Below are 144,179 nucleotides of genomic sequence, written 5' to 3'. Positions count from 1 at the left end.
AGTAGAATTCATCGTGGATTCTATGATGGTGAGCTGACCAGGTCCTGCTGCAGCAAAGCAGCCCCAAACCATGACACTTCCACCTCCATGCTTCACAGTTGGTATGAGGTTCTTTTCTTGGAATGCTGTGTTTGGTTTACGCCAAACATGTCCTCTGCTGTTGTGTCCAAATAATTCAATTTTGGACTCATCTGTCCAAAGAACATTATTCCAGAAGTCCTGGTCTTTGTCAACTTTATCTCTGGCAAATGTCAGTCTGGCCTCAATGTTTCTCTTGGAAAGCAAAGGTTTCCTCCTTGCACACCTCCCATGCAAGTTAAACTTGTACAGTCTCTTTCTGATTGTAGAGGCATGTACTTCTACATCAACAGTAGCCAGAGCCTGCTGTAGTTCTCGAGATGACACTTTAGGGTTTTTGGAGACCTCTTTTAGCATCTTGCGGTCTGCTCTTGGGGTGAACTTGCTGGGGCGACCAGTCCTGGGCATGTTGGCAGTTGTTTTGAAAGCCCTCCACTTGTAGACTATCTTCCGGACAGTGGAATGGCTGATTTCAAAATCTTTTGAGATCTTTTTAAATCCCTTCCCAGACTCATAGGCTGCTACAATCTTTTTTCTGAAGTCCTCTGACAGCTCTTTTGCTCTCACCATGGTGCTCACTCTCACTTCAAGTCAGGAGCACACCAAACTAAATGTCTGAGGTTTAAATAGGGCAAGCCTCATTCAACATGCAGAGTAACGATCTACTAATTATGTGCACCTGGTGTGATATACCTGTGTGAGATCTGAGCCAATTTAAGAGGGAATACATGTGAGGGTGTCCTATCTTTTTCCTCAGTTAGAATAGGCATTTTTGTAGAATGACATTTACAGAAGATCTTGAAAAGACTTTTCTTCAGTTTTCTTTGTTTAGTTGGATTACTTTAATCTCTCTGTATTGTTGAAACGGAGATGAAATAACCTTTTATTAAAAATGTTACAAAAAACCACATGCTTTCAAAGGGTGTCCTAATTTTTTCACATGACTGTATGTGTGTAGTCATCCAACGGTGCAGAAACTGAACATGCTCCTGGCAAAGTTACTGGTACTACAGTTCCTCCCTTTCCATGTGGTTCACTCTGCCCATTTCTGAGAACTGATGGCTTCTGTCGAGCCAAGGTGGTGAGTCCCAAGCCATCATTACTTCTCTAAAAAAGCTGTACCAGCCCTGCACACGTATGTTGAGCCGAAGATCTGCCAGTCCTTGAACCTGTCGGTGTCTGGTACAGTTCATTGCAGCACTAACGTGTGGAGCTGTAACTATGGTCAAGGAAAATATATGTCCTTTACAGCCCACTGGGTAAATGTGGTTCCTGCCCAGGCACACCACCAACTTGGCCAGGTGATGGCAATGCTGCCTCTGTGTTCTTATGCTGTGATTCCGGTACCAATGTCCTCCTCTGCCACCTCATCCTCCACCTTGTCCTCAGCCTCCACTGTAGGCACAGTTCTGAGTGGTCCTCCAGCATACCACCTATGCAGAGCTGCACTTGGCCAGCCCGAGTCACACCTGGGAGGAAATGCTTCACGTCCTTCATCAGGAAATCAAATCCTGGAGAACTGAAGATTGGAACCATGGTCACTGATAACGGAAAGAACATTGTGTTGGCGCTGCGTCAAGGAGGGCGGACCCATGCGCCCTGCATGGCGCATGTCTTTAATCTGGTTGTAACTCGGTTCCTGAAGTCTTCCACCCAACTGCAAGACGTCATAAAAATGGCCAATATACTATGCATGCATTTCAGCCACTCTTGCCATGCAAAACACGCCCTCCTTTAGCTGCAAAGGTAGAATAGTGTTTCCCAACAATGCCTCATATGCAATGTTTACGCACGTTGGAACTCCACCCTCCACATGTTGGACCGACTATATGAGCAGACAAAGGCCGGGAATGATTTTTTGCTGATGTACTATCCTTTGAGGAGGCCACTTTATTTGTCAAAGTTGCCATAACTACGGGATGAATGATGTGATTCCACTCACGTCCTGGAGCAGATGCTGATAAATCTGACTGGCCAGGGGACAGGAGACATGGCGCTTACATCTCACTCCTACCTTAGTCCTGTGGAGGAGGAGGAGGAGGAGGACATTAACGTCCAGGAAATGTATACAGAAATAGGTGGTTTATCTGCACAAGTGACAGGAGAGGAGCAGGAGGAGCTGCGATAAAAGTGCGATAAGAAGACAATGCAGATAACCCCAACAGACTGTGGCAGTATGCAGTGGAGATGGAGGCAGGGAGTCCCTCCGCGCCCTTTAAGCAAATGTCCAGATGCATGCTGAGTTGCTTGCATAGTGACAGCTGCATTATCATCATTCAGAAAAAGGACTACTGTCTGTCCACGATGTAAGACCCTCGCTACTGGGCCAAAATGGGAGCCTTTTTTACACCTGCTGAGAGGGATGATAAACTTAACTACTATCAGGATATCCTATGTAGTCAGTTGGTTGCTGCCTATGTACGCCATAGCCCATCCTCACGAAGGTCTGACCGGGGGGACTATCTGTGCTCATGCTCCATTGCCATGACTGCTGGAGGAGGGGCAAGAGCAGCACCAGTCTCTCATGAGCACATTTCTTCACCCGCCTACTGAAGAAACCAGCCAGCAGCAGCAGGACAAGGAGCAGAACCTGAACCAGCAGGTGATGGCATACTTGGACTACATTCTGTCACCCCAGATCCAAGATTCTCTGAACTACTTGGTAGCCAAAATTGAACTGTGGCCGCAACTGGCCAAGTTTGCGCTGGACAAGCTTTCCTGTGGCGGGAGGAATAGTTGCCCCAAAGAGAACTTGCCTTTCAATACAAAATGTTGACAAATGAACCTTTATAAAGATGAATCAGGCGTGGATCAGCCAGGATTTCAACACACCGGTGCCTGATGCATCTTACTAGATCATTCTGGCAGTAATGTTCTGACTGCAGTGTGCTGCCACACCAGAACATTGTGAAAAATGGCCTGCTACTTCGGGCCAAGTGCTTCAACCACTATTCTGATGCTGCCACATCCCTGATGCCACACACCTGCTGCCTCTGCTGCCATCTTCTCCTACTGCCACCAACATGTGCTGTTACTGCCACTGCTGTTGCTCCCTACCTCCCCACTCTGTTGACTCCTCATACTGTTGCCACCCTCACCACTCTGTGACTGGGCCACTCTTTTGATTCCTCATGCTGTTGCCACCCTCCTCACTATTTGACTGGGATACTGTGTTGCCCCCTTATGCTGTTGCCACCTCACTACTCTGTGATTGGGCCACTGTGTTGACTCCTTATGCTGTTGCCACCCTCATCAATGTGTTTAGGGGACACTAGTGTCTCTGTTCGGTCTTTTGATATCACAGTTTATTTTACTGTTCTCCTAGTCCGTCAGAAGAATCCAAAAATGAAAACACAACAGATCCTGTCTATAACACCTCTATCACACGGTCAGCATTTTGCATCAATATTTGATCATGATTTGGAAGCGAAAAGCAGGAATGGGTCATTCATACGTCATCTCAGTTTTGGACTCACTCCTGTTTTTGCCTTACCAATACGGATCAATTACTGACCAAATACTGACCATGTGAAGGCGGATAATCAAAAGATCGGATCTTTTTTTATTTTTTTTGTTCTTCTGATGGATCAGAAGAAGGGAAAAATAAACGTTGACATCAAAACAAACCTACTTCCAACAATGTCATGGCGCCACTACTTGTATCAGCAGGTAACAGAACAGTGTCTCTAGCAATCTATGTGGAAACAGCAGGCGGTCGCTCTTTCACTCTATAGTAGAATGAGTGGGTAACACATTACCTTATCTATCAATCAATATGGACACCCCACAAACAGTGAAATTAGACCATTCTTTCACAATTTAGTAGAATCGGTGGCTAACAGGTTAACTAGCAATCTATATGGAAACAGTAGACAGTGTAAAATGAGACAGCTCTTTCACTCTACAGTAGAATCTTGGTCCACTGCATGGTTAAGTCCATTGTACCTAACGCAAACATTGACCTGTTAGGGTCCATTCACACGTCCATGGAATGGGTCCACATCCGTTCCGCAATATCTGGAACGGGTGCGGATCCATTAATTCTCAATGGGGCAGGAATGGATGTGGAGAGCACACTATGTGCTCTCCGCATCCGCATTTCTGGAGCGCGGCCCCGATCTTCCTGTCTGCAGCTCCGGAAAAAAATAGAACATGTCCTATTCTTGTCCGCAATTGTGGACAAGAATAGGCAGATCTATGGGGGTTCCGGCCGGGCGTATTGCGGATCCGCAATACACTACGGACGTGTGAATGGACCCTTAGGCTGAGTTCACACTTCAGTAATTTGGTCAGTTAATTCCAGCAGTTACTGTATGGTAAGCCAACATCAGGAGCCATTCCTACTCACAGATAAGGCATCATGAAAAGATCTGCACCTGTTCTTTGTTTTTGAACCAAATAAGTAAAGTGTGAACTGAGCTTAATAGTGACGCACGCTGATGCGCACATCCATACACTGTATGTGAGCTGCCTGTCATACGCACAGTAACTGTTTTGCTACCAGAAAGGACTAGCATGTTGCTGCAATGCACAGTGAGGTACCCCGAGATACACTCTCCCTGCAGGCCCGGATAAAGCTGGTTTAAAGTGCTTTGTGACAAATTAATTCAGAACGAATCAAGTTTCTCTTGTAATGATTGAAACCTCCCTTTTTTCCCAGGTATTGTTCAAAATCCTACACATGCGCGCAGTAGTAGCAGTCCCCTGGCGTCCTTCATATTCTCCTAGCATACAGGCGTCTGGTCTTCTTATCTTTCTATTTTCTAGGCGTCGTGTCGTCACTTTCTGGAGGAGAAGACCAGACGCATGCACTCTGTAACACTGGGAGGGTGGAAAGGGTGCCGGGAGACTGGTACTACTACGCGCATGCACAGCATTTGGAGTTACAGGGATGTAACCGTTGAAGCGATTAGGGGCGTGGTTATAGCAGACAGTAGAAAAACGCTGGACTCAAGGGTGCGAGGAATACATCCCGCTGGACTTTATTCGCCACATTAGCATGCAGCACAAGACATTTGAAAAAAGAAATTCAGCAGGTTAAGCGGTGGACACAGCACAACTAGGAGGAATTAAGGGTACGTTATACTATATGAGAATTTAATTCAGACAATCATCTTGTGTACACACACACACAACGGTTTTCCTTTAAAGGGTTAATAGGTGACAGGAACCAATACTATTGCCTCCCCCCTTCTTGCCTACAGGGTCCTGTGTGGCTGAGCTCTGCCCCTTCTCACACACAACCTCTACATCTCACATACACAATCTTACTTGTGTCAAACTGTGTACCACTGCAGTCTAACTGTGTACCACTGCAGTCTAACTGTGTACCACTGCAGTCTAACTGTGTACCACTGCAGTCAAACTGTGTACCACTGCAGTCAAACTGTGTACCACTGCAGTCAAACTGTGTACCACTGCAGTCTAACTGTGTACCACTGCAGTCTAACTGTGTACCACTGCAGTCAAACTGTGTACCACTGCAGTCTAACTGATTTCTAATATTTCTGTGTACCAATGCAGTCTAACTGTACCACTGCAGTCTGCCAAACTGTGTACCACTGCAGTCTAATTGTGCACCACTGCAGTCTAACTGTGCACCACTGCAGTCTAACTGTGCACCACTGCAGTCTAACTGTGTACTACTGCAGTCTAAGGCCCCATGCACACGGCCGTGGAACCGCAGCCTGGATCCCTCCTGAGAGCAGGAGCGCACGGCGTCACTGGTTGCTATGACGCCGTGCGCTCCCTGCTGCCGGCACAGTACAGTAATACACTGGTATAGATCATACCAGTGTATTACTGTATTGCGGCGGCAGCAGGGAGCGCACGGCGTCATAGCAACCAGTGACGCCGTGCGCTCCTGCTCTCAGGAGGGATCCAGGCCGCGGTTCCACGGCCCGCACACGGCCGTGTGCATGGGGCCTTACTGTGTACCACTGCAGTCTAACTGTGCACCACTGCAGTCTAACTGTGCACCACTGCAGTTAAACTGTGCACCACTGCAGTTAAACTGTGTACCACTGAAGCCGGCAAAATATCAACCTAAAATAAAATACTGGGGGAGTGCCTTTCAATAAAATATTGCATTTCTCCCTTAAAGGATAACTGTCACATTTAGACCCTAATTTCAATTTTCATACATGTAGTTACTAATAACATGATATTCCAGAATCAGTTACTATTAGACTGACTTACCCCGTATTTAATAAGATTCAGCTCTTAGCAAGCAGTCTGCATAAAACTGCAATTTCACTATTCAGCTAAGATGGCCGCCACTGCCCTCACCCTGAGGCTAATCCCGCCTGCCCTCACTAGCCAGTAACAATAGCCCCCCAAAAGTGTCAGTAACCAGAGCCCTCCCCCCTAAAGGGTTAATCTCCTGCAGCACAAAGGGGTCCTCTTACCACATGTTGCTTTCATTTATACACTGAGCAGACGGCAGATCTCCCTTCCCTGCTCTGCGCTGCTTCAGCTCTGCATTGTCCCAGCTCTGCTGAGTGAGGGAGCGTCTGCCAAGCGCAGGGACAGGGAGAAGCACACAGCCCAGGCACTGTTATCAGCTGCTGGGGAGGACCTGGCTTTAATCATTTACACACAGTCCCTGGCTGTCAGTAATGTGACCTTGCACGCTGCGTGCTTCTGCGTCCTCCGTCCTTCAACACATAGACGGACCTTGCCTAGCAACCTTATTTTAAGCACAGGTAAAAGTAGGCAGTACAGGGAACTAAACTGTGGAATTAAGGGGTAATTGAATACACAGTGAAAAGTTGAAATAGGGCCACCAAGGAGATATTAATCACCACAATCCAATACTCCCCAAAAAAAAAAAATGACAGTTATAGTTTAAATCATGCAAAGCATAACCATTTTTGAATTGGAACCATTTAATGTGACCATTCCAGAGTGAGACAGCAAGGAAACAACATAGGCAATGCAGTGCACAACAATCTTCTACCCCCTGTGACTGTCCTGCTGTAGCTTCCCTCCTCCTCACCTTGTCACGACCCTTGGTCGTGACTCCTGTAACTGCATGCAGTTGCCTGCGGTCTTGGTGTTGTTGTCAATCACAGGTGAGGGCTATAGTATGTTACCTCACCTGCGGTTGCTGCTGGCAACATTGTGTATGTGGCAGCAGAGCAGCCTGAGCGGTGCTAGGCAGCTTGCTGCAATAGGCATGCGGTTGCACCTGGCAACCTCTCTTTATAGGTGTGCCTTTTATCGGTGTGCACGGGGTGTTACATGGGTTGTGTGCACTTCCCCTTTAAGTTGATGTCTTCCCTTCCCTGGTGTTGGAAGGGTTAACTTCCTTCCTAGTGTGTGTGTGCACTGGGTGTGTCTCACTGTGGGTGTGGCTACTTGGCCCTATAAAGCCTCAGTGGAAGGCAGTAGTCAGTGGGGGTGCTTCAGCCATGCTTGCTGGAGACATCCTCCTGGTTACTTACCATCTTCTGTCATCGCACGGCTGAGGGTTTTCCCCATCCTCAGCCGCGACAGTATGACCACAAGGGTGGCCCCCACTGGCGGATGGTGAATAACAGGAGGATGTCTCCAGCAAGCATGGCTGAAGCACCCCCACTGACTACTGCTATTCACTGAGGCTTTATAGGGCCAAGTAGCCATACCCACAGTGAGACACTTCCAGTGCACACACACACTAGGAAGGAAGTTAACCCTTCCAACACCAGGGAAGGGAAGACATCAACTTAAAGGGGAAGTGCACACAACCCAAGTAACACCCCGTGCACACCGATAAAAGGCACACCTCTAGGAGAGGTTGCCAGGTGCAAACGCATGCCTATTGCAGCAAGCTGCCTAGCACCGCTCAGGCTGCTCTGCTGCCACATACACAATGTTGCCAGCGGCAACCACAGGTGAGGCAACATAGCCCTCACCTGTGATTGACAACAACACCAAGACCGCAGGCAACTGCCTGCGGTTACAGGAGTCACGACCAAGGGTCGTGACACACCTCCTCAGGCAGGTTTACATAATAGAGGTACTTCCATGGGTCCTGGATGGAGCTGCCTGAGCCTTCCTGGGAGGAGATGCCTGTACTAGACTGCATTGAGCTCAGATCATACTATGCAGTGGACTTTGACGTTCCCTTTGTTCCGTCGTCGGGGCTCTATGCCGGAAGAATCCTGATTTTATCCTAATGCATTCTGAATGGAGAGAAATCCGTTCAGGATGCATCAGGATGTCTTCAGTTCCGGACCGGAACTTTTTTGGCCGGAGAAAATACCGCAGCATGCTGCGCTTTTTGCTCCGGCCAAAAATCCTGAACACTTGCCGCAAGGCCGGATCCGAAATGAATGCCCATTGAAAGGCATTGATCCGGATCCGGCCTTAAGATAAACGTTGTTTCGGCGCATTGCCGGAACCTTTAGCTTTTTCTGAATGGTTACCATGGCTGCCGGGACGCTAAAGTCCTGGCAGCCATAGTAAAGTGTAGTGGGGAGCAGTATACTTACCATCCGGACGCTCCAGAGTGACGTCAGGGCGCCCCACGCACATGGATGACGTGATCGCATGCCACGTCATCCATGCGCATGGGGCGCTCTGACGTCATTCTGGAGTGCCCCGGGAGCCACACAGACTGTAAGTATACCGCTCCCCCGCACTACTATGGCCACCAGGACTTTAATAGCGTCCTGGCTGCCATAGTAACACTGAACGCATTTTGAAGACGGATCCGTCTTCAAATGCTTTCAGTTCACTTGCGTTTTTCCGGATCCGGCGTGTAATTCCGGCAAGTGGAGTACACAACGGATCCGGACAACGCAAGTGTGAAAGAGGCCTTAGCCTCTCATTTTAAAAGGATGACCTGGTTCCTCTGGTAGTTTAATTTTGTCCCTGCTTAAAGGTGCCAACAATCGGTGCCTTCTTGTGGCAGACTATAGAACAGATCTCTGGGTCTAGTCAAACCTTTTGTAATAATGTGATGAGTGTTACCTTTTCTCTGATACATTGGTGGTTGCAGTTAATGTCCTGGGGTCAATAATTATATTGTCAATCGCTTGCAGTATGATCAGTGTGAACTGGTGCCAGAAGTAGAAGACATTGGTGGGTGCTGGTGTATTTCATATCAGGTGTTGGCATCCTATCAGACTAGGTGGCAGTCATGGGAAACATGGATGAGATCTTTAGGTACTGTAATTGGAGATCAGGTAAAGACATCTCAGTAGCTCTGTTTTTTTTACCTGGGCCATGCTGCTTAGACAGTCTGGTCAGTATCTAAGGTAGATACAATAGAGCGAGGGGAAAAATATTTAGGAATACAGCCATGCTGCCACTGGGCCTCAGCTCTCCTTTTCTCCTATTTTACCATGATGGAGTAGGGTAAAGGAGGAGGCTCTGGGGCTGGTGAATGGAGGTCATAGATATTCTGTCAGTGTGGGTGGTAACACGCACAGGTAAGTGAGTGATGCCAAGGACTGATGGCATCATCCTATTCATGTGTCATGAGCGAAGAGTGGTTGACTAGACAAGTATCCAAATTGTCAGATTGAGCTGGAATTTATCTGATCTGATGGTGTTTTTACTTCCGGCCTTCCCAAATCCATAACCTTTTTGTTTTTCCATTCACATAACCGTATGTGAACTTGTTGTTTGCTGGACAAGTTGTACTTTCTAATGGCACCATATAATATTGCATACTATGTAGTGGGAAGCTGGAAAAAAATTCCAAATTCAGCAATTCAGCCATAGTATTTAAGGTTTTATTTTTGCAGTGTTCCCTATGCGGTAAAAAAGTTAAGGGGGTCAGACTATAGCAATAAAAATATTTTTTATTTATTTATTTATACTAAACCTATACAAATGTGGTATCATTGTAATTGTATTGACCCACAAAATGAAGGTAACAGGTCCCATTTAGAATTTTTTTTCCAGCTTCCCACTATACTGTATGGACCAGTATATGGTGCCATTAGAAAGTAAAAATTGTCTGCAAAAAAAGAAACCCTCATATAGTATGGCCATGTGAACCGAAACATAAAAAAGTTATGGTTATGACAAGGCAGAGAGGAAAAATGAAAACGGAAAATCACCAGGTCCTCTAAGGCCTCTTTCACACAAGTGATATGGATTATGTCAGGATCTGGTCAGGGAAAAACTCATAGTTTTGCAATCAAGTTCAATCAGTTTAGTCTATGAGTGTGTGCGTTTTTCCATCTGGACTGCATCTGGATCGGGTGGATTTACATCTCCTAACAACAATCATTAAAAAACGCATTGCATCCGGATGCCTTCCATTTTTCACGTAAGCTCAATTCACTTCTATGGAACCAGAACTGCATGAAAAATGCAGAATATAGAACATGTTGCAATTTCTTCTGAACACAGAAATGATGTGTGAAAAACAACGCTCATGTGCACAGACCCACTGAAATGAATAGGTCAGGATTCAGTGCGGGTGCTATGCATTCACTACATGCAGGCATCACATCTGTACAGAAAGCTCGCTCGTATGAAAGAGCCCTACAGAACGCCTTCCAGAATCTGGAAACAAATTAAGTCCCTCTATCAGACACCACATCAGACGGAATGCCGTGTAGTTTTATGATGTTATCGACAAACACTTGAGCGAGAGTTTTGGCATTAGGTAAACCTGATAATGGTATAAAGTGCGCCATCTTGCTGAAGCGGTCAACAACCACAAGAATCACAGTTTTCCCAGAAGAATTGGGCAAATCTGTGAAAAAGTAAATGGACAAATGAGTCCAGGGTCGGGATGGGATAGACAAAGGAAGTAGAGATCCTGAAGGCCGAGTATGAGCCACTATAGCAGGGGCAAAAGTTTCACAAGCTGCCACATAGCCCTCAACACATTTACGTAACCCTGACCACCAGAATCTTCGAGAAATTAGATCCACAGTGGATCTGCTCCCAGGGTGTCCCATAAGAACAGTATTGTCATGTTCCTTAAACCAGTGTTTCCCAACCAGTGTGCCTCCAGCTGTTGCAAAACTACAACTACCAGCATGCCCGCACAGCCAAAGGCTGTCTGGGTATGCTGGGAGTTGTAGTTTTGCAACAGCTAGAGGCACACTGGTTGGGAAACACTGCCTTAAACATTGTGTTTTGCAGTTCTGAAGGGACAAACAACTTCCCTGGAGGACAGGAATCGGGTGTCTCTCCCTGATCTTCTCACCTCTCTCTCACAGGAGACTGCAAAGAAAAAGGGGGTCAGTCAGCACATCCCAAAGCGCAGGGGCACGTTGCTATGGCTGAGAACACTGTAAAACAAAACATGCAATGCAACAGCTCACTGCAAACCAAATAAAGTACAAAATTGCATAATAATTGCAAATGCTATACTAATAAATTAGAGATGCTTGGCAAATCATTTTGTACAAAATTATTTGAGCCCGTCTGCCGCACGTCAAGGCGATCTCTGTAAGAAGGGTTCCTAACACTAATTCTACGTGTTATGTGCAATGACGGCTACCATACAATTCAGGGAGTGTAGGTTCCACATGCATGCTGGGCCTGCTTTAATTTCTGTCATTTTTGGTGCCAAAATGGCCTCCATTACATCCAAGGAATGCAGGTGCCAACATGCATGCCGGGCCCACTCCACACCACCCCTGGTGCCAAATGGCCACCAAAGACTGCAATGAGAGTCCATAAACTATCTCTCTCCTGGTACCAAATGGCTTCCAGGGAGTGAGGGGGAGCAGGCCAAGCTATATACTCACACTAATTAAAATCAGCCTATGGGGCAGACGAGCTGGTCAGGAGTGCACGACTCAGGAGTCAGCCACACCTCCAGTACACAGGAGGGACCGTGACTCTTATTTAAGCCACATTCTCACCAGTAAGAGAAGAAGTAGAGGGCTCAGAATTCTTAATAAATACCTATTTCTAGCTCAAAATGAGTACAATGCAATAATAAAAAACATTGCCTCCTGAGGTGTACATAGCCTTTAAATTCTTAAAGCAGAAATTAGCCCCAGGTGTTTTCTATAGCGCTCGCTCCAATCCTGAGTGTGCAACATTATTAAAGAGAATGCATCCACCGTACACGTTCAGCGGATATTATCAAAGTGGTTGAAACCTATATCACCCATTGAAAAAATAACTCAGTCACCTAAAGGGGTCATACACACGACTGTAATCGGCTGTTTGTGCACCGCATCACTGATGCAAACCCATTCACTTGAATGGGTCCGCAATCCGGAATATGCGGTGCGGAACGGAGGCACGGGATCTGCTCCTGTGTCTGCATATGGCGGCACTATGGTTGCTGCCCGTGCATGAGCCCTAAACCTAATAACTGGTTGTATCACCCTTGTCAGAAATAAGAGCAATCAAACAATTGTGATAACTTGAGATAAGACTTTAAAGGGAACCTGTCATCAACTTTATGCTGGCCTCACTGAGGGCAGTATAAAATAGTGACAGAAGTGCAGATTTCAGTGGAGTGTCACTCATGAGCTAAAAATAAGTTAGGCCGGACAGTGACAGAAATGCTGATTTCAGCGGTGTGTCACTCATGAGATAAAAGTAAGTGGTTACAGAGAACCAGCATCATAATCATTGCAGCCCAGGCCTTGAAAAGAGTCAAATCTACCTGAGAAGAGTCCTGGTTTATTTCTAATCTCCTGCTCTCCTCGCCCACCTGCTATTGACTGGCAGTCCTCTCCTAGAGATATAGGGAGAAAACTAGGTAGAAGACTGTCAGTCATCAGCAGGTGGGCAGGAGAGCAGGAATTTATTAATAACTAGGACCCTTCTCAGGTGGCCATTGATATAGAAATATTAATATTATAAATCTGCTCTCCAACGTCTTTGTGTAAGGAAAGGTAAAAATCTCAACCGCAGTCAGCCAAAGGTGTTTTCATGTTGAATTCTTGCTGAGCAACTCAACCGCCCTGCTCAGTCTGTTCACTTTTATTTACTCACAAAAGGTGTAAAAGGGGCTGGCCCAAGACAAGGATACAGGAAGTGATGACATACAGGAAGTGATGACATAGGAAGACAAGACATTTAGAATACGCTAGCCAACAAACACATGTATGCAATAATCTACCATTAACACTTTGCTCAGTAATCAATGCCAGATAAAGTTACTATGATCCTCATGCATGTTTATTTACAGGACAACGTCATTATCTCCAGCGGCTGATCAGGCGCACTAGAGACAACAAACGCACGTTCCTTTCATATATTGTTCTCTTAACAAATGCATCCACGCCAAGCCAATATATCCGTGTCTTGCGCGGGGGCCCTAGCCGGTGCACATACATCAGCCAACAAAACACATCAGTCTCCCCCGACCCACAGCCCAGTGCTTAGCACATGGACCATTCGCCGACGGAGACCTCTGCGCCCAGAAGCTGTGACAGGACATACACGAGAAGATATCCACTCCAATGGTTTACCCTGACACTGAGAGACATGGTGACACTACACAATATATTAAATACACATGCTAATAAAATTTCCACGCCGTGACTCTTTTTCAGGCCCAGTCTGCAATGTTTGTGATGTTGGTTCTTGGCAACCACTTACTTTTAACTTATAAATGACAGACCCGTGAAATCATCTCACCTGTCTCTACTTTATACTGCTGTTAGGATGGGGCGACCCGTTTCTGCGTCGATTACCGGAGGCTCAATGACCGGTCAGTCACCGATGCCTACCCCATGACCAGGGTAGACGAATTGTTAGACCGGATGGCAAAAGGGAGTTACTTGACCACAAAAGATCTATGCAAGGGATATTGTCAGATCCCTTTGGAGCCCCATTTGGCCTGTACCAGTTTAAGGTCATGCCGATTTTGGATGAAGAATGCCCCGGCTACTTTTCAGAGGATGGCTAATTGGCTCTTAGAGGGACTTCTGGACTTCGCATGTACATATCTAGATGATATAGCCATTTTCAGTTGCATATGGGAGGCCCACCTAGAGCATGTGTCGGTGGTGCTCAAGAGAATTCAGACTGCAGGCCTAACCTTAAAACCGGACAAGTGTCATGTAGGGATGGCAGAGGTGCAGTACCTAGTCCACAGAGTGGGCTGCCCGAAACAAAGGCCTGAACCCGCCAAAGTAGAGGCCATAACCTAGTGGCCCCAGCCCCGCACCAAAACACAAGTTATGGCATTATTGGGGACTGCTGGGTATTACCGGAAGTTTGTACAGGATTACAGCACTATAGCTAAGCCCCTCATAGACCTCACCAAAAAGTCTCTTCCCAAGCATGTTGTATGGACCCCAGAGTGTGCGGACTCCTTTTAAAAGTTAAAAAAACGGCCCTCAGCGAGGCACCTGTATTAGCGGCACCAGATCATTCTAATAAATTTCTCGTCCATACAGATGCCTCAATGTTTGGATTGGGAGCTGTATTGAGTCAGGTCAGGGAGGAGGGCATGGAGCACCCAGTGGTGTACCTGAGCAGAAAACTGATACCCAGGGAAGTCAGTTATGTCACTGTGGAGAAGGAGTGCCTTGCCCTCGTTTGGGCCCTCATGAAACTACAACCTTATTGTGACGGACTGAGCCGTCACTGGGGCTGCTGGAGAAGCCTGAGGGCCAGCCTCCTTCCTACAGACAATGGACCGAGAACTATGGAGACCCCCTAAGACCTTTTGGGGTTACAAGGAACTATGAACCCTGGTTTATGTGTGTAATTTATATGCCACATATTTCCTATTGGCCATTAAAAAGGCATGGTGTGGATTCAGCAACACAAAAAGGGTTAACTCTGCACTGAGACTCCCACTGATTGTGTTAGTGATGGGATTAAGATAGTTGATTATAATAGCAGCCGACGCCTAGATGAGTAGATTACAATATGATATACTCAAGAGATAATCCCATCACATGTGTCTCCACTGTCCCTTTTCATTCATTATGGAGGGGGTGAAGATGTCTGTTTGCATGTTGTGTTTGACAATTGCGTCACAGACAATGCCATTGTGTTTGTTGAATAGGGTTCGTTTTTGTGTTTAAACTGTAAAGGATTGGCTGCTATGTCATGTCCTCAGTTCCTAACCAGGTCCACGGGGGTGGTACACTTGTTGTAAAATGTGTATATAAGTCAATGCTTGTGTGTTCAATAAAGAGTTCCTGTTTTACATTCAACATAGAGCCTCGTCTTATATGTATGGGGATTGCTATACGCTGTATACTCCCCTGGATATAACTCCTAGCTCTTGTAAGAGCTGTTCCTGCTCTCTGGATTTAGGAGAGGTTCACCCACTGGAGCCTTGTCATAAGTCCAGGGTGGGTAGGAGACGGTGAGACCTCAACCAAGCTTCGGCGGTTCGTGGGGTCTGCAGTGCTTACGGTGTCAAGTGGAGTACTTGAAGTCCTCAGGAAGCACTAGGAGCATCTATCGACGGAGGTACCCGGTCGGGGTGCCAGGAGATCCGATACACTTATTTATCCGATACACTTATTTATACGGGTGCTCCTTCACTGTTATGACTGATCACAACCCCCTGATTTGGCTCAACCGGGTGGCAGGAGACAACCCCTGACTATTGAGATGGAGCCTAGTACTGCAGCCTTATAATTTCACTGTGCAATACAGACCAGGGAAACAGAATGCCAATGCAGATGGGTTGTCTCGCCAAACAGAACTGGACCCATTGCCAACTGCTTCCCGGCAATCCCAAAGCCAACCCGTTGGGGTCTAGGTGGGTATGCCGTCCCATGGAACTAAGGAGGAGCTATGTGACAAAACCCCTGTTTTTAGGAATGTCCAGACTCTTGTATTTCGTCTGCTGTTCATGTAGTTAACCCTATTTAGCCCTTTAAATGTACACAAACCACCTCATCTGCCTGTGACGCAGTTAGCGAACACAATGGACAATAGCGAACACAATGGATATTGCCTGTGATACATTTAGCAAAAACAATGGTCTGGGTCATCGACCGCATGGAACTATGTCTGGCCCCTTTACCCAATTATCTCCAGGATAGAGAGGAGAGATTTTACTGGTCATGTGGGAGTGTGTTATATCTTACTGTATATTGATTGGTCACTGTATTTTGTGTGCCTGTTCCCTACAAGGGCCCCATGTGAGTAACCCTTGCTGGAGGACTTGATAAAAGGCTGAGCTGTGGCCATCAATAAAGTTGATCGTTTTCACCCCCTTCCTGAAGTCCTGGATCCTGTTTGTGGGGGATTGGGAGCTATATATTCACAACACCTTCGGATTTACTTGGTTTTCGGGAGACGCTGTACGGATTTACTCAGCTGGAGTGTAAGATATCCTTAACAGGGGGGTTCTGTAGGAAAAAAAAGTGCCATGGCATCAGTGGGGACCGCCCTATAAGGTAGAATAATAATTATAATTTAACGCAAATGGGTAACAGCAATTAAAACTTTACATTTAATTAAAGCTACATTAAAAGATGTGGGCCCATGAATTAATTCCTTTTTTTTTAAAGCATGTAGCCTAAAGCCTAGGAGATGCGACAACTAGCTACCATACGGTAAATGTCATATAAAGGTGACAGAGGGTAGAAAAGAATAGCTATTGAAGAGATAGGGATACTGGGTCGCTGTATCTACCCAATAGACACTCTAGATGACCCTTGAAATCCCTCTTCCAAAATGACAGTGACTGACCAGTTTTGTCAAGTAATACGGAAACAGAGACAAGAAGAAAGGACTCCTAAATAAAACCAACACAATTGTCCCAACGCGTCCCAAATCCTCAGGGGACCATTCCAAAAATGGTCTTATTATACCAAGGAACCCAGTCAGGACGCCCTGGAACATTCACAAGGTAATATACAATGTATACTTAGCTGTCCAAAGGTTCCTCAAATATGGCTCAGCAAAGGATCTTCTGCATGTGGCGTCCTGCGTATGGCAGCAACCATATGATCGTCCCACCAACCGACTTATAAAGCTGCGCTGAAACGCTCAAAAACCCTCCCTCTGGTATCACATGACCGAACCAAAGGTAGATCACGTGAGGAGTCAGATGACTGAACCCAGCACGTGGTCGAAAAGAGCCGGCCTGAGAGCGCGTCATCCGGATATAGGACCGCCCCCTTACATAGTGTCAGAGCAAGGCGGGGATGTGGGAGGCGACTGGGCTTAAGTCGCCTCCCACTACATACTCGTCTATGTATTTTAGAATGCACCGAGTGCAACCTAAAGTCTAGGTAAGCGCTCAAGGCAAAGAAAGGTTTCATTTACAGGTACTCAATACAATCAACAATGACCTGAAGTAAAGTAGGAGTTAACATGAAATGACTCGGTGGTGGATATTAGGTGATTAACAACCAAAGTATCACAGGGGACAAAGGCCAGATGAACAAAATTACTAGAACTGTACTGAGCTAACGAAGAATTACAGATCTAAATGGACTAACGATTCCATACACTTGGGGATAAATAAATCGAGAATCCCCCCTAGCTGTCCAGAAAATGGACCCATTTAGATGGACCCCATTATAAGTACTGGTGTATCCTACAATGAAGTGTCTAGCAAGTCATCGGCTTGTTCCTGGGACCTTTTACCACCAGCTCAGGGGCACAGCGATGGGTAGTTCTTGCACCCCATCTTATGCTAACCTGTTCCTGGGCTGGTGGGAAAGGAACATCGTCTTTGGAGACACCCCAAATGTACATGCCTCTGATGTAATCACTAGAGATGTCCCAAACTATTCGCCGGCGAATAGTTCCTGGCGAACATAGCTTGTTCGTGTTCGCCGCTTCGGGCGAACATATGCAATGTTTGATCCGCCTCTTATACATCATCATTGAGCAAACTTTGACCCTGTACCTCACAGTCAGCAGACACATTCCAGCCAATCAGCATACCCTCCCTCCCAGCTCCTAGGAAAAAGCAAGGACAGCATCCATCTTAGATTAATTCTGAAGCTGCAGTGTCACAAAGTTGTAATCACAATGTGAATAATGCAGGTTATATTAATCGCATTGAGATTACAACTTAGAGCTAAGTTCCTAATGGTTGTATTGCTAGAACTGACGAATATAACAAATATAGCACTATATTCTCAATCTTCGTTATATACTAGCAATACAACAACCATTAGGAACCCAGCAGCTCTAAGTTGAATTCGCAATGCGATTAATATAACCTTGAATAATAGCATAGCGATTACAACTTTCTCAAATCCGACAAGACATTCTAGCATAGAGTCGTTCCCATGGTGATGGGGACGCTCCATGAGCACGGAAGTCGGCAGAAGCTCTAAGTTGAAATTGCAATGCGATTAATTGAAGTTCTATAAATCGCATTGCGATTTCAACTTAGAGCTTCTGCCGACTTCCGTGCTCATGGAGCGTCCCCATCACCATGGGAATGACTCCATGCTAGAATGTACTGTCGGATTTGAGAGAGTTGAAATTGCAATGTGATTAATTCAAGTTCTATAAATCGCATTGCGATTTCAACGTACCACACTCTGGGTCAACTACGTAATTTTCCATGGGAGTTTTGCCATGGATCCCCCTCCGGCATGCCACAGTCCAGGTGTTAGTCCCCTTGAAACAACTTTTCCATCACTACTGTGGCCACAAAGAGTACCTGTGGGTTTTCAAATTCGCCTTCCTATTGATGTCTATTGCGGTTCGCACGTTCGCGAACATTTGCGGAAATTCGCGTTCGCCGTTCGCGAACGGAAAATTGTATGTTCGCGACATCACTAGTAATCACCTGGAATAGGTTAACGATGACATTGTTTATTTTATTTGAAAGGGCAGTGAACATGGCTTGATTTAATTTGTGAGGGAACTAAACATCAATGACATTGGCATAAAATTTACTTTTGACTTTAAGACCGATACTCTCCCATTTCTGGACATTGAGATTGCCAGGGGTCCGGGGGGGGGGGGGGGGGGGGGGAATCAAGACCAGGACGTTTCGCAAGTCAACGGCTACCAATTCACTTTTGAACTGGAGGAGCCATCATCCTATGTCTCTCAAACGAGGGATTCCAATGGGCCAGTACCTCAGGATCTCAGGATGAGGAGGAACTGCTCTTCAGTAAGGGATTTTAAGGAACAAGCCGATGACTTGCGAGATAGATTTTTGGAAAAAGGTTAACCTGACACTATACTTAAGATAGCTTATGGCAGAGCACGTGAAAGTAATAGGACGGAGCTGCTGCACCCCAAAACCGATAAAATTGAGACCAACCAAATCCGTTTAATAGGGACTTTTGATTCAGGTGAAAAAGAGGTCAGAACGATTTTGAATAAATATTGGGGCATTTTGCAGCTGGATCCAGATATTAGGAAAGTGATTTTAGAAACGCCTCAAGTCACCTACCGTAGGGGGCGCAGCCTTAAAGATCGTTTAGTGCACAGCCACTTTAGTGAGGCACCACATGGACCACAAACTTGGCTTCAACCAATTAAGGGGTGCTTTCACTGCAGTGGCTGTGTAGCCTGTGCAGTCATCACTCAGGGACGCTCTTTTACCAGTAGGGTTACGGGTAAGGAATACTCCATTAGATCCTTTTTCAATTATAGGCCTAAAAGGGGCTATCTATAAAGCTACCTGTGGGTGTGGCCTTGAGTACATTGGGAAGACCACCAGAGAACTGCGCAGGCGCATTGGTGAGCATTTGGGTGACCTGAGACATAAAAAAGATACCCCTCTGGCCACTTTGAAGTGGATTATGGGGGAGACTTCCCAGCTTCGATTCATGGGCACTGAGGCCGTTCAGCCACTTGAGAGAGGTGAATGGGACAAGAAAGTATTGCAGAGAGAAACCTGGTGGATTTTATAACTTAAAACAGCCGATCCCAGAGGACTAAATTAACAATTACTCTTCGGTTGTTACATTTGATACTCCATCATTGTAAAGTGGGACCCTGTTTGTGCACTTTCTTCCTACTTTATATTTGTCAAGTTTATTACCATCTTCACTTGGCATGGATATATAGAGGGCTAGCATCTCTACATCATTGTAGGATACACCAGTACTTATAATGGGGTCCATCTAAATGGGTCCATTTTCTGGACAACTAGGGGGGATTCTCGATTTATTTATCCCCAAGTGTATGGAATCGTTAGTCCACTTAGATCTGTAATTGTTCGTTAGCTCTGTACAGTGCTAGTAATTTTGTTCATCTGGCCTTTGTCCCCTGTGATACTTTGGTTGTTAATCACCCAATATCCACCACCGAGTCATTTCTTATTAACTCCTACTTTACTTCAGGTCATTGTTGATTGTATTGAGTACCTGTAAATGAAACCTTTCTTTGCCTTGAGCGCTTACCTAGACTTTAGGTTGCACTCGGTGCATTCTAAAATACATAGACGGGTACGTAGTGGGAGGCGACATAAGCCCAGTCGCCTCCCACATCCCCGCCTTGCTCTGACACTAGGTAAGGGGGCGGTCCTATATCCGGATGACGCGCTCTCAGGCCGGCTCTTTTCGACCACGTGCTGGGTTCAGTCATCTGACTCCTCACGTGATCGACCTTTGGATCGGTCATGTGATACCGGAGGGTGGGTTTTTGAGCGTTTCAGCGCAGTTTTATAAGTCGGTTGGTGAGACGCTCATATCGTTGGTGCAATATGCAGGACGCCACATCATGCTGCGGCCATAAGCCGGATTTTATACTACCTGCTGGGCCCCGCTCTTAGCCACGGAGAATGAGCTCAAGTTCTCGCAACAATCACAAGAACTTGAGCGTGTAGACATCCTTGAGCTCATTCTCCCTGGCTAAGAGCGGGGAAGATAACCACTCCCAGGGAAAATACAAGTCTCCGCCTAGTATAACCGAGAATACGTCTCCGCCTAGTATAACCGAGAATACGTCTCCGCCTAGTATAACCGAAAATACAAGTCTCCGCCTAGTATAACCGAGAATACGTCTCCGCCTAGTATAACCGAGAATACGTCTCCGCCTAGTATAACCGAGAATACGTCTCCGCCTAGTATAACCGAAAATACAAGTCTCCGCCTAGTATAACCGAGAATACGTCTCCGCCTAGTATAACCGAGAATACGTCTCCGCCTAGTATAACCGAGAATACGTCTCCGCCTAGTATAACCGAAAATACAAGTCTCCGCCTAGTATAACCGAGAATACGTCTCCGCCTAGTATAACCGAGTCGTCTCATAATATAAGGTGCCAAAATATACGGGGCCATGGCCATGGCATCAGTGGGGCCGCCCTATAAGGAAGGATAATAATTAGACTAGAGCTAGCCTGATGAAAGGTCCTCTTCAAAGAAATCCATTCATCTCTAGTGCCTATGATATGGTTGTCCTTACTTTAGCCACGTTTGGTAGGTAGTTGTTCGGTCTGTCACTAGTCCCCCTCTCTCTTCTTCTGATGTTCCTCCTGGCACTAACTATTCCACTGTCACACACACATATCGCTCTTCTTCTGTTGTTCCCCCTGGCATGAGTTCCCCATCTGTCACACACATTTCTCTTATTCTATTGTTCCTCCTGGCACTAGTTCCCCTGCTGTTACACATGCCTCTCTTCCTCTGTTGTTCCTCCTGGCACTAGTTCCCCTGCTGTCACACACACACCCTTCTGTTGTTCCTCCTGGCATTATTTCCCCTGCTGTCACAAATATCTCTCTTCTTCTGCTGTTCCTCCTGGCACTAGTTCCCCTGCTGTCACACACATCTCTCTTCCTCTGTTTATACTCATGGCACTAGTTACCCTGCTGTCACACACATCTCTCTTCCTCTGTTGTTCCTCCTGGCACTAGTTCCCCTGCTGTCACACATACGGTATCTCTCTTCCTCTGTTGTTCCTCCTGGCACTAGTTCCCCTACTGCCACACGCACACACTTCTGTTGTTCCTCCTGGCACTAGTTCCCCTACTGTCACACACACACACACACACACACACACACTTCTGTTGTTCCTCCTGGCACTAGTTCCCCTACTGTCACACGCACACACTTCTGTTATTCCTCCTGGCACTAGTTCCCCTGCTGTCACACACTTCAGTTGTTCCTCCTGGCACTAGTTCCCATGTTGTCACACGCACACACTTCTGTTGTTCCTCCTGGCACTAGTTCCCCTACTGTCACACACACTTCTGTTGTTCCTCCTGGCACTAGTTCCCCTACTGTCACACGCAGACACTTCTGTTATTCCTCCTGGCACTAGTTCCCCTGCTGTCACACGCACACACTTCTGTTATTCCTCCTGGCACTAGTTTCCCTACTGTCACACACTTCAGTTGTTCCTCCTGGCACTAGTTCCCATGTTGTCACACACAGACACACACTTCTGTTATTCCTCCTGGCACTGGTTCCCCTGCTGTCACACACACACACACACACACACACACACACACACTTCTGTTATTCCTCCTGGCACTAGTTCCCCTACTGTCACACACTTCAGTTGTTCCTCCTGGCACTAGTTCCCATGTTGTCACACACACACACACACTTCTGTTATTCCTCCTGGCACTAGTTCCCCTACTGTCACACGCACACACTTCTGTTATTCCTCCTGGCACTAGTTCCCCTACTGTCACACGCACACACTTCTGTTATTCCTCCTGACACTAGTTCCCCTGCTGTCACACACTTCTGTTATTCCTCCTGGCACTAGTTGCCCTGCTGTCTCACACACACACTTCTGTTATTCCTCCTGGCACTAGTTCCCCTGCTGTCACACACTTCTGTTATTCCTCCTGGCATTAGTTCCCCTGCTGTCACACGCACACACTTCTGTTATTCCTCCTGGCACTAGTTCCCCTGCTGTCACACACACACACACTTCTCTTGTTCCTCCTGGCACTAGTTCCCCTGCTGTCACACGCACACACTTCTGTTATTCCTCCTGGCACTAGTTCCCCTGCTGTCACACGCACACACTTCTGTTATTCCTCCTGGCACTAGTTCCCCTGCTGTCACACGCACACACTTCTGTTATTCCTCCTGGCACTAGTTTCCCTGCTGTCACACGCACACACTTCTGTTATTCCTCCTGGCACTAGTTCCCCTGCTGTCACACACACACACTTCTCTTGTTCCTCCTGGCACTAGTTCCCCTGCTGTCACACGCACAAACTTCTGTTATTCCTCCTGGCACTAGTTCCCCTGCTGTCACACGCACACACTTCTGTTATTCCTCCTGGCACTAGTTCCCCTACTGTCACACACACTTCTGTTATTCCTCCTGGCACTGGTTCCCCTGCTGTCACACGCACACACTTCTGTTATTCCTCCTGGCACTGGTTCCCCTGCTGTCACACACACACACACTTCTGTTATTCCTCCTGGCACTAGTTCCCCTGCTGTCACACGCACACACTTCTGTTGTTCCTCCTGGCACTAGTTCCCCTGCTGTCACACACACACTTCTGTTGTTCCTCCTGGCACTAGTTCCCCTGCTGTCACACGCACACACTCCTGTTGTTCCTCCTGGCACTAGTTCCCCTACTGTCACACGCACAAACTTCTGTTATTCCTCCTGGCACTAGTTCCCCTGCTGTCACACACACACACTTCTGTTGTTCCTCCTGGCACTAGTTCCCCTGCTGTCACACGCACACACTTCTGTTGTTCCTCCTGGCACTAGTTCCCCTGCTGTCACACGCACAAACTTCTGTTATTCCTCCTGGTACTAGTTTTCTGCTGTTCCTATTTCTGGCCGTCACCACAACAGCTGCACGATCCCTCTGCCAGCTCATAGCGAAGATTACAAGTGGGCAAGACCTGCCTTCCCTCCTCAGGTGTCCTGTGCCAACCTCACATGACCAGGCAGTCACATGACCGCCCCAGAAGGTGTCTCTTCCTCCCCCAGCGCCTCTCACACAAGACTGCAAAGATCAGGAAGCCGCTGAGTCCAACCTGGCGACGCGTCCTATTGGCTGACACCTTTCTCTTCCGCCTGCTGATTGCTCAATGCTGCTGTCATTCATCCGGAAGCCCCGCCCCTCCCTCCTCCATTCCTTGCGAGTCCCTGTAACTTACACCTCGGGGTCTGTAATTGGCAGCTGCTCGGAGGCATCAGGATCACGAAGGGCACAAGCAGTAGTGACTGGTGACATGGCGGACGAGTCTGCTTGTAACTGACGTGCCATGGGAGACACCGGGAAGTCACTGACGAGCAGAGGGAGGAAGGAAGTTTAGTGAGGAGGAAGAGCAGATCTGCTGCTGCGGCACTTCTTGGAAGACTGACTGGTCGTAGTATGGGAGGCAGCAGAGGTCCCGTATGTAGATGAGGTCACGTGACAGGGGTATAGGTGAGACCAGTGACTGTATACAGGAGAGCCTCCTGGGGATTGCATTATGGATGAGAAGATAGAGGAGATCTTTGGAGATGAGGTGGAGAGCAGGACCTCCCTGGAGGTCTATGATGAGATGGTCACCACCATGGCTTCAAGCATCTATTCTGAGCTGGAGAAACTGGTTGGCGCCTATGGACAAGAGTCCGTCACAGGTCTGATGCCCCTAATGGTCTCGGTCCTGGAAAGCCTGGCCACAACTTGTACCCGCTCCAGGGAGAAAGAGGACCAACTGGAGATGGTCCAAGATGATAAGCAGAGACTGCTGATCCAGTATGAAAGGGAGCGGGACGGACGGAAGCGGGCAGAAGAGGTAAGGAGACGGTTAATAACTCACTCCGCCATTTTCTACAGTATCCTAATCTACGACATGCGGAATACTGACTACCCCCTAGACTAATTAGTGGTTCAGTTCAGAGGGAGCCGGACGTCATACAAATAAAACACTTTGTCACAACTCTTTCGTCACTTGTTCTTTAGGCGGGGGCTACACCGTGACTTTGGCTGCAACGTGTTGCGTTGGCCTTGCATGGTGGTCATGAATGTGACCTGCCAGTTGCTGCTGCTGTGGCTTGACGATTGCAAGATGTCCAACCCTGCAGCCGTACACTGCCATCTTTGGGTGTGCTATGGGCGTGCTGGCCTTTTCCGTAATTCTGGCCACCCCGGGACGAGCTCACAGAAGGTTATTCTCATCTCAGCCATGAAAGGCCAAGATTGGACAACTCCTTTAAGGACCAGGCCTGTTTGGGCCTTACAGGTGTTTTCTGGAACATAGATATTGATGACTTCTTTTTTAGGAGAGATCGGTGGTGGCTTGACTGTCTGCACCCCTGAAAGGGGTTGTGTCACCTCATACATTGGTGGCATATTGCTAGGATAGGCCATCAATGTCCAATAGTTGCTGGTCCCCCCTCTGAGACCTGCACCTATCTCTAGAATGGAGCCCCCAAAGTCAACCACGCATGAGCAGCGGACTGTCCATTCCAAAAATAGCCAAGCGGGTGCTCTTGGTTATGTTTGGAAGTCCCATAGAAATGAATGTAGAACCCACCGCACAAGCACGGCCTACTTCGTTCATTATTATGAGAGTGCTGGAAATAGCCGATTGAAGGGCGGCAGCGCATGCACAGTGTTCTCTAATTCACCTTTGGGGGCTCCATTCTAGACATAGGTCTGGGTCCCATCTTTGGTACCTACAACTATCTGACATTGGTGGCCACCAATGGATGAGATGACACATCCTTGAAGGGTTCTGAGCACTCCAGTGAGCCCCCTCTCCATTGCTGGTCAGGCATAGAGCTGTACTTTTTACAGCGCCTGTGACTAATAGTCTCATCCTTGTGAATGGGACTGAGCTATAATACCAGGCGCAACCAGTCAGACCTCCACGGCTCCTGAGGATAGGCCTTCAATATCAAAGTCTTGGCAAAACCCCTTTAAAGGGAACCAGCCAGTAGTTTCTTGCACAATGAAGCTGGGTGTAGTCTGACACCTCCCTGCAAATGTCAGCTGAAGCCTTAGATGCAAATGGAATTTCTAAATCCACTTGTGCTGTAGGAAATGTAACTGTGGCGCACAATGCGCAGATGAAGCCAAGGCCATTCTCTGTGCATGCGCAGGATGCTGCTGGACTCCTAGCTGGTAAATTACTTATAGCGCACTTTGCAGAGATCGCAATAACGCCTGTACAAGCGTCATCTATTCCTGTTAAGGCCATTTTATTGCCTATAAAAGTCTGTGTACCAATATGCGTTAGACTTTTCCCTGCGTGCAGGGTGCACAGGCAGCGCAGCGATGCTGCTGGCGACCTAAAGCTCTGTAGAGCAAGGAGCATTGTTCTTGGTCGGTTTGAGCGGGCTGGGCGGACCATTCAGCACACCGCTCTGAGGCTGTGTATGGAGGCTCCTGCAGCGCGGCGCAGTCTTCACGGGGTGGCGCCTGGTGGGGTAAGCATTGTGCCTTAGTTTTCAAAACTTTTGATATCTCCTATCACAAGTGGGGACCCCAGGGCCAAGACTCCTGCTGATCTCTAGAACGAGGAGGCTTTGCAGACCACTCTATAGTTTGAAGAAAAAAAGTGACTCCAGAAATGCCACAAAACTCATTGTCCAGATTTACTAGTCTCATCGGCCGTCTAGACCTGCAACAGATCTGTCGCAGGGGCTTGCGCTGGATGATGGGTGTGGGGCAGGGCTAGATACTTTACTCTGACTCTATGCCAACTATTGGTTGGCTTACTTTGGTTTTTAGGCCAGAATTATGTCTCGCCCCTTCCCCGCAAATCTCTGTATGCTTTCCGCTAAGTTTCCCCCCTTGTCAAGCATGTTAGAAAAAAGTGTAGAAACACTAGGGGGGACATTTACTACTGTGGTGTAAAAAAAGTCACAAATTGTGATGCATGCCATATTTGCGCCATAATTTGTGACTTTTTAAGTGGCAAGAAAAGAGGGTGGGTCTTAACACGGTTTTACTATAACTTACGCCACATGGGTAAATCCGGGCCGGTGTAGGAAGTGCGTCGCATATAATGTAATAACGCTAAACAACAAACTAAATAAGTTCTTAAAACCGCACAAAAAAAACATGAAAATGGCGGCGTTCTTCAGAAACGCGCTGTATGTAACCGCGTCTTCTCTGTTCTTTCAGCAACAGATCACATCACTTCTTCATTTTCCCTGAGCTGAAAATAAGAACAGTGGGATTTGATTCTAAGAAACCACAGCGTCTTTCTGTCTGTCTGTACGCTGCATTCTGGACAGACAGGCGGACCAGTCTGAGAAAAGTGGTATAAGAGGCTTGTGTTCAACTTAAAGGGATTCTCCGGTTGTTGGAAGTTGTCCCCTATTAGATCAGTGGGGCACTACTGTCAGGACCCCCATTGATCACGATAACGGGGGCTCCATACCTCCTGCAGCCCCCTTAAAATAAACGGAATGGCTGGTTGGTTACGCGTGCGCCAGCTGCATTAATTTCTATGCGCTCTATTCTACAGCGCTCACCTATCTCCGGAACTCCTATAGAAATAGAGCAGTCACGCTCATGTGTGACCGGCGACTCCGTTCATTTCAGGGGGCTGCAAGGGGTACAGGGCCCCCGTTCTCGTGAATGGTGGGGGGGTTCCTACCGCTATCCTGTGGTTGGGGGATAACCTCAAACAACCGGAATACCCCTTTAAAGAGCTTTACTAAGTTTCTGTTATCCCCTATCCACAGTATAGGGGATAACTAGCTGATCTCTGGGGGTCCAGATACTGGACTGGGATTTCCACTGATCTGTAGAGTGGGGGTCCCATTCCCCTGTTCTGATGGAGCGACAGGGGGAGCTTGGGCCCTATGGGGTGCTGGAGGTGGCCAAGTGCTGTACTCTGCTATCTCCGGATCTCCCTTAGGCGCCTTTCACACGGGCTTTGCGGGAAAAGGTGTGGGTGCATTGCGGGAACATGCACAATTTTTCTGCGCGAGTGCAAAATATTGTAATGCATTTTGCATGCGCGTGAGAAAAATCGCCATGTTTGGTACCCGAACTTCTTCACAGAAGTTCGGGCTTGGGTTCGGTGTTCTGTAGATTGTATTATTTCCCCTTATAACATGGTTATAAGGGAAAATAATAGCATTCTGAATACAGAATGCTTAGTACAATAGCGCTGGAGGGGTTAAAAAACCCAACAACAATTAACTCGCCTTAATCCACTTGATCGCGCAGCCGGCATCTCTTCTGTCTTCTTCTTTGCTGTGTGCAGGAAAAGGACCTGCGGTGACGTCACTCCGGTCATCACATGATCTTTTACCATGGTGATGGATCTTGTGACGGATCATGTGATGACCGGAGTGACGTCACCGCAGGTCCTTTTCCTGCACACAGCAAAGAAGAAGACAGAAGAGATGCCGGCTGCACGAGCAAGTAGATTAAGGTGAGTTAAATTTTTTAAAAGTTTTTTTTAACCCCTCCAGCGCTATTTGACTATGCATTCTGTATTCAGAATGCTATTATTTTCCCTTACAACCATGTTATAAGGGAAAATAATAATGATCGGGTCTCCATCCCGATCGTCTCCTAGCAACCGTGTGTGAAAATCGCACCGCATCCGCACTTGCTTGTGGATGCTTGCGATTTTCACACAACCCCATTCATTTCTATGGGGCCTGCGTTACGTGAAAAACGCACAAAGAGGAGCATGCTGCAATTTTCACGCAGTGATGTGTGAAAATCACCGCTCATGTGAACAGCCCCATAGAAATGAATGGGTCGGGATTCAGTGCGGGTGCAAAGCGTTCAACTCACTCATCGCATCCGTGCGGAATACTCGCCCGTGTGAAAGGGGCCTTAGAGAATGAATGGAGCGGCGATGCACCTGCTGCTCCTTCAGCACAGAGGAATAGGATAGGGGATAACTCGCACAATCCCTTCAAGAAGACCTCTAAGCTCTCCTGACACGTCTGTTTTAGTATCTACTTGCACTCCCCATGTAATAAGAGTTCTGGAACGTCTATTCTTATATTTATATATTGGCCTGGACTGGGATCACCCCTGCAGAGACTGGGAATGGACATAACACCGCTCTTAGCCATTTAACCCCCTCTGATGCCATGATAAACAGCAGCTGTGGCACCTGAGTAGTTAAAGGGCTTCTGTCACCCCACTAAAGTCTTTTTTTTTTTGGGCTAGTTACATTCCTTATAGTGCGATATATGAGAATATAATGTTGTTACTTACTTTCATTCAGCCGTTTCTTATAAAAACGAAGTTTTATAATATGTAAATCAGGTCTCTACCAGCAAGTAGGGCGTCTACTTGCTGGTAGCCGCCGCAAAAAAACGCCCCCTCGTTGTGTTGATTGACAGGGCCAGCCGCGAACTCCTCCTCCGGCCGGCCCTGTCAGCATTTTAAAAATCGCGCGCCTCTGTTCATTCGGCGCAGGCGCTCTGAGATGAGGAGGCTTGCCTCCTCAGCACTCCCTCAGTGCGCCTGCGCCGATGACGTCTTCTCTTTCGGTGATGTCATCGGCGCAGGCGCACTGAGGGAGTTCTGAGGAGACGGGCCTCCTCATCTCAGAGCGCCTGCGCCGAATGAACAGAGGCGCGCGATTTTTAAAATGCTGACAGGGCCGGCCGGAGGAGGAGATCGCGGCTGGCCCTGTCAATTAACACGACGAGGGGGCGTTTTTTTGCGGCGGCTACCAGCAAGTAGACGCCCTACTTGCTGGTAGAGACCTGATTTACATATTATAAAACTTTGTTTTTATAAGAAACGGCTGAATGAAAGTAAGTAACACCATTATATTCTGATATATCGCACTATAAGGAATGTAACTAGCCCAAAAAAAAAAAAGACTTTAGTGGGATGACAGAAGCCCTTTAAAGGCACGTACCTCTGTACCCAATTGCCCCACCCCTGAGGAACATAGTAAATGCTCCCAGGCCTGCCATCTCACTGCTCTTTGTAATAGGATGCCATTAAGATCCCAGTATACTGCCATACAGATGTTTTGTTTCATGTTGAAGCCGCTGGTTTGCTCTGCGTCATCTCGGTGATGATAATCTTGTATCATGAGCAGCTCAAGCGTATCAACATCTTTATTTACAGTATTTACACGGTAGCCATACCGGTCAATGGTTGTCTATGTAATACGAGAACGGCTTGAACTGCTACGACAGGATCTCAATTCTGGCTCATAGTGGGGGTCCCAAATGTGTGACCCCCGCCAACTCCCCACCTCTTCCCAGCAACCATATGCCCTACTGAGGCATTTGGATAGTATTTGTCCTCAAGAGACTACCCTTTTAATGAGATTCACGTCTGGCATAAGGCCGCACCTATCCAGCTCTACCTAGGGTTGGACGATATCAAAAATATTCTGACGATAACGATATTAAGAAATTTATCGCGATAACGATATATATCACGATAAATGCCCATTTAGAAAAAAACACTTGGGGCCACAAGGAGACGTTGCACTGTATGGGGCCAGCCACAAGGAGACGTTGCACTGTATGGGGGCAGCCACAAGGAGACGTTGCACTGTATGGGGGCAGCCACAAGGAGACGTTGCACTGTGTGGGGGCAGCCACAAGGAGACGTTGCACTGTGTGGGGGCAGCCACAAGGAGACGTTGCACTGTGTGGGGGCAGCCACAAGGAGACGTTGCACTGTGTGGGGGCAGCCACAAGGAGACGTTGCACTGTGTGGGGGCAGCCACAAGGAGACGTTGCACTGTATGGGGGCAGTCAGGCAGCCACAAGGAGACGTTGCACTGTGTGGGGGCAGCCACAAGGAGACGTTGCACTGTGTGGGGGCAGCCACAAGGAGACGTTGCACTGTGTGGGGGCAGCCACAAGGAGACGTTGCACTGTGTGGGGGCAGCCACAAGGAGACGTTGCACTGTGTGGGGGCAGCCACAAGGAGACGTTGCACTGTGTGGGGGCAGCCACAAGGAGACGTTGCACTGTGTGGGGGCAGCCACAAGGAGACGTTGCACTGTGTGGGGGCAGCCACAAGGAGACGTTGCACTGTGTGGGGGCAGCCACAAGGAGACGTTGCACTGTGTGGGGGCAGCCACAAGGAGACGTTGCACTGTGTGGGGGCAGCCACAAGGAGACGTTGTTATACTGTGTGGGGGCCACAAGGAGCGCAGCCGCAAGGAGACATTACAGTATGGGGGCAGCTGCGCCTGCAGCAGCCACAAAAGGAGACATTACATAGAGTATGGGGCTTGGGGGGGGGGGGGGGGGCAGCAGCTCCCCCCCATGTCTTATGGCCACCTGTGTGACTGTGACTTGTCGCCTGCCTGCCAGGCTGCCACCACCATAATTCCTTCTTGTTGGTCATGCTCATCATGTCATGGGGGAGGTACTGGAGGGACTCATGATGGCTCACTGCGCGGCATGCAGCTAGTGGCAGGCATGAAGGACTGAGTGGGCCAAGACATAACTGGGGTAATGGTAATCTGATAAAGATAGGCAGAGTGGAGTGACATTACACCTTTTAATAGCTGCCCGTCCGGCAGCTGTGATATATAGTGTCTCTTCTCTCCGCAGGGGGTGGGAGTCGGACGGATTGTGGGTTCTTCTCTGACTGACTTTCCCGCCACTCGCTGCTGTAGTATGTACTGCGCTGCTCTCAGCCTGGGGGCGTCACCTGATTCCGACGTTAGACGTCCGTCGGTGGGCAGAGACAGAACATTCGGAGCAAGCAAGAGGAGCGGGTGGTAGATATAGATAATGATGGGGGAGGGCAGCGGCGCCGCGGACTCAGTTTTTAAAGCTTTGACGTCACAAAATATACAGCGGTATTTAGGAAACGGCGATATCGCCGTTTTTTTAATACCTCGGTATATCGAAAAACCGGTATATCGCCCAACCCCACCTCTACCCGATAGACTTTAACAATGTCCTCTATTCCAGGGATCAGCACCCTCTGGCACTCCAGCTGTGGCGAAACTACAACTCCCAGCATACTCCATTCACTTCTGTGGGAATCCTGAGAACAGTCAAACAAGTGTGCACGGTGGGAGTTTCACCACAGCTGGAGTGCTGAAGGTTGTCGATCCCTGCTTTATTCCAGTGTACAATAAGGTACAGTTGCCTCAACAGGCTTCGCTTTTTAATATAACCATGCAAAAAAGATATTTAGATATAAAAAGCATGATGTGAACCTAGTCCCCAACTTGACCCAAAGTGCACATTGTAGCTACATTGACATCTGTAGTTGGGCCATCAGCTGGAGAGATCTCCAAGATCAAATCTGTAGTGGGTGAAGTGCCCATGAGCTCCTTACATCTTGGGTCCAGCTTTTTTTTATGTTTTAAAATGTCAACCCCAGCCTGTTGAAAAAGTCCAAAGTCACCTGCTCCCCAACACTCTGTTCCAGCTCCCTTCACTGGCCTTCTGGTCTCCCTCCTTTCAACTTCTGGATGTACATTAGTATATTGGGCAGACTAGATGGGCCAAATGGTTCTTATCTGCCGACAGATTCTATGTTTACAGGATCATGTAGGCCCTCGCAGCCAATGACTGGCCTCAGTAGTGACGTGTCCCCAAGCGGCACATCACCACTGAGGCCAGTCAAAGGCTGCAGAGGTGCATGTAAGGCTACTGTCACACTAGCGTTTTTACTGGATCCGGCAGGGTTCAGCAAAACCGCTTCCATTACTGATAATACAACCATCTGCATACGTTAAGAACAGATCCGGTTGTATTATCTTTAACATAGCCAAGACGGAGGAGGACGGATCTGTTTTCTATTTTGGCAGATTGTGGCAGAGAAAACGGATCCGCCCCCATTGACTTGCATTGGGGGTCATGCTGGATCCGTCTTGCTCCGCATCCCAGGACGGAAAGCAAACTGCAACATGTTGAAGTTTGCTCTCCGGTCTGGGAACGCAACTAAACGGAACGGAATGCATTTTGGAGCACTCCATTCTGTTCAGTTTTGTCCCCGTTGACAATGAATGGAGAGAAAACTGAAGCGTTTTTTTTTTCCCGGTATTGAGCCCCTATGACAGGATTGATTTCCGGGATTGAGCCCCTATCTCAATACCGGAAAACTAAAAGGCTAGTGTGAAAGTAGCCTAACCCTGTCCATTTGGAAGTTGAGAGGACGGGGACCAGAATACCAATGAAGGAAGCTGAGCCAGATGATCGGGGAGCAGGTGAATATACATTTTTCAAGATACAGTCTGGGGTTGAAATTTGATGAAGTAAAACAATCTGGACAACCCCTTTAAGATTGGTAAAACTTTGAAAAAATATGAAATATGCCATTTTTTTCTCTTGCTTGGTGCTCAGCTGGCAAACTCGCTTGTTGAATGAGGAAGCATGGGTCTTTGGGGACTGCAGTTAGTTTTACTTCTTCATTTAATGTTTTGTACAGTGGAAAAATAATTTTGTAACGGTATTTAAATATATTAGCGACCGTCGACCATGTTAGCATAATCTTAAACCCCCCTTAAACGTTAGCTAAAATAATGTATAGATATATAAAAAACAAGAGACAGTGAGTAAATGTCTTTAAATTTGTTTAGTTTCCAATTTGTCAAATCATTTTGGGTCCAAATTGATTCTACACAAATCGAAAGTGCTTCAATTGGTCTCAAAATTGGTATGTGGCACTCTGCGGTCTCCTAGGAATCATATTTTTTTCTATCTTTGTCTTTCTTTCTTTCCCCCGTTTTAAGTTATTTAATACAATGACAGCAATAGTAAATATTGTCAGAGTGACACTGTCATATATAGCTATGGGTAAATGCATGGTTGACTTGTTAACGGTCTGTTATGCTTCTCACTATTAGAAACCTTCCACAATTTGTCCCTTTATTGAGGACAAATGTTGTTTAAACACACATGCTGTTATCTCCCAAAAATAAAACCTGTGGCTTGTTGGGAACAAGCATCCAAAAATTATAACTTAAAGTGGGCAGATCTCTGCCCATATTTATATACAAATCACTGAAGAAAGTGCACCAAACGGATATACCACTGACTATACTAGCTGGTCATACAAGCAGATGTTAAAAGCTGAGACTTTTGCCAATATATTCCTGTCAGGAAGATATCGGAGCCCAACATGCACCACGTCACGGTTCTCAGCATGGCAAGGGGTCCTACCACTGCGCTAACTATGGTGTGAACACGGTCTGAAGGTGATGAAATCCAGCTCACAGCCAAGCTTCCACACAACCGCATAGCAGGACAGCTAATGCAATGTGAACAAAGCAAGACTGTAAGCCACACCCATATCAGACCATGTGATGGAGGTTTCCAGGTGCAAAAGAATGTTTAATTGCCAGATGAAAGCACATTCAATACTTATAAAACAAAATCACAGACATATAGTGGCCAATATGGGGGAACTGCCCAAACATCAAACACTGTAGCGTGTTTATCATTGGGCGAGCAGTCCCACCGCATGTGAACCACTAAAATACCGTGGCAAGTATAGGGGAGCTGCTCAAACCCCAAACACTGTGGCGTGTTTCTCATTGGGGGAGCAGTCCCACCGCATGTGGACCGCAGCAAACGACCATCCCGAGCAATTATGCGTACAAAGGAGGACGCCCGCGCGGTCCACATGCACCACAACAGCATCCTACACAGACCGGAGCATTGTGCGGATGACAATACAATTATACAAATCACTGAAGAAAGTGCACCAAACGGAAATACCACTGACTATACTAGCTGGTCATACAAGCAGATGTTAAAAGCTGAGACTTTTGCCAATATATTCCTGTCAGGAAGATATCGGAGCCCAACATGCACCACGTCACGGTTCTCAGCATGGCAAGGGGTCCTACCACTGCGCTAACTATGGTGTGAACACGGTCTGAAGGTGATGAAATCCAGCTCACAGCCAGGCTTCCACACAACCGCATAGCAGGACAGCTCCGTTTGGTGCACTTTCTTCAGTGATTTGTATAATTGTATTGTCATCCGCACAATGCTCCGGTCTGTGTAGGATGCTGTTGTGGTGCATGTGGACCGCGCGGGCGTCCTCCTTTGTACGCATAATTGCTCGGGATGGTCGTTTGCTGCGGTCCACATGCGGTGGGACTGCTCCCCCAATGAGAAACACGCCACAGTGTTTGGGGTTTGAGCAGCTCCCCCATACTTGCCACGGTATTTTAGTGGTTCACATGCGGTGGGACTGCTCGCCCAATGATAAACACGCTACAGTGTTTGGTGTTTGGGCAGTTCCCCCATATTGGCCACTATATGTCTGTGATTTTGTCATATTTATATACACACATGTTAATGTCAGAAGAAACAGTGGCTTGTTCTGTGTATGAAGACTGTATGACACTGTTCTTGCCACAGTTGTTCCTACACACAAATCTGGGCCTAACTATGCGGCACATGCCTCCGATGAGCCACCACTGCCTGATCGCAAAACAACACATGCTCCCTACTGAGGTGGTCCAATTTATGCTGTTCATACAGATGCTCTAGCACAGGGATCAGCAACCTTCGGCACTCCAGCTGTCTAGCATATGCAAGGTGGACTTCCAGCAAGTTGGAATGTCATGGATCAAGCGGTACAAACTGTTACAGCTGTTTCAGGTATTCACAGTAGCGTGCACCTTGCTGCACAGCGACAATTGCAAGAAGCGGGCCACGTCCTAAGCCACGTGACAGTATAAGGCAGGGATGGCTTTTTTTTGTAGAAATAATGGTGACTAGGTATCTTCCAGTGATTCACCAAATATATAAACACACACATATAAATTCAATCTTTATTATAAAAAAATATATATAAATACATAATTGTGGACAAATTACATTAATGGCAGTGATTACAAGACAATACTGTGACAACACGAAAGGTTCCCCCCTCACATCACTCCTGCTGGCGACAGTACACTATTTGCAGGATCTCTGCACAATATCTATAATACTATTGTACCGTCAGTAATAAACTGTTAATTCCAGATTACCGTTGGTCAACTGTGCTGGTCAAAGTCAATTGATTATCACCCTTTTATACTGTCAGAGCTGAACTTATAATCCATTACTTGGAGTTACCTTGGCATACTTCCATGTTTATTATCACACGACAGCTCAGTACATGATGACTCTACATGACCTATGTATTCTAATATTAATAGTGATTTCACATTATCCAATCACAAGTATCAGAAGGATGTAATAAATATACAGTATACAAGTCATCAACAAGGAGACTATCTTGGGAATCTTCCATAGCACATGGGGTTTTGTTGCCTCTTCTTACAAAAAAAAGAAGGTGCCCATTAGGAGGGGATAATGAAGACAGAGACAATGCATATAAAGGTCTGGGGCTGCAAGGAGCAAGAGGAATTTGGTGACCCCCTGGCTGCATGCCACAGTCAGACTCAGAGGGGACATAAACATCATCCTGCTGTGACTGAAAGGAGGAGTGAGCCGTAGAGTCCACAATGTCATTCTCTTTGTCCTCAATAATAATGTGGAACCTATTGGAACCAAGGGAAAATTGTGTCTTACTACTACTATTGGCCAGAAGGCTGGCACCACTACTGCTGTTTGAACTAGTACAGCTGTCCTTATTCTGACTGAGACGATGAGGCATGGATCTTTCTTTTTCTACTCTTCCCTTTACCAGCCATTTTCGTACACAGATTGTTAAACGGTAGAAAAATTGTAAGTGATTTTTTTTCTCTCTGTAATTTACAGACAACGGCACAATTAAGCATCCTACCCTTTTACAAACACACTGCACACTGGTATTGACAATTTCTAATGACAGAAAGTGGTATATTAATACAGTACAATATGTTAACTAAAATTGCACAGTATATTGACGTAATACAATGCTTGGAATGAAACTGCTATATTAATGGAGCTATTGCAGTACAATGTGTTTACTGATACTGCACGGTATATTGACACAATGTAATTAGCAAAAACTGATATGCTAATTTAGTTATTTTCGCACAACGTATTCAATAAAACTGCATGGTGTCTTGACCTAATATAACGCGTGGAAGGAAACTGCTATAGTAATGAAGTTATTGCAGTACTGCACGGTGTATTGATGCAGTATAATGCCTTGAATTAAACTCGTATTCTGATGCACCGGAATGTGTTGAAATGCCCAAGTACAAATGGTAGCTAAATTGAAACAGGTTTTTCAGTAACTAACCTTTTATTTAAATTTGTTTTAATAATTCATTTTTGTAATGTACTTAATTTATTTTACTCTTCTAATGACAAAATAGGCACCCGAAGTCCAGGGTGTCTCTAGCGATTTGGGATCCATACACCATTACACCACTGACAGGTATGCAGTGTATGGATTCCACAGCAGTAAATTGGGTGCTTATTGTATCACTTAAAACAGTAAAAGTACATTAGAAGAATGAATTATGAGCTATTTAGGATGGCTGTAAATGGAGCAGCGGTGGGACTGTGGATAGGTGAGTTGTTTTTTTTTATGTTCAGGTATCCAGCGGAAGACCTCAGGGGTTGCCGGCTCCTTAGCTGGAGAACAGCTTCAAATAAACGGTTAATTACAGTACCCTTTAAATGTTTGTTTGGACAGGAGTGAAGCAACTCGCCTATAGGAGTCTGTGTTAAATTTTGCCTTCAATGTGCTTTCCCTTCCCTTGTCATGTGAACAGAAGAGGCTAATCCGTGCGCAGATCAGCCTGCCAATCCACGACAGAAAGCAGTGGATGGTAAAGTATGCCAATTCTGGCTTCTCTCCCCCTTTTAAAAACATAAACGTTAAAGGGGTTCTCCATGGTACAGATCAGCTGTTTCGGGCTGCTGTGATGCCTGAGACTGACGGAGCTGGAAGCAAACAGGTATGTACACTGTGTGGTTTCTGGCATCACCATTTATTTGAACAGGAGCTAAGCTGCAGTACCATCGCAGGTCACTACCTACTGTACGGAGCTGTATGCCACCTGCTCTGTACACTGTACAGTACCATCGCAGGTCACTACCTACTGTACGGAGCTGTATGCCACCTGCTCTGTTCACTGTACAGTACCATCGCAGGTCACTACCTACTGTACGGAGCTGTATGCCACCTGCTCTGTTCACTGTACAGTACCATCGCAGGTCACTACCTACTGTACAGAGCTGTATGACACCTACTCTGTTCACTGTACAGTACCATCGCAGGTCACTACCTACTGTACAGAGCTGTATGCCACCTGCTCTGTTCACTGTACAGTACCATCGCAGGTCACTACCTACTGTACGGAGCTGTATGCCACCTGCTCTGTTCACTGTACAGTACCATCGCAGGTCACTACCTACTGTACGGAGCTGTATGCCAGCTGCTCTGTACACTGTACAGTACCATCGCAGGTCACTACCTACTGTACGGAGCTGTATGCCAGCTGCTCTGTACACTGTACAGTACCATCGCAGGTCACTACCTACTGTACGGAGCTGTATGCCACCTGCTCTGTACACTGTACAGTACCTGGCACCGCAGCAGCAGAAAACAGCTGATTGGTGGGTATGCTGGGTGTCGGACACCCACCAATCTGTTATTAATGATCCATGCTGAGGGTAGGCCATCAGGAGAACTCGTTTAGGCTGCCCATACCTTTTAGATAGCCATGACCCCCCATGCACTTGCAGCCTTAGTTCAGCTGAGGGTGCATGTATTCTAAATTGGGGGAAGGCAGTAAGCCATTGCCAGACTTTTCTCCCCTTCCAACCAAAGAATTAGGCATGTTGAGCAGGAGAGTTGGGCACACCATACATAGATGGTCGGCTGGTCCCACCAGAATCGGTGGGGTCGTCTGACATTCAGCTAATGTGTATGGCCAGCTGTAGGGTTTAGAGCGGGTGAACATTTGACTTTTCTAATCTATTTGCTGGAGCTGCTGTACTTAGAGTTAGGCCCCTTGCAGACGAGGGAGTATTCCGCACAGGTGCAATGCGTGATGCGAACGCATTTCACCCGCACTGAATCCTGACCCATTCATTTCAGTGGGGCTGTGTACATGTGCGTTGGTTTTCACGCATCACTTGTGCGTTGTGTGAAAATTGCAGCATGTTTTATATTCAGCGATTTTTCACGCAACGCAGGCCCCATAGATGTGATTCAAGCTACGTAAAAATCGCATCTGCAAGAAAGTGCGGATGCAATGCATTTTTCATGGATGGTTGCTAAGAGATGTTGTTTGTATACATTCAGTTTTTTATCCCGCGCGTGCAAAATGTATGAAAACGCATTGCACCCGCGTGATTAAAACTGAACGCGATCGCAGACAAAACTGAATGACTTTGCCTGCGAAATTGAGCATTTTTCACTGAACGCATTCGCAATGAATCCGAAGTACACATGCCTAAGGCTATCTCTTAAAGGGGTTGTCCGGGTTCAGAGCTAAACCCGGACATACCCTTATTTTCACTCACACAGCCCCCCTGAGGTTAGCATCGGAGCATCTCGGGCTCCGATGTGCTCTATTGCGCTGCGCTAGATTGCGCAGGGCACGGGCTCTTTTGTTTATCATAACACACTGCCAGGCGGAAGCTTCCGCCCGGTAGCGTGTTCGGTGACGTCACCGGCTCTGATGGGCGAGCTTTAGCGCTACCCTAGCTGTTTTACTGGCTAGGGCAGCACTAAATCCCGCCCATCAGTGCCGATGACGTCACCGGGTTTTCTGGCAGCTCCATGGAGAGCCCGGTACGTCACCGGATCTCCAAAAATTGCCTTTTCCCTGCGCGATTTAGCACAGGGCAAAGGAGAGCATTGGAGCATGAACTGCTCCGATGGTCAAGTCAGGGGGGCTGACGGGGTCAAAATCGCGGTGATTATGTAAAAAGCGGCAGTTTTCTGTAACCTGTTTTCTTTTTGCTGTTTGTCTTTGCAAATATCTGCAAAAAAAGAAAAGTCACCAAACCAGCGTGTTTACAGACATAAAGGGGGACATTTACTAAGCATGTTGCACCAGAATTATTTTGACCACAAAGAATTCATCACGCCAGAAAATGATATATAAATGTCAAAGTGGGCGGGGCTATCAAATTGCCGCATATTATGCCTCATTTATCATGCTCTTATTGGCAGAAATGGCTCAAATTGTTGTGGACAATTAAGTCAGCTTATGTGCTAGTGTTTTGTGTGAAAAGTCGCATTTATGGCATAAAGTTTCGACTTTTTGTCAAAAAGTCGCATTTATGAAAATAAAATTCAACTCGCCGTGGGGACAAGTGATGGGTGAGTATTAAAATAGGGTGCAGTTATTTGTATCTAATATAAATGGGCTAAAGTCAGTGAATTCTCATTCAACAAAAACATACGTCCCGAATCTCAGAGAAAAGTTGTAATTTACCAGTGGAAATGTTGCAAATATGCTGCAGAAGTCGCAAATATGTCTCAAAAGTCGCAAGGGCAGTCTAGCGGGGGCTGGCAGAAATGGTGCATTTCAGTTTAAAAAGAAGTTACATTTTAGTGCTATTGGTGTTATCAAGAGAAACAGGCGGATAATCAAGTTTGTGTTTAAAAAAAGTCACATTTTACAAGTGGCGTGCGCCTTTTGATATGAGGTGAAACAAATCGCCACTTTTGATTTGTAACTTTTGTATTTTTTGGCACAAATTACCCCATTATAGATGTCCTCCAAAGTATTTTTATTCTATTCAATATACAAAAATTTGGAAAAGTCTTAAATGTAGCTGAAAAATGCTCAACTATCACCTGTAATGCTTCGGATCCTTCGCCTACAGAATATCTCCAGTCTCGGATATTCCTGGGCCATTGCCAGTGATTGCCTAGTTCAGGACACCCCATAGGTTTTCAGTTGGGTGTACAACTGGAGACCATTGGGGCCATTTTGTTCATTGGAATTCCTTTTTTTTGCCCATGTTTTTGCCTCGTAGTCCTTGGAAACCTTCCATGACTGCTCTTTGGTTTCACCTGTGTTGCTCAATGCAAAAGGGATTTTTAACTCCATAACGACCAAGCAATGTACATTTATCTTGCTAAGGCATGGGCTTTAATCCTGCACCATTGTAAGTGTACGCACAGGTTGAAGACCCCTGCTCTTGGAGTTTAGCTGGTGCAGAGACAGCAGAACCTGAGGAGAAGATAGAAGAAGTTTATTACATCTTCTTTCTTCTTCTTTGCAGTTTACAAAGATTCGTCCAGTAAATGCATTTTCTATTGTATAGGCAGGGAATGCTTTAAAATAATTGAAGGACCTCTTGTCAGATTGCCAGACAGGATGTAGGGGGTAAAAAAAAGACTCGCCTGTCTCTAGACCTTCAGTTCCGGCGCTGAGCTCATTTCTCCTGCATCCCGTGTCCTAGGACTTACGATCTACATGCACATTACCACTGCCAGCCAGTCAGTGGCCTTAGCAGTGATATGTCCAGGCATGGAACATGACCACTGCCATTGCAGAGGCCATTGATCCAGAGGGACTGAAGTGAAGGAGAAGGGAGTTTGGCCCTGGAACACGATGCACTGGTGAGAGATGAGTTTTTAACATACGAACAGGGGTTCCTAGTCTAGGGGAACCTCTTTAAATAACTAGTTTCACCTGTTTCCATTTCCTTCCAGGTCCACCTTCCAGGTCCCTCTTACTTTCCTTCTACAGGTCTTCAGGACCTGATCCGATTTCCCCCACAACTCCATGTACCCATGTATGTCACTTCATGTCTGAGCATACACAGATACTATCTGTAAAGAATAAATAAAGGCAACTGGACTTACTGTAGATTTCTTGAAAACGTTTCGCTCGTTGGAAGAATGAGTGAAACATTTTCAAGAAATCTACAGTAAGTCCCAGTTGCCTTGATTTATTCTTTACAGATATACCATGACCTGGATAAATGGGAACCTTCACAGACATACACAGATACTATCCATGATTGTAAGCTCTTGCGAGTAGGACCCATAAGCCTTTTGTTTGAATTGCTTACTAGCTTGATGAGGTCGCCATACCAATCAGTCGAAAGTTGTTCAAAACCTGCAAGTTCAACCAAAACAATAGTTTAGTGAAATTCAATGAACGTTTGAGCTGAGCAATCATCTAGAAAGAAGTTGGTCGCGTTAAAAAATTTTTTGTCTGATATTGGCTACTACCCAAATTATGTCTCCATGAAAGAATGTTCTCAGAAAGATGTCATCCTTTGCCTGGTGTGATTAAACATGTATGGCCAGTTCAGATTACTGTGATGGCCAAAGTGTGTACGGCTTCATCTGTGTAAGAATCCTTCACCAGATGATCATCTGTCCAATGGTTGTTCAAAGACCAATCGACTTCTATATATTGCTTTTGGCTAGGTTTCTAAATCTTACAGTATGTAGAACTTCACTTTAACCCCCTTGCGCACCTGGAGGGAATTTTATGTCTAAGGTTCACAAAGGGTGTATTGAGCGGGGTCACAAGCTGAGTCTGCTTCATATGCAGCACATTACACCTTCCCGAAGTGACAGGGATCTGAAGTAACTCCATTGTGGACCTACTCCCTTGCCAGTAAGCTGTTCGGAGTAGCTCCTATGTGGAAAGTAGGTTCTGTGGATATCCCCTTGCTCAGGAGCATTGCTGTAGTAACCAGCTCCATCTACTACACAGTGTATAGATCTGTGTAGTCCCGGCGCCTGTTTTCGGCACCAGGGCTACTCCCAAACAGCTGGTTGACAGGGGTGCTGGTGTCAGTCCCCTGCCGATCTAATAGGCCGTCAATAGGCAAGTACTGGAAAGCCCTTTTAAGCTCATAAATGTTTATATCTAGAAATATTTTCATCTTTTTCCATGTGGACAGCGGTGACAGTTCCCTCGAGAATGAATTATCTTATGTCAGTCTTCAAGTGTTCTTTATCTACTTCACTGTTTTATGATTTCTATACTTCTGTTGGCCTTCCCTTTCAGAGATGTATGGAAATGGAAGATGGTATTGAACAGGAAAGGAAACTTTTTAAAGCCAATTTTCTAAATATGGAAGCTCAGACCAAGAACATGGAGATGAAAGCCCGAAGTTATGCAGATCAGAGTAAGTGCCCCTTCATATAGCGCTCATGTGTTAGGACTCCTTAGTACGTGTTACAGTGTAAAAATCAATATATAGTAATTATATCTTTTCACTGGTTTCACACGTTCCTTGCCTCTAATCCAGCATGAAATGTCCTGCGGCCCCAGGAAGGCTGCCACATGTATTTGCGTTGTCAGCTCCCTACTCCATCGTTTAGGGTCCATTTATACGTCCGCAAAATGGGTCCGCATCTGTTTCGCAATTTTGGACAAGTAAGGCATTTTCTATGAGAGTGCCGGCCGATGTGCGGTCCGCAAAATGCGGAATGCACATTGCCGGTGTCGGTGTCCGTGTTTTGCGGATCCGCAAAACACATATGGACGTGTGAATGGACCCTTACTACTCCTGCCATCATTGCACGTGCTGAAAGCTGCATACAGCACAGGCCAGAAGAGACCTGCACTGAGTAAGACACCAAGGCTAGGGGAGCATTCATTTTGGATGCACTAATGACTGTATTATTCCTACTAGTGGTTTACAAATCTTTAAGGGCCCATTCACACGATTTTGACGCTGCCGGGGCATTGGGATTGTACAGCAACTAGTATTGCAATCTTCTTCTGAAGCAGTGCGGTCAAAAGGCAGTCAGAAGAAGTCCCCTGAAGAGTCTGTATGGCAGACTCTGATGTGTGAGAAAGGTACATGATGTAAACTGTAGGCTAATCTTCTTATCAGTGACTGTATTTGTGAGTTATCCCCTTCCTTCTGATCCTCAGCTGTGTCATGTGACCAACAATCAGAGTTTCCAAATAACACAGCATCTTATGTGTGAACAGGAAGTCAGTATCTCTATCTATTCCAATGGGAGTCTCAATGTCAGTCTCATAGGAATGAATAGAGAAGTAACTGACCTCCTGTCCTGTGTCAGTTGGAGATCAGTGCTGGTCACATGACCCAACTGAGGCTCAGGAGGGAGGGGATAACTCACAAATACAGTCACCGTTAAGGAGATTACATTCACTACCGATTATATCATGTACCTTTCTTACTGGTCAGAGAATACAAATTTTTGTGGGAGTGCTTCTTTAAGGGCTTAATGTAAATCAGCACAACATATTACTAAAAAGTTCAGCCTCTGACTACCTTCCAGCCTCTTTCATGTCTGACTTCAAAGAAGAATTGCATTATTATATTTACCATTCCTGTCGCCTTCTGGGAGGAGGCTTGCAATCTCGAGATGCTCTTATATTGCCGTGGCAAAGGCATCCCAGCTTGCCATGGCTGTCAAAGGCTCATCCTAATGGTTGCCTACCAACTTATTACTGATGGCAATAATTTTTAGGAATACTAAGGCTAGGTTCACACATTGCAGCTGTGGCAAAAAAAAAAACCACTGCGTCTGCAACAAGTGAAGTGAACCCAGCCTTAGTATACAAAAGTAATTACTTCAAGGATCACAAGCTCACATTGGGAGGTCTTGTGGAAAAAAAAATCCAAAACATTGTTTTTCCATAAAAGTGGTTTTATTTTATGAAAGTGTATCCCTCCTGCCATGTGTATGGTATCACCGTGACCATAATGACCTTTATAATAAAGTTAGCACACTATTTTAACCACATGGTAAATGACGTAAAGAAACTGTGGAATTGCTTTTTTCCCCCATTCCTCCACCAAAAAAAATAAAAGTTAATACGTTCTGACTACCGCAAAATGATTCTTTTAAGAAAATGTCTTGTCCCTCAAAACAAGCGCTCATATGGCTGCATCGATGGAAAAGTCGGTTACATCTCTTGAACTGTGGGGACATAAAAAATTATTTTCTTTCCATGAAAAGTGCTAATATTGTGCATGAGTAGTAAATCATAAAGAGAACTATGCATTATCTCCATAATCGCACCGACCTATAGAACAAAGGTCATATGTCATTTTTACTGCACAGTAAACACCGCTAAAATTAAAGCACAAAAATATATAGTAGGATTTTTTTTGAACATTCCTTAAAAACTGTTAATAAAACTTAATCTATAAGTTTTGTGTAAAATCTTGTGGCCCTTAAAGGGCTTCTGTCACCCCACTAAACTGCGCCGTACCTGTCTTCATTCGGCGCAGGCGTACTGAGAGGCGGGCGCTCGCTCGGCCGCTCCATCCTCAATGCGCCTGTGCCGATGACGTCACATCTACACCCGGCGCAGGCGCATTGAGGATGGAGCGGCTGAGCGAGCGCCCGCCTCTCAGTGCGCCTGCGCCAATTGAAGACAGGTACGGCGCAGGCGCGAGATTTTGAATGCAAACAGGTCAATCATAATGCGGAGGGGGCGTCATTAGGATCGGAGGATGCGGCTGCTACCAGCAAGTAGCAGCCCTACTTGCTGGTAGACAGGTCATTTACATATTATAAAAGTAAGTTTTTAGCAAAATCTACTGACCCAAAATGATTAATCACATTATGTATGGATAAATCGCAGTATAGGGATTATAAGTACACAAAAAAAAAAAAACTGTTTAGTGGGGTGACAGAAACCCTTTAAAGGTTTTTTTCAGGATTACTATGGTTATTACCAGATAAGCTCAAGTTGATGTACATCTTCCCCATGCTTTTTCTTTTTCAGTTTGGACTCTTGACCCATTTTTACCATATAAACAAACCACTTTATATTGCCGGTCCATGCACGCCACTATCCTATTCCCCCGGACGAGCATGGGCCCTGCTCTACTCGCACTGCTTCTGCTGTCCTCCACTGCACTCCTAAAGTGGGTCTTGCCCTGCCGGAGTCCCGTGTTCCTTGCAGGCTTCAGCCTGCCTCCTGACGACGTAGGCCTCTCCATCCTGGTGTGCGCACACTCCCTATTTCTTCCCCAGCCTATGTCTGGTCATCCCTGGGTATTTAAGGCACTCTCCCCATCCCTGGGAGGGTGCCTGAGCAATAGGTTTTTCTATCTTGCTGGTTCCCGCAAAGGTGCTCTGTTCTGCTTATCTGCCCGTGTACTGACCTCTGCCTGATTCCTGACAGCCTATGTCTGTTCATCCCTGGGTATTTAAGGCACTCTCCCCATCCCTGGGAGGGTGCCTGAGCAATAGGTCTTTCTATCTTGCTGGTCCCCACAAAGGTGCTCTGTTCTTATCTCCCTGTGTACTGACCTCTGCCTGATTCCTGACACTGATTTTTCCACTATCTGACCTGGCCTCCCTCTTACTGATTTCTGTTTTGCCCCTTTTCTGCCTATCCTTCAGACTGTTGTACAAATTTAAACATATTCTGCTTGGTCTGACCCTGGTCTGTTACTGACTACGAGTTTTGCCTGATCCCTCTGTGCTCTGCACTGGAGTCTCTGACCAAGCTATTTTAAATACACAGGGCCTCCTCCAGGAGGTTGCAGCCTGGTGGCTCCTGTGCAGCAAAGTCCAGATCCCTGTATAAGGGTTAAAGGAAGAAAACCAGGGGACTGTAGGGATTATGCCCTTAGGATTAACCCAAAGTGAAATCTTTTGGTTGACACAGTGGTTCCACATCCATTGTCCTTAGCACATCCCACTGCACTTCCTGTTGCTGTAGCCAGCCAAACCCATGATGCACTTCTCCTTTCTCTCGATTTTCCATCAATATTTATAATTTGTTTAATGGAAAACTGGACCCTTAGACACATTCAGACCCCTAAAGCCATTTAGATCCCTTATAGGGGTTGTCTCACTTCAGCAAGTGGCATTTATTATGTAGAGAAAGTTAATACAAGGCACTTACTAATGTATTGTGATTGTCCATATTGCCTTCTTTGCTAGATTCATTTTTCCATCACATTATACACAGCACGGTTCCATGGTTATGACCACCCTGCAATCCAGCAGCAGTGGCCGTGCTTGTACAATATAGGAAAAAGTGGCGGCCCGTCTGGTCGCCGAGGCTGCATTAGCACACATAGGCTGGTGCTTTTTTCTATGGTGTACAAGCACAACCATCACTGCTGGATTGGAGGGTGGTCGTAACCATGGAAATTAGCAGTGTATAATGTGATGGAAAAATGAATCCAGCCAGCAAAGGAAGCAATATGGAGAATCACAATACATTAGTAAGTGCCTTTTAGTAACTTTTTCTACATAATGAATGCTATTTGCTGAAGTGACACAACCACTTTAAATGAATTCAGACTGCAGACCCCTAAAATTATTTTTGGCCCCAGTTTAGAACACCTATATTATCTTAGACCCATTCCAGGTCTCTAGCACTCCGGGGTCCCTCCAAGTTCCAGACAACACCACACACCAGGGCCGTTTCTAGGGGCGGGCGGGACGGGCGGGACGGGCGGGACGGGCGGCGTCAGAAGCAGGGGGCGCCCGTTGAAGTAAAAAAAAAAAAATAAAAAAAAAATTGGTTATGTAGGTAAAGGTTGCCGCCGGCCGGCCGGCCGCCCCTCATGCTGAGCCTCCTGAGCGGCCGGCTCAGTGCTTCGCAGCCTGCCTGCGCTGCAGACTGCTGAGTTGTTAATGTAGAGTGGCCGAGCTCTGTTCGGTCAGGCCCGGGGTACAGGAGTAGAGATGAGCGAACTTCTGTTTTAAGTTCGGCGTCTAAAGTTCGGGGGCGGGTTAGCGGAGAATCCCGATCTGGAACCGGATATGGATTCCGACTTCCGTTGTGGTCCGTGGTAGCGGAATCAATAATCGGCCATTATTGATTCCGCTACCACGGACCACAACGGAAGTCGGAATCCATATCCGGTTCCAGATCGGGATTCTCCGCTAACCCGCCCCCGAACTTTAGACGCCGAACTTAAAACAGAAGTTCGCTCATCTCTATACAGGAGCATTTGTTTCCTGTACCCGGCCGGACTGAAAGGAAGTGCACACTAAGTGAGCACTTCCTGTCAGCCGGGTACAGGAAACAAAAGCTCCTGTACCGCGGAGCGAACAGAGCTCGGCCACGCTACATTAGAGGTGACATTGACAAGGGGGAGGAAATGTGAGTGACGGGGGGGGGGGGGAGTAGAATGAGAGTGACAAGGTGGGGGGGGAGTAGAATGAGAGTGACAAGGGGGTGGGGGGTGTAGATAGAATGAGAGTGACAAGGGGGTGGGGGGTGTAGATAGAATGAGAGTGACAAGGGGGGTGGGGGGAGTAGAAAGAGAGTGACAAGGGGGGAGAGAAGAGAGTGACGAGGGGGGGGGAGAGAGTGACAAGGGAGGGGAGAAGGGAAGGGGGGGAGAAGAGAGTGACAAGGGGGGGGGAGAAGAGAGTGACAAGGGGGGGGGGAGAAGAGAGTGACAAGGGGGGGGGGAGAAGAGAGTGACAAGGGGGGGGGGAGAAGAGAGTGACAAGGGGGGGGGAGAAGAGAGTGACAAGGGGGGGGAGAAGAGAGTGACAAGGGAGGGGGGAGAAGAGAGTGACAAGGGAGGGGGGAGAAGAGAGTGACAAGGGAGGGGGGAGAAGAGAGTGACAAGGGAGGGGGGAGAAGAGAGTGACAAGGGAGGGGGGAGAAGAGAGTGACAAGGGAGGGGGGAGAAGAGAGTGACAAGGGAGGGGGGGAGAAGAGAGTGACAAGGGAGGGGGGGAGAAGAGAGTGACAAGGGAGGGGGGGAGAAGAGAGTGACAAGGGAGGGGGGGAGAAGAGAGTGACAAGGGAGGGGGGGAGAAGAGAGTGACAAGGGAGGGGGGGAGAAGAGAGTGACAAGGGAGGGGGGGAGAAGAGAGTGACAAGGGAGGGGGGGAGAAGAGAGTGACAAGGGAGTCCGCAGAGCCAGACCAAGAGCCAGACTGCAGCCAGAGACCAGATCATCTAATTGTCCTGGTGGTAAGTAGACAATGCAATATGTGTATTATTTAATTGTTTAGTTATTAATACTACATTTTGCGGACCGCACATTGCCGGCACTAAGAGAATATGCCTATTCTTGTCCGTTATTGGGGACAAGAATAGGACATGTACTATTTTTTTTCAGGATCGGAATTGCGGATCCGGGTCCGCAATTCCGGATCTGATAAGGGGGGGGGGGGCCGTAAATTTTTATCTTGCCTAGGGAGGCAAAAATCCTTGCACCGGCCCTGGTCAGAAGGGGGGCGCCCTCTTGTCGTTTCTCGGCCGTGCGCCCTGGCTCCCTCCCTCTGACATCTCTTCTGACCTGCGCCCGAGTGCCGAGTCCTCTCACTCTTCAGACAGTGCGGGCGGCACTTACTGACGTCACGCGCCTGATCCTCCCACTAGGTGGCGCAGGCGCGTGACATACAGTGAGTGAGTGAGCGCCGCACTGCCAGCCTGTTACCGCCCGCCCTGAGCCCCTGAGCAGTGCTGATGCCTGCTGTGAGGCGAGTGATGGTCTGGGGGGGCATTAATTACAATGAGGGGGGGCATTAATTACAATGGGGGGGGGCATTAATTACAATGGGGGGGCATTAATTACAATGGGGGGGGAATTAATTACAATGGGGGGAATTAATTACAATGGGGGGGCCACTGTGGGAGACATGAAAATGGGGGCCACTGTCACTGTGGGGGACATTAAGTTTAATAAGGATCACTATGGACATTATTTAGAATGGAGGCTGCTGTGGATGTCATTACTCATTATAACTGTATAATGTCTGATAGGCCTAGTCCTGAGCTGAGTTATATTACCCTGCCCATGCCCTGTATAATAATGTACCCATCCCTGATACCCCTTAGTTATATTACCCCGCTGGAGTAATATAACTAACGGGTATCAGGGTACATTATTAGACAGGGCAGGGTAATATAACTCAGGACTAGGCCTATCAGACATTATACAGTTATAATGACATCCACAGCAGCCTCCATTCTAAATAATGTCCATAGTGATCCTTATTAAAAATAATGTCCCCCCACAGGCAGGCAGTGCGGGCGACGGCGCTCACTCACTGTACCTCACGCACTGCCTGCCTGTCTGTTACCGCCCGCCCGGAGCAGTGCTGAGAAAGAAGCCTGCTGTGAGTGAGAGCCTGAGTCTATGGGACAGTGGGTCACTGTGACCGTCCGTGCAAGCATAGTGTGCAAGCACGACCACCACTGATGGATTGCAGGGTGGACTGTAACCATGGAAACAAGCAGTGTATAATGCAATGGAAAAATGAATCCGGCCAGCAGAGGAAGCAATTTGGATAACGGCAATACATTGGTAAGTGGCTTGTATTAACTTCCTCTACATGATAAATGCCACTTGCTGACGGGACAAAGCCCCTTTAAGGATGGACTTGTAGAGTACACGTGCTACCATGGTGAACATACAGAACAAACCATACACTACATTCAGACATTCTGCATAGTATTACTGCTCTACTTACTGTACGTTAACTTTTGAGGCATTTTTAACATTGGATGGGTCTATTTGCCGGTGTCAAGGTGGCCTTGTTGGATGGAAGCCTACACTTCAGACTTGCCTCTCCCCTTGGCCTATATAATGAATCCAGGGCAGTGTAGGATTCTGCTCTATTGTGCTGTAACTGAAGGCGTTGGCCCGGTGTGTATATTGCTGCACGTCCTGGGAACAGCTCATGAAGGCAGCTAGTGATTCATTGCTATGAAACCATCAGGGTCAATATGTTTGATTCTTGTTTGTTAGCATTCTCTCTCATCGGCAGCCCAGGGCGGCCACCCCAAAATGGAGGGTCATGTGATCCGCCAAATCCCTCAGACTCCTCCGTTGTCTTAACACTGCAGATGAACAGGAACTGTGCCTTTAGCAAGTGGTACCAGCTAGCCGCTGCTGGGGTGCATCCATACAAACCACATGGAATATTGTGCAGAATTTTGGGCATAAGAAGGATATAACAGAACTGAAGCGGGTGCAGAGGAGGGCAACCAAAGTAATTAAGGGAATGGGTGCAGTACCTAGACAGGTTGTCAAACTGTGCTATCCGCATCCATGTGGCCGTACCGCAAATCATAGAACATGTCTTATCCTTGTCTGTTTTTCAGCAAGAATAGCCAGTTCTAGTACAAAAACGCGGCACGCTTACAGCCGGTATCCATATTTTGCGGATCTGCGGTTTGCTGGGCGCAAAATCAATACGGTCATGTGCATTAGGCCTTATTCTAGGCCAGACTGGGGGTTTGAAAATAATTTCCCCCCTTCCCCCCAATATGAGGCTAGTTTCATACTAACGTTAGTAGAAAGCAGCCTGCCGGAGATGTCCGGATCCGGCGCTGCCTGTGTCCAGCCGATTCTCTGCATATTTGCTGGGTTGCGCCCAGGTCCCTACCGGTCCCTAAAATAGTTAATGCAGAGAGATTCGGCAGGCTGTTCCCTGCCAAATCGAATAGTGCTAGTATACACTAGCCTATAGCCTGTATTACACTGCCAGATCTTTTGGCAGATAATTGCAAACGAGCATTCACCTGAATGCTCGTCAGCGATCATCTGGCAGTGTAATACTGCCGCCGATTGCCTGATGAACAAGCAAATGCTGTATTGTCGGGCAATTCAAGTCTTTTGACAGATCAAACGATGATCGTTTGATTATTGTTATTAGACACCATGATCTGCCGCCGGCAAACCCCTATACAGCACGGGGATGAGCGATGGCATTAGCGATCATTCCTCCCCATGCTGCAGAGGAGATCGCTGCATGTAATAGCAGGAGTCTCCTCCGCTGATTGCCGAGAGGGGACGCTTCCCTCCTGACAATCGCCTGCCACCTTGGGAGTGTAATACAGCCTTTAGGCAACTGCTTGAGAGGTTGTTGCCTTACTTCTAGAACAACCCTGTAACATACGCTGCTCTGTAGGTTTGGCAGAAGAAATGTGGTAGTCAGGTGGGGTCAGGTAAACAGTTTTAGGGCAAATTTATTCTTAATTAACTATGTATTTGAAGAACCCACTGTAGTTTGTACCTAAGGTTATTGTCTTGTATTGTTTGCGCAAAGTACTTATAAAATTTTATTCTTTTTTTATATCATTTTTTTATAGTTGTTGGATTGGAGGAGCAAAAGGCACTCCTGAATAAGGAACTCGCCTCTCTTACACAACTCCATGCCAAGGTAACAGATTTTTTTTGTTATTTCTGAAAAATATAGTTTTACATTAGGAAAACTATTAGCGTGTCATCACCCATGAAACCCCTAATCTGCCGCCATAGCACTGTACCGGATGTAATACCTTAATAAAGATGTCAAAGGAAAAAATAATAAATAAAAATAATACAATTGTAATGTATGCTACCTGTAAATAGTCATAAGGGCAGTCACGCTTTCAGAAGTAGTCAAGACTCCCCCCCCCCCCCCAGTTTTCCAATGTGTATTTGCCACAGATTCCAATTAGCACGGAAAAAAGTGCCACGTGGACATAGTGTCAGAGAACTTACTGTATTACCATACAACACTATGGCATGCTGACCGGTTTTCTTTAAAGGGGGTTTTCTCATCTCAGATGTGTGGCACATCCACAGGATACTCCATAAATGTCCGAGAGATGCAGGTCCCACCTCTGTGAGCCACACCTGTCTCGAGAATGGGGCCCTGTCTTGCATCCGCTGTGACTGGAGAAGTGGCTGCGCATCCGCAGCTCTCTCCATTCACTTCGATGGTGGTTTCGAAAATGTTCAAGCAGGCATGTTTAATCATGGAAGCCGCCTAGTTGAATCGGTGCATTAGGAATGAAAACTGTAGGCTCATTTGGAGCAAGGGCGAGCTGGCTCATTACTATTGTATCTGTGCTCGTATATAGCATGCCCTAAAATCTGTGTACGGTTTTGCTCCAGCCTATAACAGATTGTTGGTTTGGAATTTGGGCTGAAGATTGGCGTAGATTCAGGTCAGAGAGTGGGAAGGCTGCCAGCCTGATTATTTCTTTATTCTGAGTAACTTGACAAAAAAATCAGGAATGGCTAATCTATATATAATATATATGCTGAATTTATATTTTACAGACAAATTATCACAAGTATACAGAATGCCCAATTTTTTTATTTTTTTTTTAAAACCCCTTTCCCCACTTTTTATGGACTGTCCAGAATTTACTGACTGTGGTTGGCAACGCAGAACAAGTGGAGAGAGGGGAAAGCATCCAAGTCTTCAGGGACTACAGATCAGGCAGGCTAAACTTTATCTGTGGATAGATGTGGGGGAAAAGCACAGTTGGATGTGGATAGGGTACAGAGTACAGACAGGGGCAGAACCCACATACAGACTGCAAGGGAAGAGAGAGGGAATAACACACTCAACAGCATCATTGTTTGTGAGCAAAAGGGAAAGGAGATCTGTCAGGGGCTGCAGAAGAGATAATCAGCCCACAAATGAAGCTGTGGTGATACACGAGTGCTAGTGAAGACAGCAGCATCATGGACACACAACTCACATCCAACTTTTATTACTGGGAGGATCGTGTCCAGAAGTCTGAAACTAGCCGCTGTTTGCAAACTGCATATCAGGGTGTCCTGTTTTAGGGTTGGAGAAAAGGTGACCGGTCCCATTTAAAAATATTAATAAATCTCCTTCCTTGTGTATTAGGAAAGTGGAGCAAGGTGTATGAGTGCATGTATGAAAATATCTGTGCCTTGTAACATTTCTAATCAATTTATATGGATCCTGCAGATTGTGAAGAGCTACAAAGAGTTGCGATACCAAAGATCACTTTCTTCAGAAGCTGTTCGACTCTCTGGACGCAACAGTTCCCTGCAGGGCTTGTAAGTAGTGCTGAAAGACGTTGACATCATGGCCACTTGCAGGCAACGTGGCAATGTTTTAGCACGGGATTACAGTACATATTGGGGATTTGGTTTGTATGCCAGTTTTCTGGTGTAGAAAAATCACAATTGTTGTCACTAGTGTGGTTATGTAGTAAAATCTGCAACTTTGTAGCTTTCTTCGACACCATCACCATAATAACAAAAAGTGGGCAGGAGGAGGTTAGTGGTGGGCAGGACAACTATGACCAGACTCATTCAACAACATGTGCCCTGGAAAACTGGCACACATTACACCAGAAATCTACTCCAACTCCTGGCTGGAGTAGATAGTAGTATCGGGCATGGGCGTCCCTTCATATGCCATAGGAGCTGTATACAAAAATGATAGGATATTATTATTGAATATGGAGACTTGTAGCTAAAGCGGTTTTCCTAGATGTTTTTATTAATGACCTATCCTCAGCATATGTTATCAATATCAGATCGGCAGGGGTCTGACACCCAGCACCCCCGCTGTTCAGCAATTTAATGAGAAGGCCACGCGCTGTACCAGCTCAGCCTTCCTTTTACTGTATACCTGCTTGCCGTTGATATCACAGCGGTGAGCCGATGTAATTACAAAAAGCCGTGTCATTCACGTCAATACTATTCAAATATATAAGAACGAGCCGTCCCATTGAAGTGGATGAGACGGCTTCTTGTAATTACACCTGACCACCTCTGCGATGTTGACAGCGAGCAGGTAAAGAATAAAGACAAGGCTGCGCTGGCACAGCTCATGGCCTTCTCTACAACCAGCTGATTGGCGGGGGTGCCGGGTGTTGGACCTGATATGACGACCTATCCTGAGGATAGGTCATCAATAAAAATATCTCGGAAAACCCCTTTAATATTAATGTGCTTACATTTTTTGTTTTGCTCTCAGTTTAAACTTTTTTTTTAATGCAATGAAGTTGCAAATGTACAGTTAATCTTAAAAGCAAACCGCTAGAAAATCTACTTATTTAGGCTCATTTGCCCCAGTGTATGTGGCAATTACCTAATAATCTTTATTTTCTCACTGGTGAATCATTTTGCCCTTGCCACACTGGAAATCATCTCTCCATGCACTGACCTTCTAATGAGCTTGTGATGGACTTCTTTCTGTACAGAGCAGCCAATCTCAAGAGGCGGAGCTGCAGGGGAGGGGGAGGAGACAGCAGCAGCCTGAACCAATGATGAAATAGGAGGTGTGTCTTAGACTACCGCAGATTACCTGTAGGCACTGCAGCTAAACTGCAGTTGTCACAGATCACTGTGACTTCATGTTTAAGCCCTCGATTGGCATCTTTCATCTGCCCTTAAGCAAACTTAAATGGTGTGATCTCCTAACTAGTAACGTGACAATTAAGAGCAAACATCTATGTGTCAAAGTCTTCCCCAACGTAGAAGACTTATATTTATTAAGATCCTACCAGACAGGCTGCATTGCTATAGATATAGCCCCACTTCAGGATACAATCTTGCAAGAAAAGGGTTACTGGTTCACCTTGAAGAGACCCAGCAGGTGCATGGAAACCTATATTTTAGGCATTTCTCCATGGAGAATTATGCAAATTAGCTCATGTCAGTCAAATTAGAGACGACTCAAGGAAGTCTCCAAGAAAGAGTGACCCACCCGTAGACAGCTGTTTTGGGGTTCTTGCCCCTTATTTGTACAGAGAAAGGTACTGATTGGCAGGACTTGAGGAGTGTCTGGTTTGACTAAAAACTACTTACTTGTTCATCTTAAGGTTTGCAATTGTTTGTCTTAATGAGTTTTGCACCGCTGAAGGACTGTCCTGTCTGCAGATGAAGCTCCTGCCTGCCTCTCGATTGACAGAGCTGGACATCTCACCCGGCCCCAACAATCTTGGACCTGCGCCATTGCCCCAGTAGCTGTAAAAGCGCAGAGGCTCTACTTCCGCTTCTGGAGCAGCAGCTGTTCATGCGGCGCTACTCGGAAGTGTAGGGGCACATCCTCAGTAGCTGTTTGGGAAGTGGACGCACAGCCTCTGCGCTTGCACAGCTACTCGGGCAGTGGCGCAGGACTGAGATTGTTGTGGCCGGGTGAGATGTCCGGCCCTGTTAATACAGCAGCAGGAGAGAGCTTCGTTTGCAGATAGGACAGTCCTTTACCGATGCAAAACTCATTGAGAGGAAGTAATCAATTTGTAAGAATTAATTTGCTCATCTCTAGTGAATATTCATTATTTTGATATTATAGGCCATTTACAAGGGTTGCCCGTGTTTTTTTTTTATTCCTTTAAACTAGGCATAATGTCTTGTAGGACTAGCTCCGCTAAATGTAATGATACCTTTTTTACTTAGAGATCTGTTTCTTTATCCAGGAGGAAAAAGCATTTTAATTCCTATATAAATGAGCAGTTAAGTGCACCAAGGGTGGACCCAAGCCACGCTGTGCACCTTTGCTCCTTCTGCTTCGTCTGCCAGCCTCTCCATGTCCTTCTTGGTTGACTATGCAGGGACCTGGAACTGTCAATCACGAAGAAGCAGGCGGGCTGACAGAGGAACTAGGAGGAACAAGGGTGCACAGAATGGCTTGGGCCCACCCCCGGTGCACTTAACTGTTCATTTGCATATGGATTTAAGAATTATTTTTTCGGCACAGTAAAGCAAAGGATTGCTAAGTGAAAGGTATCATCACATTCAGTTGAGCTGGCCCTATGAGTCATTGTGCCTGTTTTATCAGTGGATTTCCTGGCGAGTCCCATTAACAAATGATTTGGCTGTAAGCCAAATGCGGTTTTCTCTTGACATACACCTGGCTCATTAGGTGTGTGGATATGTTCATTTTATATGCTGGGAGCATTTTCGGGGCTACACACCAGAAGCTGAGTGAATTAAGCCTTACCGTAGCTTCTAATAATATGAGAAAGATACCGAAACCAATTTAGTCTCTGTTACTGTTGAAAGTCTATTTGCCACCTTGCCTTGTACTTTTTATTCTGACCTTCCCTCCCTTTCTGGCATAAACTATGCAGTAATGTTCTTTGTAATCCTCGTGGGAATGTGAGTGCTTCCACTTCTACCACCCCAGATTCTGACCTACAGGGTATTCCCACAGATTCTGTTGGCCGCGCGTTAGTTATGGAGGCCATATTATACAGAATTTTGCTTTTGAAGAACAAAAAGTAGTTTAATCAGCATTATGTGCTATAATTTATAGACGCTCAGTCACCCTGAGAGGCCACAAAATGGGGAAATCTGTTTTCCAAGACTCTCTCCCAAGCTAGTTTAATGTGGGTGGCTCAGAGGTTAGCACGGCTGTCTTGCAGCCCCAGACCGTAGGCTTTATTCCAAGATCGGGCAACATCTGGGTGGAATTAGCATGTTCTCCCTGTGTGGGTTTTCTTCAAGTGTTCTAGTTTTTCTCACATTGTAAAAGAATATGTGACATAAAGAATATGATATTTGTGCAGCTTTTGGTGATTATTTTACTTAAAGGGAATGTTTAGCCCCATGGTTTTACAGTGAGCTTACAATGTTATAAGATAAGAGGAGTAATACCTTCCCAGCCAATGCTTCCTGGGTCCCCCATCTTCCTCTGTCTACGGGATTCCAGCAATGGCCTCATTACTGGAGGCAGATGAACAGAAGCTGGTGGCAAACTGGGGTAGTATCTCTGTTTCTCCAACTTCACTTATTGGCTAGCGTAGCGTTTCATCTACAGAGGGCATTTGTTGAACCTATAGCAAAAAAAGGCAGAGAAAGGCCCTCAGTGGCTGAAACGTGGCCCTTACATTTTTTTAGATACATGAACACTGATATTTTTATTGGAATCTCTTATACCTTGGACTACTTTGAATTTGGAAGTATTGATGACTTAGTAGAAAACGGTTCCAAAGAAATAACGGATTGAATCAAGTCATAGATGGGACACTTGTATAAACTGCAAATGTTAACAGAACCTAAGTGTAGATTCATCACTGTGCAGATGTTGTAGGCAGATATAGGGGAAAATGCTGCAATGTAAGAATGCTTTCAAAAATGAAAGTGTTAATAGATTATATTCATCTATTAGCAAAATAAAAATCTAAATGAAATCAATATTTGGGGTGACCACCCTTTGCCTTCAAAACAGCAGGAAATTCTTCTAGGTACACTTATACACAGGTTTTGAAGGAAGTTGTTCCAAACATCTTGGATTTCGGATTGCTCAAGTCCTTCAGTCTCTTTCTGTAATCCCAGAAATACTTATGATGTTGTGATGAAGATGATGATGAGATAAGGACTTCAGGACTCTTTGTTCATCTTTACGCTAAAGACAGTTCTTAAAGGGGTTTTCCGAGGCTTAAATACTGATGACCTATCCATAACCTGGGATCCCAGCGATCATCTGTTTGAGAAGGCATCGGTGCTCACAGTAGTGCCGCGACCGTCTCTCATCTTTCCCCAGGGCAAGTGACATGTTCATCTGTCATATGGGCTAGGAGCAGCTCAACCCTATAGAAGTGAATGGGACTGAGGGCGATAACAAGCACAACCGCTATACAATGCATGGTGCTAAGCTTGATCAGGAGGGAGATGGTCGCGGTACTCGCAGAAGTGCCGGTGCAGGCTCAAACAGCTGATTGGTGGGGGTTCCAGGTTTTGGACACCCACTGATCAGATACTGATGACCTGTCCAGAGGATTGGTCACTAGTATTTAAAGGGCTTCTGCAGTTTGTTTAAACTGATGATCTATCCTCTGGATAGAACATCAGCATCTGAAAGGCCGGCATCCGAAACCCGGGACCCCCGCCGATTAGCTGTTTGAGAAGGTAGCGGTGGCTCCAGGAGCGCCGCGGCCTTCTCACTACTTACCGCTGGCCCAGTGACGTCAAGATAGATCATCAGTTTGAACAAACTGCAGAACCCCTTTAAGTCTCGGAAAACCCTTTTAATGACACTGGCGGTATGTTTGGGGTCCTAGTTCTGTTGCAGAATAAATTTAACCCATTCGCACTTCTATTTTCGATGTTCTTTGCTGCATTTTTTCCACACCTGACTAAACCTTTTGCACAGTAGTTTAGGTTGCGAACATTTAGCTACTGTGGTACGACCACGTATTTCTGTGAACGAAGCATGCCACCTTAACATTTGAAATATAAAATGTCATAATTTATTTTAGATTCTAATTTGACCTTTTTTGTTTTAGAGAGAAGAAGGCAATGCTGTTAGATTTTCAGGAGGCCCCGTCATCTTTAGAATCCGTCCCTGATGGTGGATGCCCTTACAACCTTAGTAATGAAAAAGTAAGTTACATTGACCTTTCAGATTCCATTTCATGGACAACCTTGTGACCATTTGCTCTTCCCAAGTCTCCCACTTCCCCTCAAGTCATGCTCATGGAAGTGCGGGAAGCCAGAAAATGGTGTGGTGTTTGGCAGTGACTTCACAGTGGAGAAATGAGTTGGCTAGTCTGTGGAACTGACACTAAGGGAATTACGAGAGAATTTCTTTCCCTGAAAGCAAAATGCCAGGCAGCTGTACAACAACCACAGGTTGGACAATCTAGGGAAACACATGGGAATTGGGACATTATTGAAACTACGCATATACCGATTCTGTACTGTCATGACTAATAATGTGCAGGGTTGGGATGCGGCTATAACTAAAGTTACAATACCGTAAAATGCTGAAGTTGGGATTATTAGTAGAAAATATTGTACTATAAGGTCTCATGTCACAACTGTGTCCGTTTTGCCGTCCGTGAATGGCGGATCAGCAACACAGATGCAGTGCGTGTCTATGCCGCATTTTGTTGCAGACCCATTGACTTTAAAGCAGGGGTGCACAACCTTTTTTGGTCTGGGGGCCGCATTGTCACATCGCTCTATTTCAAGGGGCCACAAATAAAAAAATGTTGATCGGTGCTAATCTGCCTATTACACAAGCCAGTGCAAAGTGACTGGGGAGGAGTGATCGCTGCCGCAGTCGTGCTGCAGATAATCGGACATCTTTCATCCTGATAAAATATGCAAATCAGCCGACAAATGATCGATTCCTTGTGTATCGACTGATCAGCTGCACGATTATACCGGCCAGATATAAGATATGAGCGCTCCTATGAACACTTGTTCCCAGTAATTGTCCCATATATCGTGCTGCAGCATAGCCCCTGAAACCAGTAAGTTATACTTACCTGCTCCCGCCTCTCTGGTTCTTCGAACTGCCTCCGCTGTTTACACCTGGCAGTGCATGGACATGGTCATACACCACTCCAGACAATGACTGGCTTAGGCGGTGATGTGGCAACAAGCAGCGTGTCACTGCTGAAGCCTGTCATTGACTGGAGCCGTGCAAGTGACCATGGCCATGCACTGACAGGTGCAAACAGAGCAGGAACCGGAAGATGGGGGCAGTGCAGAGGACCAGAGCGGAGTGGAGCAGGTAATTATGAATTTTTCGATTTCAGAGGCCATGCTGCAGGAACTTGTAAAAAATCATTTTTACCAGAAAAGTGGCGACATTTCCTTCCATCCTGCCTCCTATTTATAAATCAGCGTTTTCCCTCACTGCAGAGGCCGGCGCTCACTGGTTATTACCTCCTCCTGCCCCCAGTAATAGGGGCCCTGCAGTAACAAGTAAGCCCATTACCTTGCTAGTGGGGAAGGCGCCTATTGGTTAACGCTTGAATGACCAGGCCCAAAAAGGCCTTAAGGACCAAACACTTATTTGTGATTTAGCGCGCGTGGTGGTTCAAATGGTTGTAACTATCTTATTTGTTGGACTACCAAATTGCAACAATTTTTATTTGGGGGAAACTGTACAAAATGTTTTTAAAAAGTTTTTTTTTTTTTTAAACTATAGCTCCTTATTTTCTAAATATGCAAACTGACACCAAAATAAATTATTATAATTAGTTCTCTATTTTGCGTAGGCCGTTTTGCTATATAATATGAAAAGTTTCATGTGAATGGGGCGGCAATGGTGATGGTTTTGATTGGTGTGGGTGTTTTTTCTTTTATGTATTTTTTTTTTTTTTACTTAATATATTTCTGCTACATAATATGTCCCCCAAGAGGTCATAAAAAGACTTTGGGGCACACTGTCCCTTTTTTAAATTTTGCACTTTTTCATAAAAATACTGTGGTGGGACAGTAAACACTCTTTTATTAAGCATTTTTTCCTTTTTATTTTTTTGTACCAGGCTTTGTACCAGGGCAGCGCTCCTCTGTTCCCGAGACACCCAGCGATCACGTGATCGCTGGGTCCACACTGCAGAGTGCTCATAGTGGAGAAGGCAGAAGTGCTAATAAAGCGCTTCTGTCTTCTCCTCGGCTTCCCCGCTCTCACTAATAGCCGGGGACCCTTTCTGCTCCTGCTACAGTGCAGGAGCAAAACCTGTGATCCATCTGCTGTGCGGCGCTCTGTGCAGAAACACAGCTGATTGCAGGATCAGCTGTGTTTCTGCCCAGCAGGCCGGGGGCCGCAAACCATGGCTCTGGGGGCCGCAGGTTGTGCACCCCTGCTTTAAAGTGTCTGCGGTCCGCACTTGGACAAATATAGGACATGTTCTATCGGAAAGCACACAGATGATTATTTCTGAAGACATCCACAGAATTTTGTGGAATTTGGTGCTGATCTGCCACTGAGAAAAATAGTAAAAAATAAAATAAAATCTGCAACACTAGATCACTTGTGGATGGTTTCTTCCCTGTTTAAGTCAGTGGGGATAGCCCAGAGCAAGTCTGCACGGCATCCACAACATAATTCTTATGCTGTGAGCTTTGTAAGGCTACTTTCACACCAGCGTTTTTACTGGATCCGGCAGGGTTCAGCAAAACCGCTTCCGTTACTGATCATACAACTGTCTACATCCGTTATGAACGGATCCGGTTGTATTATCTTTAACATAGCCAAGACGGATCCGTCATGAACTCCATTGAAAGTCAATGTGGGACGGATCCGTTTTCTATTGTGGCAGATTGTGGCAGAGAAAACAGATCCGTCCCCGTTGACTTGCGTTGGGGGTCATGTCATCTTGCTCTGCATCCCAGGATGGAAAGTAAACTACAACATGTTGCGGTTTGCTCTTCGGAAGGGAATGCATTTTGGAACATTCCGTTCTGTTCAGTTCAGTTTTGTCTCCATTGACAATGATTCGGGACAAAACTGAAGCTTTTTGTTTTCCAGTATTGATCCCCTATGATGGATCTCAATACGGGAAAACTAAATCGCTAGTGTTCTGTATTCCGCTAGTGATTTTACCACTTGGAAAATTTTGCTGCAGTTCTGACCCATGTGATCTTTATAGAAGTGGCTCCCTATGAGACAAAGTCAGACTCGTAGAGAGCCACTTCCTAAAGGTGGCGCCATTGCGACGGTTCTCTTCCTCTTTGCCTATTATGTCTCCCTAAAAAGAGCCGGTATCTCCCACCCGTCCACAAGCGATGTAGTAGGGTGAAATCTATGGCACAATCTCCATGTAACGCATTCAGATTTTGCCACAGACTTGGTGGCGGAGTTTGTGATGGTTTATTTATAGATTCTTTTTGTAGCATGTATAGACATCCCCCAACTCTTTTTTATTTTTTTTTATTTAGGTGAATATTTCACACTTTTTTTTTTATTTCTGCTCAGATTGCTGACCTTTTTGTCTCTGTTCGCTCCCTGATCTTGTGAAATTCCACATTTTATTGCATTTCTGCTCTGGAAAGAAATGTTAGTTTGTTAGGTGTTGGATTATTGGATGTTGGATGTTGAGTTGGGGTCCATTCACACGTCCGCAATTTCATTCCGCATTTTGCGGAACGGAATTGCGGGCCCATTCACTTCTATGGGGCAGCACGATGTGCTGCCCGGACACGGAATTGCGGACAAGAACAGGCATATTCTATTAGTGCCGGTAATGTGCGGTCCACAAAATGTGGAACGCACATTGCTGCTGTCCATGTTTTGCAGATCCGTGGATCCGCAAAACACGTTGCGGACGTGTGAATGGAGCCTTAATTGAGTTATTAAGGCAGGTTTTCTGTTTCTTTTTGATGGGAACGGTATGAGTGTATATTGTAAATGGCCGGTCTGCAATATACGGGGACCGGCTGTGTGCACTCCGTGGTGTTGATGCGGACCCATTATGTTGAATGTGTCCGCAATCTGCCAGGTACGGCCAATGATTGATAATCTCCTATCTTTTGCGGAGCAGAAGCATGGATCGGAATCGCTCCTGTGGGATTTCGGGTTCGTGCCTATGTTTTGTGGTCCTATATTTTGTGATATTTTGTGGATCGCACCAGGTGCCCGTGCATTACGGATCGCTATTTGTGGTCACGGGGCCCTGTCTGCATGAGCCCTTATTTTGTTCTTTTGATGATGTGCTTGAACTGGAGGTGTTCATTATAGCACCTGGCTCCACTGAGCTGAGAGCTGTACTCTGCTTGCTGCGCGGCTCCAGTCTGCTCTTGCACTCTTTTTCCATAAGGCGCTCTCCATGCGTGGGAGTGGTTCTGCTGTTAAATGTTGGGTATACTGTATAGTTGTTTCATGTACTATTTTTGCTGCTGTAAAATGATCTGGTTGTTCTCAGCTTTTTATGTCATCACTATTAAGACCTAGACTGCTAGGTCACCACAGATGAGCAAAGTGTGAATCATGTAATTATTTGCCAAGATCATAGTCAAAATGACATTTGCGTGCATAGAGGATACCTGGAATTTACTTACAATCTCTCAGTATGTGGGCTTTACTGTGTATGTGTGTGTGTGTGTGTGTGTGTGTGTGTATATATATATATATATATATATATATATATCCGTATATTATAGTCACAGGGACATATCAGAGTTTTGGATCGGTGGGGTCTGAGTGCTGAGACCCCTGCTAATCTCTAGAAAATGATAGAGAAGTGCTCACGTAGAGCGCTCTCTCCTCATTGTATGCAAGCTTAGTCCCATGCAATTGAACATGCATAAAACCCATAGAGGGTTTTGATTGGTGGGGGTCTGAGTGCAGAGACCCCCATGAATCCCCAGAACAAGCAGAGAAGTGCTCCCATATCGCGATCCCTCTCTTCGCTGTAGGAGATGGAATTAGGACGAGCCCATAGACTTTCTGTTAAGCCTGTATCCTGTATGTGAGCCCTTCTCTCTCCTCGTTCTAGCGATGAGTGGGGGTCTCCACACTTAGACCCCCACTGATCAAAACCCTTGATATATTGTGATTAGTTTTTTTAAAGTTTAAGTGAATGGGACTAAGCTCGCAGTACATTTGCCAGTGCACGGAGCTGTACTGTTTCCAGCACCCTGTGGCTCATTCCATCAGCTGACCAGTGGGGTTGTCAGGATTTGACTCCCTCCGCCCGCCCCCCCCACACCCCCATCAGTATTTAAAGGAATGTGTCACCAAAAAAATGTAACTGCCAGTTATAACCGGATAGTAACACATCACAGATGTGTTTATTCTATTTCCTGAGTGTGATCATGGGGGCGGACATTTTACCTGAGCTGTTTAATAAAATTGCTTTACTGCAGCCCATAGGCCATAGTCACAATGGTCAGGCGGGGACCTCATTGACTTTTATTGGAGAGTTTTCTAGGCTTGCTCTGTGACCTGTGCAGAGGTTATTGTACAAGGAAAGAATAGATACGTTCTGACAATCACCTATTGTGAATGGTGGATCCTGTCTTATCTATACCCCGAGGTGATATCATTACAGGCAGGATTAGTGACAGATAAGCAGTTAACTGCAGTAAAGTGATCTGTACAGACTAAGAGGCACCGATTATTAGGCTTAGGGCCAGGCTCCACACTCTGATCCAGTACTGTATCTGGCATATATGCCTGCGTTCAGCCGGACAAACACTACTACACACAGCATTTTCCGTCCGTTCCGGAAAGCGGGCAGAACCCATTTACAGTGAATTGGCATCTGGAGGTGCATGGTGGTATCCGGCTATGCTACAGTAATTGCAGTAAACGCCGGCAAGCTGTTCCTCCGCTGGAACAGCGCATATGTGAACGTGGCCTTAGTGGCCAGTGTGAAAACGGCAGGGTTTTGTGTTTATTGTTGAAGTATAGATCTTTACATGGAAATTTAAAAAAAAAAAAACATTTAAAAATAGGTTAAACATAAGAATGTGATTTAAACAATTGGTAATTTTCTGACTCTCTAAGTGTACATTTTCTGTGAAGGATTAGCTATTTCACTATGTACGTGTAGTATTTGGTGACATTACTGGACTGCACTAGCTAACTGCATTGTTTTTCTACTATACTGTTATACTATCTGTACTAATAAGAATCCTATTTACTATGTGGCTCCTCTAAAAGGCTTTAATAGAAGATTGTAAACCAGCGATCGCAGGCACCAGCTCCCAAGATGACACGAATGGCCTTCCCAAAGAGGAGCCTGAGGAGAATGCATTTCCACTTCAAGATGAACTGCAACTGCAAGCTGAAGGTATGGAATGGCAAGATATTGCACTACAATGACCAGTTACTGGTCAGGGGTCTCATAGAAGTGACTGGAGCGGTTGTCGCATATGCGCACTATTGCTCCATTCCCATAGGAGAGTCTGGGACTCCCCCTCATCACTGTGTGAACGTCCACCTCTTGTGTCAGCGCTGGTGGTCACATAAGCACAGTAGCTCAGTCCCACTGCCCAAATCCTCGTTCACACTGGCAGCGGAGTGATTCCTACTACTGTGCAAGTCATCCATAAGAATTGGTGCAATGGAGGACGATTTTGGTCACCAGTACTGGACACATTAGGTGGACGGTCTGAGAGCAGGAAAGGAACACCAGGGGTGCCAGGTATGCAACAGCAGTATCTAGACATTAACTTTTTTATTTTATTATTATTATAGTTGAAAAATTGTAAAGGGTTGCGTGATTTCATTTTTAATGTAGTATCTAAAGGCGTTGTCTAGCCTTGGAGCAGACTACCCCTGAGGTCCTCTCCTGTTCCCTGAAACCCACTCACCTGTCTGCAGTGCCACCGCTCCTTTTCCTGATCAAAGTGGCTTGAACAGTACATCAGTCGCTGTGACTGCTGAGGCCTATAATAGGCTGCAGTGGTCATGGGACCAAGTCGCTTCCTGATCCTGTGTGTACCAGAGATGGAATGGGAATGTAGGTTTTTTATGTTCAGGGGGACAGGGGAGGGCCCAAATGGTTGTTAGCTTCAAGGCTGGGCAACCTCTTTAGTAGTGGGACATCCCCTTTAACATTCTGTAAGAGGGACCACACTCCATTAACTTTTAATTCCCTAACAGGGTCGTTGAAACCAGGCAACCACCTCCTGAACCATATCCCCCTTGTCACAGAATCTCAGTACAATGTATAGGCCTCAGTAGGCTGTCCAGCATCACAGTCCCCTGTGGTTCTGTACTACAGTAGTCCCCTGTGGTTCTGTACTACAGTAGTCCCCTGTGGTTCTGTACTACAGTAGCCCCCTTTGGCTTTGTACTGCTTTGTATGAGGCCATATAATGGCATTCTACTCTAGAAGCAGTGCTCTATAGAAGCACACCTCTATAATAAAGCTTATAAACGGAGCTAATCTGATAGAAAAACTGTATGCCTCAGAAATAAAGGCATTTCGAGGTACAGCAGGACCTTGGATAGAAGGGTGAGAGTCCTATTACTGCTGCACTTGGAGGCCTTACGGAGCCATAAGGCTATATGGTGAGAATGAGCTGGACTAGCCAACTATCTTGTGTCACTATTTTTACCCACTGGTGATTCACATATTCAGTTCGTATGGGAACTACATTGATTTATACATTTTCTAAATCTTTTAATAATACATTTGTAATACTAATGGCTATTTTTTTGGGTGTCCTTTGTAGATCCGCCTCAGCCAGAAATACCATCTGTCGTTGATGACATCATTAATTCTACTCCTGAACTGAAACTACATTTGGAAGCTTTTGAAGTGAGGTTAGACTATTTATCAGCCTATTCCATGATTGAGCTATTATGTTGATGGAGTTTTTGCATAAGTGGATAGTGTTTCAGAGTTGAAGAGCTAATTTGCTATTCTTCACATCAAAACTGATCACAACGTCTTTTAACTGATGAGTATTTTTTTGGTTGTGGATTCACTAAACCACTGACTGGGAGATGAGTCTAAGGGATCCCCAGAGCTTTTAACCTTAAAGGCTATATGCACCTTTGGGGCCAATTTTTAATAGCGCATTGTACTCATTATGAGCTAAATATTTTTTCAATTGGTCTTTATTAAAAATATGTAGTCCTTTTTTCTGTACAGAGTTGAGATGCTCTACCAGCGGGATCTGTATTTTCACTCTTCTCCGTCAGACAGCTAGCTGACGGGCTCCTTATCTCTACTTTCTGACCTTATAAACACGCATCAAAACTCAATCCTTATCTTACTAATAAGAATGTGGCTTAAATAAGCCTTTATGATTTAGTTATGAGTAGTTTAGAGGTAAGGTTTATTAGATGACTGGCACAAAGTGAAAGTAGGATGCACACAGCTAGAAAAACAGTTAAGCCTTTGAGACAGAACGGCTAAATATTTTTAATAACAACCAATTGAAAATAAAGATTTTTAGCCTAAATTAGTCAAATGCAATCATAAAGAAATTGTCCGCAGCAGGGAGAGTGTGAAGTCCTATTCACCCTAATAGAGCTCTATTAGGGTGACTAGGACAAGGCATTAAAATATCCCAGGTTCTAGCCCCTAAGGGGGGAAATAGTTAATAAATTAAGTAAAAAAAATAAAAAAAAAATAAAACACCAAAATATTAAGTATAAATCACCCCTTTTCCCAATTTTACATATAAAATATATAAACAATAAATAAATAAACATATCACCTATCACAAACTCCAAACTACTAAAATATATAAAAAATAATCTCCTATGCGGTGAACGCCGTAACAGAAAAAAAAAAAAAAATTTTTTTGGGTCCCTTTGTCCCCCCCAATGCGGAATGCACACGGCTTTTTCTGGTATTTTTTTTTTTTTTTTTGCGTGGTACCGAGTATCGCAATACTTTTTTATTGTATCGAAACCGAATCAAATTTTTGGTATCGCAACAACCCTACTGCCGTGTAAAACTCCATATTTCTGCTGCGGTGAAAATTCTGGCCCGGCCGTTACCTTCCCTGGTAAAATCACCGGTTTGTCAGTAGTGCCCACAGCGGGATCTGGCATGATCAGCTGATTGCCCCCAACTGTGTGGTTTCTGATGAAAAAAACCTTTTAACTACCTAACTGTTTTGGCCGAGCTCAGCTTGTGCTGTGGGAAAAGTACTTAACTGTTCTGCGGTAGATGAGCTTGGGCAGAAAGTGGAGGGCGGAGGGCTGTTTTAGATGCTGATATCTCCTAAATGGTAGCAGCTAGAAGCATGAAACTGGTCTTATTTATTTATTTATTTATTTATTTATTTATTATTTATTTTATGCACATATATAGCGCTACTATATTCTGCAGCGCTTTACAGACATTAGCATCACCATTAGCAACCAACTGTCCCCAATGGGGCTCACAATCTAAGGTCCCTATCTCTTTGGAGTGTGGGAGGAAACCGGAGAACCCAGAGGAAACCCATACAAACTCCAAACTCCATGGTCTTGTTTGAAAGCTGGCATTCCAACATTAGTCCAAGCAACAGAGGAGATATCACTATTAGAAATTGAGTCGGTAATGATGGGTATAAACATGGGTAAAACTTGCTTTTACTTTCACTTTTAGCTGTATTCACTGCATCCCGATTTCCAACAGTGAGATCTTCCCATGTACTGAAGATATTGCTGTCATTCTGGTATTGGCTGAAAGCTTGGAATGTCAAAAAATACAAAGCCCATATCTCTAGCTGGTACTAAACTAGAGATATGAGCAAGTAAAGCAACTGCCCTCCCTCCCTGTCAGTCTGGAGAAGAATGCGGGAGCAGCTGCAGAGCTGACAGCCTGCAGGAGGAAAGGAAAAATAGTAAAAATATATAGAAATGTGGCATTTTCATCATTGTAGTGACCCACATAATAAAATTATTTTTACCACACAGTGAACGCTAAAAATAAAATAATAAAAGTTATTTAATACTATATATATATATATATATATATATATATATATATATATATATATACACCCCAAAATGGTTCCTAAAACCTACAACTAATCCTGCAAAATAAAAAAAATAGAGAAGAAAATATTAAAACGTTATGACTACTGGGGAAAATATTATTGGTTCTTAAGGCTAAAATTAATTGTCACTAAGGGGTTAAAAATGCAGTAGTGTCCCCTGAGTTGTGCGTCAACAAGATTTACTGCAGAGACCCATTAAAAATTTACAATAACCAAAAAGAGTGACATTTTTGGGAGGTTTTTCCCAATTTTAACGGGACTGTTAGGAGGTTAAAGGGATTTATCAGTGGACCACTTTTATGTCTAATTGATTTGTCATAAAAGTCCAACCACTGGGAAATTATATAGCCTCATGTAATTTAACTGTAAAGTGAACATGAATGAGAACAGGGAATGGAGATCCTCAGTCCTGAGGTTTATGGGTGTATTGATGGTGGCCACCGAACATGTAAAGGGAATCTGTTTTCTCTCAGCATTTTTGTACGACACTGGGTACTTATTCATATCTTGCAGTCCTATCACCTGTTTCTCTGCAATTTTTGCAAGACTTTAGCAAAGAATGTCACTTGAGAGCACCATGTGAATATAGCCGTAAGCCACAATTACATATTTCCGACTGGCCAGTATTCTTCATCAGTATTTATGTCAAAACCAGGCATGGGTCCAGAATACATCGAGGTGCAAATCTTTCCAGTATATAATTGTATGTTCCATTCCTGGTTTGGGCTTACAGGTATCATTTATTTAGTACTTACCCATCCCTCACTCCGCCGATGCAGCCGTCCCTGCTGCACTCACACAGCCTGTAGGCATTTCCACTCAAGCCCGGACAGAGCCCTTCTCTTCCAGTTCAGCATCATAATAGTTAATGCAGCTGAATAGAAAGAGAAGGGTGCACATCTGATCAGGACACGAGCAGAAGAACCCGCAGCCTATGAGAGGTCCGGTGAGGGTTAAAGGGGTTGTCCGAGTGTTTAATACTGATGACCTATTTTCAGGATAGCTTATCAATATCAGATCAGTGGGGGTCCGACTCCCAGCACCCCTGTTGATCATCTGTTCGAAGAGACCGCGGCAGTCCACGAACGCTGCAGCCTCTTCCTAGGCCATTGACCTCTCGTGTATTGGTCACATGACTTAGACACAGCTCATTTCCATCCACGCACATCCGCTATACAATGGGTGGCACTGTTTTTGGTAAGCCACAAGGTGGCCACGGTACTCACCGGAGTTCCACAGTCTATTCAAACAGGTAAAGTTGGGGGTGCTGGCAGTCTGACCCCCACCGAATACCTACTGATGTCTTAACCTGAGAACAGGTCATAGTATTAAACACTCAGAAAACCTCTTTAAAGGGCATTTGTCAGCAGATTGTACCTGTGAAACTGGCTGACCTGTTACATGTGCACTTGGCAGCTGAAGGCATCTGTGTTGGTCCCTTGTTCATATGTGCCCGTCTGCTGAGAAAAATGATACTATTTTACTATATGCAAATGAGCTTCTAGGAGCAACGGGGGTGTTGCAGTTACACCTAGAGGCTCAACTCTCACTGCAACTGCACTTTGACAGGGCCAGGCGTTATGACGATTTCACTACCTGGCCCTGTCAATCAAAGTGCAGAGGACACAACAGTTGCAGAGCGAGCACATTCTCTAGGTGCAATGGCAATGCCCCGTTGCTCCTAGAGGCTCATTTGCATAGATCAACATCATTTTTCTTAGCCATGCAGGCACATATGAACATGGGACCAATACAGATGCCTTCAGCTGCCAAGTGCACATGTAACAGGTCAGCCAGTTTCATAGGTACAAATCTGCTGACAGATGCCCTTTAAAGACCTGACATCTGCCATACATGTACGGTGGATGTTGGGAAGAGTTTAATTCGGTTTTTGAACCCAAAGCAAGACATGGATGGTAACAGTAGGGGAATTATATAGGAAAGATTCTACTTTTTTTTAAAAATACATTCCTTATTCCTTAGGACGTGCTCCATGACAGCACCACATGGAGGATGTCTCCCCACCCACTATTGGGACAGGAACAAAGAGAGGTTAAAAGCCCCCCCCCCCCCACACACACAAACACACCCACCCACCCACCAGTGTTTTTTTCTGTCCCAATAATGGACGGAGACAGAGAGGGGTCTCTGAACCGGGAGACTGGCAGGGGTTGGATTGGGCGCATGTTCCTTCCCTTCCCGCCCGGTAAGGTGCTATGCTAAAACCCTCTAAGCTGGGGGTGCCTTAGTTGTTTCCCCAGCCCCTCAGGTACCTGATGGCCAAGTGGCTGTAGAAAGGTCGGAGTTCTAAGTAGGCCGCGGGCTGGGGAGTTGGTTGCCGTAACCTTGGTGGGGCTCTGGGCAGCAGACTTCCTCCTCATCGATGGACGCTGGGACCACATGGAAGACGTGGTATGCACGAGGCACAGGGCGTCTGACGTCATTTCTGAGGCCAAGGAAGGGCAGCCAAAACAAGATGGCGGCGCCCATAGTGGCTTCAGCGATTATAACCCCAGCTGGTGAGGAGGATTGCGGTGTCCGTCGGCGTCCAGCATGGCAGGGGACACTGGAGGCCTGGCTTTCCAGCCTCGCGTCCCATCCGGTTGACTCTCCTAGGATGAGTCCCAGAAGAAATAGAAGGGGCAACGCGGCAACAGGAGGGGCAAGTGCCAGTGGTATTTAAATTTTAGGGGAGCTAGTCAGGGTCCTCACATTATGGAAACATCAGCTATCCGCAGAGAGCAATCCCCAGAGCCTCCTGTGCAGGGACATGTAAGTAAATATCTTATCCTTTCTTTATCCCTTTGGGTATCTACTCTAAAAGACTGTCCGTCATACAGTCATGTGAAAAAATTAGGACACCCTTTGAAAGCATGTGGTTTTTTGTAACATTTTTAATAAAAGGTTATTTCATCTCCGTTTCAACAATACAGAGAGATTAAAGTAATCCAACTAAACAAAGAAAACTGAAGAAAAGTCTTTTCAAGATCTTCTGTAAATGTCATTCTACAAAAATGCCTATTCTAACTGAGGAAAAAGATAGGACACCCTCACATGTATTCCCTCTTAAATTGGCTCAGATCTCACACAGGTATATCACACCAGGTGCACATAATTAGTAGATCGTTACTCTGCATGTTGAATGAGGCTTGCCCTATTTAAACCTCAGACATTTAGTTTGGTGTGCTCCTGACTGTTGAAGTGAGAGTGAGCACCATGGTGAGAGCAAAAGAGCTGTCAGAGGACTTCAGAAAAAAGATTGTAGCAGCCTATGAGTCTGGGAAGGGATTTAAAAAGATCTCAAAAGATTTTGAAATCAGCCATTCCACTGTCCGGAAGATAGTCTACAAGTGGAGGGCTTTCAAAACAACTGCCAACATGCCCAGGACTGGTCGCCCCAGCAAGTTCACCCCAAGAGCAGACCGCAAGATGCTAAAAGAGGTCTCCAAAAACCCTAAAGTGTCATCTCGAGAACTACAGCAGGCTCTGGCTACTGTTGATGTAGAAGTACATGCCTCTACAATCAGAAAGAGACTGTACAAGTTTAACTTGCTTGGGAGGTGTGCAAGGAGGAAACCTTTGCTTTCCAAGAGAAACATCGAGGCCAGACTGACATTTGCCAGAGATAAAGTTGACAAAGACCAGGACTTCTGGAATAATGTTCTTTGGACAGATGAGTCCAAAATTGAATTATTTGGACACAACAGCAGAGGACATGTTTGGCGTAAACCAAACACAGCATTCCAAGAAAAGAACCTCATACCAACTGTGAAGCATAGAGGTGGAAGTGTCATGGTTTGGGGCTGCTTTGCTGCAGCAGGACCTGGTCAGCTCACCATCATAGAATCCACGATGAATTCTACTGTGTATCAGAAGGTGCTTGAAGAACATGTGAGACCATCAGTTAGAAAATTAAAGCTGAAGCGGAACTGGACCATGCAACATGACAATGACCCAAAACATACTAGTAAATCAACCAAAGATTGGCTGAAAAAGAAGAAATGGAGAGTCCTGGAATGGCCAAGTCAAAGTCCAGATTTGAATCCCATTGAGATGCTGTGGGGTGACTTGAAAAGGGCTGTACGTGCAAGAAACCCCTCAAACATCTCACAGCTGAAAAAGTTCTGCATTGAGGAGTGGGGTAAAATTTCCTCAGACCGATGTCGAAGACTGGTAGATGGCTACAAGAACCGTCTCACTGCAGTTATTTCAGCCAAAGGAGGTAACACTCGCTATTAGGGGCAAGGGTGTCCTATCTTTTTCCTCAGTTAGAATAGGCATTTTTGTAGAATGACATTTACAGAAGATCTTGAAAAGACTTTTCTTCAGTTTTCTTTGTTTAGTTGGATTACTTTAATCTCTCTGTATTGTTGAAACGGAGATGAAATAACCTTTTATTAAAAATGTTACAAAAAACCACATGCTTTCAAAGGGTGTCCTAATTTTTTCACATGACTGTATGTTCCTAGGGTGAAAAAGAAACTATCCATAAGGTGGAACCTAAAAAGAAGCCTAAAATATGTGCTAGGTGCAACAAGAGGCTTCAAGATACTTACACTAAACAACTATGCAGTGATTGTATCAGTAAAATCGTAAAGGAGGAACAGCCGTCACTATTGACGGACCCCAGATCGATTATAAGAGAAGAAGTGAAAGTCTGTTTCATCCTTCATGCCCTCTCCGGTGGTTAATTGCGCCCCTAGAGCCAAAAGACCAAGAGGGGACTTAGAATCCGACTCAGAGAATATTGAATTCCGATATACTCGGATGAAGGGGAAGAGGAAGGAGACTAATTTATGCCCTCCACATCCTATGAAGTGCAGCGGAAATACTGCTTCTCTTCAGAAGATATGGACTATCTTCTTTCGGCCATTAGAGAAACTATGGAAATAGAAGAAGAACAACAAAAAAGATCCGTGCAGGATAAGTTATTTGCAGGCTTAAGAGCAAAAAAGAGAAACATTTTCCCAGTCAATTCCAACCTAAAGGAAATAATTCTAGAGGAATGGTAGGAAGTGGAGAAAAGGCTTTTCATTCCTAGAGAATTCAAAAATCGCTTAGCGTTTGATAAGGAAGATACTAAATTGTGGGAAGAGATTCCTAAAATAGACACTCCCGTAGCTAGGGTCGCAAAAAAAGATGCCAATTCCATTTGAGGATTCCTCGCAACTTAAAGAACCGATGGACCGGAAAGCTGACTTGAGAGACGTCTGCAGCTCTAGTTAGCACAAATATTGCCGCGGCATCAGTTGCGAGATCTATGCTTTTATGGTTGTCTCAACTTGAAAACCATCTAAAAATGGGCACTCCTAGGGAAGATATACTAGAATCTATTCCCCTGTTAAAAATGGCCATGGCTTGTGTAGCTGACTCTTCTGTGGAATCAGATCCAAGGAAGATACAGGCGGCACTCCGCTGTCAGTGATGCGGTGCGCGTGTCCAGGGAAGGTCCGCAGATACTTGTATAGAAAGGACCTGCACTCTCTCTGGTTGTAATTTTCAAGTAATTTTAATGGTCACATACATGTGGTAAGTGACGCGTTTCGGCTACTATGAGCCTTTGTCAAACATGTTTGACAAAGGCTCATAGTAGCCGAAACGCATCACTTACCACATGTATGTGACCATTAAAATTACTTGAAAATTACAACCAGAGCGAGTGCCGGTCCTTTCTATACAACAATCTTCTGTGGAATCAGTCAGGTTTGCTGCTAGGAATGGGGCTCTTTGAAACAATGGCAACAAGATCCTTGTGGCAAAAAAAGTGGTTGGGCGACCTGGCGTCCAAAAATAAATTTTTGTGCCATTCCTTTCTCGGGGGCCTCCGTCTTTGGTCCAGTGCTGGACAATATCCTTGAAAAAGCCACAGACAAAAAGAAAGGCTTTCCAGAAGAAAAAGCTTGAAAGCCGCAGTTTTTTTATAGTAAAAGATTCCTACAAAAAAAAAAAAAAAAACGGTTAAGGACAAAGGAAAATCTGGAAGATGGTCCTATCCAAAAGGGTAGAAAGGAAGGTTTTTTTTTTTTACTTAACCCCCAACTCCCAAAACAAACAATGAGGCCAGACCTGTGGGGGGAAGATTGAAATTCTTTCTTCCAGCGTGGCGTCAGATAACTCAAAACCCGTGGGCGCAACAGATAATCCAAGAAGGTTACAAAATAGAATTTTTGGAAATCCCCCAACAAAAATATCTGATAACTTGGTATGGACAAAATGCAGTACAGCAAAACCTTGTAAGGGATATTTCAAAACGAAAACAATTAGGAGCAGTAGTTCAGGTCCCAAAACATCAGGAAGGCGATGGGTTTTATTCAAGACTGTTTCTTATTAAAAAAAAAAAAAATGGACGGTTCATTCAGGACCATAATAAATTTGAAAGTCCTGAGCAAATCAATAAAATACTGACGCTTCAAGATGGAATCGATTTAGATCTACTATACCCCTAATTCCTCCAGGAGCGGTAATGTGCACCCTGGACCTGAAGGATGCATATTATCATGTGCCGATCCACCTAGACTACCAAAAATATTTAAGATTTGCAATAAGGGAGAATGGGGGAGTAAGTCATTATCAGTTCCAATGCCTTCCGTTTGGGATATCCTCAGCCCCACAGGTATTCACAAAGTTGATAATAGATATTGTTGCCTTCTCGAGGAGGAAAGAGATAAAAATTGTGCCATATCTGGACGACTTTCTTCTGATTACAGATTCAATTCGGACTCTAGTCGACCAGACCCGGAGTGCTATTTCCCTTCTACAGAGTTTAGGTTGGATCCTGAGCCTAGGAAAATCAGATCTAGTTCCAGACAACAGGAAGATGTTTTTAGAAACCGTACTAGATTCCAGGTTGCAGAAATCCTTCCTTCCAGGAAACAGACGGATAAGCCTATTAGAAAATGTCATGGCCTTTCAAAAGAAATCTGTATGTACAATAAGGGAAGCGATGAGCATCCTGGGTTTGATGACGGCCTGTATTATGACGGTCCCATGGAGTCAGTTCCACTCAAGAACATTACAAAAGATGATTCTCTCGGTCTGGGATGGAAACCAACAATCACTGAATCAAAAAATTCACTTAAAAGACAAAGCTCAAGAATCTCTGAAATGGTGGGACAATGCAGAGAATCTCTCAAGAGGGACTCCCGGAACCTAAGTCCCTATATCGTTGCAATGACAGATGCTAGTCAGCAGGGATGGGGCCAAAATAGGACAACATTACTTTCAAGAGGTTGGGAATCAAGAAACTAAAGAAAAATCCTCGAACTTTCAGGAGCTCCAAGTTGTTTGGGAAAGCTGAGGCAGAGCCAGGATCTTTTATGTGGTCACCACATAAGAATTTTATCAAACAACATGACAACAGTAGCTTTCCTCAGGCATCAAGGGGGAACGAGATTCCCTCTTCTTCTTTCCTGGGCGGAAAAGAATGTCTTATTAATCTCTGCAGATTTTCTGAGCAGACACTACCTGGACCCGAGCAAATGTCTCTGAACAAACAAGTGTTCAAGGAGTTAACGAGGTATGGGGATATCCCGAAATAGACTTTTTGCTACAAAAGGGGATGCGCAGGTAGATTCCTTCTTCTCGCTAAATCCGAGAGATCATCCAGATGGGGTAGATGCCTTATCTACAAAATGGGATATGAAGCTGGCATACGCATTCCCTCCATTTCCCCTATTAGCGGCAATCCTCAGGAAAATCAGGGCGGAGTCAACAAAAGTAATATCAGTGGGCCCATTCTGGCCAAAACAATCATGGCTTCCAGTCCTAATTTCCATGGCTACAGAACATCCGATAACTCTCCCTCTAGACCAGACCTTCTTTCCGATCTGGAATCCGGAAATAAACAGACTAAGATTGACAGCAGGTTAAGATTACAGGGATTATCAGACAGGGTTATATCAACTCTTCAAAAGAGCCATAAACAGGTAACCTCAGCTATCTACAACAAAATATGGAAGACATTTTACTCCTGGTTGGTATAAAAAATGGAAATTCTTTTCTCCCGAAGTTGGCGGTAATAATGGATTTTTACAGGAAGGGTTTGCTAAGGGTCTTAAACCCAGCACCCTGAAGGTTCAGATAGAAGCCTTAAGCGCCTAGATTATTCCTTGGCAGAGAATAGATGTGCAAGCAGATTTACAAAAGCAACAACAAGAATTAGACCACCTCCGAAATCAACTGTTCCTCCTTGGGATTTATCGACAGTTCTCAATTGCTTAAAGAACCCTTTTGAACCAATACAGAATTGCTCTTTAAAAAAAATCTCTCTCTGAAGACTGTTTTCCTAGTGGCAGTAACATTGGCTCAATGGATAGGTGAGATACAAGCCTTAAGCACCCGGGAACCTGACCTTCAGATTCTAGATGACAGGGTCATTGTAAAGCTGGATCCTACCTTTTTACTGAAAGTAGTCTCTACGTTTATCTAAATCAGTGCAGATCCGAAAAATGACACGGAAAAGAGCTTCCACATGCTAGATGTCAGGCGGACTCCTCTGGAATATTTGGAGGTTACTAGCAGATTTAGGAAGGATACAAATCTGTTCATACAGTTTGCTGGCCGAAATAAAGGCAGGAAAGCTTCCAAAACAACTTTTGGCCAGATGGGTAAAAAGGGTAATTATAGAATCCTACGATCTGAAGGGACTGGCTTGTCCACAAAATATTAGAGCCTATTCTACCAGAGCGGCATCTTGGGCAGAACATGCGGAAGCTTCAATCGATCAGATTTGCAAAGCAGCAACGTGGTCGAGTTCGCATACATTTTGTAAACACTATAGATCAGACATTGCAGGAAACCACGGTGATGGACCATGTGATCTGACGTCACCACAGGTCCTTTAGCCGGCAGCTCATAAAGAAGTAAGAAGAGACCGGCAGCTACGCGATCAAGAGGAGAAGGTGAGTTAATTATTTTTTTATTTTTTAACCCTCAATTGACCACCTACTAAGCATTCTGTATTAAAGAATGCTATTATTTTCGTTTATAATCATGTTATAAGGGAAAATAATATCTACACAGCACCGATCCCAAACCTGAACTTCAGTGAAGAAGTTCAGGTCTGGGCACCACAGTCAGTTTTTTTTATTACGCGCGTGTAAAACACATTGCACCCGCGCGATAAAAACTGAGCAACGGAACGCAATCGCAGTCAAAACCGACTGCAATTGGGTACCTACTCGCGCGGGTTTGCCGCAACGCATCTGGACCTTATCCAGACACGCTCATGTGAACTCAGCCTTACAGGTCCAGCATGTTGTGGATGGGTTTCCACATTTAAGTAGGAGTCTGCACCCTTTGAACACTCCCAGCGTATACAACAGGAGCACGCTCCGACCCATCCAGCTGACGGGTGAAGAGCTCTTTCATGTAATTGCCTGTGGACCTGTGTGATTATCTCAGGAACAGGACAGATTTTTATATGTGAGGAATTGCTATTGGAAAAAGATCTGTATTAGAAAATTGTATGGCTAGTGTCTCCAAGTGTTCACCTGAAGAACCTGAATAATACGCCTTCATTTTCACAATCCATTTTAGTATTTAATGTCCTAATTCCTTTGTTTTTTGTGTTCTCCCTCAAGTACCCCAAAACCAAATTCAGATCCAGGAGAGGAAGCGCATGAGCGGAACAATGATTCCCTTTTTGCTGAGATGTATGGAACCAGTCCAGAATTTATTTCAGATGTGGACGAGGGTGCTGACTTACAAGGTATTGTGTCCTGCAGAAGCGAAGATATATGCAATCCTGATATCTTGGGCTCCATGCAGACATCCGTAGTGCATTGCGGATCCGCAATACACCCGGCCGACACCCCTATAGAAATGCCTATTCTTGTCCACAATTGCGGACAAGAATAGGACATGCTCTATTTTCTTGCGGAGCTGTGGACTGGAAGATCGGGGCCGCGCTCCGGAAATGCGGTTGCGGAGAGCACATAGTGTATTCTCCGCATCTCTTCCGGCCCCATAGAGAATGAATGGGTCCGCACCCGTTCCCGATAATTGCGGAACGGATGTGGACCCATTCTACGGACGTCTGAATGGAGCCTTATTATATTGCATTGCTTCTACGTTTACTTTACTTACAAATGTTAGGTCCTTTGCGCCTGTTTTCATGAAATTGTGTAAGACCACTTGTTCAGACAAGGCCAACTCTTCAGACCCTTCTGTACAGTGACTCCATCAGGAAGGAGAGAATGGTGGATATGAGACAATCAGTCAAGCTCCGTTAACGGACATTCTCCATACTTAGGCCTATTGCACACGGCCGTTTTTTTTCCCCGTTTACTGGCCGTTTTTTGCGTTCCGTATACGGTCCGTATACAGAACCATTCATTTTAATGGTTCCGCAAAAAAAACGGAATGTACTCCGTATGCATTCCGTTTCCGTATTTCCGTTTTTCCGTTCCGTTTTAACATAGAACATGTCCTATTATTGCCCGCAAATCACAGTCCGTGGCTCCATTCAAGTCAATGGATCCGCAAAAAAAACGGAACACATACGGAAATGCATCCGTATGTCTTCCGTTTCCGTTCTTTCCTGAACCATCTATTGAAAATGTTATGGCCAACCCAATTTTATCTATGTAATTACTGTATACTGTATATGCCATACGGAAAAACGGAACGGAAAAACGGAACAGAAACGGAAACACAACGGAAACAAAAAACGGAAAAGCGGATCCATGAAAAACGGACCGCAAAACACTGAAAAAGCCATACGGTCGTGTGCAATAGGCCTTAGATGAACACCAGAGGATCCATTCATTAAGCTTTCCTTTTTATGTTTTTTGTAACCTGTTGAAGAGGCATTATTAGACCTGAAATGTGTTGTCTGATGAGACTGTGTTGTTCATGATTAGATCTTCTGGTGGTCTGGCCCTGTGGTGTGCTCTTTCCTTCAGCTCACCCTTTTAGTTTGTAACAATTTTATTTTTAATCCTGGCGTTGGCGACAGGGACTGTAGAGAACTTGTACAGACTGCGCTGGTATATAATCACTGTGCAGATGTCTCACTCATTCAGTCTGACCTGACTCATTTCCAGCCGGAGGAGCGTAGCGGGAGCCCGTGCCTCTACCCTGCAGGAGTTCTGCCAATACGTATTTTTATGGGGTTCATAAATGGGCATTATTCTAGGCCGTCGTAAAATGGCTGCGGTGCTGGGTCTCACATGCAGTGGACAGTAGGGCTCCTGCTCTAATGGCGCTAATTGGTAAAGTCCAGTCTCTCAATAACGGACTCCCTCTGTTTCCCATCGGCACTCCACGAATAATATTGCAGGATGCCGATTAGGGATGAGCGAATTTCATATTTAGAAGTTCGTGTTGTGATATTCACTGAATTGCGTTATGGATTCCGTTACCACGGACCATAAGGCAATTCCATGACGCAATGCATAACGGAATGCCTTTAGAGGCATTCCGTTATTCATTCCAACATAATAGAAGTCTATAGCCTGAATAACGGATCCATCCGGTTTCTGTTATGCTGGAGTCCTCTCCTGCATTACGTAAACCGGATGGGTCCATTATGCAGGCCATATATTTCTATTATGACGGAATGCCTCTAAAGGCATTCCGTTATGCATTGTGTCATGGAATAGCGTTATGGTCCGTGGTAATGGAATCCATAACGCAATTCAGTAAATACCACGACACAAACCCGCACACGAACTTCAAAATATGAAATTCTCTCATCCCTAATACCGATGTCTGTGTGCGGCACGCTGGGACCTAATGCCTGCAGTGTATTCTAGCAGGCCACACCTCTCTGGCGCAGCCTGCTGGTGACTTTCATTATAGCAGTAGTAAAGAGAATTATAGAAGTGATCAAAAGATCGCCGTTAAATTCCCCCTGTGGTACTGTTAATAGCTAAAAAAAACTTTTGGTAAAAAAAAACTTTTTTCTATTTGAAAAATAATTTAATCCCCTCCACATATTTGGTATTACTGCGTCCACACTATACAGTTGTTATGTAATTTTTCCCGTAGGGTAAATGCTTTAAAAAAATAAATAAAAATCAGAATTGTTGCTTATTCGCCACCAAAAAACAGAATAAATGATCAATAAGTGTTATGCACCCCAAAATCATACCATTGAATGATACCAGTGGAGTACCCCCATAGTAAAGTCCATGTCGTAATATACTGTACTGTACACCCATAGTAATGTTCATGTATCATTATATACTGTACCCCGTAGTAATGTCCATGTATTATATACACTGTACTGTACCCCCATTGTAATGTTAATGTCATGTACATATAATATCTCTATATACAGTGGACCCCCCGCTATATACAGTGCACCCCCTCTATATACAGCATACTCCTCTGCACCCATCTATATGCAGAACACCCCCCCCCCCCCATGTACAGGATAACCCTTGATAAACAGTACACCCTTTATATACAGTATACTCCTCTATATACAGTGCACCTGTCTATATACAGGACACCTCCTCTATATACAGGACACCCCCTGTATACAGCATACTCCTCTATATACAGTGCACCCCCCCCTAGATACAAAATACTCCTCTATATACAGTGCACCCATCTATATACAGGACACCCCCTTTATATACAGGACACCCCCTAGATACAGCATACTCATCTATATACAGGACACCCCCTGTATACAGCATACTCCTCTATATACAGTGCACCCCCCTAGATACAAAATACTCCTCTATATACAGTGGACCCATCTATATACAGGACACCCCCTTTATATACAGGATCACCCTTCATATACAGTGCACCCATCTATATACAGCATACTCCTCTATATACAGTGCACCCATCTATATACAGCATACTCCTCTATATACAGTGCACCCATCTATATACAGCATCCTCCTCTATATACAGTGCACCCATCTATATACAGCATACTCCTCTATATACAGTGCACCCATCTATATACAGCATACTCCTCTCTATACAGTGCACTTATCTATATACAGCATACTCCTTTGTATACAGTGCACCCATCTATATACAGTGTACTCCTCAATATACAGTGCACCCCCCTAGATACAGTATACTCCTCTATATACAGTGCACCCATCTATATACAGCATACTCCTCTATATACAGTGCACTTATCTATATACAGCATACTCCTCTGTATACTGTGCACCCATCTATATACAGCATACTCCTCTATATACAGTGCACCCATCTATATACAACGCACCCCCCTAGATACAGCATACTCCTCTAAATACAGTGCACCCATCTATATACAGGACATGCGCTATATACAAGATATCGCTTCATATACAGGGCACTCCTATATACAATGCAGCCTTCTATATACAGGACATGCGCTATATACAAGATATCCCTTCATATACAGGGCACTCCTATATACAATGCACCCTTCTATATACAGGACATGCGCTATATACAAGATATCCCTTCATATACAGGACACTCCTATATACAATGCACCCTTCTGTATACAGGACTTGCGCTATATACAAGATATCCCTTCATATACAGGACACCCCTATATACAATGCACCCTTCTATATACAGGACACTCCTATATACAATGCACCCTTCTATATACAGGACTTGCGCTATATACAAGATATCCCTTCATATACAGGACACCCCTATATACAATGCACTCTTCTATATACAGGACACTCCCTATATACAGGATATCCCTTCATATACAGGACACCTCTATATACAATGCACCCTTCTATATACAGGACACTCCCTATATACAGGATATCCCTTCATATACAGGACACCCCTATATACAATGCACCCATCTATATACAGGACACCCCCTTTATATACAGGACACCCCCTAGATACAGCATACTCATCTATATACAGGACACCCCCTGTATACAGCATACTCCTCTATATACAGTGCACCCCCCTAGATACAAAATACTCCTCTATATACAGTGGACCCATCTATATACAGGACACCCCCTTTATATACAGGATCACCCTTCATATACAGTGCACCCATCTATATACAGCATACTCCTCTATATACAGTGCACCCATCTATATACAGCATACTCCTCTATATACAGTGCACCCATCTATATACAGCATCCTCCTCTATATACAGTGCACCCATCTATATACAGCATACTCCTCTATATACAGTGCACCCATCTATATACAGCATACTCCTCTCTATACAGTGCACTTATCTATATACAGCATACTCCTTTGTATACAGTGCACCCATCTATATACAGTGTACTCCTCAATATACAGTGCACCCCCCTAGATACAGTATACTCCTCTATATACAGTGCACCCATCTATATACAGCATACTCCTCTATATACAGTGCACTTATCTATATACAGCATACTCCTCTGTATACTGTGCACCCATCTATATACAGCATACTCCTCTATATACAGTGCACCCATCTATATACAACGCACCCCCCTAGATACAGCATACTCCTCTAAATACAGTGCACCCATCTATATACAGGACACTCCCTATATACAGGATATCCCTTCATATACAGGACACCCCTATATACAAGATATCGCTTCATATACAGGGCACTCCTATATACAATGCAGCCTTCTATATACAGGACATGCGCTATATACAAGATATCCCTTCATATACAGGGCACTCCTATATACAATGCACCCTTCTATATACAGGACATGCGCTATATACAAGATATCCCTTCATATACAGGACACTCCTATATACAATGCACCCTTCTGTATACAGGACTTGCGCTATATACAAGATATCCCTTCATATACAGGACACCCCTATATACAATGCACCCTTCTATATACAGGACACTCCTATATACAATGCACCCTTCTATATACAGGACTTGCGCTATATACAAGATATCCCTTCATATACAGGACACCCCTATATACAATGCACTCTTCTATATACAGGACACTCCCTATATACAGGATATCCCTTCATATACAGGACACCCCTATATACAATGCACCCTTCTATATACAGGACACTCCCTATATACAGGATATCCCTTCATATACAGTGCACCAGTTGGCCATGTATTTTAGTTAATTAAGCAAGAAAAAAACACAATTGACATTATAAACAATAATCATCTATATAGTTGAAATATTCAAGATGATTTTTTTCACCTAAAATCTCCCAGGCCTATTTCCCTGTTATCCCGGGTGAGCGTCTGGGCCCCCCAGGCCTTGGATGGCAACAAATCTATATATACACGTATTATATATAAAAAGTGCCTCAAATGTACCTGTCAGAGCGTGTGCCAATATACCGTCGCTTACTGCCCCCTCCTCACAAAGCTAAATCAAGAGACTGCGGTTAACGCAGAACAGAAGTGCTGCTCTGAGGGCAAAGTGTGGCAGTAAAACGTTTGCACATTGCGCTCTCTGCTTCACCCACTGTAGCCACCATCTGTCCGCTCACATATCGGATCATACTGTTCTATGTATGCTTGGTATAAATGCTGATTGTACTGACATCTAGTGGTCAATGTGAGAAATTGATGATGAGATTTCACTATTGCATGTAACAGCAACCTCCGGCACTCCAGCTGTTCTGAAACGGCAACTCCCAGAATCCTTCTTTCACTTCTATGAGAGTTACAAGAACAGTCAAATAGGTGTGCATGCTGGGAGTTGTAGTTTTACAGCAGCTCGGCTGACGAAGGTTGCCGATCCATGCACCATTGACTTTTAAATTGACAGCTGTAACAAAACCAAAAACAAACCTATATTAGCCTGCATTAAATGTCCAGCAGTTCCTGGACTCATAATACTTTCTTTTCCCAGGTGGTAATCCTGTCGATGCTTTGATAATGGAGAATGCCCAGCTGAGAGATGCACAGTAAGCTTAATAAATATGATCATTTTATTCCCAGCATTTCTATTTTATCGTATGTTCACTTTTTTATTAAAAAAATACCTTATATTTTAGCTTTTTTTTAAATGATTTGCATCAACTCAGTATAATATCGTAGATTAGGAGATTTTGCAAGTAATTTGTCAAACAGTCTCAATCTCAAATTGGGTTAAAAGAGTAGAAAAACATGGCTGCTTTCTCCAAAAACAGTGCCACTCCTGACCACAAGTTGTGTATGGTATTGCAACGCAGCCCCGTTCTAATAGCTGTATCTCACAGCTATATACACTGAGCAAAAATATAAACGCAACACTTTCGGTTTTGCTGCCATTTTGCACGAGCTAATACCAAAGATCTGAAACATTTTCTACATACACAAAAGACCCATTACTCTCAAATATTGTTCATAAATCTGTCAAAATCAGTGTTAGTGAGCACTTCTCCTTTGCCAAAATAATCCATCCCACCTCACAGGTGTGGCATACCAAGGTGCTGATTAGACAGCATGAATATTGCACAGGTGTGCTATAGACGTCCCACAATGAAAGTCAGTATCTGTGTGGCCACCATTTGCCTCACGCAGTGCAATACATCTCCGTCGCATAGAGTTGATCAGGCTGTTGATTGTGGCCTGTGGAATGTTGGTCCCCTCCTCTTCAATAGCTGTGCGAAGTTGCAGAATATTGGGAGGAACTGGAACACGCTGTTGTATACGCCGATCCAGAGCATCCCAAACATGCCCAATGGGTGACATGTCCGGTGAGTATGCTAGCCATGCAAGGACTGGGATGTTTCCAGCTTCCAGGAGTTGTGTACAGATCCTTGCAATATGGGGCCGTGCATTATCATGCTGCAACATGAGGTGATGGTCGTGGATGAATGGCACAAAAATGGGCCTCAGGATCTCGTCACAGTATCTCTGTGCATTCAAAATGCCATCAATAAAATGCACCTGTGTTCGTTGTCCATAACATACACCTGCCCATACCATAACCCCACCACCACCATGGGCCACTCCATCCACAACATTGACGTCAGCAAACCGCTCACCCACATGACCCCACACACGCTGTCTGCCATCTCCCCTGAACAGTGAAAACCGGGACTCATCCATGAACAGAACGCCTCTCCAACGGGCCAGACGCCATAGAATGCGAGCACTTGCCCACTCAAGTCGGTAACAACGATGAACTGCAGTCAGGTCCAGACCCCGATGAAGACAACAAGCATGCAGATGAGCTTCCCTGAGACGGTTTCTGACAGTTTGTGCAGAAATTCTTTGGTTATGCAAACCGATTGTTGCTGCAGCTGTCCGGGTGGCTGGTTTCAGACGATCATGGAGGTGAACATGCTGGATGTGGAGGTCCTGGTCTGGTGTGGTTACATGTGGTCTGCGGTTGTGAGGCTGGTTGGGTGTACTGCCAAATTCTCTGAAATGCCTTTGGAGACGGCTTATGGTAGAGAAATGAATATTCATTGCACGGGCAACAGCTCTGGTAGACATTCCTTCAGTCAGCAAGCCTATTGCACGCTCCCTCAAATGTTGCGACATCTGTGGCATTGTGCTGTGTGATCAGACTGCACATTTCAGAGTGGGCTTTTATTGTGGGAAGTCTAAGGCACACCTGTGCAATATTCATGCTGTCTACCCAGCACCTTGATATGCCACACCTGTGATGTGGGATGGATTATCTCGGCAAAGGAGAAGTGCTCACTTTCACACTAGCGTTCATAGGTCCGTTCGTGAGCTCCGTTTGAAGGAGCTCACGAGCGGAGCAGAACGCTTCCGTCCAGCCCTGATGCAGTCTGAATGGATGCGGATCCGCTCAGACTGCATCAGTCTGGCGGCGTTCAGCCTCCGCTCCGCTCGCCTCCGCACGGCCAGGCGGACAGCTGAACGCTGCTTGCAGCGTTCAGCTGTCCGCCTGGCCGTGCGGAGGCGTGCGGTTCCGTCCAGACTTACAATGTAAGTCAATGGGAACGGATCCGCTTGAAGATGACACCATGTGGCTCAATCTTCAAGCGGATCCGTCCCCCATTGACTTTACATTGAAAGTCTGAATGGATCCGCTCAGGCTACTTTCACACTTAGACATTTTTCTAAGTTATTAATGCAGACGGATCCGTACTGAACGGAGCCTCCGTCTGCATTAATATGATCGAATCCGTTCAGAACAGATCCGATCAAACGCAAGTGTGAAAGTAGCCTAACACAGATTTAGACAGATTTGTGAACAATATTTGGGTCATTTGTGTATGTAGAAAATGTTTCAGATCTTTGAGTTCAGCTCATGCAAAATGGGAGCAAAACCGAAAGTGTTGTGTTTATATGTTTGTTCTATATATATATATATATATATAATGTGTGTGTGTATCACCTAGCGCTGTGAGCTTGGTCTACTCCCCAGCCTTAGATATGAAGGGTTAAATAGCCCTTCCCCTTCAGCTGTCTGTGATCCTCCAGTATGGAAGAGAGGAGACAGTCAGAGTGTGATAACTGGCTGCTGAAAGAGAGGAAAAAATCTTCCCCAGGGAGATGATATCATGGACTTCTGTGCATGTTATCAATTCTCCTTTACCCGTGAATCAAAATCTACAATAAAAAAGGGACGTTTTGAGGAGCGTTTTTCCAATTTTGATTTAACTTCTGGGGGTTTAAAATGTAACATAACTGACACATTACTTATGGCAACTGTCCTTATACATCAGGGATGGACAACCTGAGGCTCTCCAGCTGCTGCAAAACTACAACTCCCATCATGCCCAGACTGCCAGCAGCTATCAGCTTGCAGCAGGGCATTGTGGGAGTTGTAGTTTTACAACAGCTGGAGAGCTGCAGGTTGGCCATGCCTGTTATACATAGTTTCCCCGGCAGTCAGGGATGACAATCATGTTGTGACAGAAGTATTCATTTTTATCTACATCTTAATTATTTTTTTCCACAGGACTGAGGTTGATATGGCTAGGAAGAGTCTCATTGCGCGGGTGGAGGAGCTGACCGCAGAGCGAGAGGCTCTGAAAAGCGAGATCGACACTGTAATACAAAATCTGTCTCGTTGTGAGTCCAAGTTACGAGAGACGGAGCAGGATTTGCAGATGTGAGTGTGTAACAGTAGTTTTATCAAAGTGCGGTTCTAGTAAATCCCTGGGAGGACACCGTATGGTCAGCCAGACGATTACCGGGAGGTACTGGCTTGTCCACAATTTCAATGTAGACATTCCATTCATCAGAGAAAACATTTTATGATCATTATTTTGCCAAGAATGACTCAAGCATTCGTGCAGCTTAACAATAAGCGTTTGGCTCACCTATGGTGAGGTCAGATGTTTTTGAATTTAATTCTTGTCTTCGGGCATATATTCAGGAGCTGACTGTGAGGTTTTTCCGAGCGCCTCAATAGAAAATATTAATCTCACACACTGAAGATGCTTTTCTTTCGAGAGACCTAACACAGTTACATAGGTCGGAAAAAGGCACGGGTCTTCAATCTGCAGCGGCGTGGGGAAGAAATTCCATCCCAACTCCAACTATAACAGAATAAATCCCTGGATCAACCCCTTATCTCAGCAATGATAGGGAAGCTCCCAGTGTGTGCATTACATTTACACATAGTCTCCGTTCACCTGACAAAAGAAGGTCCATTTGCCCTCCATGGGGCAGTATATGTCAGTGTATTTTATTTATTTATTTTTTTGCTTAAAGGAGTTGTCCAGCCTTTAGTAAGTGATGGCATATCCTCAGGCCATCACTAGCTGATCAGCAGATGCCTGACACCCTGAACCCCCAACAATCAGCTGTTCCGGTGCAGGAGCCCCACAGCACAATCAGCATTTCAGAGGAGGAAGCTCGCTACTAAAGTGCAATGCTGACTGTGCTGTGCAGAGCTTACACCAAACCCCTTTAATAGAATGACACAGTAGACTACACCGTACAGAGACATCCCACAAAAAAAGGTATACATCGGGAGCATATTCCTTTGACCTACAGTTCACAATGAATCCACTCTTATGCAGATTTCATAGTGTTATTGTTTAAAAAAAAAATAACCTGCCCGTTTCAAACTAGCGTAATGGGCTTTTCCTCCAGCTCTATGTAGATCACTGTATCAGCCTTGGATAGATATGTACAAGAATAGTCACCCATTTAACATGGGGCTCCATACAGCCGAGAATCTGCGACTACATTCACAGATGATTGGCTGTCAATCATTTGGGCATCCATTTTCTGTCTGTCCGTTTTTAACAGCCGTTTTGCATCCATTTTGAATGGTCGTGATGATTTTCATTGGGGTTTTAAGTTAAAGCTCCAACCCCTGCAGTGCCCTCAGTATATTTATTATGCCCCCCATAGGGTCTCCAGTATAAATAATGCACCCCTTTGTGCCCCCAGCACAGATAATGCCCCCCTTAGTGCCTCCCAGTAGTTATAATAGCTCCCAAGTTGTGCCCCAGTATTGATATTAGCCCCCCCAGTTGTGCCTCCAAGCATATATAATGGCCCACAGTTGTGCCCCTATATATATCTATCTATATTGACCCCCATATATAATGCCCCTGGCTTCCCCCTCATCACCACTAGTGCCAACATTAAACAAGGAACACGCGGGGACACTTGCTCCTCAAACCCTCGCTCTTCACTGGATGCAGCAGGACCTGACGTAATGTGACGTCACGCCACTGGGAGCGCGGATCTTGCTGCATTCCGTGAACAGCACGGGTTCAAGGATCGAGTGTCTCCGCGTGTTCAAATGGATGAGGTGTTTTCTTAAATGTTTACATTTAATTTATTTTTTTCCATTCCTGAAAGACCCTTGTAGCTGTTTCTTAACAACCATTAGACGGGTGCACTCCTGTCAATACATCCATTAAAAATGGGCCCATTGATTTCAATGAGGTCCGCTGGTCATGAAAGCCGGGGGACGGCCATTACAAAAAGAGTGTAGACTAATAGGCTTCAGTGTTAATTCTTCTCTCTTCGGACTGTCATCCACCTCTCCCTATAGTGATATTCCCATCTTGTACATCGATTTGCCATAATAGTCTGATGGAGGTCCCACCTCTGGAACCTGCCCTTCTACCGAGGACTCGCCGGCCACCTCTCCACTTATTCTGTGCCTGATTGCGGTGAACGCCGGCGTGTCTTGTTGTCTCCATTCTTTTTTATGGGTATTACAGAGCCCTCCCCCCTTTCTGAGCTGTCACAGTGTGCCCCCTCCTAGCAGTGCCAGCCACAATGTGCAGTGCAAAAGAGACACTTAAAAAGTAGAAGATACAGTATCCCCCTCCAAAGGACATATCGTAAATTGCAGATATTTGGGGTTTATAAGTCAGGATGTCGACTTAGTAGGATTCATTTTCAATTTAAATGCTGTTGGTGTTAAGTGGGTGTTTCTTCATTCTAAGGACTCGCACTGAACTGGATGAAGCAAGGAAGTTATGCAGAGAGGATACTGAGGTACGTTCATCAAACTGGTTGAAGGGGTTTTGTGAGACTGTAATCCTCTGGATAGGTCATCCGTATCTGATTGGTGGGGGTCTGACACCCGGGACCCCCTCAGCTGTCTGAGAAGGCAGCGTACTTGCATTAGCGCTGCGGCCTTCTCTCAGCTTTTCCAAGGCCATGTGGTGGGGCTGAGCGCTCTACAATGTACGGCGCTGAAGGCCGAGGCAATAAGAGGAGCGCCACTGCTTTCTCAGACAGCTAATCAGCAGGGGTCCCGGGTGTCAGACCCCACCGATCAGATACTGGTGATCTATCAGTATAAGTCTGGGAAAAACCCTTTTAATGCAGTTTCCAGAAATGTCTAAAATAAGACTGCTAACCTCACCCTATACCCTGTAAAGCGCACATGCAGAAACGCTTTCTATTGATAATGGCACCATTTGGGGGCACATATCATATATTTTGTTGCTTCTGTTATTTATATTTATTATTACTTTTTTTTTGGGGGGGGGGGTTAAAGCTAAGCTGTCATTAAACAGCTTAGAATCCGTCAGTTCAGGGCTTATTCTCTCCCGCTTGCTAAAACACTGCGCTTTGGTACAAGGTTCCTTGAAGGGGTTCTCCAGTCAAGAGAAAAAAAGAAGAAAAATACTGAAAAACATTTTATAAATAAACTCTTAAATGCCATTAATAACTTATAATGGCTCATTTTGTCTAGGGGACAATCGGTGAAAGAAGTAAAATGGCCGCTGTGAGATTTATGAGCGTGAAATGCATCCTCCTAGTGACCGGGGAGGAGCGTCATTAGAAAGCACCTCAGCTTGTGAGTATGAGGCGACGTGAACTCTGTCCTGAAGCACACGGACAGACTTCTCTCAGTTGTCATCTACACATAGTATTGTGCTGCAGAGACCAAAGTTTACATAGGGCTCTGTACTCCCACAAAGGCCGTCCTGCAGGAATCAGATAGCAGCCATTTTAACTCCTTCACTGATTGTCCCCTTTATGTGCATTTCTGATTGCAAGAAAATGAAGTTTGTACTTTATGCAAATTAGGCACAACGTGTCCAGCAGTGCGTTTCCAATCAAGTCTGGCTCTTCAAAGAACCCATGCCCTCCTCTTCCCCACGTGCGCCCCTATCTCTGTGCGACGTCGCTGCCTGTACTATTGCCTTTTCACGGTGTCCTCATCCTGCGCAGACTGGCAGTCTACCTGGGTCTGCACACCACAGCACATAGTGTGGGCATCGGCCTGACTGTATATACCTTGCATTCGCAGCGCTGCTGACTTCACTGTGGGAATACTGTGATGGTAATTCCACTTCTGGCTTTTCCGCAGAGACAAAGCCAGCAGTGCTGCGCATGCTCAATAATACAGTAAGGCCGATGCTCACATTATGTGCTGTGGTGTACAGGGTCAGGCAGGCTGCCAGTCTGTCCCTAAAGGCGTTCACGGGATTTGGGTAGAGGGGACTTGCTCTCTTTCAGAGGCTGAAAGGGCACTTTGTTCCTCATTTGCATATAGTAAAAACTGAATTTTCTTGCAATCAGAAATGCACATAAAGATAGCAAAGGCATGTGTAAACAGTGTTTGACTATAACACCCTAGCATTCATTATATAAGCAAAATATTGGTAGCAGATTCCCTTCAAGGGGTTAACTGACTTGTATGTCTCCACAATGACTTTGGGTGGTGATGCTGCCTGTAACATTCTGTCCTCAAAGGTGGACATTCCAGCTGCCCAGAGAAAACGGTTCACCAGAGCAGAAATGGCGCGTGTGCTGATGGAAAGAAACCAGTACAAGGAGAAACTTATCGAACTTCAGGATGCAATACGCAGAACTGAAATGTTGAGGTCAGTGTTACCAAGAAACCGACATGGGAGAATATTGATCTTAAATTTAAAGGGAATGTTTTACTAAGGTTTTTTATCAAATGAAACCAGATACTGACACATCCTTTTTTTTTTTTTTTCCCCCACATGTTTTTCTAGTCTTATTGTAAACTATGTTCAATTCTATTTTCTGCACATGATTATGGGGACGGCCATCTTGTCCTTTATACCTTGAGTCATCCAATTTACATAAAACATTAGCTTCTTATTTTGTATTTAAAGGCTATGTACACCTTTTGGAGGCAAATTTATTTTTATTATTGCATTGCACTGATTTTGAGCGAAAAATCTATTTTTCACTTGGTCTTTATTAAAAATATGGAGCCCTTTTTTGTGTACATAGCTGAGATGCTCTAGAAACAGCCTGTGGGTTTTCTCTCTTTTCCATCAGTTGGGAAGCCGAGGGCTCCTTATCTCTGATCCTTATGACCTTATAAACACGCATTAAAGTTCAATCTTTATCTTAGAGCTCATGCACATGACGGTATGCCCTCCGAAACATATGGTCCGTGAGCGGGCCATATGTCCCGGAGCGTCATACATCGTGCGCACGGGAGCGGACAGCATCTTAGGTTACTATGATGGTGTGCGCATCGGGCTGCCCGCGGGGCTATTGTCCAGCACTCATATGACATTATAAGTGCGGGACAATACTCCCGCGGGCGGTCTGATGCGCACAGCATCATAGTAACCTAAGATGCTGTCCGCTCCCGTGCGCACGATGTATGCCGCTTCGGGACATATGGCCCTCTCACGGACCGTATGTCTCGGAGGGCATACGATCGTGTGCATGAGCCCTTACTCATAAGAATGTGGCTTAACCCCTTAGTGACCAGCCTGTTTTTGGCCTTGCTGACCAAGCGTTTTTTTTCCTTTTTTCATCGTCGCATTCCAAGAGCTATAACTTTTTTTTATTTTTCCATCTATACAGCTGTATGAGGGCTTGCTTTTTGCGGGAAAAGTTGACGTTTTTAATGGCACAATTTTGGGGTACACCTAACTTTCTGATTAACTTTTATGAACTCTTTCTAGGAGGATAGATGGGAAAAACAGCAATTCTGCCACTGTGTTTTTACATTATAAATTTTACGGCGTTCATCTTTCGGTATAAATATTATTATATCTTTATTCTCTGGGTCAGTACGATTACAGTGATACCAAATACATATAGTTTTTATTTTACATTTTACTACTTTTTTTGCAGTAAAACCCATTTTTTTAAAAGGAAAAAAATGTTTCTGCATCTCTGCTTGCCAAGACCCATAACTTTTTTCTTTTTCTTTCTATGGAGTTGTGTGAGGGCTTGATTTTTGCGGGACAACTTATATTTTTTATTGGTTTTATTTTGAAGTAAATGGTGCTTTTTGATCACTTGTTATTAAGTTTTTTTTGGTGGCCACTAGGAATAGATTAGCAATTCTGTCTTTTTTTTTTTTGTTCATTTTCTTTTTTACGGCGTTCACTGTAGGGGATTATTTATGTGATATTTATGTAGTCCGGGTCGTTAGGGACGCGGCAATACAAAACATATGGGGGAGATTTTTATTTTTTTAATTTTTAATGACTTACAGTAATAGTCTGGGCCTGCTGGAAACTACTCAAGGCTGGTGTGGGGCCTTCATAGGACCCCAGCCTGCTTTCACACACATCGGCACCCTGCGTTTGCATTTGCGGGGTGCCGATGGGAGTCTGCTCCCTCAGTCAGCACTTTACATACGGCGGGCGCCTTTGCCCGCGGCATGTAAAGTGTTAAACAGCCAGCATCGACACTCCTGCTGGTTTGGGCTGTTAGAGCAGGGCCGCGGCTCTCATGTGAAAAATTGGTGGCTCAGCCTAAGGCCCCTTAGTGTCACTGAAGTGTTAAATAAGTGTTTATGACCTCTCAGTATTTGAGATAAGGCTTATTAGATGACCGGCACAAAATGAAAGGGAAAGTACTAGTCACACAGTTAGAAAATCAGTTAACCTATTGTAACAGAATGGCTCAATGTTTTTAATAAAGACCATTTGCAAATATGATTTTTAGCCAAAAATGAGTAAAATGCAATCATAAACAAAAATTGCCTCCAAAAAAGTACATAGCCTTTAAGGGCCATGGCTGCTTGTAATCCAGGAGCCACTTAGGATTTCATGGTGTACATAGCCTTTAAAGCAATGACTTATGTGAAAATATAGGTTAATGATATTTGTGCTTTTATTATTTCACAAGATTTTTTTTTGTAATTTGTTTGCAGGGCTTCTAAGGAGGTCCAAGATGTACAGATGAAAAAGTCTTCCTTCTGGAAGGTGTAAGTGTACCGGTCTTTAACATAGCTTTAGGCTACTTTCACACTAGTGTTTTTGCTGGATCCGTCATGGTTTAGCAAAAACGCTTCCATTACTGATAATACAACCGTCTGCATCCATTATGAACGGTTCTGGTTGTATTATTTTTAACATCATGAAAGTCAATGGGGAACAGATCCATTTTCTATTGTGTCTGAGAAAACGGATCCATTTTAGGTTGTGTTGTCTTGCTCCGCATCCCATGATGGAAAGAAAACCACAGCTTGCTGCAGTTTGCTCTCCGGTATGGGAACGCAACCAAATGGAACAGAATGCATTTTGGAGAATTCCAGTCTGTTAATTTCCGTTTTGTCCCCATTGAATAGTGTGAAAGTAGCCTTAGAAATCAAAATTATATGTATAAAGTTTGGGGCTCATTTACTATGCTGAAATATGCCTTAATTAGGCGTATTTCAGGTGCAAATATCTGCAACTTTACCCCGCTCACGCCAGGTCTAAAATAGTGGCCGGGGAAGGGGATGGGCCAGCAGGCCTGTCTTATTCACCAATTTCTAATGTATGTATGTAGGAGATAGCACACCAATGAGGTTTTTGATTGCTTCTTTTAGTTAGTTCATTTCAGGTATTTTTTTCAACACCAGTGATATCAAATATACATCAGTGCAACGTTTCGGGCCCTTTTTATTTGGTGCCCTTTTCCAAGCTGATCCGGTGTGCGGCCATGCATGCACACCAGACATGGCCGTACACCAGATCAGCTTGAAAAAGGGAACCAAATAAAAATGCCTTGAAACGTTGCACTGATGTATATATGATACCACTGGTGTTGAAAAAAAAAAACCTGAAATGAACTAAATAAAAGAAGCAATCAAAAAATGTATTGGTGTGCTGTCTCCTACATTGGTACATAAGTATATCTGGTGACCCTGGTGGAGGGAGACCAACCTGGGGACACACACCCAAAAAAGCTACTTGGGAGAGTGCTGTGGTCAGCTCTGTGTTCCACATTATCCATTTTCTATGCCTGTTTTAGGTATAGAAAATGGTCTAAATGTAAGACAGCTAGGAAGCAGTCTTACATTTAGACTGGTGCTGGATGCGCCAAAGTTATGTAGAGGCCTGCGTCTCTTCATAACGTCGTCTGATCCAAAGCCAGATATTGGGGTTATTAGGACCGGTGACTTCTCTGATGTAGACGTTCTCTTTCCTCATCTTCTACATTCAGCCCAGACTGCCTTGATGACCTCTTTCAGCTGTGTCTTGTTTCTGCAGAGTTTGGCACACATACATCTTAGATTCCTCAGTTTTACATGATCCTCCCCCTCCTGGTGCCCCGACATTGTAATTCCGCTTCTACTCCCAATACTGTGTCTCCAATGCACCCAATTACTATGCATAAAATATACTGCCATATAGCTAGTCCCCCCAGTGCTCCCAGACTGCCCTCAGTAGTAATAGTGGCACTTACAGTACGCTCAATGGCGATAATGCCCTCCATAATAGGTATTTTGGGACGTGGCCAATAGCAGTGATCTTTACTTATTTATTTTTAATATGGGGATTTTAACATGCAATCACCTGACTCCATCAGATATTTAAGGTGCGGTATATCCTGCTACATATAATGTCTGAGGTAAGAATTTGTCTTTAAGAATTGCGTTGAACCCTGTAGTCCAGACAGATGTTCTCCAGATGGTTCAGCTTCTTAACTGCAGACCGCCGGCAGATCAAGGCTGTGCACATTGTGATTCCAATAATAGAGATTTAATTTTATCTTGTAATGATAGGAATTGTAATGGAATTTTGTAGGTAGTTTTAAGTTTCTATAGGTTTTTTGTGATGTCAAATGGAAATTAGACAGTTTTTCCACGGGGTTAAGGCCCATGTGAATGAGTACATTCTCTGTTCGGTGCTGAAAATATTTTGGCACTGTCTGCTGTTCAACAAGCATGAGGTATATGATAACTTAGCATATATTAACTCTATCGCTTGGCAACGTAACAAACCACATAGGTGAGTGAAGTGTATATTAGGCTTTCATTTATTTACACAGTGAGGCTGGTTACAGCTTGTGTGCTGTTTGCATTTTAGCATTTGCTCATCTTCGTCCCACGTTAAGTTGCCGTTTTAGTTCATTCCAGGTTAATATTTTTGCTCTTAGATAATTTTCTGATGTCGATAAACCATCTACATTACTCACTCATTCCCTTATTTACTGATCAACCTGAGGCGTACTAATGGCACCAGCCAGGAGATGGAAATACATTTGGTATTTTGATGAAAAATGCTACAGTGTTATGTGGGATATGTTGGGCTGCAAGTGAACAGTCTGCTCTTGAAGTTTACGTACGGTATAAGCATTTAAGCTATTTTAACAAGAGCCAAGACGGCTAGAAGACTGGGTCAGAGGATCTCTAAAATGGTTGGACTTGTAGGGTGTTCCTGATATGCAGTGATTGATTTACCACCTACCAAAAATAGTCCAAGGAAGGACAACCGGTGAATCAGCGACAAGCTCATTGACATGTCTAGATAATGAAGGCTAGCTTGTCTGGCCTCATCCCACAAATTGCGAGCTAATGGCTACGATAAAAATGTGTCAGAACACAAAGTGCATCACAACTTGCTATTTATGGGTCTGTAGCTGTGGACCAGTGCCAATGGTGAACCCTCTCCACTGCCCTAAGCAGGTACAAGTGGGCATATGAGCATCAGAGTTGGACCGTGGAGGCAATGAAAAAAATAGATTTGACCAGGCAAGCCACCTTCAGAAGGCTTGCGTGGTCAATGCCACAATGGGTGAGAGCTGTTTTGATAGCATGAGGGGAGGTCCACAGGTGGTTTTTGAAGGCATAATTAATATATTTTCTTATTTTTATTTCATGTTATGTAGGGTATATCATTTGAAAAGCTATTTTGATTCATTTTTTATATGTAAATGCTTGCTGTATGTTCTACTAAATGTTTCACCTGACTATAGTGGTATTTTTTGCTTTATTTGTACAGATTTGACAGACTATTTAATTCTTCTACTGGACCACAAGGGAAAGAAGTAACACCACCACCAACGCCTTCTCCAGTACTTATCCGAGCCAAGTCTTCTGCTGCTATAATGTATTCTACTGATGGAAACAGTGTTACACGAAATCAGTCTGGGAATTTCTATGCTCCTAATACCTCAGAGTGAGTGGCTGCTCTCGTCTTATTAAACAGTTGTGTAAAGGGGTTGCCCACTTTCTGACTACTGTTGACCAATGTGGATGTCAGATGTCTACACGGCACTTACTATTATAGCCTTTATTGATATTCTGTGCTGTTTGCTATATTTCATAAGCCATGTCCCCTTGTTAGGCAAATCTTCTGTGCTGTCCACATAGAGGTCCTGTCTATAGAGAATAGTATAAATATGCAGCACACGGAATATTCTTTGCAATTTTAAAGGTAATTTTATTTAATGATTTTTACAATAAAAGCTTCATGATCCAGTTTATAGGAAAGTAAATGCTGCGAAACCATTATCCATATATGAGCCGGACGTTTCGGTCCATAGGGACCTTCTTCAGCGGCTTGGAGTTTCTATAGGAAAATAATAGCACACCTATAATGAGGTATCTGAACCCTCTGTGTCAAATGAAGTATTCAATATGGATATATATACACAATTGATTATATACATAGTGAGGATAAAGGCCAATATATAGAGGAATAGTGGTGGAAGGGAGAGTATGGGAGGAATCCTGTGTGAGGGTGCAAGGAAAATATAGGCCAAAATGTCATTTTGCTCTATGTACTGGACAATATTAGAGGCCAATACACTGAAAATGTGATCCAGATATCGCTTCATCCCTACTTACTTTTGCCTACATGTATGCAGCTCTATACATCCCTCTACCTTCACTAATACCAACATCTCTATATTCTCATATATGTTGCCTACTATACTACCTTGTCTTTTACCTCGCATTCTATATATAGCTGTACTTCATACAACCACCATAATGCTATATACCATTTACCAGCTACCATCTCTAATATTGTCCAGTACATAGAGCAAAATGACATTTTGGCCTATATTTCCCTTCATCCTCACACAGGATTCCTCCCATACTCTCCCTTCCACCACTTTTCCTCTATATATTGGCCTTTATCCTCACTATGTATGTAATCAAGTGTGTGTGTGTATATATATATATATATTTATATGCATATTAAATACTTAAATTATCACAAAGGGTTCAGATACCTCATTATAGATGTGCTATTATTTTCCTAAAGAAACTCTGAGCCGCTGAAGAAGGTCCCTATGCACCGAAACGTCCGGCTCATATATGGATAGTGGTTACACCGTTTTTAATTTCTATAGACTGGATCATGAAGCTCTTATTGCGAAAATCACTAAATAAAATTACCTTTAAATTGCAAAGAATATTCTCTGTGCCGTATATTTATACTATTGGTGGATGAGCGTCGGGTCTTTGCTGGCACCTGGAAGAGTAAAACCGTGTGCAGGACTCCATTCTCTAATATACTGTCCATAGAGAGACTCCTCTATTCAAAAACTCTGCACTTAACTCCCAACTGTGCAAGTGCAGATAGCAGGCATAGTCCAGTGGGGGAGATTTATCAAACTGGTGTAAAGTAGAACTGGCTTAGTTGCTCATAACAACCAATCAGATTCCATCTTTCATTTTCCAAAGGAGCTGTGAAAAATGAAAAGTGCAATCTGATTGGTTGCTATGGGCAACTCAGCCAGTTCTACTTTACACCAGTTTGATAAATTTCCCCCAGTGTATCTGAATGGAGGAGACCTCACATGGAGGTGATTTGCCTGGTCACATGTCCCTCTATCAGCAGTGATTTTATGGACAAGACCTCTGTGTGGACAACACAAAAGACTTGGCAAACAAGGGGGTGTACCTTATGAAATGATAGAAAATAGCACAGAATTTTAACAAAGACTGTATTAGTAAGTGCAATATAATCATCGTACAAACACATTGGTCAACCGTAACCAGAAAGTGGTCAACCCCAATAATCATAAAACACTACTAGTAATTTCACTGACATGTGGCAAGGCATGTAGGGGTTATGCTGTATCACGGATGAGCCTGGTGGCATTCGGTATTCTGCAGCACACTTATGTCACATTACCTAGCACTGGAAATTTGTATGCAATTCTTTTAAAGGGAACGTGTGAGAAGATGCTCTGTGTTTTCCCCACACTGCCTCTACAAGTAGCGTATTTTTTGCTTTATAAGACGCACCCGGTGATAAGGCGCACCCCAGGTTTAAGAGGACAAAAATAAGAAAAAAATATTTTTCATCAGACCTCATATCAGATCCTCAGATCAGACCCCCATAAATATCAGGACATCACACCTGACCCCTTTATCAGGACATCACATCAGCCCTCCATGTCACACCCCCATCAGACCTCAGATCAGCCCTCATTGTCAGACCCCTATCACATCTCAGATCAGCCCTCAATGTTAGACCCCATCAGACCTCAGATCAGATTAGAATAAAAATATCCTCTTACCTATCCTGCTCCGCGGCTGCTCTTCACCTCCGGTAGAAGTTGCGCTCCCCTGTCTTCCCGGCCTGCACTGCTCTGTCACCTGACTGCATGCAGCGTCAGGTCATAGAGCACGCACTACGTCCTGACGCTTTATGCGGTCAGGACAGTGAAGCGCCAGCCCCAGAAAGGAAGACCGGGGAGGGTACTACAAGCACTTGCGGCGCTTCGCTCCCAACTCCCGGCACCTAATTCATACTAGTGAGCGCTTCCATAATGAGCGCTTCCATAAATTTGCTTTATAAGATGCACGGCCATTTTTAACCGACTTTTGGGGGAAGAAAGTGCGTCTTATAAAGCCAAAAATACAGTGCCTTGCCGTTTTGCTTATCTAGTCTCCTACAGTGTTCTTGTTAGCCCATTGATGCCTCTGTGCATCATCTGTAGTGAAGGAGCTGAAAGAAATCAAGGTCTCCACGCCTAAATCCTGCCCCTCGTAGCTTGATGTCCCCGAGGACAGAGATCGCCAGTGCACGCTAGGACGAAATCTTACACAAGCGCCATTGTTGTTCATTACAAGATGGGACAATATGACCTTCTCTGTTACTCTGATCTCAAACTGGTGACAGATAACTTGAGCAAGACGCTGGGTGACTTACTCGAACTGATCCAGCCAATTTTGGTTAGTTGAGCTGTATTGTACACTGACCCCGTCCACTGATTGCTATAGGAGGAGACCTGTCAATCGGGGCAAGGAGATAGAACTGCTGGAAGCTCATGAATCTGAGGACTCCCTAGCTCTTGCTCAGTATTGAACGGACTCCAGTTCTTGTCTCACGCTGGATGAGGTTGCTTACAGATTTTAGCAAAATTCACTGGGTTAGTTTAAGTAAGTGACCTAGTGTTTTGCTCAAGGTAAGTGTCACCAGTTTATGCTGCACTCACATCAGCATAAATCTGGTAGCAGATTCTCTATAAGACAGAACCACTGACGTGTATATTTTATTGGTAATCCTCTAAACTATGGCTTCTCACCCTTGAGAACATGACATATGACAATATATATTTTTTAACATGTTTTGGCCCTGATGAGAAGCCTTTCTATGAACTGGCATGCACGTAAGGGGCATAGATGGCACAGGCTCGAGACCTAGCCTGCACCATCAATAGCAAGTGTCAGCTGTAGCCTACAGCTACAGGTAACTCGGATCCTGCTCCCACTGTCACCCCATGGCCCTGTCTTCTCCCAACGATATGATGAGTTACTATGGCAGCTGGGGACCCAAGAATGAGCCCTGGATCTACCATCTGTGTAAGGGTCCATTCACATGTCCGGTTGTGTTTTGCGGATACGCAAGACACCGACATTGGCAATGTGCGTTCCGCATTTTCCGGCCTGCACAATGCCGGCACTCTCATAGAAAATGACTTTTCTTGTCCGCTATTTTTTTGCGGATTCAGAAAGCACATTCCGGCCCCATTGAAAATGAATGGGTCCGCACCTGTTCCGCAAAATTGCGGAACGGATGCAGACCCATTTTGTGGACGTGTGAATGGACCCTTAACCTAATAGACCATCCCCAAGGCAAATTCTAATGAGATGCCTGTCATCATTACCCTGACAGGCCTGATTCACTCCAATGCAGGAGTTTTGCAGTGTATTATACACATGATGAAATATTGTAGCAATTATTGTGAACTTCTGATCAGTTTAGTCTGAAAAAAAATACCAATAGTTTTATGTTTGTCTTTGATTTTCTTCAGTGACGTTGACTCTTTGTCATTACGAGGAAAGAAACAAGAACATTATCGTCAGATTCGTTCTCATATCTGGAGTGAGCACGGGAGAGCACAGATTCATGGCTGGAGTCTTCCTCTTGCTTTAAAGAACAGGGTAAGCGAATGGGGGAAAGTTACGTACAACAGTGCACTGATATTTTAACAAAACTGCCCTTCAAATATCAGACCACTTACCACTGTACCAAGATATTGCCTTTACTAATATTACCGTACTACTGTTCCAACAATTTCAGTCTTTCAGTAATGACTCTCAAACAGTTCAGACTTGTGACAGGAGATCCCATTTTTAACAAGTTCCTGACCGCCCATAGGATATAAACATCCTTTGGGCGGTTGTTTATCTCTAAATGGACGTTCTAAAACGTCCATTAAGAGATGGCAGCTGCACACTAATCGTGCAAATTGTAAAATATATATTTTTTTTAAAATAAAGTGTTTTATAAAAAAAAGGTTTCACATGTAAAAAAATAATTAAGTAATACATTTTTTTGAAAAAAAATACATAAAATAGACATATTTGGTATTGCCGTGACGGCCGGCTCTATAAATGTACCACATGATCCACCCCGTCCGATAAACACCATAAAAAATATTAAAACTGTCAAGAAAAGCCATTTTTGGCACCTTACATCACAAAAAGTGCAACACCAAGTGATCAAAAAGGCGTACGTCCCACAAAATGGTACCAAATAAAACAGTCACCTCATCCCGCAAAAAATGAGCCCCTACATAAGAAAATCGCTGAAAATGTTTCAAAAATGCTATTGTGTTAAAGTGAAATAAATAAATAAAAATTATACATATTAGGTATCGCTGCATCCGTAACAACCACCTCTATAAAAAAATCACATGACCCTCACGTGAACACCATAATAAAAATAAAATAAAAACATTGCCAAAAAAGCAATTTTTTTGTCACCTAACATCACATAAAGTGCAGCACCAAGCAATCAAAAATGCGTATGCCCTCCAAAATAGTACCAATCAAACCGTCACCTCATATCGCAAAAAAATTTGACCCTAACTAAGACAATCGGTCAAAAATCAAACAAGCTATGGCTCTCAGACTATGGAGACACTAAAACATGATTTTGTTGTTTAAAAAATTATATTATTATGTAAAACTTAAATAAATAAGAAAAAGTAGACATATTAGGTATTGCCACGTCCGTAACGATCTGCTCTTTAAAAATGTCAAATGACTTAAACCCTCAGATGAACGCTGTAAAAATAAATTAAAACTGTGCTAAAACAACCAATTTTTTGGTCACCTTGCCCCATAAAGTGTAATAATGAATGATCGAAAAATCTAATGTACCCAAAAAGGGTACCAATAAAAACATCAACTCTTCCTGCAAAAAATGAGACACAAGACAATTGGCAGAATTGGCAGAAAAATTACAAAAAATGGCGTTCATAAAATGGAGACACAAAAACATATGTAATATAGAGCAATTAAAAATCATATGTTCCCTAAAATAGTACTAATAAAACTGGAACATTATCCCCTAGTTTCCAAAATTGGGTCAATTTTTGGGAGTTTCTACTGTAAGCGTGCATCAGGGGGGCTTCAAATGGGACATGGCATCTAAAAACCAGTTCAGCAAAATCTGCCTTCCAAAAACCATATGGCGCTCCTTTTCTTCTGCGCCCTGCCGTGTGCCCTTACATCAGTTTACAACCACATGTGGGGTGTTTCTGTAAACCGCAGAATCAGGGTAATAAATATTGAGTTTTGTTTGGTTGTTAACCCTCGATGTGTTAAAGAAAAAAAATATGGATTAAAATGAAAATTTTGCCAAAAAAGTGAAATTTTGAAATGTTATCTTCATTTTCCTTTCATTCTTGTGGAACACCTAAAGGGTTAACAAAGTTTGTAAAATCAATTTTGAGTAACTTGAGGGGTGTAGTTTCTACAATGGGGTCATTTATGGGGGGTTTCCACTGTGTAAGCCTGAACTGGTCCTTAAAAAGTGGGTTTTGGAAATTTTCTTAAAATATTTAGGAATTGCTTCTAAAATTCTAAGCCTTCTAATGTCCTAAAAAAATAAAATGACATTTGCAAAATGATGCCAACATAAAGTAGACATATGGGGAATGTTAAGTAATAAATATTTTCTAAGGTATCACTTTCTGTTTTAAAAGCAGAGAGATTCAAAAACAGTGATTTTTTTTTTTTTCAAATTTTCGATAACTTTTGGATTTTTTTTTATAAATAAAAGTAAACCATTTTGACTCAAATTCACCATTAACATGATGTACAATGTGTCACGAGAAAACAGTCTCTGAATGGCCTGGATAAGTAAAAGCGTTCCAAAGTTATTACTACATAAAGTGACACATGTCAGATTTGCTAAATTAGGCTCTGTCAGGAAGGGGGTAAATGGCCCAGATGTGAAGTGGTTAGGGTCTGCTTTTTCTAGGGTTTCATAGGGAGTGACGTACAACCCAGGATTTGCCATCACTCATAGTTATAGGCTATATGAAAGATGGCAATCTGCAGCAGCTTCTTGCTGCTTCCTCTGGAGTCAACAGGAAGCACGTGTGGAAGGGGAAGTCTTTGATATCACATTTCCTGTAGTGGGCGTTTTATTTCCCTGGAAGGCTTTTTTTTTTACCTTTTAACCACATCTGACACTTTGGGAATAGCTGGCAGATTTATGAAAGTATGACCTTGTTTAACATTAAGGCATTGCACTTATTGTGTCTGCTAGGGGGACTCTCATGCAGAAGGCGAGCCTAGGGATGCACCTGTGTTAGTCCAACTTCGTCTTTTGGATCAGAAAGATCCCAGAACAAAGGTAAGTGACATTTTATCCTTTACACAACCAAAGGAGATGTTGACTGGAAGCACAATCTGCTGGCCTGACGAGAGCAGGAGGAGCGGAGCAGGTCTTTTCTGGGCTATCAAAAGTTGAAACTAGATAGAACATACAATGCTTTAGACTCAAATATAACCAATCAACATGGCCATTTCACTGGTAAATTATCTATATTGGTTGTATAGTAGCCCTCTTTACAGTATAGTGCGGTATTACATGTCCTGTACTGCCCAGGATGCACTCTTCTTTTGGATATCAGGTGAGGGCGGCTCCATTTTATTTTTCTGGCAGACTGTGTACTGTACAGGACCCTGAAGAAGCTCCTGTCCTCATCATAGAAAGGGATTTACAGCTTCCAGCGGCCATTCCTGACTGTTATATGTAAGGGTGTGCTTTATCTTTCTTAGGCTACTTTCACACTAGCAGCAGGACTGCTACTTTCACACTAGCAGCAGGACTGCTACTTTCACACTAGCAGCATTAATACATTCTTATAGAAATAAATGCCGGCATTCAGGCAAGTGTTCCGTTTTTTGGGACCGAGATAAAACCGTAGCATGCTGCGGTATTATCTCCGTCCTGATCAGTCAAAAAGACTGAACTGAAGACATCCTGATGCATCCTGAACGGATTGCTCTCCATTCAGAATGCATGGGGATAAAACTGATCAGTTCTTTTCCGGTATTGAGCCCCTAGGACGGAACTCAGTGCCGGAAAAGAACAACACAAGTGTAAAAGTACCCTTAAAGGTCTGCCCATGCGCAGACCGGAATACCGGATCCGTCAATGCAGCAGTTTGAATGCCTGATCCGGCAATAATACACTCCTATGGAAAAAATGCCAGAAAAGAAAACCGCTAGTGTGAAAGTACCCTATGTTATCTGCTTATTTGTCTTAAATCTTCAAATTTTTTTGGGATGACATTTTGGGGCTTTGGAACAACTTACTAGTTTTCCATAGAGTTATGGACTCAAGTTACAATAGTTTTAACTTATAATGGATGTCCTGGAACCAATTAATATTGTTACGTGAGGGCCCGGCGTATATAGTTTCATGGGGAAAGATTCAGTAAAACTGATTTATTCTTTTAAACCTCTGTCATTCTAGGCCTAGGAGTTATTCTTGGAGCTATTGATGGAGCTGTGTGAGGGCTTGTTTTTTTGAGAGCGCTGTAGTTTTTATTGGGACCATTTTCAGGAATATATAACTTTTGATCACTTATTTCATTTTTATTATTTTTTTTATTATTTTTTATGGTGTTCACCATGCAATATAAATATTGTTAGTTTTATAGTTTACCTACGTGACAATACAAAACATGTATTTTTTTTTCATACCTTTTTTTTCAATGGAAACAATGTTTGTGACTTTTTTTTAAAATATATTTATAAATATTTTATTTTCATTTTTAAAATATTGTTGTAGTCCCACTATGGGATTTGACCACTAGAAGGCTCAATCACCAGTATAATACTTCTGTAGTACAGTGTATTATGTCTGGAGGCCTGAGTGTGAATGATTTTTAGTATTCTTGGGGAAGTGCCTAGATAAAAAGTTCCTTAAATGCCCAGGAAATGAACCCCTTAAAGGGGTTGTCTCATGACAGACAATGGGGGCATATCGCTAGGATTTGCCCCCATTGTCTTATAGGTGAGGGACCCGCATCTATATCGAGAAAGGAGCCACGAAGGTGAAGGAGGGTGCACTGCGTATGCGCAGCCGCCCTCCCTTCATTTTCTATTGGGCCGGTGAACATAGCTGAGCGCTGGCCGGTCTTGCGTGGTGTGCTTCCATTCACTTCTATGGGGAGCCGGCTTGGTGGTGGCCGGACCAGAGTCCTCCAGCGACCAGTACTCGTTGTAGGTGCGGGTCCCTGCGGTGTAACCCGCACCTATAAGACAATATGCCCCCATTGTCTATGATGAGACTACCTCTTTAAGGATGACTGCCGAACATATATGGCGGAATTCCTTGATTTAGACATGAGCGGGTACCATAGAGGCCAGTATCGATCAGCTGTGATAAATGCATGCATGAAGTCTGCTTCTGGGTGCCAGAAAATACATTTTGATTCTTTTTGAATAACTTTAAAATGACCTGTCAGATTTCAAGTAACGGAAATGCAAGCAAGGTTAAATGACTTAAAGAAGCACTTCCACAAAACTTTTTATTCTCTGACCTCTTAGGGTCCATTCACACGTCAGTGTGTGTTTTGTGGATCCGCGGATCCGCAAAACACGGACATCGGCGATGTGCGTTCTGCATTTTGCAGACCACACATCGCCGGCACTTAATAGAAAATGCAATTGCGGACAAGAATCGGACATGTTCTATATTTTTCGGGATCTGAATTGCGGACCTGGAAGTGCGGATCCGCAATTCCGGATCTGGGCAGCACATCGTGCTGCCCCATAGAAATGAATGGGTCCGCATTTTGCGGAATGAAATTGCGGACGTGTGAATGGGGCCTTAGAAAGATAGATGATGTTAATTATAGTTAAAGGGTTGTGTCACTTCAGGAAATGACATTTATCATGTAGATATTGTGAATACCAGGCACTTACTAATGTACTGTGATTGTTCATATTGCTTCCTTTGCTGGCTGGATTCATTTTTCCATCACATTATACACTGCTTGTATCCAGGGGTTATGACCACCCTGCAGTCCAGCAGCGGTGGTCGTGCTTACGCACTACAGGAAAAAGTGCCGGCTTATGCACACTCCCACGGTCAAGGTCACCGGCACTTTTTCCTACATTATACAAGCACGACCACTGCTGCTTGATTACAGGGTGGTCGTAACCATGCATATGTGCAGTATATAACGTGATGAAAAATGAATCAAACCAGCAAAGGAGACAATATGGACAATCACAATACATTAGTAATACCTTGTATTAACTTTCTCTACATGATGAATGCTATTTGCCGAAGTGAGAGGACCCCTTTAAGGTAATCTTCATATTGCTGGCTCTATTTGAAATGTATCCATTCCCTTCTGGTCCTCAGCTGTGTCATATTACAGACACGTTGACTCTTCAACTGACGCAGCATCTTATGTGTAGAAGTAAGTCCGTTTCTCTATTCATTGCTATGGGGCTGACATTGAGGCTGTCATAGGAATAAATAAAGAAACTGGCTTCCTGTCCACATGTAAGACTCTGCGTCAGTTGAAGAGTCGATGCTGGTCACATTACACAGTAGAGGACCAGAAGGGAATGGATTAATGGATAACTCTTAAAGACAGTCACCGGTAAGAAGATTACCTTCAGTTTACATTTTTCCAGGAGTGCTCCTTTAATGGATCCTTTTCAGTATGGAAGTCAGTTGAAGATCATGACTTCACCACTGAGATCTTAGACGATTTGCCCGGTTAACACTTGATTGCTATGACCTCCTATGAAGTTCTTCTGTCCTCCGTGTGTCCATTTCTTTTCCATTGTTGTCACTTACAGTCTTGCATGTTATATATTTCTTTACAGCTGTGGTGTGCAACTGGAACGACGACAACAGACTCGATGACCAAAAGAAATGAAGATGTAATTCAACTTTTTTGTTAAATTTTACTGGACAGCCTAGCAGGTTCTTTGTTAGAGAATAAGCAGAGGAAGAGAACATGACTTATGGAATACACTCGTTTTTTTATAAAACATCCTCTACATGCTCACCCGTGTTTAACATGAAGGGCCACAGTACTTGCCTAAGGGCAAATTTACATGGGTCGATTCGAAGGGCAATAATTGGAAACAAACTGCTCATTCCCGATCATTGCCAGCGGATTGAATTGCTTACGTGCAGAGGTCATCCTCTGTGTGTATGGGGTTGAATGATCGCTACTACAATCCTTCTTCCTCCTACAAATTCATTGTCTGTCAGTACGTCCCGGTTTACACATAGCAACGTGCTGCCGACAAATGAGGATTTAAGTGCCGCATGATAGATGCAATCATCCGACGAACAAGAGCTTGCTCATTTGTCAGGTGAACAGCGGCATCTTTACACAGGGCAAATATCAGGAATATGCGGTCTTACAAATGTCTGTCCCCTTATAATTGATACTCAACACTTATAAATGGACCAAGTATTATTTGTTTAATCGCAGTCCTCACACCTCTTTCCCTACAATCACGTTTTTTTGTGGTACCCTGCAGTTTTGTGAAAGTGTAGTTCTGCTTAAAGGGGTTTTCCGTATTTTTCACCCTATATGATGCATCGGCCCATAAGCCGCAACTAGGTTTTAAAGGAGGACAATAAGACAATAATTTTTCATTAGACATCAGATCAGACCACCAATCAGACCCCCAATGTTAATAAGACCTCAGATCAGACCCCAATGTGAATGACCCCCAATCAGACCTCAGATAAGATCCCCAATATAAATAACACCCCTATTCAGACCTCAGATGAGACCCCCTAGCCATAGATGAGTCCCCAGCCTCAGATCAGCGTCCAGCCATATATCAGCCCCCAGCCATTTATCAGCCCTCGGCCTCCAGTCATATATCAACCCCCAGCCATATATCTGCCCTCAACCTCCAGCCATATATTAGCCCTCAACCTCCAGCCATATATCAGCCCTCAGCCTCCCGTCATATATTAGCCCTCAGCCTCCAGCCATATATCAGCAGCCAGCCTCCAGCCATATATCAGCCCCGATCCTCCAGCCATATATAAGACCCCATGCCATATATCAGCCCCCAGCCATTTATCAGCCCTCAGCCTCCAGTCATATATCAACCCCCAGCCATATATCAGCCCTCAACCTCCAGACATATATTAGCCCTCAGCCTCCCGTCATATATTAGCCCTTAGCCTCCATCCATATATCAGCAGCCAGCCTCCAGCCATATATAAGACCCCATGCTATATATCAGCCCCCAGCTTCCAGCCATATATCAGCCCCCATGCCATCTATCAGCCCCCAGCCTCAGAGCAAATAAAATAAAATCCACATATCTCTCCTGCGTCGGACGCCTCCGTTCCTCACCGCCAGTGCTCTCTTCTTCCTGCGGTGGCTGTGCTGTGACCTGACCCACACAGCGTGAGTTCACATAGCACCCTCATGCTGTGCGCAGCTACTGCACAGCCGATTCGCAGAGGACCAGGAAGCGGTAAGTACAGAGTCTTTGCCGCTTTTCGGTCCTCCGGTACTAATGAGAGCTTCCATAATGGAAGCGTTCATTAGTATTCACCCCATAAGATGCTGGGGAATTTTCCCCCCACTTTGGGGGGGGGGGGAAATAGTGTGACTTATGGGACACAAAATACGGTATCCCCTATTCACAGGATAGGGGATAAGTGTCCAATTAGCATCCCCTGGCCTGTCAACTCTGTGGGACTGCCGGAGATAGCAATAGCCTTATAGAGCTGAGTGGAGCCTCAACATGCATGGGTGACCCCCGCTCTATTCAAACGGAGGAGCCCTGATCCCCCATTCTCGTGATCGGCGCGGGGCCACACAATCGTGAAACCCGCTGTTCAGACTCTATGTCCTGTCCTATGGTTTGGGAATAAGTTGTCTTAATGGCACAACCCCTTTCAAGTAGAGACCTACTGAAAGTAAAAGTCTAAGGGGCATCTCTGAATGATTCTGAAGACTGGTTTAGTGACCAATCGCATTCACTGGTGCATAGAAGTGAATGGATAGTCACATGTAGGGCTGCAGTAAACGATTATTTTAGCAATCGAGTATTCTACCAATTATTTTTACAGTTAATCGAGTACTCTAATAATAATAAAAAATGAATTAATAGACTGTTTTTCTTTATAAAAACTCATCAGACCCCCTGCTATCATTCTCCAACACCCTTCGTTCCCCCCTGTGTGATCAGCTCAAGTGCATCAGTTCCGCCCAGTGCCATCAGCTCCCCCCCCCTGTGCCATCAGCTCCGTTCCCCCAGTGCCTTCAGCTCTCCCCCCACCCCAGTGCCATCACCTTGCCCCCCTAATTGCCATCAGCGTGGCCCCCCCCCCGGTGCCAGTACTTACCTTTCCTGTAGGGGCGCCGCTCCACAGCTCCTCCGTCTTCTTCTCCGTGCACTGCACTGCCGTCCTGACGTCACACAGTGTCGGGTCATAGTGCACGCATACGTGCACTATGTCCTGACGATGTGTCAGGGCTGAAAGTGCAGCGCGGTACGGGCCGGTGGGTGACCACGGAGCGGTAAGTACGCTTCACTCCTGCTCGATGGTCACTTGACGCAAACGAGTCTTGCATCGAGGATTTTTTTTGTGTCGAATTACTCGATTCAATCGAGTAATCGTTTCAGCCCTAGTCACATGACTGGCCAATCAGCTGTCGGTTTATAAAGGGAGCTGTCAAATTAATTATTTTTTCCTATAAATATTTGTGAGAAGTAGAAGTACAGATTTAATCCTGGAATTGTGCAGAACATATGATGACAATAACTCCTAGTGCAGAATGTATACACCATCCTAACATGGATTCTGAAAAATCCTAGATTATTTTTGTGACAGATATTTGAACGTGTTCTTGACAGAACTGATCTTTTTCTTATTAACTGTTTGTTATTTCGTTCATGGACAGGGTACGCACTTGAATAGTTTAACGTGGATCTGTTCGGGTACCCATTCTGTCAGCGAGATCATGGTGATAGATGCAAGTTCTTCAAACCATGTCATGGATCAGTTTGAAATTCACAATGCACATGTCCTCTGCGTCACCTATGTGCCAGGTAGGCCTTTGTTTTCTCTGTGCTGCCCATTTATATCACTATTTTAAAAGTAAGCTGCTCCATAACTAAGGGCCGTCTTAGACTGGCAGATGAGCATTTTGATTGTCAGGAAGGAATCGTTCCTTTCCAACAACCGCCTGCTCGGTATGGGGAGGAGGGATCGCTAATGCCTTTGCTCGTCCTCATACAGAATCATTATTTGCCGGCAGCAGAGCATGATTAGACGTCCTGATCTGCCGCCGGCAAATGATGATTGTTGTGCCTGTATATAAGATGCGTTTGCCATTCATCGGGGAATCGGCAGCAGTATTACACAGGCTGATCATCGCTAACTAGCGTTCCTACGAACGCTTGTTAGCGATGATCTGGCCGACCCTCATCCAGTGAACTACAGGCCTTAAGGCTGTAATACACCAACAGATTTCTGACAGATTTTCTGACTAATCATTGGTAAAATGGCTGTTTACACACGCAGATCTTTTGTTATACAGGGATCGACCGATATAGATTTCTTTAGAGCCGATAACCTGTGAACTTTCAGGCCGATAGCCGATAACTTATACCGATATTCTGTGCATTTTCATTTTTGCTAAAAAATTATAATAATTTCTGTTATGACGTTTACTACATAGGAGATTTTTTATAAAATATTTTAAGAGTTTAGACTTTTCGGATGTGGCAATATGGCAATGTTTTTAATACTGAGGGGTGGGGGGGGGGGGGGCACACTGCTCCACCAACTGGGGAGGGCGCACTGCACCACCAATGAGAATTAACGTTTAATGCAGGAGGTGGGTGTGTCGGCGCAGAATCGCATAGCCGACACCCTCCCTCTGACAAGGAGCTGCGATCAGTGGCAGCAGTTAACCCCTCAGGTGCGACACCTGCGGGGTTAACTGCCCCTGATCGCAGCTTCCTGTCATATAGGCTGGGCACCGGCTCCTGTGACTCTTCCCCTGTGCTGCTGAGGGAACATGAGCGCGCTGACAGCAGCACGCTTATGTTCTGTGAAAGCGCGCTGGACGCATTATCAGCAAGGTTAGATGCCGATACTGATAACTTTGAAAATCATGAATATCGGCCAATAATATCGGTAACTCCTATTATACACACACACTATTGGTCTGATTGGACAGATATTGGTCAGATAATCTGTTGGTGTAAGGCCCCTTTCACACGGGCGAGAGGTGAGGTGAACGCATTGCACCCGCACTGAATCCAGACCCATTCATTTCTATGGGGCTGTGCACATGAGCGGTGATTTTCACGCATCACTTGTGTGTTGTGTGAAAATCGCTGCATGCTCCTCTTTTCCCGTAATGCAGGCCCCGTAGAAATGAATAGGGGTTGTGTGAAAATCGCAAGCAAGTGCGGATGCGGTGCGATTTTCACGCACGGTTGCTAGGTGACGATCGGGATGGGGCCCCGATCATTATTATTTTCCCTTATAACATGGTTATAAGGGAAAATAATAGCATTCTGAATACAGAATGCATAGTACAATAGCGCTGGAGGGGTTAAAAAAATTAAAATACAATTTTAACTCGGCTTAATCCACTTGTTCGCGCAGCCGGCATCTCTTCTGTCTTCTTTTGTGAGGAATAGGACCTTTGATGACATCACTACGCTCATCACATGATCCATCACCAGGGGGATGGATCATGTGACGGACCATGTGATGAACGTAGTGACATCATCAACGGTCCTATTCTTCACAAAAGAAGACAGAAGAGATGCTGGTGATTCACTATGGTAAAACAGCATGTGACGTACCATGTGATGACCGGAGTGACGTCATCAAAGGTCCTGTTCCTGTAATTAATGCTCACCACAGGTCCTATTCAACAAAGGAGACAGAAGGAGATGCTGGGCCGCGATCAAGTGGACTAAGGTGAGTTAAATTATTTTTTATTTTTTTTAACCCCTCCAGCACTATTATACTATGCATTCTGTATTCAGAATGCTATTATTTTCCCTTATAACCATGTTATAAGGGAAAATAATACAATCTAGAGAACACCGATCCCAAGGCCGAACTTCTGGGAACCAAACATGCGCAATTTTTTTCACGCGAGTGCAAAACGCATTACAATGTTTTGCACTCGCGCAGAAAAATCGCGGGTGTTCCCGTAACGCACCCACACATTTTCCCGCAACCCCCGTGTGAAAGGGGCCTTAGAATGAACCAGTAGTTATTATAATAAGTTATTTATTTTACATGTAATAGGATTCCAGCTCCAATATCTTTTATAGCCCACAGACTGAATTGTGTAGAAGAGCAAGAAACCTGTAACGATGTCAGCAGAGATTCCACCGTCTGGCTGGGGACACAGGAAGGAAGGTTATAAGAAACCCATTCTGTCTACTATGTCAAATTTTTATGTAATAATTCATTTGTTTTTGGTCATAAATCATGAATATCTCTGTTTACTCTCTTGAATGGGGAAATCAAGTCAAAATGTTTTTCTGATGTGTCACACATGGCATTTAGTAGATTCCATAAAGGCAGTCAAAACATTTCACTGGATTCTCTTAACATTAACGTTTTATCAACACCCAGATTTATCCCTCCTCTCAAAAAATGATTATTGTACAAAACTGGTTCTGATGTAATGTTCCATTGTTGATTGAAGGGTTAAGGCTAAAAATTATATTTAAAACTTTGCAGCAGAATGAAAGTAAGTTACAAAAAGGTATTCACACCTCAATGACCCTGCATCGCTCTCCTTCTAAGGATCCTCAGTCCCCCTCCTTTCTCTGCTTCCTGCTGCAGTGATGATGACAGGATGTAGCGGGTCACCGTTGGTGCCAGTGATTGACTGCTACTGTTACATGAAGGTAGTTAAGGTCTCAAGCCTTTTCTTGGTCCCCAACAATTATCTTAGTTTTTTCCTAGATTTGGCATTCTTAAAGGGGTTGTTCACTAGGGAATACTTTTTTAGAAAAGGACTTAGGCTACATGCACACAAACCTTTGTTTCTGTGTCCGTTCTGTTTTTTTTTGCGGATAGGATGCGGACCCATTCATTTCAATGGGTCCGAAAAAATGTGGCCAGCTCTCTGTGTGCTATCCGCATGAGTATGTCCGTTCCGTAGCCCCGCAAAAGAAATAGAACATGTCCTGTTCTTGTCCATTGTTACAATGGATACGCAAAAAAAAAAAAATGGATGGCATACGGATGTCATCAGTTTTTAGTTTTTTTTTGCGGACTGCAAAACACATACGATCATGTGCATGTAGCCTTAGAGTAGGTTAAAAAAAATAAACAGAAGCAGCATTACTCACCTCACCAATACCCCCTCCACTGCCGTTCCAATGCTTACCGAGTCCTAGCTTCCTGGTCCCATCTGAAGCCCTCTCAGCCAGTGATTGGCTTAGTAGGCATCTCCTGGGATTTTCTGTGTGTTGCGATGGGAGCAGAGGCCATCGAGGACCCGGTAAGTATTGGAACAGGATCCAAACAACCCATTAAAATCTTTTGCCATTCATTTTTATATGATTAACAATTTATTTTTCTAGGTGCAACTTTTCTTACTTGATTTAACATTTACATTGGCTGATGTTCTTTAAATTAGGAAAGCATTTTTTAATACTTTGACCAATCAATATATTGTTCTTTGTTGTTAAATCCAAGTCTTTCTTTTTAGCAGTTTTAGTTTTATATCTCCAGCTAATGTACTTACAACTTCCCCATTTAAGTTTGGCCTGTCCTAACCCTAACTGAAAACCTTTAAAACCTACTTCTTGGCCTTCTGTTGTCTTCTAGCTGTTCCATTCTTAAGACTCATTCACATGTCAGTGTTTTGGTCAGTGTTTTCTATTAGTGATTTGTGAGCCAAAACCAGGACTAGAGCCTCCACAGACATCAGGTATAAGGGAAAGATCTGCACCTGCTCTGTGTTTAGATTTGCACCTGTTTTTGGCTTAAAATCACTGATGGAAATCACTGACTGAAACACTGACGTGTGAATAAGGCTTTACTGATATGTAAAATAACCAGTCCAGTACCTGAGCACATCATGAAAAACTGACTCTGAGACGTTCTCAGTCCACCTAATGCCTTATTCTCACGTCAGTGTTTGGTTAGTAATTTTGTGATTTTGAGTGAAAACCAGGTGCGGCTCTAAACACAGAACAGGTGCAGATCTTTCCTTTATACCTCATCTCTGTGCAGTCTCCAATCCTGGTTTTGGCTGACAATCACTGATGGAAATCACTGACCAAAACACTGACGTGTGAATAAGGCCTCATGCACACGACCGTTGTTTTGGTCCACATCCGGGCCCCAGTTTTTGCGGCTTGGATGCGGATCCATTCACTTCAATGGGGCCACAAAAGATGCGGACAGCACCCCGTGTGTTGTCCGCATCCGTTGCTCCGTTCCGTGGTCCGCAAAAAAAATATAACCTGCCATATTCTCGTCCGTTTTGCGGACAAGAATAGGCAGTTATATCAATGGCTGTCTGTGGCGTTCCGCAAATTGCAGAACGCACACGGACGCCATCCGTGTTTTTGCGGATCCGCAATTTGCAGGGAGCAAAACACACAACGGTCGTGTGCATGAGGCCTAAGGCCTAATAATAAACTCCCCTGCACCAGCACCTGTCTGGACCTTGTTGTTGCCCTTATACTTACTACAGCAGTGGAAAAGATATCCTGATGTGATGATGCTATTCCGGAATTTACATAAATAAAATCAGTCAAAACGTAGATTTACTCGGGTACACTCTTTCCCTTGTCACCCAGATATAGTCTTCTAATTGCTGAGCCTTCCTACCTTTACCTGCCACCTGAGTGGCCCTGGCCTGTGGCCCCTCAGTGAGCTCTAAATGCTCCACCAGCACGCCAAATCCAAGCCTTCTGTTTCTCCACACTTTGACACCTTTGTAAATAGCTCATGTATGGTTATAAGCAACACATTTACTCTTGTAGAATGGCGACACTAGGCTTTCTATCTCCATCATGTAAATAATCCAACTACTTAGAAAATAAAATATATTTATTGGAATACAGTTTGAGCAAAAAACTTTTCTACATTCCTGTGAGTGCATTCCCGATATATATAAATCCGAAACATGGATAAATAATACTCAAAATTGTTTATATAGAATATAATACTTTATTGTTACAATAGCACAAAATCCACTAAAAACCCATTAAAACAATGTCAGAAGGGGCCGCAGGCTATGCTCATGTTCCATAATTTCTGAATGCCAAGGCACATGGGAGACGCTACGCATAATCACGCCCAAACGCCGCTCCACCTCCAACCTACTCTCAGCAATCTGCCGTGATGATGCACCATGCCATGCGTAATGACTAGCGATACCTACGCTTCTCTCTACCATTTTTGAATTGGGCATTGTAGAGAGTTGCCATTAGTGTAAAGCCTCATTTACGTGTCCGTGCTCAAATCCGTGAGCAGGAGGTCAGTGATGCATCCGTGAAGCTGTCTGTGGGTCCGTGTGTCCGTTTGCCATCCGTGGTGTTCATAGACTATAATGGGCGTGATGGATCCATGAACACGGACAAAATAGACCATGCATCCCTGCTTAAAAAAACAGACCCACGCACCGTGCTAAAACACTGATGTCTGAATATCTGAATACACACATTAAAATGAATGGGGACGTGTGCTGTCCGTGGAGAACACGTACAGCACACGTCTGTGGAACACTGACATGTGAATGAGGCTTTATGCAGTATCTGCAAATTAAATGGTTTTTCACATCTTTCTTCCGTGTGGAATTTGACCTGTTATGCAGAATTAAAAATTCTGCACCTTTTCCCATAGGCTTCAATGTGCTAGTTAACATAAGCAGAAAATCCACGCCAAAAAATGTATCTCCGTTTTGGTGGATTTTCTGGATTTTTATATGTGTCTCTCAGTGTTGTTTTCCTTTTTCAATTCAGTTTGTTCATTCATTCGGCTGTCTCTGGATGGAGGACGTGTCTTCAGAAAATTCAGCTTAAAGATGCAATCCACAGTATTACGTAAGACTTTTGTGCTTCTCACACGTTTCATTAATATTTGCCTTAGAAATAGGAGTCGTTTAAAGGGGTTCTCTGGGCATTTAATATTGATGACCTCTCCTCAGGACAGGTCATCAATATCAGATCGGTGGGGGTCCGACACCCGGCACTCCCGCCTATCGGCTGTATAATGGGAATGCACACATGCCATCTCCATTCTCTGTCCCTGCTTGCCACTGCTGTGTCTATAGAGAGCAGGAAGAGAGACGGCACGTGTGCATTCCCTTCATACAGCGGATCGCCGGGGGTGCCAGATGTCAGACCCCCGCTGATCTGATAGTGATGACCTGTGCTGAGGATAGGTCATCAATATGAAAAGCCCAGAGAACCCCTTTAAGGTGGGTTATACTGATGGGCTTGGTTCAGACGTAGCAGATTTTTTACTCCAGATCCTTAGCTTTGCAAAAAGTTGAATCTGCTACAAAATTCTGCTAAAAATCTGGAACAATTCTTTTGATAATCTGCCTTATGTCCTAAAATGCATGCAGGTTCTGGAATGTGATTTGTCACAAGGACACATCTTCTCTATATAGAAATGTATGGAAAAGTGCAAGATAACATTTTGATATCCACAGTGTTTGTTGATCATTGAAGGGGTTGTCCGAACTACAGATATTGATGATCTATCCTCAGGATAGGTCATCAGTATCAGATCGGTGGGGGTCTGACTCGCAGGACCCCCTCCGATCAGCTGTTTGAAGTAGACTGAATCCTCTTCAGTGCTTACCTGTGTGCTGTTTCCACTTCAATGGGACAGTTGTAATTACACTGCACAGCCGCTACAGTGGAGACAGTATGCCGGTAAATATTGAAGAGGGTGCAGCTTGCATGAGAGCCACGGCTGCTTCAAACAGCTGATCGTCAAGGGTCCCGAGAGTCGGACCTCAACCGATCTGATATTGATGACCTATCCAATATCTTTAGCTCAGACAACCCCTTTAAAACTATCCATACACATTAGATGAATATTTGCCATACCTACTGGTTTTGGTGAGACAGATCAAGCCGCTCTCCGTACTCATGGAAGGTGTTGGGTGTGTTGAACTTCATTTCAGCATTCCCTCGGGTGATTAGCTAACACCAGAAGAGTCTCGCAGCAGCTAATGCCCCTCTCTGAACTAAACATGCACTCCCAGTCTGACCTCCCAGTATCTCCTCCTTAGGGCAGCTGAGATCTGAGGGTCATGCCACCATTACTATCTTTTGCTCCCTCAGCAGGTGGGTTGGATGGAGTTAAATTGAGGAGAGCTTGTCTGCACATGGGACGCTTTTCGGAGCATTAGTTGAAATTTCAGCTTTTTGCTGTCTTGCAGTTCTTTTTTGTAAATTACAATCCTTAGTGCTGACACCTGCTTTGTTATTTCCATTGATCTGCCCTGTCAAAGGTGCAGTACAAAGAAAATAATGGTGGTGCTGGATCCGTCATATGACACCAGCTGTGCCCAACAGACTTCACTGAGTGGCATCGTTGACAGCCTAAGGAGATATCAGTCAGGAAATAATATTACCTAGATTTAACCATCAAGTCCATCACATTGGATGTTAGAGGACCAAAGTGACCAAAATTTGATTAGAAAAATCTAACCACCAAAATAGTCGTTTTGCAAATGTGGATGACGGACTCAGCTGTTTATTGGTCTTCTGCTATCTCACTATAGGCACAACGATGGCCGTGTAGTCACTACTTTGGGTGACGGGACACTTGCAATTTTTAAAAGAAATGCTGGTAAGTAAAACTGACAAATTCAAGTGATTCCAGTGTGAATTATTTTATCTCTATGAAGTGGTGTCCTTTTAATACGTTAATTTCTTTTTCATTCAGCTAGGAACTGGGATTTGGACAATCCAAAAGTTGTGGACTTGGGGAGGCCGCAGCAATCAATCCGCTGCTCTGCGGCTGTTCACGGGGACGTGTGGTGTGGCTACCGGAATCGGATTTATGTTGTGGGTCCAAGGATGGCCAAAGTCAAAGTAATTTCTCCAAAACTTCCACCTCATTTTGATGGAACAGGTTGAGACCTCGTACAAGGCTGGAGTGAGCATTTAACATGTAACAGCTTCATTAAAGCACTAGGGCAGTTTTACGAAAACTCTCTAACAGAAAAACGTTTGCCCACAGCACGCAATCACAGCGCGGCTTTCATCTCATATAGTGCCTTGGAAAATGAAAGCTGCACCGTGAATGGTTGCTGTTGGCAGCAGAGACCGTTTTCATAAATCTGCCCCATGGTGTTTAAAAGGCCCCTGTATTGTTATGTCTTCACATTATGTCAGCATTCATTTAGCATAGTGTCCACAGAGGTCTGTGCAGGTATTAAATATTTAAATATGGAGGCCTATTTCTATTTTGTATAGATCATATCCACATTCTGTAGTTTTGTATAGTGAGGATTTAAATGTTGCACAATGTAAGACGGCATAGTGGACTTGTTTCTCTTGGTCCTGGGGTTGACATTAGAAAACTCTTGAGGGAAGATTTTTAAAAATTAGGGTAAAGAAAAACAGGCACAGTTGCCCATAGCAACCAATCAGATTGATCCTTTCATTTTCTAAAGGAGACGTGAAAAATGAAAGGTGGAATCTAATTGGTTGCTATAGGTAATAGCCAGTTTTCATTTACAGCAGTATTGATAAATTTCCTCTTTGGCTTGTAAATAGCATAAAGGGAACTTGTACAGAGATTCATGCTGACCAAACTAGGGGAAACATGAAAACCTAAGCGGCTCCTGGATTACAAGCAGCCATGGCCCTTAAAGGCTAATTTTGTTTGTGATTGTATTTTACTAATTTTTGGCTAAAAATCATATTTCCAGTTGACCTATATTAAAAATATTGAGCTGTTCTGTCACAAAGGGTTAACTGTTTTTCTAACTGTGTGACTGGTACTTTCACTGAACTGTAAAGCACTGCGGAATATGAAACATGGTTAATACGGTTGAAAAAAAAAATAAGTCCATCAAGTTCAACCAAGGGATAGGTAGGGACGCGAATACCACAAGGAAGTAAGACTCAGATTTCTACATAAGCATTAATGTCATTTACTTTTAAGATATCATCTAAACCCTTTTGAAAACTGTCCACTGTTCCTGCTGTGACCACGTCCTGAGGAAGTCTATTCCACAGGTTCACAGTTCTTACAGTAAAGAAGCTTTGACTCTTCCGTAGACTGAACTTTTTCTTCTCCAGTCGGAGGCAGTGCCCCCTTTGTCTTTTAAGGGCATTTTACATGGAACAGTTTTTTACAGTATTTTTTGTATGGCCCATTTATATATTTGTATAGGTTAATCATGTACCCCCTTAGATGTCTCTTCTCAAGACTAAATAAATTCATTATTTTAATCTTTCTTCATAACTAAGTCCCTCCATGCCCCTTATGAGTTTAGTCGCTCTCCTCTGTACTTTTTCCAGCTGTAGTGCATTCTTTCTAAGTACTGGTGGCCAGAACTAAACTGCATATTCCAGATGAGGCCGCACCAACGCTTTGTAAAGTGGTAATATTACATCTCTGCCCAGCATGTCCATGCCTCGTTTAATACATGACAATATCCTGGTGGCCTTAGAAGCAGCTGATTGACATTGCATGCTGTTATTTAATCTACCATCTACAAGGACACCCAAATCCTTCTCTACAAGTGACTCCCCCAGTTTTACACCCCCTAGGACATATGAAGCACGGAGATTATTACTACCAAGATACATAATTTACATTTGTCCACATTGAACCTCATTTGCCAAGTTGATGCCCAATCACTTAGAGTGTTCAAGTCAGCTTGTATTTTATGGACATCTTCCATAGACTGTACAGTTCTACATAGATTAATGTCATCTGCAAAAATAGAAATGGTGCTAATAATACTGTCCTCGATGTCATTAATAAATAAATTAAACTTCTATCCTTGGTAAACCCATGTTGGTTATTACTTATAATTTTATTTATAGTCACATACTCCAGTATATAGTCCCTTAAGAGTCTTTCAAACATTTTTCCTACAACAGAAGTTAAACTAACTGGTCTATAATTACCCGTGAAGGACCTAGATCCTGTTTTGAATATGGGCACCACATTTGCCTTGCGACAATCACTTGGCACCGTACCAGTACCTAGAGAATCTTTAAACATTATAAACAGGGGCACAGCAATGACTGAACTGAGCTCTTTAAGCACTCTTGGGCGTAATCCATCTGGACCCGGAGCCTTGTTCACATTTACCTTATTTAGCTTCTCTTGGACCATATCTACAGTTAGCCAATTGAGTATATCACTGGATGTACTAACAGCCCCAGCACCACAGATATCGGCTCCTTTCTCTTCTTTTGTATATACAGAGCTAAAAATAACATTCAGTAACTCTCCCTTTTCCTTATCTTCAGTGACTAACCCCCCTTTACTATGATGTAGTGAACCTACTTCCTCAGACCTAGGTTTTTTAGCATTTATATATTTAAATACGTTTTTGGGATTTGTTTTGCTCTCTTTTGCTACCTGCTGTTCGTTTTGTATCTTTGCTAATTTTATCTCCTTTTTACAGATTTTATTAAGCCCTTTGTAATCTTCAAATGCTACAGCTGACCCCTCAGATTTGTATTTTTTAAATGCCCTTTTTTTGTCTTTTATTGCCCTTTTTACAGTAGCTGTAAGCCATGGGGGGTTTAATTTTAGCCGTTTATACTCGTTACTTAAAGGAATAAAAAAATGTGTGCAATTACTCAATGTGGATTTAAAGCTCTCCCATTTATCTTCAGAATTATTATGTGACAGTAGCTGCTCCCAGTATATCCCCTGAACCCAGGGAAACTAGCCTTTTTGAAATCCAGTGTCTTTGCTCTGCCTGACAGAGTTTGCTTCTTATAGTTTAGGGGGAATATAACTGTATTGTGGTCACTATTACCTAGTGTTTCTCGAACAGTAACATTTCCAACAAGCCCTGCATGATTAGAAATTACCAGATCCAACAGAGCATCGCCCCTAGTGGGAGCTTCTACAAACTGGCCCATAAAGTGGTCCTGCAGCAAGTTGAGGAATTTTTTCCCCTTTGCGGTTGAGGCAGAATCTTGTCCCCAGTCAATGTCTGGGAAGTTAAAATCTCCCATTATGACCAGTGTACCAGCCTGTGCCGCCCGCTCTATTTGGTTATACAGTTGTGTTTCTATCTCCTCTGTGATGTTAGGGGGTCTATAGATTACACCAAGTATTATTTTTTCAGTGTTTATATCCCTTTGAACTTCCACCCATAAGGTTTCTACATCCTCACCATCCTCACCCACAATTGCCTCTTTCACACTTGTCTTCAGATCACACGCCACCTCCTTTTCTATTGACCCGGTCTTTCCTAAATAGTGTAAAACCCTTAATATTTACAGCCCAGTCATGCGAAGAGTCCCACCATGTCTCAGCCACACCAACTACATCTATGTGTTCTTCTAGTACCATAGCCTCCAGCTCCCCCATTTTGCTAGCTAGACTTCTGGCATTTGTGAAAATACATTTTAAATGACTATTACCTGTAAAGTGAATATTTGGGATTTTTGGGTTACCTTGGTTGATGTTTGTATGTAACAGGTTCTTGTTACCAGCAGATCTATTTTTCATAAGTGTATAGTTCTGTCCAGTCTTCTCCCTACTTTCCTCGCTAACCCCAGCCCCCACTAAATCCCCACTGTCCCCTCCTATATCCCACTCTCTATCTACACTATCTACCCCCTTATTAGTATCTGTCTGACCTTTGCTGCACTCCTTTTCCCATCCTGCTTGCAGCGGTCATCCTCCTGGTTGCTAGGAGAAACGCCCTGCTGCAGTGTTGCTGGCCCTGGGCTTGCATCCCATGTTGGCGCTATATGAATAAAGATGATTATTATTGTAATATTATTATTCACTTTCACTGTGGCGGTCATCTAATAATCCTTATCTCTAAACTGCTGAGAGGTCATAAACACTTATTTAAGCCACATTCCTATCAGTAAGACCAGAACTGAGCTATAATGAGTGTTTATAATGTCAGAGAGCAGAGATAAGGAGCCCGTCTTCTCCTGGTCTGATGGAAAAGATAGAATATCCACAGGCAGCTACTACAGCATGTCAGCTCTGTACAGAAAAAGGGATGCCATATTTTTAAAAGATTAATAGAAAAAAAAATATTTTTAGCTCAAAATAAGTACAATGCAATAATGAATAAAATTGCCCCCAAAAATGCCTTTAACCATAATATTCATAGATCTAGAATAAATCAGGTAACAGGAGCCAAGTGACATGATCTCTCAGCTGTGAATCTGGTAAATGTAGTAGATTTGTCACAAAACTTCTCAGCTGCCCTTAATACAGAAAAAGCTGAAAAGCATATAAACATGACACATAAGCGCTATTTAAAGGAGTATTCCAGAATTTTCCTATTGCCAGTTCTCAGTTTGGCCACCGCTATATGATCGGCAGGAGTCACGTCACACTAGCATTCACTTCAGTGGGAGCAGAGCTGCAGTAACTAGCTCTGTCCACTATATTTTCCAGGTGCAGGTCAGACCCCGGCCAGTCAGATATTGATGATTTATCCTCAGGATAGGCAATCAATAGTAAAATGCAGGAGAAACCCTTTAATAATGCCTTTAGTTCAGACCTCGTCATCGGCGCAGGCGCACTGAGGGAGTTCTGAGGAGACGAGCCTCCTCATCTCAGAGCGCCTGCGCCGACTGAACAGAGGCGTGCGATTTTTGAAATACTGACAGGGCCGGCCGGAGGAGGAGATCGCGGCTGGCCCTGTCAATCAACACGGCGAGGGGGCGGTTTTCTGCTGCGGCTACCAGCAAGTAGGGCGTCTAGAGACCGGATTTACGGTACATATTATAAAACTTAGTTTTCTAAAGAAACGGCCGCATCAAAGTAAGTGACAAGATTATATTCTCCTATATCGCGCTATAAGTAATGTAACTATCCCCAAAAAAAAAAAAGACTTTTGTGGGGTGACAGAAGCCCTTTAACTAGTTCCGCAAATTTCTCAACTGTACTGTCTATGGCTGGAGAGTCCTTCTGCGAGAACATGCATACTTTAAAGGGCTTCTGTCTTTTTTTGGGGGGGGCTAGTTAAATTCCTTATACTGCGATATATGAAAATATAATGGTGTTACTTACTTTCCTTCAGCAGTTATTCAAGAAATTGTATCTGTATAGCGCCACCTGCTGTGTTTTTTTTTTTTCTTGTCCCCCTCACTGAGATGGTCGCCCACACTCAGTTTAAATCGTCAACTGCTACCAGCCATATTTACTGTTAGAAGCTGTGACAGTCACAGGGAGAGAACTGCAGCAGAAAGGACACATCCCCTGAGAAAGGGCTCGTCCCCTAAGCTGCCAGCCTGAAATAAATCCAGCAGTGCAATGGGCAGATCTCTGGAGGCACAGGGCTGGTTCTAGCTTGGTTAGATGGAGCTTGTCATTTACTATATTTTGTCAGATTTTTATTTTTTACATCAATCATGACATAACCTTTTTGATGCATTCTCAATAAGGATGCGGATTCTGCTGTTTTTGTGGGCTCTGTGTGCACAAGGATCTGCTGTGAGGGGTGAGCCTCTGCAGAAGTCTGTTCCTGCTCCGAGGATACGGGATGTAATTGTCGGACATACCGGGTCTGTAGCAGTGGTTGAAGATGTAAATGGATTATATACACCTTTTTGTCCTAGATATGGTTTGAAGCAACGCATCGTCCTGAAAGTCAAGTGAGGCACATTGCCGCTGCGAGAGATGGAGTATGGGTGTCTGTCCGCCTGGATTCTATTCTACGTCTGTTCCATCCCGAGACCGGGCAGCCTTTACAAGAACTGGAATTAGAGCCGTTCATTCAGAGAATGTTGGGTGAGAGGAGCCGCCAACACAGAGCTGTCATGTCACATGCACTTCTTGAAGGGGTCTTCTGGGGTCCTGGTGGATTTCAGAAAAGAACACTTAGGACATGAAGAAATGACAGAGCTTTTAAATATACTCACAGTCTCTTGAAAGAAAGCATTTGCTTCCCCCACCATGTCTGACTGCTTCAGGGCAGTGAAGTCACCTTGAATGTCTATGACGTGGCGGCCGTGGCCCTGGCCAGTTCTATAATTGGCCGCTATTGTGAGGTTATGTGACATCTCAGAGGAGGACTAGGGCAGGAGGTTTTTACACCACTGAAGGAGGTTTCTTTTCAGAACTGTGAATATATTTAATATATATATACAGGTCCTTCTCAAATAATTAGCATATTGTGGTAAAGTTCATTATTTTCTGTAATGTACTGATAAACATTAGACTTTCATATATTTTAGATTCATTACACACCAACTGAAGTAGTTCAAGCCTTTTATTGCTTTAATATTGATGATTTTGGCATACAGCTCATGAAAACCCAAATTTCCTATCTCAAACAATTAGCATATTTCATCCGACCAATAAAAGAAAAGTGTTTTTAATACAAAAAAAGTCAACCTTCAAATAATTATGTTCAGTTATGCACTCAATACTTGGTCGGGAATCCTTTTGCAGAAATGACTGCTTCAATGCGGTGTGGCATGGAGGCAATCAGCCTGTGGCACTGCTGAGGTGTTATGGAGGCCCAGGATGCTTCGATAGCGGCCTTAAGCTCATCCAGAGTGTTGGGTCTTGCGTCTCTCAACTTTCTCTTCCCAATATCCCACAGATTCTCTATGGGGTTCAGGTCAGGAGAGTTGGCAGGCCAATAGAGCACAGTGATACCATGGTCAGTAAACCATTTACCAGTGGTTTTGGCACTGTGAGCAGGTGCCAGGTCGTGCTGAAAAATGAAATCTTCATCTCCATAAAGCTTTTCAGCAGATGGAAGCATGAAGTGCTCCAAAATCTCCTGATAGCTAGCTGCATTGACCCTGCCCTTGATAAAACACAGTGGACCAACACCAGCAGCTGACATGGCACCCCAGACCATCACTGACTGTGGGTACTTGACACTGGACTTCAGGCATTTTGGCATTTCCCTCTCCCCAGTCTTCCTCCAGACTCTGGCACCTTGATTTCCGAATGACATGCAAAATTTGCTTTCATCCGAAAAAAGTACTTTGGACCACTGAGCAACAGTCCAGTGCTGCTTCTCTGTAGCCCAGGTCAGGCGCTTCTGCCGCTGTTTCTGGTTCAAAAGTGGATTGACCTGGGGAATGCGGTACCTGTAGCCCATTTCCTGCACACGCATGTGGATGTTTCTACTCCAGACTCAGTCCACTGCTTCCGCAGGTCCCCCAAGGTCTGGAATCGGTCCTTCTCCACAATCTTCCTCAGGGTCCGGTCACCTCTTCTCGTTGTGCAGGGTTTTCTGCCACACTTTTTCCTTCCCACAGACTTCCCACTGAGGTGCCTTGATACAGCACTCTGGGAACAGCCTATTCGTTCAGAAATTTCTTTCTGTGTCTTACCCTCTTGCTTGAGGGTGTCAATGATGGCCTTCTGGACAGCAGTCAGGTCGGCAGTCTTACCCATGATTGCGGTTTTGAGTAATGAACCAGGCTGGGAGTTTTTAAAAGCCTCAGGAATCTTTTGCAGGTGTTTAAAGTTAATTAGTTGATTCAGATGATTAGGTTAATAGCTCGTTTAGAGAACCTTTTCATGATATGCTAATTTTTTTAGATAGGAATTTGGGGTTTTCATGAGCTGTATGCCAAAATCATCAATATTAAAACAATAAAAGGCTTGAACTACTTCAGTTGGTGTGTAATGAATCTAAAATATATGAAAGTCTAATGTTTATCAGTACATTACAGAAAATAATGCACTTTATCACAATATGCTAATTTTTTGAGAAGGACCTGTATTTACTTCCACAAGAAAATGTTAAATTGACATAAAACTGGTAATATATAGTATAATCATCTGGTTCTGAAAGCATATTGAGACATAAGACACCCTGCCAGACGTCCCCTGTGCTCGGCTTTCAGAGAATCATAGTAACTGTGTACTGGTTTCTATTCACCAACAGCAAGCTGAGATCTTAAAAATAGAGAGAAATTGAAGCCCAGGGTATAATAGACATTATATTACCTCCAATGTGAGTAAATAAATATATAGTTACATCATCAGTAAATAATTCTCAGTGTAGTACCGTATACTGGTAAACTCCTTATGATGTGTATATAGTGAATGTCACCATTCCTGACATGTCTGATTTAAAGGGTTTGTCCACTTTCTGGCTACGGTTGACCATTGCATATGTAGGATGACTATATGCCACCTACTAATATAGCCTGTGTTCATATTATGTGCCATTTGCTAGATTTCATAAGCCATTTCCCCTTGTTAGACAAATCTTTTGTGCTGTCCACATAAAGGTCCTGTCCATAAGATGGCCGCTGATGGAGGGTCATGTTACCAGTCACATCACTCAGCCTCCTCCATTCTAACACGCCGTACCTGCACTGAACTGCCGGCAGTGACCTGCAGATGGCAGGTGCAGTGTATGTGAATAAAGGAGACCTCACATGGAGGTGATTGGTCTGGTCCATCAGCAGCCATTTTATGCACAGGACCTCCATGTGGACAGCACACAAGTCTTGGCCAACAAGGGGGCATGTCTTATGAAATATAGAAACTGACACAGAATTTCTACACAGGCTCCTCCTATTCCTGATGTAAGCTTATGAATGAAGGTTCAACTGGATGTTACCACTCGGAGGTGTGTCCCTGCACATGCGGATACTGCCCAATCAGTGCTGGCAATGCCAGACTGCAAGGACACACCCACGCCCCTCCCCTACTTGGTAACACCCAGTTGTACCTTTATAAACCAGGAATAAAAGGAGAATGGCATCAGTTATTATTACATCAGTCACTAAACCAGAGGTGGCAGCTCCTCTTTAAGATGAAAATAAAATGTAAAACCGTTTTTTTTACCGTTTTTGCAGGTTCGAGCAGCTTTATGTCTATGGCCCAGGTCTCTGCACTGTCTGTATTCTGTGAGCGCTTGTGGGTCGGCACCTCCTGCGGTGTCATAGTTTCTATTCCTTTCTCCAAGGGTAAGATTATTTATGGACGCCCAGATATGATTGATCAGACATATATTTTAGCAATGCCTTTGTGAAATGTTTGCTGTATTCTCATTTTAATTGACTGGCGTGTTCTGAAGCTGGCCATACACATTAGACTAATGTCGGCCAATCTGTGTATAGAGGGGTTTGACTGCCCCCTGCTTCCGGACATCAGGGGCGGACTGGGAACATAAATACTAAAAGTGGCCCCGTTTTGTGGTCTGGTCCAAATTGATGGAAGGCAAGGCCAGTAATACCATAGTGTGGCATATTAGACCACCCCAACAGAGCCAAGTGCCACAGTCCATCACAGAATACTGCCAACAGCACAAAATACATCCCCAAAAACTTCCACTGGCAGGCTGCGAGGAGGGCCCAGGCAGCACCCTCGGCATCAGCCCACCAGGAAATTTCCCTGTAAGGTCTATGGCCAATCCGCCCCTGCCAGACATGTTAGTTTTCAGCATGCCAAATTTTGATCTTTTTCCGGTCATCCTCTCCCGGTTGAAATAATCATGCTTGGTCCTCGTTCACTTATCAGTAACTGTGTAGCATGCTGTCTTTTCTTTCTCAAACTTTTAACCCAAAATATAGTGTTCTAGAGGTGTCGGACCTTGAAAACCATCTTTATTCTTGCATTGATCTGCTGTTGATGCAATTGTCCATGAAATATCCTAGACTCAAGAGAGAAAACTATGGGGGAGATTTGTCAAGACCGGCTATTTGGTCTTGATATCCCAGGTGTGGACTGGCCATACTCGCTACAGGGAAATGTCCTGGTGGGCCGATGCTTAGGGGGCCGCCCCCCCTCACGGCTGCTGTCTGGGTACATAACGATCTGATGCTCTCAGCATTAATTAATGCTAGAAGCATCTGGTACTTATACACCTGGCAGAATTCTACGACTGCTGTGAGCTGCTCTAGATTTCTGGTTTCATTTGCAGCAGAAAACGGCGGCGTAAATGAAGATAATTATGTTGTGATGGCTGGTTACTCCCCCTTTCAGAAAACTGGTGAGGGTGGTATAAAAAATGTGGCACGCACACAGGGTGTCAGTTATCAAACTGGTGTAAAGTAGAACGGGCTTAGCTGCCCATAGCAACCAATCAGATTCCACCTTTCATTTTCCAAAGGAGCTGTCCAAAATGAAAGGTGGAATCTGATTGGTTGCTATAGGCAACTAAGTCAGATCTACTTTATATCGGTTTGATAAATGACCCCCACAGTTTTTGGATAGAGAATAAGTTGTTATGGGACAACCTCTTTAACTTTTTCAGCAATTTGTGCTACAATGGCTCCTCTGTGGGCGCCCATGACCCTATCGCCAGTCCTTCCTCACACCACCAGATGCTCTAACTTAAAGAGATCTTCCCTCCCTGACAGATCCACTTTAGCAAAGGATAGCTTACTCATTGTATAATTCAACTTTCTGTTATACTCTAGTGTTGGGAAACCTGTTTAACTCAATCATTTGATTGCCCCACTTAGTAAAAAAAAAAAAAAAAAAATCAGCTCTTGTAATGAATGTGCTATACTTGTAGGAACACTGGAACAGTCTGGAGAAGTCAAGGACAACAAGGATATCTTAAATCAGACGAGCCCCTACTGTTCCCTGGAGCATGCACAAGTCTCGTTTCACGGTCACAGAGATTCTGTAAAATTTTTTGCATGTGTTGCAGGTAAGACTCTTATGTGTAAAATAAAAATACAAAAATGCAGTAAAAAAAAAAAATTAAATCACCTCACTGATCCCCCACCTATTTCTTACAGACTCTTCTGGGTCTCTCTCCCGTCTTTACTCCCTGGGAATGATTTCTCAGCTGACCACTGTCTGAGTCTGCTCACCCTTAGGGCCTAATAGGCTTTTGCACACGGTAGGCCTGGACGCTACTGTTAAGGTGGATTTAGACGAACCTATAATCGTCCAGATTATCGGGAACGACCATTCCTGCGAACACTCATTCCCGATAATCTGGCGATCCAAATGTGTCACCAGTCACTCGATGAAGAAGCAAGACATTTGTTTATCGGGTGATCCTGTCGTTCGTGCAGACACATCAATCATTGTGCGGTCTGCTGCCCAGAAATAATGATTCTGTATGGGGACAAAGGAGCACTATTACTGTGAAGGAGATCTTCTTCACTGACCGAGCACTTCCTTTCCGACAATTGGCCCGTGTAAACCCACCTTTAGGCATCCAGCTGCCATAGTAAATCTCAGCACCCCACAATCACATTGTATGAGGGCCATTAGGTTGATTGATGGAGCTTCTCCCTACGTAAGCCAGTCAGATGCTGTGGTCAGCACTGACTGCAGATCTCAGTGGTTAAACAGTCGGGATTTGAGTTATGTCTTGATCCCAGCCGTTACAGCGGGAGCGTCTGTCAGTCACCACTGAGCTTCCGGTAGGATCGCCACCGTTCACTGAGGGCGCTCAGCAGTTGATACACACGTCTTTGCACGAGTAGGCACAGTCTGTTTACGTGTCATAAGACAGTTCCTCAAGGCTGCATATAGGGTGGGAAAAGGATGTAGTATCATAGCCCCCCTGCCCCCCCCCCCCCCCCTCCCGAGTCCCTTTCCACATTAACAGTGCAGTCTTTCCAATCCGGCCAAAGGGGTGCAAATTTTCTCTTCTTTTATCCATAATTCTGCAATGCCCAACTGCCGTGTGCAGTCAGTGTAGAGACGGCCAATCTGTCTCTTGGGTGCGGAAGGGTGCTTGAAGCTACTAACCCAATCCAAATTGCAGTGAAGTCTGTAGCCTGAGGCCTGCATTACCTTCGCTTCTTGCCCACACACTCTCCTTTGAAATGACTGCTCTACATTCTATTAGATTTGTTTTCTCTCTTCCTCAGAGTCTGGCACTTATTACGGTCACTTTTTCTGGTTGTGTATCCCTGTCTACTGCTTCTCTTCTCACACACACTACCTAGAGCTCACTCCCCAGCAGCTACTATCTAGAGGGGTGGGACCTGCCAACACCTGGTAACTGCATCTAAGAGGCTGGCAAATTAACCATATATCCCTATATACGGCCTTTAACGATACATTAACCCCTTTAGCAGTGACCACTGGGACGCTGCACTGCTTCATTCATACTGACGCACAATGCTGCCATACGTATGATCCTTGTGGGTCATAGCAGCTGTACCCATCCCCATCAGATGGCTCTAGCTATAGGATAAGTTTATTTGTGACTCAACCCCATTAATATCTAGGTTTAAACAAGCAGGAGATAAATTTGCACATGGTGTGTATCAACCTGCAGGATTTCCTGCCTCCTCCGGAAACAAAGCGTGACATGATGATGCTTTATACAATGCATGAAATGATTATTATAGTACTAAAACCGTGTTTACTCAATAGGTTACATCAACCCTTCTTTGCCAGGAGGTGGCAGTGGAAATACAAGAAACTCAAGTATTTTAGTGATGAGCGGCGGTGAAGGATACATCAACTTCAAGATTGGTATGTACTCCGTTTAAGATGGATGGATAGATAGCAGATCGATAGAGACTTGAGGTAGAGAGACTTGAGGTAGAGAGACTTGAGGTAGAGAGACTTGAGGTAGAGAGACTTGAGGTAGAGAGACTTGAGATAGCGTTTGGATGGATAATAGATAGGTAGACAGTGGAGTACCTTCAGTGGAGGCAGACGACGCAACTGCTATGGGGCCCCATGGGAAGAACTTCTTTCTCTTCACGAGGTGCAAACACTGCAATTTCATACAACCGCCACTCCTCTAGAGTCCACTACAATTTACTCAAAGCTGAAACAATTTCTTTGCATTGTGCTCCCTCTGAGCACAATGCAAAGACGTTGTTTAAGCTTCCAATAAATTGTAACCGCATACATTTCTATGCACTGAGCGCCCTCTAGTGGTGGCTGCAGGCAGCCAGCTTTGTAATAGACGTGAAGCAGGAGATTTATCAGTGTATTTTTGCCAATTGTCTGATGTGAACACATTGAAAAATATGGTGGTCAGAATGAATGCCATATTTATTAGGTACCTGTTCCGCTTTTTTCCAGCATAGAAGTCTGATAAATTTGGGTGAGGTGGAGGGAGACTTTTTGCATTACAATTTCTTTTTCTTAAAATTTCTTCCACTTGTTAGAAATCTGGGGCATTGAACTTTGCGGTGCGACTTATTGATATACGTGTATTGTTGCAGTTAGCGTGGCAGGGGGGGCCATGTTAAATTTTGCTATGAAGCCTTCTAAGATCTTTGGTTATATAAGTAGATAATGGATAGATATTAGTTCCCTTCCTGTACCCACTCTGATCTATCACTGCACCTCTGTCATCTTCCCGGCCAGTGACATACTGATGGCTGCAGCAGTGTTGCTCCATATACCTGTGCAGCCAATCACTGGCCTCAGCGGCCTTGTTCTGTACAACGGTTAACCCAGTGATTGGCTGCAGCAGTATACATAATGCCACCATTGGAGTCAAAACAACACGTCTGGGAAGATGTCAGAGCGGCTTGAAGGAAATGAGGCAGAAAGGGAAGGCACTTTTTTCATGTTTTACCAAGCCAACCATCCATTACTTTTTTTAATTATACAACCTCTTTACCTTTATGGTTTTTCTTTTTCTTTTCAATTGTCTTTTTATTCAGATTTTACAGGATAATGATTAGAGACCATAAATGTTTTACAGGTATAGATTGCATAATAGCCGGTCGTAACTTGTGAAACTTACAGCTCTTCTATAGGAATGTGCAGTCATGATGTTGCTAATTAATACAGAAGAGTCCAGGAAATATATAAATAATGCATTATATGATCACCCGTAGTTGTACCTTGACCTATAACAGTATTCCTTAAAAAGAAAACGCAAACAAAGTAGTAACATATGATCAACTTAAATCGTTTGCTGTTTATTAAAATCATCTTAAAAAGTAAGTGAACTTGTAGAATATTTATGCAATATGTATAAGTGAGGGTGCGAGGGATCAGGGGGAAGGTCATTATGGATTGTCTAACCCGAGATCACAGTCTTCAGATTTCTTTAGAAGAAAGAGGTAAAACTAGTGTTATAGTTGTTGCGTTCGTCTCATGTGTGTCTTAAGCACAGTTGTTGTTAGGGTCGTCTGTTTATATATGGTTAAGGAAGGAAGGAGCTTTATGGTAAGTTATCCACTGGGACCAAAGCTTCGTAAATCTAGTGTGTGAATGGTTAGCAAATGCAGCTATTTCTTATTCTTCAATACTATATATTTACATAGTAACATAGTACATAAGACACCTGTCCATCCAGTTCGGCCTGCCATCCTTTAAGCCGAGGAAGGCAAAAAAAAAAACCCTGTGAGGTAGAAGCCAATTTTCCTCACTTTAGGGGAATAGAAAATTCCTTCCCGACTCCAATCAGGCAATCAGAATAACTCCCTGGATCAACGACCCCTCTCTAGTAGCTATAGCCTGTAATATTATTACGCTCCAGAAATACATCCAGGCCCCTCTTGAATTCCTTTATTGTACTCACCATCACCACCTCCTCAGGCAGAGAGTTCCATAGTCTCACTGCTCTTACCGTAAAGAATGCTCTTCTATGTTTGTGTACAAACCTTCTTTCCTCCAGACACAGAGGATGTCCCCTTGTCACAGTCCTGGGGATAAATAGATGATGGGATAGATCTCTGTACTGACCCCTAATATATTTATACATATTAATTAGATCTCCCCTCAGTCGTCTTTTTTTCTAAAGTGAATAACCCTAATTTTGATAATCTTTCAGGGGACTGTAGTTGCCCCATTCCAGTTATTACTTTAGTTGCCCTCCTCTGGACCCTCTCCAGCTCTGCTATGTCTTCCCTGTTCACAGGAGCCCATAACTGTACACAGTACCTCATGTGTGGTCTGACTAGTGATTTGTAAAGTGGTAGGACTATGTTCTCATCACGGGCATCTATGCCCCTTTTAATGCAACCCATTATCTTATTGGCCTTGGCAGCAGCTGCCTGACACTGGTTTTTGCAGATTAGTTTGCTGTTTATTAAAATTCCTAGATCCTTTTCCATGTCAGTGTGTTTTTACCATTTAGTATGTACGGGTGACTTGCATTATTCCTTCCCATGTGCATAACTTTACATTTGTCAGTGTTAAACCTCATCTGCCACTTATCTGCCCAAGCCTCCAATCTATCCAGATCGCTCTGTAGTAGTATACTGTCCTCTTCAGTGTTAATTACTTTACACAGTTTAGTGTCATCTGCGAAAATTGATATTTTACTATGCAAGCCTTCTACAAGATCATTAATAAATATATTGAAGAGAATAGGGCCCAATACTTACCCCTGAGGTACTCCACTAGTGACAGTGACCCAATCTAAGTGTGTACCGTTAATAACCACCCTCTGTTTTCTATCCCTCAGCCAGTTATTTAACCAACATACAGATGTTTGATCTACTTTGTTCAACCATTGAGATAGAGAGGGGCAAAGTGGTGTTCTCCATAGAGGAGGGATAAGGAGTTTAGCTGCCACTAACATGCATGAAAGTTGAGATCTTTTTTGCACGCTTTGTCGTTCTTCATTCCAACCTAGAAGGCAAGTAAAGGCAATGCTAAAGAGAAAATGGTTTTGGTAGTCTCCAAAGCAGAGGTCCAAAATGTCGCCAACTTAGAGCATGACCATCAAGTGTGCAAATACGTCCCTCTTTCTGAGTTGCATCTCCAGCAGGTGTCCGGTATAGAAGGATACCGTCTATTGGTTTTACCCGGGGTAACTTACTAGCGGGTCAGTATCTTATACGAGTTTTCTTGAATTTGGATGCATAAGGATGGTCCATGGTAGTATTTGTAGATGTTAGATATTGCTGTGGGTGATAAGCTGAGTAGAGTTGAGCGGACACCTGGATGTTTGGGTTCGGCAGGTTTGGCCGAACTTGGAAAAAAAAAATCGGGTTCGGGGCCCGAACTTGACCCCGAACCCCATTGAAGTCAATGGGGACCCGAACTTTTGAGCACTAAAATGGCTGTAAAAATTTCATGGAAAGAGCTAGAGGGCTGCAAAAGGCAGCAACATGTGCTTAAGAGCATGGCAAATGCTCTGCAAACAAATGTGGATAGGGAAATGAATTAAAAAAACATAAAAGACCATAAAAAATAAAAATTAGGAATGATGTAGGAGGAAGAGGTTGAAAAGGCGGTGAATGAGTGGATGTGGCCATGTAGGCTCACGCGGCGGTCTAGGTGGAAGCGGTGGCGAAGGAGGAATAGGTAGCCAACACAGATGTGTGTTATTTTGCATTTTTACATAGTGCTATCCCCCAACATATTGGGACATAGGATGGATGGTTGAGGCTGTTAGAACTGTCTATTCTGCACAAGGTACAGACAAGTCTTGTGGGAACCAGGCCTGATTCATTTTAATGAACGTGAGCTTGTCCACGTTGGCTGTGGACGGACGGCTGCGTCTGTCTGTGATGACGCCCCCTGCCGTGCTAAATACACGTTCAGAGAGTACACTGGCTGCAGGGCAGGACAGCACCTCCAAGGCATACAGGGCAAGCTCTGGCCATGTGGACAATTTGGAGACCCAGAAGTTGAATAGGGGAGAACCATCAGTCGCTACGTGTAGTCGTTTGCACAGGTACTGTTCCACCATGTTGTTCAAATGCTGCCTCCTGCTAACACGCTCCATATCAGCAGTTGGGGCGGTTGTTGCGACGAGGTAACAAAGCTTTTCCACATGTCGGCCATGCTAACCCTGCCTTCTGAGGTGCTGGCGCTGACACAGCTGCGTTGGCGACCTCCTCCTCCTCCTCCTCTGCCTTCACCTTGTGCTTCCACTTGTCCCCAGCGTCAGTCGGGAATGCTCTCAGGAGCCTTTAGTCGCGCATCTTCCGATCACACTCCAGTGAGGGAATTAAGGACGGCACATTGTCTTTGTAACGGGGATCCAGCAGGGTGGCCACCCAGTAGTCGGCACACGTTAAAATGTGGGCAACTCTGCAGTCGTTGCGCAGGCACTGCAGCATATAGTCGCTCATGTGTGCCAGGCTGCCCAGAGGTAAGGACAAGCTGACCTCTGTGGGAGGCGTATCGTCTGCGTCCTCCGTATCCCCCCAGCCACGCACTAGTGATGGGCCCAAGCTGCATTGGATGCCACCCCGCTGTGAACATGCTTCATCCCCATCCTCCTCGTCCTCAAGTAGTGGGCCCTGGCTGGCCAAATTTGTACCTGGCCTCTGCTGTTGCAAAAATCCTCTTTCTGAGCCACTCCTAAAAGACTGGCCTGAAAGTGATCGAGATGACCCTTCTTCCTCCTCCTCGTCCTGGGCCACATCCTCTTCCATCATCGCCCTAAGTGTTTTCTCAAGGAGACATAGAAGTGGTATCGTAACGCTGATAACGGCCTCATCGCCACTGGCCATGTTGGTGGAGTACTCGAAACAGCGCAACAGGGCACACAGGTCTCGCATGGAGGCCCAGTCATTGGTGGTGAAGTGGTGCTGTTCCGCAGTGCGACTCACCCGTGCGTGCTGCAGCGGAAACTCCACTATGGCCTGCTGCTGCTCGCACAGTCTCTCCAGCATGTGCAAGGTGGAGTTCCAGCTGGTGGGCACGTCGCATATATGGCGGTGAGCGGGAATGCCGAAGTTACACTGTAGAGCAGACAGCCGAGCGGCGACAGGATGAGAACGCCGTAAGCGCGCACAGACGGCCCGCACTTTATGCAGCAGCTCAGACATGTCGAAGTTGTGACTGAATTTCTGCACCACCAAATTCAGCACATGCGCCAGGCAAGAGATGTGCGTCAAATCAGCTAGTCCCAGAGCTGCAACGAGATTTCGCCCATTATCGCACACCACCAGGCCGGGCTTGAGGCTTCCTGCCAGCAAACACTCGTTGGTCTGTTGTTCTATACCCCGCCACAACTCCTGCACGGTGTGGGGCCTGTCCCCCAAACACATTAGTTTCAGAACGGCCTGCTGACGTTTACCCCTGGCTGTGCTGAAGTTGGTGGGGAAGGTTGTCACTGACTGGATGAGGAGGAGGAAGCCGAGTAGGAAGAGGAGGCAACGGGAGGCAAAGAATGATGCCCTGCGATCCTTGGCGGCAGAAGGACTTGCGCCAAACAGCTCTCCGTCTGGGGCCCAGCCGCCACTACATTTACCCAGTGTGCAGTTAGGGAGATATAGCGTCCCTGGCCGTGCTTACTGGTCCACGTATCTGTGGTTAGGTTGACCTTGCCACAGATGGCATTGCTCAGTGCACACTTGATTTTATCTGATACTTGGTTGTGTAGGGAGGGCACGGCTCTCCTGGAGAAGTAGTGGCGGCTGGGAACGACGTACTGTGGGACAGCAAGCGACATGAGCTGTTTGAAGCTGTCCGTCTCCACCAGCCTGAATGACAGCATTTTAAAGGCCAGCAGTTTAGAAATGCTGGCATTCAGGGCCAGGGATCGAGGGTGGCTAGGTGGGAATTTAAGCTTTCTCTCAAAGGTTTGTGAGATGGAGAGCTGAATGCTTCCGTCTGACATGGTGGAGATGCTTGGTGACGGAGGTGGTGTTGTTGGTGGCACATCCTCTGTTTGCTGGGCGGCAGGTGCCAACGTTCCTCCAGAGGCGGAGGAAGAGGCTGAGGCAGCAGTAGAGGGAGCAGGAGGGGCCTGAGCCCTTTCTTGGTTTTGAAGGTGCTTACTCCACTGCAGCCCGTGTCTCGCATGTAGATGCCTGGTCATGCAGGTTGTGGTAAGGTTCAGAACGTTAATGCCTCGCTTCAGGCTCTGATGGCACAGCGTGCAAACCACTCGGGTCTTGTCGTCAGCACATTGTGTTAAGAAGTGCCATGCCAGGGAAATCCTTGAAGCTGCCTTTGGTGTGCTCGGTCCCTGTTGACGATGGCCAGTAGCAGGCGAACTGTTTTGGTGACGGCTGCTCTGCTTTTGCACCCTGCTCCCGCTTTTGCTACGCTGTTGGCTCGGTCTCACCACTGCCTCTTCCTCCGAACTCTGAAAGTCAGTGGCACGACCTTCATTCCATGTGGGGTCTAGGACCTCATCGTCCCCTGCATCGTCTTCCACCCAGTCTTCCTCCCTGACCTCCTTTTCGTTCTGCACACTGCAGAAAGACGCAGCAGTTGGCACCTGTGTTTCGTCATCATCAGAGACGTGCTGAGGTGGTATTCCCATGTCCTCATCAGGAAACATTAGTGGTTGTGCGTCAGTGCATTCTATGTCTTCCACCCCTGGGGAAGGGCTAGGTGGATGCCCTTGGGAAACCCTGCCAGCAGAGTCTTCAAAGAGACTGCTGCAGGTTCCCCGTTATGCACGGGGGTGATGTGACAGACTGATGGGCATGGGTTTTAGGCGCCACCTGTGCGCTTTCTTCAGAAGACTGGGTGGGAGAAAAGGTGAACGTGCTGGATCCACTGTCGGCCACCCAATTGACTAGCGCCTGTACTTGCTCAGGCCTTACCATCCTTAGAACGGCATTAGGCCCGACCAAATATCGCTGTAGATTCTGGCGGCTACTGGGACCTGAGGTAGTAGGTTCAGTAGGACATGTAGCTGTGGCAGAACGGCCACGTCCTCTCCCTGCACCAGAGGCTCCACCAACACCACCACCATGACCATGACACTTATTAGATCTTTGCCTCATAGTTAGCGTTTACAAAGCAAAGTAAAAAGTGGTTAGGTCTGTTAAAAATAATTAACCGTCAATAAAAACCCTGATGTAGGGTATTGCACAATTATTATTTTTTTAACTCTATATGACAGCGGTATTTGTGGTCTAAATGTGACACTCCCTTATGCACGTCTTATCCCAGATGTGCAGTATATTAGTGGTTTTTTTCACCCCACTAACCAAAAAGCCGTATTTCTGGCCTAAATGTGACAGTCACTTATGCACGTGTAATCCCAGATGTGCAATATATTAGAAGCTTTTTTCACCACAGTATGCCAAAGCCGTATTTCTGGCCTAAATGTGACAATCACTTATGCATGTGTAATCCCAGATGTGCGGTGTATAAGAGGCTTTTTTCACCCCAGTATGCCAAAGCCGTATTTCTGGCCTAAATGTGACAATCACTTATGCACGTGTATTCCCAGATGTGCACTATATTATCAGATGTATTTTTATAACCCCAGTAAGCAAAAAGCTGTATTTCTGGAGTTGCAGACATGCAGATAGCCTGTGCTGGTGCACTATCGTTGCATAAAATGGCTGCCGATTATGTATTGATATTGACTAACTGAAGAAAAAAAAGTTTGTTTTCAGCAGTAGTTAGCTCAGGTCAGGCTTAAAAAAATTGTGCACTGCACCCACAAAACACATTTGCTGTAGATCGCTGAGTAAAAAAGCAGTTCTTCATAAGATTTCTCCCTGATCTCTCCCTCACAGCAGCTGCAGCCTCTCCCTACACTAATCCGAGCAGAGTGACGGGCGGCACTACATGACTCCAGCTTAAATAGAGGCTGGGTCACATGCTGCAGTTGGCCAATCACAGCCATGTCAATAGTAGGCATGGCTGTGATGGCCTTTTGGGGCAAGTAGTATGACGCTTGTTGATTGGCTGCTTTGCAGCCTTTCAAAAATCGCCGAACACCGAACCAGAACTTTTACTTAAATGTTCGGGTCCGGGTGCCGAAAACCCTAAAGTTCGGTACGAACCCGAACTTTACATTTCGGTTTCGCTCAACTCTAAAGCTGAGTCATAAGTCTCTTTCACAGAGGCCAATATATGCTCGCTTAATTGGGACTGACGGATTTAATATAAGGCTGTAAATTTTAGATAGCACCATGACTGGTGTATTATGGTGCGCTGTTAGAGTTTCAAATTGTGTTAGTTGCCGTTCTAGCGTGCCTACAAATGTATTACTTTCATGGTTTTATATTCTTATTTTTACTTTCTTAATTTAGGTGATGAAACTGGAGACACAGAGGAGGGTTATGGAGAACGTCTACAAACAAACCCAAGATACAGGAGATCAGAAAGAAGCCATCTCATTGTTTGGCAGATACAAACCTAATGACTGACATTAGCCTACACTGAGAAGACTGACTTGTTATGTCAAATATAAACGTTTGGGCTAGTGGTTTGTTACTGTGCGTACAGTGAACTGCCTTAATGTAAAACTGGACATTCTGGGTTCTGTGCAATTTGAATCTCTGGGATAAAGTCTGGTTGTGCTGTGGATGTTATTTAATTTGTATTGTCTGCCGGAGATGTCATTCAGTGTTGCTTTTTGAATTTTTGAAAAGTATTTTTTTTTAGCATGAACAAATATGTGTGGCATGTCAACTCTATATGGGTTTATTATTGCTCATTTTTAGACATACCAAAATGTACAGCTGAGGCTTTGTCTGCACATACATTGATGGCATATTGCTAGTATCAGTGGGGCAACTTCCCTCCCCAGACAATCGCAATGACCGCATTGCTGGAAGAGAGCACTGCCACTGACTTAAAGGTTGTCACCAAAAAATTGTATTGGGGCAAAATGTCATGACCCGGAACAAAGCCCCTCAATTATTACACCAATCAAAGCAAGTCCGAGTAGAAAATACCAAAAATATATCTTTATTATTTAATTATTATTTCATGATAATTAAAATCACAATATTAAAATGGTTGGTGATGCAAACACATACAAGGCTAACAATGCGCTAGCAGGGAATACAGGCTAATGGCTTCATGTAAACATATTGCTGGACAATTGATCCACCTAGATATACATGTAAATTATTTTAGGACCGAAATAAAGTGCAAAGTGTATATGCTCGTTTCACATATATATCCTATTGCAGCCCACGCAAAGTCAAATAGCATCCATATGTATGATCATACCTCCTGGGGTTGCAGACGGCTTTTAAGTTATGATCATACATATGGATGCTATTTGATTCTGTGTGGCCCACAATAGGATATACATGTGAAATGAGCATATGCACTTTGCACTTTATTCCGGTCCTAACATAACATGAATGTACATCTTAGTATGATCGTACATATGGATGCTGTTTGACTTTGCGTGGGCTGCAATAGGATATATATGTGACATACGCATATGCACTTTGCACTTTATTTCGGTCCTAACATAATATACATGTATATCTAGGTGGATCAATTGTCCAGCAATATGTTTACATGAAGCCATTAGCCTGTATTCCCTGCTAGGGCATTGTTAGCCTTGTATGTTTTTGTATCACCAACCATTTTAATATAGTGATTTTAATAATCATGAAATAATAAAGATATATTTTCGTTATTTCCTACTCGGACTTGCTTTGATTGGTGTGACTTAAAGGTTGCGCAGCAACATATATTGCCAAGCTATCCACAGAATAGTTCATCAGTATTAGATTGGCGGGTGTCATCGATCAGCTGTTTGAAGAGGAGGAGGCGCTCCGTGCGAGCAAAGTTTTCTTTTAATTACACAAATTGTCGTCTCCCTAGTAGTGGTAGAAAGTGTAATTACAAGTACTCGCTCCATTCAAGTGAATGGAGTGAGTACTTGTCATGACACTGGACCACTGAAACTTCCAAGACAAGGGGCAGTGTAATGAACAGGAAGCAGTGCTTACATAGAGCGCCTCTTCGAACAACTGATCGGCGGTGGTGTTGGGTGTTGTACCCCTGCCGATTCCGATATTGATAACCTATCCTGAGGATAGCTCGTCAACATATATTGTTGCACAACCCCTATAACAATTATTTTTTTTCTGGAAACCAAGTGGACAGGCTATTGACTATTATGAGCCAACCGTTCGGCCTTCAGAAAAAATCACTTTGCTCTAGAGATCATCGATGATCACAGAGATTCAACCCCCACCGCACAGTCATGGATGACATTCTAGCAATACGCTATTAATGTTTGCACATTAAATATTTAATAGTATGAGTTGATTACTGTGTTGGTGGTGTGTTATACATCTCCTTTATACACTGTGTGACATATAACAGTGTTATTATGTGTAGGCGCTATATATTATTCTATAGGTTTGCAGCCTTTTGATTGTATCAATTGTTTACACAATTTAAAGGGAGCCTGTCTGGTCGTTTTAGTCGCCTAAACTTCCATTGTGCCGTAAAAAGTGACCCGACCAAGTTTCCAAACATGTCCTGTATGGTTTTTACAGATGCCACAAACCGTATGCGCTATAATTACCAATGAAGAGTCACCTGGGGGTTGCCAAATCCAGGAAAGAGTCAAGACAGTCCAGTGTCCAAACCTGCTCCTCCAGTCTGGATTGAGCCTTCCAGCCTCCTTCAAACGTAGGCTTAGGGCTCATGCACACGACCGTATGTATTTTTTGGTCCGCAAAACACAGATCCGCAAAAAATACTAAATGACATTCATGTGTATTCCGTATTTTGTGGAACGGAACAGCTGGCCCCTAACAGAACTGTACTATCCTTGTCTGTAATGTGTACAATAATAGGACATGTTCTATTTTTTTGTGGAACGGACAAACGGAAACGGAACGCACATGGATTAACATTTTTGGGGACCCTTTGAAATGAATGGTTCCGCATATGGAAAAAAAACTGAATGGACACGGGAAGAACATTTTTTGTGTGAATGAGCCCTTATGCAGTATCCTTGTACTCTCTGAGCATGTGCAGTGTGGTGCACCAGGCCCTGCTTAACTACTGTACTGCGCATGCGCTGGTTTACTAATGAATGTCAGAAGGGGATACCTGCATGCGCAGTACAGCAATGAAGTTGGGCCCAGTACATCTCACTGCAGTACCCATGACCAAAGGGTGCAAGTCAATGGTGCTGATTTGGAGAAGGCTAGTAGTGATGTAAAGCAGCTGGGGAATGTCAGTCCAGACAAGAAGGGCGGATTTGGACTCTGGGCAGCATGACTTTTCCTGTAAGTGCAACCCCTAGATGTCTCGTCACTACTAATTAACACATAGGTACATGCCATTTCAAAAAAAGAAACCTATAGGAACCTGTTTAGAAACGTTGCTAGATCATCTCTTATTTCATGGAGGAAGTTTAGGTGGCCAAAAAGATCTGATAGGTCCCCTTTAAGTAGAAAGTAAAGATTGTATTAGGTCTCAGGGTTCATTGAGGTAAAACCTTAATCTCCACCAGCACGTCTAGCAAACAACCTGTCAGTTTTGTATGACACTATGAAATGTGATAACTGACCATCTATGAAAGCACACACTGGACATTAATCCCCAGCATTCTGCTGCTTCTCAGGTTTAGTATGCCTTTTTAAGTTAGAAATTCTGAATTTCTTTATTAGCTGGATAATATACAATAGACATATTATTGACAGATCACAATAGAATAATATGCTCCTGATTCGGATTTCTCACCTGTTCATGGGGAAATCCAATTATCTGCTGGAGCATAGTTGTTTGACTGACACATGCAATGTAATATTCAGTGTTTAAAGTGGGAAATCAAACTAATTTAACAAAACGTCTGGGGAAGGGAAGGAGTGGGTTCTCCAACAGTCCATGGTGCCTGACAGGGTACTGTAGACCTCTTTGATGCTGCATAGAGGAGCTATGTACTCACTGGACCTGTACTCTTCCCACATGCCTTTGACAGGTTAGAAGGTAATTTAGGTGGGTTTTCCTTTTAATTATCATTTATTATGATATGGCGTATGTTTTGTGGGGGGAAAAAATTCAGAGCAAATGGATTATTCAGAAATGCATACTATTTTTATATACAAAATGTATAATTTATTTTAGTAAATATACAGGGAAATGAAATGAACAGCCTGTAGGAATTCAGCTCTACGGAGGTGTAGTAGGTAATAGAAGTAATGTACAAGTGTTCTCCATTCTTAATTTTCTTTCCATTTGCTATCCTAGTATTCAGAGAGATTTTATTTTTATTTTTTTCATTTTTAATGGTTTACTTCTGCTACTAATGTTCCAAAAAAGTCTGAAATATTTGAGACAACAAAACAGGAGCTGTTAATTAAATATGTTCTGTTTCATGTCATGCAGTCCTTGTTATGTGTGCCATAGACTTCTTCAGGGCTCTACTGTAAAAATTCCTTCAATTTCATACGGTAGCTTCATTTGTTGGATTCTGTTAGGATCTAACAGATAAAAAAGACTTGGCAAGCTGTAATGGATGCCACAGGGACAACCTGCTGCACCTGGAATTGCTTTGTACATGCATCAGACCTAAAAGAGGCAAATAAGTTCTATTTTATCCAAACACATGCTTGATGTCTGCCAAGGACCATTAAGGACCATGGAATAAGTCTAAAAGGGTACCTCAATAAGTAAGGTATTGGTTATACCGCCACACTGTTGTGAGTGTGTAGCAGTATAAAATCACACCCAAATTAATGCGGAATTTATATGTGAACTGGGTATCTTAAAACATAGCTTTTACTAAATTATTTAAAATATACAAAAAATGCTCAACTCCAC

General features: G+C 44.4%; 1 protein-coding gene across 1 annotated transcript; it reads left to right on the top strand.

The window, feature by feature from the left end:
- The first annotated feature begins 23,936 nt into the window (after nucleotides 1-23,936).
- On the top strand, nucleotides 23,937-140,370 carry LOC122928581 (C-Jun-amino-terminal kinase-interacting protein 4-like). Its single transcript, XM_044281562.1, has 27 exons — nucleotides 23,937-24,607; nucleotides 42,632-42,752; nucleotides 51,641-51,711; nucleotides 53,263-53,354; nucleotides 58,538-58,634; nucleotides 64,654-64,783; nucleotides 66,174-66,264; nucleotides 78,023-78,150; nucleotides 84,242-84,296; nucleotides 87,257-87,409; nucleotides 89,715-89,766; nucleotides 91,480-91,610; nucleotides 93,884-93,937; nucleotides 96,942-97,118; nucleotides 101,215-101,344; nucleotides 103,965-104,051; nucleotides 107,555-107,611; nucleotides 110,620-110,767; nucleotides 113,021-113,108; nucleotides 116,681-116,761; nucleotides 118,459-118,526; nucleotides 118,623-118,771; nucleotides 124,469-124,640; nucleotides 127,685-127,795; nucleotides 129,349-129,486; nucleotides 131,178-131,279; nucleotides 139,682-140,370. Exons 1-27 carry the CDS (start codon nucleotides 24,299-24,301, stop codon nucleotides 139,789-139,791), a joined length of 3,102 nt encoding a protein of 1,033 aa, XP_044137497.1. The 5' UTR covers nucleotides 23,937-24,298; the 3' UTR covers nucleotides 139,792-140,370.
- Nucleotides 140,371-144,179: the final 3,809 nt, after the last annotated feature.

The sequence above is a fragment of the Bufo gargarizans genome, chromosome 2, assembly GCF_014858855.1.
Source record: "Bufo gargarizans isolate SCDJY-AF-19 chromosome 2, ASM1485885v1, whole genome shotgun sequence".
NCBI lineage: Eukaryota > Metazoa > Chordata > Amphibia > Anura > Bufonidae > Bufo > Bufo gargarizans.
The sequence above is the reverse complement of the archived record's forward strand: the minus strand, read 5'-3'. Positions and strand labels throughout refer to the sequence as shown.

Excerpts from the sequence above, each read along its gene's own strand:
- LOC122928581 (XM_044281562.1), top strand. The coding sequence starts at position 24,299 with ATGGATGAGAAGATAGAGGAGATCTTTGGAGATGAGGTGGAGAGCAGG. Across the intron at positions 78,151-84,241 it reads CGAGGGTGCTGACTTACAAG|GTGGTAATCCTGTCGATGCT; the intron begins GTATTGTGTCCT and ends TTCTTTTCCCAG. Across the intron at positions 107,612-110,619 it reads TGACCAAAAGAAATGAAGAT|GGTACGCACTTGAATAGTTT; the intron begins GTAATTCAACTT and ends GTTCATGGACAG.